Source organism: Nannobrachium achirus, assembly GCF_963921795.1.
Source record: "Nannobrachium achirus genome assembly, chromosome: 5".
Taxonomy (NCBI): Eukaryota; Metazoa; Chordata; class Actinopteri; order Myctophiformes; family Myctophidae; genus Nannobrachium; species Nannobrachium achirus.
Window position 1 is genome coordinate 49,381,752 of NC_137814.1, and position 144,179 is coordinate 49,525,930.

Genomic DNA, 144,179 nt, shown 5'->3' on the forward strand with positions numbered 1-144,179 from the left:
GGAAAGGAACAGGTTCGAATAACGTGTTCCTTCCATGTGCTACGTCCAGCCAGGGAAACTCCCCCCTGTCAGGTGAAAAGAAGCGTCTTGGACTCCACATACATGGAAGGAAGCATGAGGCCAGTCTATTGCAATCCCCAGGTTGGCAGAGGGAGTGTAGTGCCCAAGATTACATTAAATCATTTAATTGACACCGGGTGAAAAAAATGGCTTACAAAATGTGTGGGATAAAAACAATTTAAAAAACCACACGTCCCTGGATCTGGGATATTGTCCTTCTAATGAGTGAGATCTACAAGCTCACCACACGTCACACCCACGACACATTGTGAGCTTGTAGATGGGCTATTCACACCTCCGTTCCATAATCGTCAATACCTCAGTTGCAAACAGACTCTGGGAACAGCCGCTGGCTCTGAAGACGAGGCTGTGATTGGCCGTTCCCATGGAGACGGAGGCGAGGACTCGGGGGACGGCCGTGTCCTCCTCCTGTCTCTGGACGTCCAGGGTCAACATCCGTCCCCTCTCCACACACACACTCACTCTGAGGTCCTCGCCTGGCTCTGGGTCTAAACACACACATGCACACATGCGCATTCATATTAGGGCATTCACGAACAGTGATTTTTAGTATTCGAATTATTCGACCTCAAAGTATTCGAATAGCCGAATATTCGACAGGACTCGCCAAACTGGCCAAACCGTTCAAATATTTAGTAAGCAAGAGGCGATCTACATGTGAAAATAGCAGATCTACATGCTCACAACGCCTCGCAACTGTTTTGTTTTTGTACTGTAAGTCAAGGAAAGACCAAAAAATCATTGGATGAAATATATCGTCTCTATCATGTGAAAAACTCAATTGTCCAAAACAGTTACTTTTCAGAAACAGCAAAAGATTTGTTTCAAGTTCGTGGATGAATGTAGTATGAACAAGTAGTAGGGCGTTCATTTACGAAAAAAATCAAACCTCGGTTCGAAGTGAAGCGGTGAATTTTTATTCTAGAGATCTATACATTCTGTGTTCTAGATCTATACTTTCTATGTGCTTTAGTTCTACATTAATAAATGAATGATTTTGTCTGGAGAGCCAAATTGTCATGTGCAGCTTGACCAAATCCTCAATTCTTCATTCTGGACTGGACATGCACGGGACACGGGACAGACAAAGCTATATAGCGAGGCAGATAAAGTGCATATTACAGGTGAATCGTTCACTTGCGGATACAAGCACCAAAATTGGCACACATACTCCTTAGGCATTGCTCTTTTCAGAAAACCATCTGGCCAAAAAAAAAATCAAGATGGCGGCCAATTTTCATGATGGCTGCCATTGAATATACAGTAATCTTGCATTCCGCAATAAAATCCCATAGACTTGTCCTATTTGAATAATTTTGGTGTCAAATCATACATTTATCACTATGTAGAATCCAAATTTGGACCCATGGACTTACTCAATGGCTTCCTTGTACCATATATCAGTCCCGGAATCTTAATATTCTGCTAATAGTGTGGTGCGATGCGTCCAAAAAACAGCTCCCGTAGGATTTTTGTGCTAAAATTGATCTTTTTGCAGATCCTGGTTCTATAGAGTCCAAACTATGAGAAAATGATGGGTGTCAACTTTTCCGGACCCCCACCCCCTTTCTGGGGGTCATCTAGTTTGGGACCTGCATGCCAGAACAGTACGCCAGCCAGTTAATGTCCAATTTTCTTAATATTAGGGTTGTTTTGTAGGTTTTAAAACATTCTGAGTTCATTTATTACACTTTTGAAGCAGCCAGAATAAGCTTTCTGACTTTTGGTTGGGGTCTTTCCTCACCTGGGACCCCCCCAGATGGACCCCTGAGCCTATCTCAGTACTCGCTCTGCTCCTGCTCCAGAACAATGTCATATTAGATCATAATTGAAGCATAAACTTTTTTTCTGAAAACAAAAAAAAAGTAGTAACAAATACCAGGGGTCTTCCACAGGGGCTTCGGGACCCCTGGGGGTCCTCGGAGTTACTACCTAGTGTGATAAGAAGTGTACTTCTAAGGATTTCTTTGCTAAAATGTATTTTTTTACTGCTTTGGCATTTATAGGGACCAAACTGTCAGAAAATGATGGGTGTCAGATTTTCCTGACCCCAGCCCCCTTTCTGGGGGGTCATCTATGTTAGGACCTCGCAGAACAGTATGTCAGCCAGTTAATGTCCAATTCTCATAATATTAGAGTTGTTTTGAAGGTTTTAAAACAGTCTAAGTTCATATATTGCACTTTTGAAGCAGCCAGAATAACCTTTATGACTTTTGGTGGGGGTCTCTCCTCACCTGGGACCCCCAGAATGACCCCTGAGCCTATCTCAGTACAGTCCTTGCTCTGCTCCTGCTCCAGAACAATTAGATCATACTTGAAGCATAAAAGCTTTTGTACCTGTACCTGGGCTCTGTAGCTAATACCAGGGGTCTTCCACAGGGTCCGGGACCCCCAGGTGTCCTCAGCGTTACTACAGGGGGCCATCCAAACGGCTGTTTACCCATATATGGAGACCCCCTGGTACCCATATATGGAGGTCCATGTACTGTATATGGAGATATGCTGTGAGAGCCCAAACATGCTTACTCAGTTATTTGTTATGTGAAAGTACTATGATGTCCATGACAACTGACAACATACCCTTTTATGCCCATACATGGAGATCCCTGTCTGTAGAACCAGTCACACAGATATGGGCTGTCTTGGCCATCTGTCTTGGCCATATATGGATTCTGTTAGTGTGGTATGTGGCCAATGTGTCCTCCATATATGGGCATTCCCATATGAAGTCCTGTTAGATATGGGCTTAATATTGAAGACATCAGGGAACTCCATATATGGACCTTGTCATACATCTTGAATCTATGACCTCAGCATCAAAGGCTGGATTGGGGTATGTCCCTGTGACAAACTATTATCATGTCCACTAGGGGTACTTAATGTACATCAAGCAGCCTCACAGAAACAGGACATAGACTCCTGCCCTATGAGCCTCAGGGCTGGGCAGTGGGTTGCCTTTGGCCAAAGACAGAACTTAAAGTGGATTCTGTTCATGACCTGTGTTGCACTCTTGCAGAAAAGAGCAAAGGGATGCTCTTCTTCCATGCCTTCACTGGCTGCGATGTTGTTTCAGCATTCCGCGTAAAGGGGAAGAAGTCTGCGTGGCAAACCTGGAATGTTTGTGATGAGGCTTCTGGTGTCTTCAGCAAACTCAGCCATTACCCACCTGTAGTGGATGATGAAGACCTGAAAACCTTGGAGAAGTTTGTGGTCATGATGTACGACCGATCCAGCACAGCTGAAGGTGTCAATGATGCGAGGTTGGACTTGTTTGCTCGGAAGCAGAGGCCATACGAAGCCATTCCTCCAACGCAAGCAGCACTGAAGCAACATGTGAAGCGCGCTTCCTATCAAGCGGCCTGCATCTGGAGTCAGTCAACAGTATGTCAACCAGAAATGCAGACTCCTGACAACTGGGGCTGGACCAAGAAAGGAGATCTGTGGCAGATTGATTGGACTGAGCTCCCACCCATTGCAGAGAGTTGCCAGCAGCTGACCAAGTGTGGATGCAAGTTGGAATGCTGCAGTCGATGCAAATGCTACCACTTTGGTCTGACCTGCACGGCACTGTGCAGCTGCAGGTGCGAGGTTTAGAAGCGTTGTAGTATAGGCCTACTATACTATTGTACTATACTGCCTAGGCCCTAGAAAAAAAAAGAAAAAAAAAAGAAAAGACAAAAAAAAAACTACCTCCTGCCTCGACGGGATCATCACCTTATCGTGGTGAGGCAGTTTGCGTGTCTCCATGACCCCCAGAGCTATGTCGGCAGGAGTCTTGTACTCCTGTACTCCTGGCAGGGTTACCCAAGTCGAAAAGGTCGAAGAATAGAGACTAGACAAAGAGTGATCCCACGGCGCTATTATATCTACCATGCATTTTAGCCGCGTCAGCCGCTGTGCATTGAAATCCGCTCTGTTGAGTTACTACATTACTACATTACCCCCCCCCCCCCCCCCCCCACACACACACACACACACACACACACACACACATACTAACACACTATAAACCTCTAACAATACTAAGATATACACTACCACCCATTTTATCCGAGTCAGACATAACACAAACCTCTAATTTAGCAGAATATTAGGATTCCGGGACTGATATATGGTACAAGGAAGCCAGTGAGTAAGTCCATGGGTCCAAATTTGGATTCTACATAGTGAAAAATGTATGATTTGACACCAAGATCATTCAAATAGGACAGGTCTATGGTATTTTATGGCGGCCATCTTGAAAAATGGCCGCCATCTTGAAATTTGATTTGGCCAGATGGTTTTATGAAAAGAGCAATCCCTAAGGAGTATGTGTGCCAATTTTGGTGCTTGTATCCGCAAGTGAACGATTATTTCTGTTATCTGCCCGGCTAATACCTTGGAAGCGGTTTTCACCGCTTCAAAAACACAAAAGGTTAGAATATGGAGTTAAAGCTGATATAAGCAATTCTGGGGCCAGCTTGTCAGAATTTTACTGTCATTTTTATTTTATTTTTTATTTTAGATTCAGATGGTTAGCAATGAAGTTATACAGTGACAAAAAAAAACGAGTCTCTAGGTTGCCTGTAGGGGCAGCAGTCTGCCTCCAAAGCAGAGAGCTGCTGGGCTAAACCACCAGGTTATTGGTTCAAAATCACCGCGCCGCGGTACAAACTAACCAATAAACAAATCTCTCTTTCGATTGGCTACGTCGGTTGTCAATCATTTTAGCCCCAAGGGCGACGCTTCATTCTCCAATGAGGTTTGAAAACCACCGGTTTGAAAAACAGAAGAAGAAGAACATACTACGCATGCGCTCCCAACGGCTGTTTACGTCACTGCTCATAGTTTATTCTGTGCTGTGGTCGTTTTGCGCTCTGAGAGACAAACAAACAAAGACAAACTTGAAAGAAAAACTAACTTGCTTTTTGTGAAAAATGGCAGATTGGGATAAGAAACGTCCCATTCTACCACTCCCCACAACGGCATACACCGCAAAGGCGGCAAAGAAAAAGAGGGCGGTGGAGAAGGAATCAAACAGAGCTCGTGATAAAACTTTAAGTGTTTCTGCCAGACACCAACGATTATGGCAGGCTATATTGAATAGAAAGAATCTGTGTTTACCATTTCTGTACCCTGCTGTGGTGTGTAGACATCTGCCCTGTAGCGCCCCCTTCCACCAGAAGTGCTCACTGCGGTCCAGCCTGGCCTGTACCTGAAACCCTGGAGGAGAGGAGAGGACCCTGGCCCCCACCTCCACACTCCAATTACCTATCCTAGACTACACACACACACGCACGCACCCATGCACGCACACACACACACGCACACACACACACACACACACAAACCGTTAGAAAATGGAGATAAGAGGTTTCTGCCTGACAGCGACGAGAAACAGGTCAGTGAGGGTCCATGTTACCTGGGATTCGCAGAGAATGTTAGAGAGGCAGGGGCTGAAACTTTTTTGGTGAAATTATCGAAAATAGTAGACCTCCAAGCTCACAACACAACGTTGTGAGCTTGGAGGTCGGCTATTTATGGTGCTTGATACCACCCTGAACTAAGCATTATCAAGTGAATACTGGAGATGTGGTGTACGGCATGGATCTCTACACAGAGAGGGCAATTCTTTCAACATAAGACGCTGCATTCAAGTTCAGGAGAGTTTGGACAAGGCAATTCTCTTGAATGCTGCCTTCAGATATGGCATGGAAAGGGGGCATTTGCGTTTCTTTCACCATAGTGAAAACTGCATTCGTGGTCTGGAGAGGGCACTTTTTACAGACGGATAAAAGGGCAGGGGCTCAAGCCCCCTTAGATGCCTCTGTGTGTACGTGCCTGGACAGTAGAGCTGTTAGATCAGGGGTCTTCAACAATGGGTCCGGGACCCCTAGGGGGTCCTCAGAGTTACTACAGGGGGTCCTCCAAATCTTTGTGTGATAGAAACCTTTTTTTCACCTTTTTTATATTAACCACTTGAACCCTAGTGTCCATATTCTGAGAACTTTAGCCAAAAATAGCAGATCTACAAACTCACAACGCCTTGCGCTGCAAGGCGTTGTGAGCTTGTAGTACGGCTATTTTCGGCAAAGAGGCGTTGTGAGCTTGTAGATCGTCTATTTTCGGCAAAGAGGTTTGGTGTAGAGGGGATAAAGAGCAGACCAAGTAGGGAGCGAAAGGTCAAGTGTATTAAGTATTGGCGGTTCAAGTGGTTAAATGTCAGAAAACACAAATTGACATGAATCCAAAATACACTGATGAACGTGCTGTCAAACGATGAAACTATATGGAATCTATGAAAAGGTTGTGGGGGGTCCCTGCTTCATCTCTCTCTCTCAACTAAGGGGTCCTCGGCCTGAAAACGTTGGAGACGCCTGTGTTAGATGTTACCTGGGTGATCAGGGACATGTTGGAGCCATGGACAGTAGAGCTGTTAGTGAGGGCCAGCGTCAGACTGCAGACCGGCACGGGACGTCCCGCCACAGAGAGACGGGTCTGCGTGTAGAGCAGCTTCTCTCCAGAGTTCACCCTGTGGGTCCCTGACCACGACACGCTCTGAGGGACAAAACACACACAGTCATGGAGTGTCATCTTTGGCTGTAGGTACAGCAGGAACAATGGGCCCGATTCATCGAGCACTTTGTGGCCAGATTTCCCCCATATTTTGATCTTACAGGCATTTAGGACAATTCCAAAGTTAGGGGTCAGATTCAGCAATGTTTTTTGTCAGGGATTTTGAAGGTAAGACAGAAATATAAGCCAGATGTAGTCACTTTATTTAAACTATATTTACAATTACATCCAGATTGATGAATCGGGCCCAATATTGCTAAAACATCATCATTTTACATATTGTGCTGTTTCGTAAACAACAGCGCTAGTGTTGGGGGATGCTTTCACACTCTATCACAAATCGCATAATAGGACCTGGCCATTACACATTTTTCGGAAATTATGAAACAGGACACTCTCATGCTACTTTTCTATAATATTTCACAATAATACATGTTATCAACAAATACAAGTATTTACAAGAAATTTGGGAAAATTACATTTATCTCCACTTATGGTCTCCTGATAGATGTTTTTTCGGCCAATTTTGAAAGAAACCAGTGTTTTAATGCATGTCAGAGCCAGGACATTCCACACTACATTCATTGTTCTCTTAACACTCTGCTTACAGTATGTGGCCATTTACCCAGTGGTTTGTTGACCATATTATGGTTCACGCCATTTACTCTGACGTACTCTGACACATTTCACACTTGAATAGCTATTGCACATCGTCCACAGGATCACAATTCACAACCAAAAGAAGCCAGAAGAAGCGAACCTGTAATGCCAGCAGAGCTATATTGAAATGGATGGATGGATAGCTTGGTGGACTCACAGGCAGGGGTGTCGCACCAAATTCTGGGCCCTGGGTACAAGGATTCACTGCGGGCCCCCCGTGAATGTTCTTCATAGGGGAAGGGGGTTGAACCCATTTAGACTGGGAACGCATTATTACGCATTATTTTGTGCTTTAACTATTGAAAAATAGCAGATATACAAGCTCAAGCTGCGAGCTTGTAGATCTGCTATTTTTGAAAAATCCTGAACATTTGTGTTTGAATATTTCAAATCCTTCTAAGGTTTTTTTTGAAAAAAAACTATGTTTCTATGTCAGTGATGCTCAAACCTTTTCATGTGAAGGACCCCCAAAATGATATGTATTTGGCCACAGACCCCCATCTCAAAATATCTAGTTCCAGGGACCCCCCAGAAGCAAAATTTGAGTTACAAATGTTCGCTTGAAAAACATATTCAAAGATTTGCACACATTTTCACGACTTTTGGACTCGGCGCTTTTGCACCCGGTGCCGCGCTGTGAGCTTGTATATCTGCTATTTTTTCAATAGCTAAATAGCTAAAATAATTAACCCATTTAGAACGGGTACACATTTTGTGTATCATTATTTTATGCTTTAACTATAGAAAAATAGCAGATATACAAGCTCACAGCGCGGCACCGAGTGCCGCGCTGCGAGCTCGTACAGTAGATCTGCTATTTTTGAAAAGTCGTGAACATTAGAATTTTGACCCGATTCTATAAGTGTCTTTTGAATCCTTCTAATTCTAGGCCTAAATGGGTTAATGCCACCTCCTCCACCTTGGGCCCTAGTAACTCAGTCCCGCTCCCCCTCCCCCCTTGTGACGCCCCTGCTCACAGGCTGCGTGGGGGGGCAGAGCCCCAGCAGCACAGAGTGCTCCAGGGTGGTCCTCAGGTTGCTGTGGACCTCTGCTTGGAGGCTGTGAGAGGGACAGGGAGCGGCGGGCCACATGTTCTCAGCCCCGAGCTCCATCTGGAGGGTGTGCATCCCCCTGAGCGTCCTCTGGACAGCACACACACACACACACACACACACACACACACACGCACACACACGCACGTATGCACGCACGCACGCACGCACGCACGCACGCACGCACACAAGCACAAGCACACATATCACAGGTTAGACATAAGGTAGGTCCACGTGAGTAACAGGTGTGTACATGCGATTAGACATGAATACAAAAGAGAGTATATCAATGCATTGTCAGGTTCACATAGAGTGGTAGTTCACATACAGTAAGGTAAAACACAGCCATAGCCGACAACTTGTGGAAATTAAGACATCTTTCCATTTCGTCTATATTCATAGAGCAGTGGTTCTCAAACTTTGACATTTTAATGTCTCCCTTAACTTTGACAGGGTACAAATGGAATCAAATGGACCCTGACGGCACTGATGGGTCCATTTGACAGTGTATAAATGCCACCACACAAATGAACCAAATGGCAAATGAACCAAACGGCAAATGAACCTGTTAGGGTCCATTTGGTTCCGTTCCGTTTTGTCAAAGTTAGACTTGTAAGGGTGAATTTAGACCCCCATAAAGGAACCCACAGAATCCCTGGAATCCACTTTGAGAACCACTGTCATAGAGGATATCTTCTCTATAAATGAATTAAATATATGGAGATTCCTCATACCTGGTACTTCAGGCCTTGTTTGACACTCCTGCTATCCCACTTCAGCTCGGCATTCTGGGAGTATGAGTTCATCTCCTGGGACACTGAGATGCAGCCTTCGACAGAAGAAAGGGCTGCCTTCACAGGCACGAAAACAAAATAGATATTTTGTATTCTTTTAACATGCGATCAAAAGAATACCTTAATAAACATTGCCATAAATACTTTATGGTTCATTGATTCCTGTCGCTAGTTTAAAGCCTCTTTCAATCACCATGATATGCGTTTTGTGAAAATATGGTCCAATTTATGCTATAATTGATGTTAAAGCAGGGTATGCTGTAGGAGCTTGTGATCATTCTTCTTTGTGTGCTTTATTTTCGGCAGGCTAAACACATTTACCCAAGTATCCCTGTGGTTGCACGTGACCGTTGGCAGCCAATAGCATTTAATGGTACCCATTAAAACAATGACGGCGGCACCCATACAAGGGCAAAATAAGCTTCATTTTCGCAGCATAGAAACCAAAGGGTTCCCACCGTCCATATTTTTTACAGTCTATCGTTGAGATACACTGGCCTACAGCAGCTAGCTACCTGTCTGGTTGAGAAGAGAGCGCAGGCCTGCCCCCTGCTGGAGGTGTCCTGCCACCGCCTACTCAGACTGAGGGAGATGTTCACAGGGTCCCCGCTGTCCCAGGACAGATGGCTCTGGACAGCATGCAAACACAAAGAAAAACCCTTCAAATGTCAGAACAAAACATGGTCACCCATAATGGGTCCATTTGGTTACAGTCACACCCGTGGAAATGACAACACTATAGAGAGGGAGAGTGACCATGATCTGGTGCAACCCAAATTTAGAACAAACTCACTCAAAGTTCTCATTCTGCTGCTCTGACTGCCACCAAAATGTGGAATGCCCCTGACACCATCCATTAAAGCAGTGGTTCTCAACATGTGGAACGGGACCCCCAGGGGGGTCCCCAGATGATTAACTGAATGTGCAACATTGTTTTCTCACTCAACAGTAAACAAACCAACATAAAATTTAAGTGTATAGACTGTATCTACACATCACTAAAGTGACTTTTTAATACCTCTAAAATTACAAGATAAACACTGGCCAAATTGTCAAATATTAGAGGCAGAAATTGTGAAAATTGTAGATCTACACTCTCTCAACGCCTCGCAATGCATAGAACCTTGTTATACAAAATGTAATGTCTCAACTCTTAGTGCTCGTCAGGGTAGGGGGGGGCGGTCCCCAGTTAAAATATGATTATTTTGGGGGTCACAGCCTGAAAAGGGGTTTCAAGCCCTTTTTCATATGAAGGCCCATTATTTATTCAGCATTTGAGCAACGGATCACCTTTTGATGGGATTTAGCCTCTCAGACCCCAAACTTAAACATGTCTTATTGTTTTGGATAAGATAAGATGCTGTGTTGATGTGGTACCGTAGGAGAAATAACAGGCAAATGGTTGATCAAATTAGCAATTCTTCCAGATTCTCTAATTGTGGGCTCGCCTATAAGGCGAGCACACTCTAGATGTTGTCATTGTGGGCTCGCCTATAAGGCGAGCACACTTTAGATATTGTCATTATTTCTATACTAGGCAGGCAGTCAGTGCAAGTATCAAAAAACTTCGGTTCCTTTCTACTCCTACATACTTAGTGAGAAAATGAAAATAAAAACATCAATGTGTTCAGCTTACTGTGGCGACGTGTGCTATTACTTTTTACAGCAATCGGCCAAATGGTGGCGCTGTAGGAAGCCTTCGAAAGTGCGAACTTTGAACAGGTATAGCTCATGCTGTGTTTGAGGTAAAGCCATGAAACCTGTATACACGTAGGCGTCTCCTCATGCCGAACAACTTTTACGCTCTGACTTTTGACCTTTGACCTTTAGATCTCCCACAATTTGGAATTATATGAAAAACAGTAGAAATCTATCTCCTCCTGGGTTTTATTTGTTACGCGCACGAAACTTTTTTCACATGAACTTTGGACCAATACGGTGAGATTGATCAACCAGATTTCTTTTAAAGTGAAATATAATTTTTTAATAATTCAATCAATATTGCGGTTTTATGCAAATTATTCTTCGGCCTCTAAATCATACATGCAAAGTTACACGTTCATGGCATTTGGCAAAGATGTAGAGGGTTAGTCAAAGTATCACTGAAACCAATTTTATTCCAATCGGCCAAAGGGGGGCGCTATACGAAGCGTTTGAAAATTCAAACTTCAAACGGGCATAAGTCATGACTCGTTTCGTTTTAAGACATGCAACTTGCTTACACGCGTGCTTTGACTCGAGCGGAAGACATCTGTGTCTTTGTTAAGTAAGCTCCGCCCTTCGATTTTCCGCCATTTTGAGCAGTTTGTAAAACGCGTAAACCCGCTTTTATTCTGGAATTTTCGCGTCACGTGCACAAAACTTTTTTTGCGTGAACTTTCGACCAATATCTAAAGATCTGTCAGATCGGATTTCTTTAAAATTGAAACATGCTTTTTTAAATAATTCAATGAATATTGCAGTTTTATGCAAATTATTCTTCTGCCTCTAAATCATACATGCAAAGTAACATGTTCATGGCATTTGGCAAAGATGTAGAGTGTTAGTCCAAATATCACTAAAACCAATCTTGCTCCAATTGGCCAAAGGGGGGCGCTATATCATTTTGAGCAGTTTGTGAAACGCTTAAACCCGTTAGGATTTTTTTGGCAATTTGCATGAAACATTCTACACACAATCTAAGACCTTTATCTAATATGCCTATGAAGTGCACACACACAAAAAAAAATAATAATAATAAATATAGCTGCAAGCAGCGATAAAGTGGCCAAAGCCAAAAACACCTCAAATCATGAACACAGCCTGCAATGTGTGTGAAATCTTGCAAGCACATTCCCAATAGGTCAAGGAACAGATACCACCCTTCTTACATTGGCCTGTTATAGCGCCACCAGCGGGTCAACTTTTGCACAACACATTTTTGGAACAAAATGGACCAATCTTTGACGTCAGTAACGTCAAAGAGAGCACTGCCTGCGATCTTGACATTTTGTACTTTTATAGCCATTGTTTTCTGGCTTGAAGCGAGCCCACAATTGTTTCGAAGGAACAATATTTTTCTAGTGACAATATCTAACCGTCATATCAAGTTCTCCTCAAAACTTCGGTTCCTTTCTACTCCTACATACTTAGTGAGAAAATGAAAATAAAAACATCAATGTGTTCAGCTTACTGTGGCGACGTGTGCTATTACTTTTTACAGCAATCGGCCAAATGGTGGCGCTGTAGGAAGCCTTCGAAAGTGCGAACTTTGAACAGGTATAGCTCATGCTCTGTTATACGTACAGCCATGAAACCTGTATACACGTATGCGTCTCCTCATGCCGAACAATTTTTACGCTCTGACTTTTGACCTCTGATCTTTAGATCCCTCAGAATTTGGAATTATATGAAAAACAGTAAAAATCTATCTCCTCCTGGGATCTTTGCGATACGCGCATGAAACTTTTTTCACATGAACTTTGGACCAATACGGTCAAACTAGTCTCGGCGGATTTCTTTTAAAGTGAAATATATTTCATTAATAATTCAATCAATGTTGCGGTTTTATGCAAATTATTCTTCGGCCTCTAAATCATACATGCAAAGTTACACGTTCATGGCATTTGGCAAAGATGTGGAGGGTTAGTCAAAGTATCACTGAAACCAATTTTATTCCAATCGGCCAAAGGGGGGCGCTATACGAAGCGTTTGAAAATTCAAACTTCAAACGGGCATAAGTCATGACTCGTTTCGTTTGAAGACATGCAACTTGTTACACGCGTGCTTTGACTCGAGCGGAAGACATCTGTGTCGTTGTTAAGTAAGCTCCGCCCCCCGATTTTCCGCCATATTGAGCAGTTTGTAAAACGCGTAAACCCGCTTTTATTCTGGAATTTTCACTCCACGTGCACAAAACTTTTTTTACGTGAACTTTGGACCGATATCTAAAGATCTGTCAGATCGGATTTCTTTAAAATTGAAACATGCTTTTTTAAAATAAATTCAATGAATATTGCAGTTTTATGCAAATTATTCTTCTGCCTCTAAATCATACATGCAAAGTAACATGTTCATGGCATTTGGCAAAGATGTAGAGTGTTAGTCCAAATATCACTAAAACCAATCTTACCCCAATTGGCCAAAGGGGGGCGCTATATCATTTTGAGCAGTTTGTGAAACGCTTAAACCCGTTAGGATTTATTTTTGCAATTTGCATGAAACATTCTACACACAATCTAAGGACCTTTATCTAAAGTGCACACACAAAAAATAATAATAATAATGAATATAGCTGCAAGCAGCGATAAAGTGGCCAAAGCCAAAAACACCTCAAATCATGAACACAGCCTGCAATGTGCGTGAAATCTTGCAAGCACATTCCCAATAGGTCAAGGAGCAGATACCACCCTTCTTACATTGGCCTGTTATAGCGCCACCAGCGGGTCAACTTTTGCACAACACATTTTTGGAACAAAATGGACCAATCTTTGACGTCAGTAACGTCAAAGAGAGCACTGCCTGCGATCTTGACATTTTGTACTTTTATAGCCATTGTTTTCTGGCTTGAAGCGAGCCCACAATTGTTTCGAAGGAACAATATTTTTCTAGTGACAATATCTAACCGTCATATCAAGTTCTCCTCAAAACTTCGGTTCCTTTCTACTCCTACATACTTAGACAGAAAATGAAAATAAAAACATCAATGTGTTCAGCTTACAGTGGCGAAGTGTGCTATTATTTTTTACAGCAATCGGCCAAATGGTGGCGCTGTAGGAAGCCTTCGAAAGTGCGAACTTTGAACAGATAGAGCTCATGCTCTGTTATACGTACAGTCATGAAACCTGTATACACGTATGCGTCTCCTCATGCCGAACAACTTTTACGCTCTGACTTTTGACCTCTGACCTTTAGATCCCCCAGAATTTTGAATTGTATAAAAAACAGTAAAAATCTATCTCCTCCTGGGATTTTTGCGTTACGCGCACAAAACCTTTTTCACATGAACTTTGGACCAATACGGTCAAGCTAGTCTCGGCGGATTTCTTTTAAAGTGAAATATAATTTTTTAATAATTCAATCAATATTGCGGTTTTATGCAAATTATTCTTCAGCCTCTAAATCATACATGCAAAGTTACACGTTCATGGCATTTGGCAAAGATGTGGAGGGTTAGTCAAAGTATCACTGAAACCAATTTTATTCCAATCGGCCAAAGGGGGGCGCTATACGAAGCGTTTGAAAATTCAAACTTCAAACGGGCATAAGTCATGACTCGTTTCGTTTGAAGACATGCAACTTGTTACACGCGTGCTTTGACTCAAGCGGAAGACATCTGTGTCGTTGTTAAGTAAGCTCCGCCCTTCGATTTTCCGCCATTTTGAGCAGTTTGTAAAACGCGTAAACCCGCTTTTATTCTGGAATTTTCGCGTCACGTGCACAAAACTTTTTTTTACGTGAACTTTGGACCGATATCTAAAGATCTGTCAGATCGGATTTCTTTAACATTGAAACATGCTTTTTTAAATAATTCAAACAATATTGCATTTTTATGCAAATTATTCTTCTGCCTCTAAAACATACATGCAAAGTCACATTTTCATGACAAAATAGTGTAGAGGGTTAGTTCAAATATCACTGAAACCAATCTTACCCCAAATGGCCAAAGGGGGGCGCTATATAATTTTGAGCAGTTTGTAAAACGCTTAAACCCGTTTTTATTCTAGGATTTTTTTTGCAATTTGCATGAAACATTCTACACGCAATCTAAAGACCTTTATCTAACATGCCTATGAAGTGCACACAAATTTTTTTAAAAATAATAATAATAAATATAGCTGCAAGCAGCGATAAAGTGGCCAAAGCCAAAAACACCTCAAATCATGAACACAGCCTGGGATGTGCGTGAAATCTTGCAAGCACATTCCCAATAGGTCAAGGAACAGATACCAACCTTCTCACATTGGCCTGTTATAGCGCCACCAGCGGGTCAACTTTTGCACAACACATTTTTGGAACAAAATGGACCAATCTTTGACGTCAGTAACGTCAAAGAGAGCACTGCCTGCGATCTTGACATTTTGTGCTTTTATAGCCATTGTTTTCTGGCTTGAAGCGAGCCCACAATTGTTTCGAAGGAACAATATTTTTCTAGTTGTGGGCTCGCCAGTACCTGGCGAGCACACTTTAGATATTGTCATTATTTATTTATCTAGTAAGTAGACGGGATTTTCGGTTCCTTTCTACTCCTACATACTTAGTGAGAAAATGAAAATAAAAACATCAATGTGTTCAGTTTACAGTGGCGAAGTGTGCTATTATTTTCTATAGCAATCGGCCAAATGGTGGCGCTGCAGGAAGCCTTCGAAAGTGCGATCTTTGAACAGGTATAGCTCATGCTGTGTTATACATACAGCCATGAAACCTGTATACACTTATGCGTCTCCTCATGCCGAACAACTTTTACCCTCTAACTTTTGACCTCTGACCTTTACGTCTCCCACAATTCGGAATTATATGAAAAACAGTAAAAATCTATCTCCTCCTGGGATTTTCGCGTCAAGTGCACAACACTTTTTTCACATGAACTTTGAACCTATATCTACACAGGCTATGTGGTGAGAAGTTTGTACGTTAAATAATGATTTTTTAATAATTCAATATATATTGCGGTTTTATGCAAATTATTCTTCGGCCTCTAAATCATACATGCAAAGTTACATGTTCATGGCATTTGGCAAAGATGTGGAGGGTTAGTCAAAGTATCACTGAAACCAATTTTATTCCAATCGGCCAAAGGGGGGCGCTATACGAAGCGTCTGAAAATTCAAACTTCAAACGGGCATAAGTCATGACTCGTTTCGTTTGAAGACATGCAACTTGTTACACGCGTGCTTTGACTCAAGCGGAAGACATCTGTGTCGTTGTTAAGTAAGCTCCGCCCTTCGATTTTCCGCCATTTTGAGCAGTTTGTAAAACGCGTAAACCCGCTTTTATTCTGGAATTTTCGCGTCACGTGCACAAAACTTTTTTTACGTGAACTTTGGACCGATATCTAAAGATCTGTCAGATCGGATTTCTTTAACATTGAAACATGCTTTTTTAAATAATTCAAACAATATTGCATTTTTATGCAAATTATTCTTCTGCCTCTAAAACATACATGCAAAGTCACATTTTCATGACAAAATAGTGTAGAGGGTTAGTTCAAATATCACTGAAACCAATCTTACCCCAAATGGCCAAAGGGGGCGCTATATAATTTTGAGCAGTTTGTAAAACGCTTAAACCCGTTTTTATTCTAAGATTTTTTTAGCAATTTGCATGAAACATTCTACACACAATCTAAGGACCTTTATCTAATATGCCTATGAAGTGCACACACACACACACAAAAAAATATATATATATATATAGCTGCAAGCAGCGATAAAGTGGCCAAAGCCAAAAACACCTAAATCATGAACACAGCCTGCAATGTGCGTGAAATCTTGCAAGCAATTCCCAATAGGTCAAGGAACAGATACCACGCTTCTCACATTGGCCTGTTATAGCGCCACCAGCGGGTCAACTTTTGCATAACACATTTTTGGAACAAAATGGACCAATCTTTGACGTCAGTAACGTCAAAGTGAGCACTTCCTGCGATCGTGACATTTTGTACTTTTATAGCCATTGTTTTCTGGCTTGAAGCGAGCCCACAATTGTTTCGAAGGAACAATATTTTTCTAGTGACAATATCTAACCGTCATATCAAGTTCTCCTCAAAACTTCGGTTCCTTTCTACTCCTACATACTTAGACAGAAAATGAAAATAAAAACATCAATGTGTTCAGCTTACAGTGGCGAAGTGTGCTATTATTTTTTACAGCAATCGGCCAAATGGTGGCGCTGTAGGAAGCCTTCGAAAGTGCGAACTTTGAACAGATAGAGCTCATGCTCTGTTATACGTACAGTCATGAAACCTGTATACACGTATGCGTCTCCTCATGCCGAACAACTTTTACGCTCTGACTTTTGACCTCTGACCTTTAGATCCCCCAGAATTTTGAATTGTATAAAAAACAGTAAAAATCTATCTCCTCCTGGGATTTTTGCGTTACGCGCACAAAACCTTTTTCACATGAACTTTGGACCAATACGGTCAAGCTAGTCTCGGCGGATTTCTTTTAAAGTGAAATATAATTTTTTAATAATTCAATCAATATTGCGGTTTTATGCAAATTATTCTTCAGCCTCTAAATCATACATGCAAAGTTACACGTTCATGGCATTTGGCAAAGATGTGGAGGGTTAGTCAAAGTATCACTGAAACCAATTTTATTCCAATCGGCCAAAGGGGGGCGCTATACGAAGCGTTTGAAAATTCAAACTTCAAACGGGCATAAGTCATGACTCGTTTTGTTTGAAGACATGCAACTTGTTACACGCGTGCTTTGACTCGAGCGGAAGACATCTGTGTCGTTGTTAAGTAAGCTCCGCCCTTCGATTTTCCGCCATATTGAGCAGTTCGTAAAACGCGTAAACCCGCTTTTATTCTGGAATTTTCGCTCCACGTGCACAAAACTTTTTTTACGTTAACTTTGGACCGATGAAGTGCACACACACAAAAAAATTATAATAATGAATATAGCTGCAAGCAGCGATAAAGTGGCCAAAGCCAAAAACACCTCAAATCATGAACACAGCCTGCAATGTGCGTGAAATCTTGCAAGCACATTCCCAATAGGTCAAGGAACAGATACCACCCTTCTTACATTGGCCTGTTATAGTGCCACCAGCGGGTCAACTTTTGCACAACACATTTTTGGAACAAAATGGACCAATCGTTGACGTCAGTAACGTCAAAGAGAGCACTGCCTGCGATCTTGACATTTTGTACTTTTATAGCCATTGTTTTCTGGCTTGAAGCGAGCCCACAATTGTTTCGAAGGAACAATATTTTTCTAGTTGTGGGCTCGCCTATAGGCGAGCACACTTTAGATATCGTCAAATTATTTATTTATTTCTATACTAAGCAGTGCAAGTATCCCAAAAACTTCGGTTTCCTATAACTCCTACATACGTAGTGAGAAAATGAAAATAAAAACATCAATGTGTTCAGTTTACAGTGGTGAAGTGTGCTATTACTTTTTACAGCAATCGGCCAAATGGTGGCGCTGTAGGAAGCCTTCGAAAGTGCGATCTTTGAACAGGTATAGCTCATGCTGTGTTTGAGGTACAGGCATGAAACCTGTATACACGTATGCGTCTCCTCATGCCGAACAACTTTTACCCTCTAACTTTTGACCTCTGACCTTTAGGTCTCCCACAATTCGGAATAATATGAAAAACAGTAAAAATCTATCTCCTCCTGGGTTTTTTTTGTTACGCGCACGAAACTTTTTTCACATGAACTTTGGACCAATACGGTGAGATTGATCAACCAGATTTTTTTTAAAGTGAAATATAATTTTTTAATAATTCAATCAATATTGCGGTTTTATGCAAATTATTCTTCTGCCTCTAAATCATACATGCAAAGTTACACGTTCATGGCATTTGGCAAAGATGTGGAGGGTTAGTCAAAGTATCACTGAAACCAATTTTATTCCAATCGGCCAAAGGGGGGCGCTATACGAAGCGTTTGAAAATTCAAACTTCAAACGGGCATAAGTCATGACTCGTTTCATTTGAAGACATGCAACTTGTTACACGCGTGCTTTGACTCGAGCGGAAGACATCTGTGTCGTTGTTAAGTAAGCTCCGCCCTTCGATTTTCCGCCATTTTGAGCAGTTTGTAAAACGCGTAAACCCGCTTTTATTCTGGAATTTTCGCTCCACGTGCACAAAACTTTTTTTACGTGAACTTTGGACCGATATCTAAAGATCTGTCAGATCGGATTTCTTTAAAATTGAAACATGCTTTTTTAAATAAATTCCATGAATATTGCAGATTTATGCAAATTATTCTTCTGCCTCTAAATCATACATGCAAAGTAACATGTTCATGGCATTTGGCAAAGATGTAGAGTGTTAGTCCAAATATCACTAAAACCAATCTTACTCCGATTGGCCAAAGGGGGGCGCTATATCATTTTGAGCAGTGTGTGAAACGCTTAAACCCGTTAGGATTTTTTTTTGCAATTTGCATGAAACATTCTACACACAATCTAAGGACCTTTATCTAATATGCCTATGAAGTGCACACACACAAAAAAATAATAATAATAATGAATATAGCTGCAAGCAGCGATAAAGTGGCCAAAGCCAAAAACACCTCAAATCATGAACACAGCCTGCAATGTGCGTGAAATCTTGCAAGCACATTCCCAATAGGTCAAGGAACAGATACCACCCTTCTTACATTGGCCTGTTATAGCGCCACCAGCGGGTCAACTTTTGCACAACACATTTTTGGAACAAAATGGACCAATCTTTGACGTCAGTAACGTCAAAGAGAGCACTGCCTGCGATCTTGACATTTTGTACTTTTATAGCCATTGTTTTCTGGCTTGAAGCGAGCCCACAATTGTTTCGAAGGAACAATATTTTTCTAGTTGTGGGCTCGCCTATAAGGCGAGCACACTTTAGATATTGTCATTATTTATCTATCAGGCAGGCAATCAGTAGACGGGAACTTCGGTTCCTTTCTACTCCTACATACTTAGTGAGAAAATGAAAATAAAAACATCAATGTGTTCAGTTTACAGTGGCGAAGTGTGCTATTATTTTCTATAGCAATCGGCCAAATGGTGGCGCTGTAGGAAGCCTTCGAAAGTGCAAACTTTGAACAGGTATAGCTCATGCTGTGTTTGAGTTACAGTCATGAAACCTGTATACACGTATGCGTCTCCTCATGCCGAACAACTTTTACCCTCTAACTTTTGACCTCTGACCTTTAGGTCTCCCACAATTAGGAATTATATGAAAAACAGTAAAAATCTATCTCCTCCTGGGATTTTCGCGTCAAGTGCACAAAACCTTTTTCACATGAACTTTGGACCAATACGGTCAAACTGTCTGGTCGGATTTCTTTTAAAGTGAAATATAATTTTTTAATAATTCAATAAATATTGCGGTTTTATGCAAATTATTCTTCGGCCTCTAAATCATACATGCAAAGTTACACGTTCATGGCATTTGGCAAAGATGTGGAGGGTTAGTCAAAGTATCACTGAAACCAATTTTATTCCAATCGGCCAAAGGGGGGCGCTATACGAAGCGTTTGAAAATTCAAACTTCAAACGGGCATAAGTCATGACTCGTTTCGTTTGAAGACATGCAACTTGTTACACGCGTGCTTTGACTCGAGCGGAAGACATCTGTGTCGTTGTTAAGTAAGCTCCGCCCTTCGATTTTCCGCCACTTTGAGCAGTTTGTAAAACGCGTAAACCCGCTTTTATTCTGGAATTTTCGCGTCACGTGCACAAAACTTTTTTTACGTGAACTTTGGACCGATATCTAAAGATCTGTCAGATCGGATTTCTTTAACATTGAAACATGCTTTTTTAAATAATTCAAACAATATTGCATTTTTATGCAAATTATTCTTCTGCCTCTAAAACATACAAGCAAAGTCACATTTTCATGACAAAATAGTGTAGAGGGTTAGTTCAAATATCACTGAAACCAATCTTACCCCAAATGGCCAAAGGGGGGCGCTATATAATTTTGAGCAGTTTGTAAAACGCTTAAACCCGTTTTTATTCTAGGATTTTTTTTGCAATTTGCATGAAACATTCTACACACAATCTAAGGACCTTTATCTAATATGCCTATGAAGTGCACACACAAAAAATAAATAAATAAATGAATAAATATAGCTGCAAGCAGCGATAAAGTGGCCAAAGCCAAAAACACCTCAAATCATGAACACAGCCTGCAATGTGCGTGAAATCTTGCAAGCACATTCCCAATAGGTCAAGGAACAGATACCACCCTTCTTACATTGGCCTGTTATAGCGCCACCAGCGGGTCAACTTTTGCACAACGCATTTTTGGAACAAAATGGACCAATATTTGACGTCAGTAACGTCAAAGAGAGCACTGCCTGCGATCTTGACATTTTGTACTTTTATAGCCATTGTTTTCTGGCTTGAAGCGAGCCCACAATTGTTTCGAAGGAACAATATTTTTCTAGTGACAATATCTAACCGTCATATCAAGTTCTCCTCAAAACTTCGGTTCCTTTCTACTCCTACATACTTAGACAGAAAATGAAAATAAAAACATCAATGTGTTCAGCTTACAGTGGCGAAGTGTGCTATTATTTTTTACAGCAATCGGCCAAATGGTGGCGCTGTAGGAAGCCTTCGAAAGTGCGAACTTTGAACAGGTATAGCTCATGCTCTGATATACGTGCAGCCATGAAACCTGTATACACGTATGCGTCTCCTCATGCCGAACAACTTTTACGCTCTGACTTTTGACCTTTGACCTTTAGATCTCCCACAATTTGGAATTATATGAAAAACAGTAAAAATCTATCTCCTCCTGGGATTTTCGCGTTACGCTCACAAAACTTTTTTCACATGAACTTTGGACCAATACGATCAAACTAGTCTCGGCGGATTTCTTTTAAAGTGAAATATATTTTTTTAATAATTCAATATATATTGCGGTTTTATGCAAATTATTCTTCGGCCTCTAAATCATACATGCAAAGTTACACGTTCATGGCATTTGGCAAAGATGTGGAGGGTTAGTCAAAGTATCACTGAAACCAATTTTATTCCAATTGGCCAAAGGGGGGCGCTATACGAAGCGTCTGAAAATTCAAACTTCAAACGGGCATAAGTCATGACTCGTTTCGTTTGAAGACATGCAACTTGTTACACGCGTGCTTTGACTCAGGCGGAAGACATCTGTGTCGTTGTTAAGTAAGCTCCGCCCTTCGATTTTCCGCCACTTTGAGCAGTTTGTAAAACGCGTAAACCCGCTTTTATTCTGGAATTTTCGCGTCACGTGCACAAAACTTTTTTTACGTGAACTTTGGACCGATATCTAAAGATCTGTCAGATCGGATTTCTTTAACATTGAAACATGCTTTTTTAAATAATTCAAACAATATTGCATTTTTATGCAAATTATTCTTCTGCCTCTAAAACATACAAGCAAAGTCACATTTTCATGACAAAATAGTGTAGAGGGTTAGTTCAAATATCACTGAAACCAATCTTACCCCAAATGGCCAAAGGGGGGCGCTATATAATTTTGAGCAGTTTGTAAAACGCTTAAACCCGTTTTTATTCTAGGATTTTTTTTGCAATTTGCATGAAACATTCTACACGCAATCTAAGGACCTTTATCTAACATGCCTATGAAGTGCACACACAAAAATTATAAAATAATAATAATAAATATAGCTGCAAGCAGCGATAAAGTGTCCAAAGCCAAAAACACCTCAAATCATGAACACAGCCTGGGATGTGCGTGAAATCTTGCAAGCACATTCCCAATAGGTCAAGGAACAGATACCAACCTTCTCACATTGGCCTGTTATAGCGCCACCAGCGGGTCAACTTTTGCACAACACATTTTTGGAACAAAATGGACCAATCTTTGACGTCAGTAACGTCAAAGAGAGCACTGCCTGCGATCTTGACATTTTGTGCTTTTATAGCCATTGTTTTCTGGCTTGAAGCGAGCCCACAATTGTTTCGAAGGAACAATATTTTTCTAGTTATTTATCTATCAGTCATATCATACTGTAGACGGGAACTTCGGTTCCTTTCTACTCCTACATACTTAGTGAGAAAATGAAAATAAAAACATCAATGTGTTCAGTTTACAGTGGCGAAGTGTGCTATTATTTTCTATAGCAATCGGCCAAATGGTGGCGCTGTAGGAAGCCTTCGAAAGTGCGAACTTTGAACAGGTATAGCTCATGCTGTGTTTGAGGTCCAGCCATGAAACCTGTATACACTTATGCATCTCCTCATGCCGAACAACTTTTACCCTCTAACTTTTGACCTCTGACCTTTAGGTCTCCCACAATTCGGAATTATATGAAAAACAGTAAAAATCTATCTCCTCCTGGGTTTTTTTCGATACGCGCACAAAACCTTTTTCACATGAACTTTGGACCAATACGGTCAAACTAATCTTGGCGGATTTCTTTTAAAGTGAAATATATTTTTTTAATAATTCTATCAATATTGCGGTTTTATGCAAATTATTCTTCTGCCTCTAAATCATACATGCAAAGTTACACGTTCATGGCATTTGGCAAAGATGTGGAGGGTTAGTCAAAGTATCACTGAAACCAATTTTATTCCAATCGGCCAAAGGGGGGCGCTATACGAAGCGTTTGAAAATTCAAACTTCAAACGGGCATAAGTCATGACTCGTTTCGTTTGAAGACATGCAACTTGTTACACGCGTGCTTTGACTCAAGCGGAAGACATCTGTGTCGTTGTTAAGTAAGCTCCGCCCTTCAATTTTCCGCCATTTTGAGCAGTTTGTAAAACGCGTAAACCCGCTTTTATTCTGGAATTTTCGCTCCACGTGCACAAAACTTTTTTTACGTGAACTTTGGACCGATATCTAAAGATCTGTCAGATCGGATTTCTTTAAAATTGAAACATGCTTTTTAAAATAAATTCAATGAATATTGCAGTTTTATGCAAATTATTCTTCTGCCTCTAAATCATACATGCAAAGTAACATGTTCATGGCATTTGGCAAAGATGTAGAGTGTTAGTCCAAATATCACTAAAACCAATCTTACCCCAATTGGCCAAAGGGGGGCGCTATATCATTTTGAGCAGTTTGTGAAACACTTAAACCCGTTAGGATTTTTTTTTGCAATTTGCATGAAACATTCTACACACAATCTAAGGACCTTTATCTAATATGCCTATGAAGTGCACACACACAAAAAAAATAATAATAATGAATATAGCTGCAAGCAGCGATAAAGTGGCCAAAGCCAAAAACACCTCAAATCATGAACACAGCCTGCAATGTGCGTGAAATCTTGCAAGCACATTCCCAATAGGTCAAGGAACAGATACCACCCTTCTTACATTGGCCTGTTATAGCGCCACCAGCGGGTCAACTTTTGCACAACACATTTTTGGAACAAAATGGACCAATCTTTGACGTCAGTAACGTCAAAGAGAGCACTGCCTGCGATCTTGACATTTTGTACTTTTATAGCCATTGTTTTCTGGCTTGAAGCGAGCCCACAATTGTTTCGAAGGAACAATATTTTTCTAGTTGTGTAGACCTCTTGTAAATTAAGTAACGCAGGTGTTTAACAATAATTAACTCTTTACTGAGAGCGTAATTCTTTTTTGATGACATGTATTATTGTGTAAATTGTTATGCTATGTTGATGAGTTGAATACATAAGACCTTTTTTGTGTTATCCTTTTAGCCTTAATTGTCTTACTGTACCACGTGCTAGCCTGATTACATTTCTGTCTAATAAAGTATTCAATCAATCTTTTGCACAAATTGCACAGTTCAATTAACACAATTGAGAAGCACCATTACACTAGAATAACTCAGAGAGAGAGAGAGAGAGAGAGAGAGAGAGAGAGAAGGGGGGAGGGGGGCTATCAACATTTTGAATGTGTTACAGTCTAATAACAATGCATGACGTTCACATTCCTACACGGACACCATTCAAATGCCAAACATTAAAACTATGTGTCTTAGTGCTGACAGCCCAGCACCTTCCTCACGTGGCTTCAAGCCACATCTGACATGTTTTGTTGGCAGCCCTGGTGCAGCAAAGTGTGTTGTACTGTACTGTAGGTCCATTTCGTCACTGTCGGGCAGAAACCTCGTATCTCCAAGTTTCAAATGTGTACGTTTTTCCACGAAGTAAAGCCCTGCTTCATCAGACAAGGCCGTCACACAAAAGTAGGGAAAACAGCCGATCTACAAGCACACAACGCCTCGCGGTGCGAGGCGTTGTGTGCTTGTAGATCGGCTGTTTTCACTAGTTTAGTTCATTTTTTAAATGATACAAAACGAACGCTTTTGGACATACAAGGTTTCCACCCGACAACGACGATATGCATGCACTTTGCAGGTTGTTATTAAGTTGCTAACAAGTTGCTAACAGCAATCTGCACGAAACTAAATGGATCCATACGGGTCCATTTAGTTACATTTGTACACTCTTAAGCAGTGGTGCATTGGAGATTCAATGTTTGGGGGTTCACTTATCTAGAGATGTCCTGTGCACGTCGCTCAATACCTACTATACAGGTCTATTGATATAAATATAGGCTTGTTTCTTTGTTAAAACACCCTGTTGTGACACTAAAGCATTGGTGAGGTGTGAACTTGTTTTTTTTTTATTTGGAAACTGTTATCGATGCTTTACCCGCATGGCACATGATCTGCGCACAGATCGTGTGCTATGTGCGCGAACGTGCCCACGCAGGACCATAGCGCACAGCTCGGCTTTTCCATTAGTTTTTCTGTAAACAGTGGCAATTATAGCCTGACAACGGAAATGTCTATTTTCAATGGAATTGTTTTAATGGAAAGCTGTGCTCGAGTCTACGTGCCTGCTACATGAGTTGCACACAGATCTTGCACGATGCGAGCACGCGCCAACGTTAAAAGGTAAGGACAATCTGACAGTTGCTGAGTTCAGCTATGTTTAAAATCGCAGCAGATGAGTTAAGAGTATGTCTGTGGTGTGTCAGACTTGTATCAGTCACATTCATTATTGTGAAACTCCTGGATAAGGGCCCACTTGAAAATCTCAAAAGCATTCGCTCCATCTTACGTGGTTAAGTGGTCAGATTCGTGGGCCACATGCATTTTCAGTTTATTTGAATGATCAATCAGTGGATTGTGACCTGGCTTGGATCAATGAAGCTGACATAGTATACTTTAAGTTCCTATTCATCAAATTGAAAAGTACTTTTTCAAGGCTTTAAAGAAAAAAAAACACCATGCTTAAGTTTTACATTAAGTCAGTTAAAAATGCATTCAATGTAATGTTACAATAATAGTCCTTGTTCAATGTTGAGAGTTAACCCATTAAGACCGGGAATGCATATGTGTCACGCAACCAACCATTTTTTTTATACTTTGGATATCCAAAAATAGCAGGTGTACAAGCTCATAGCTCGGCACTGAGTGCTGCGCTATGAGCTTGTAGATCTGCTATTTTACAAAAGCCGGGAAGATTTGTGCAAATCTTTAAATATATATTCTTTTAAAGCATCCAATATTAGTCCTTCGTTCATTGTTGAGAGTTAAAGAAAAAACACCATGCTTAATACGTTTTACATTAAGTCAGTTAAATATGCATTCAATGTAATGTTCCAACATCAGTCCTTGTTCATTGTTGGTAGTTAGAGGAGAGTGAGGCATGGCCAGTTCCATACCTGATGGCTGCTCCATGGTCCTCCCTGAGAGGCCTGGGACAGCGTGTGGAGGGAGAGCTGAGACAGCGTGGCACTGAAGGGCTGTCTGAGCTCTATCCTGGCCTCGCTCTGCTCCTCTGAGAGATGCCACTGACTGACCGCCTTCACCTGGAGGCGAAGACCACATTAAATGATGAGCGTTTGTAAATATAATTCACTCATTTGGAGCAGAGTGTGCGGGTTTCTTTTCAATAAAACATACATTTTAATGACATGTCATCAAAGATTCTGATATATATATATACATTTTTTTTAACTCTCCCCACGCTTTGAACGATAACGCTCGCCCCATTTTTTACAGAACGTCGATGCCAATACGGCGCTCGTTCGGTTCGTTCGTCTGATGACTGTAAGCTGATGAGGGGTCGCGCGGCCGTTTACTGTAAACACATTTTCCGCTGTGATGGTGTAAAAAATCCATTATGCGTTAGATCAACGGAGAACAATTCACTTCCTTGTTGATTTCCTCTGGCCCGGAGGCTCTGTAGCCAGTGACTGCTCTGAATGTACGAGAGAGTGTTTTTTACTGGTGATTCAGTCAGAGTGTATGAAAGGGTGCGCTCGTTTTATTGTCCACGACATTGCAAGCGGCGCGAAGGCCAGCGGACCTTGGTCCTGCTCTTCGCCCCCGAGCGCCGCAGGCGCGAGTGGCCGCGAAGAGCGGGCCAGGGCCGCGCGGCCGGCGGAGCGCCGCGCGAGTTACGAAGCCGTGGTGAATGCAATCGTTATATTTATGCCCAGGCCGTAAGGCCTGGGCAAGCCCACGATAAACGCCCGCGCAGTCCGGTGCGCATTTCCGAACGCACCCTTTCCCCACACTCGGACTGAAACACCAGTAAAAAACACCATCCCCTGAATGTACGGCAACACATAGCAGGACAATTCACATTCATTCTCGCATGACGCCGCCCTCTGCTGCCTGGCAGACCAAAGTGCACTATTGCACAACCAAAAAAAATAAAAATAAATAAATAAATGTCTGTCTGTCTATCTACTATAACGTCGCAAAGGTAAGCCGCTTTTTGATGGCGCCAGACCCAATAAATAAATAAATGATCTTTAAAGATTTGTTTTTGGGCTTTTTATGCCTTTATTCAATAGGACAGTAGACTGACAGGATACAAGGAGAGAGAGATGGGGAATGACATGTGGCAAAGGTCGTCCGGATCGGGAATCGAACGGGCAACGCCAGCAGGCATCATAGCCTAGTATGTGGTATGCGCCTTGACCACCAGGCCAGCAGGCTCCCCAGATTCTGACATATTTTGATTGTTTGATTTTTTTCCATTAATGGTGGATTCATGTGGATTCCCCTAACCCCCATATATTATTGATTTCAGCTGTTTCAAACATGACCTGGTTTAATTCCGTCAGTCTATATTAGTAGCTTAATGACTATAGTAGTATTAACACATCGGGTGCCCCTGGATTGCCCCATTTATCCCCTCTTGCTGCCCAGGCCCACCACCATTGTATTGAATCTGGCCCTGCTGCGTCAATGCATCCGTCATGACGTCACTTGGTCACATGAGCGCAGACAGGATGTTATTGTGTAACTTACTGTATGGGCCAGTGTTGATCATAGCTGTTCATTGCCGATCAAAATTTGGACATTTTGCCGCACCACGCCACAGTTTTAGCCATAAAACAAACATCAGAGATAAAGGACGTTAAAGATGGGGAAATGCATTGGAGTATACGGAGAATAGCGGCCGCGCGATGCTCTCAGCGTCGTCTCGAAGCGACTAGCGGCTAATGGGCTACATCCAGGCGCAGCCCCAACCAAACGGTGAGATTTAAAGTTAATACTGTAAATACAGTAAACACGTCAACGCGTCGTGAGCCTCCAGAGACATCAAAGAGATTGGCGTGTAGACACCTCGTGGGCACCCGCTGAGTTAAAATGTATTTTTTATGTCCAATGTATTTGTATTTAGGTCATAAAGTTAACATGACTATATAACTAAATGCGTTTGAAATTAGATAAAAATGTTACATTTCAGGATTCCAATTCAAAAACAACAAATAATTCAGGATTCCAATTCAAAAGAAGCAAAAATAGCCGATCTACGAGCTCAAAACGCATCTCAGCGCGATGCGTTTTGAGCTTGTAGATCGGCTATTTTTGCTTCTTTTGTATGAGATACTAGAATGACAAAGTAGGATGTAGCAATATGCAATGTGGCCCTCTGGAGTGAAGGTGGAAATATAGTGGCCCTCGCCATCATCAAAGTTGCCCACCCCTGTACTATAGGGTTAAACTGGTTAAACTGGTTAACTAATTTATCTGGGGACCCCCTGGAACCCCCTAAATCTTGTCTACTTTGAGAAGCAGTGCTCTGACCTGCTCCAGTCGTCCATGCCTGGTCCAGCCCAGTAGAAGTGTGTCATGTCGGCCTTGCGGGGAGCGTTCCAGTGTCAGCTCCAGACTGCTCCCTCGGGGAACACAGGCCATGTGAACTACAGGAAAAAGAAAGCGTCAAGCAATCGTCTACTCGCTGAGCAGAGAGCACAATCACTTCCTGATGACACAGACAAAATGCATCACTTGCAAAACTATTTTGGGCGTTCCCAAGATGATTAGCTTAATGTGCAACATTGTTTTCTCACTCAAAGGTAAACAAACCAACATAGAGAACACGTGTATACAGGGTATCTGCACATTTCTAAAGTGACAATTTAATGACTTTTAAGACCTTTTTAATACCAAATTGGCCAAAGTGTCAAATATTACATTAGAGGCAAACATTGTGAAAATAGGCCAGTATAGCCAACTAGCCAACAACTATCGGCTTGTAGCTGATATTGGGTTAAAGTGGATCAACTGATTTTGATGCTAAATGAATTCAATTTAGCTGGAGACCCCCTGGAACCCCTCAAGGACTCCACTTTGAGTACCACTGAATTAAAGAAATGTTTTTGTTTATTTAGGTTATTTGTCATATCGGCCCTGCACAACTTCAAAGCCAAACAGAAATGTAATGTTTATTCACACGCTCCAGTGTTCAGTGCCAAAACACAATTAAATCGATAATTGCAATTATTTGTGTGACAATTAATCACATAAAATGTCATAATGGTGACAGCCCTAAGTGTGGTTTTATTTGTTTGTTTGTTTCACTTGCAATTATTTTTTAAATCGTTTAAAAAGATTTGGAAAATGTGAAGGAGATGCCTAAAAACCCTCCGGGTTTCAAAAAATCACATCAAAGAAGAATATATGTATCCTTTACAAATAAAACAATAAACCAAAAAAATAATAAAAATGAGTAAAAAGAACAACAGAAATGAAACAAAATCATTTCACAGCAATAAACAGTCGAAGACACACAGAAGATTAACCTCTAAGGAAAATAATGAATAGACCCAGGTTCATTTAGCAGAACATATGGAAAGTATATTGTCACTGTCGGGCAGAAACCTCGTATCTCCAAGTTTAAAATGTGTACGTTCTTTCCCAAAGTAAAGCCCTGCGTCATCATACGAGGCCGTCGCACAAAAGTAGTGAAAACAGCAGATCTACAAGCACACAACACCTCGCGGTGCGAGTTGTTGTGTGCTTGTAGATCGGCTGTTTTCACTAGTCTAAATCATTTTTAAAATGATAAATACAAAACGAACGGTATTTGGACATACAAGGTTTCCACCCGACAACGACGATATACTGGTTAAGAGAAGTGATTTCAGAACCTTCTTAAATTGATGAGAAGACAACTCCCATAGATATAATGGCAGATAACTGTATATTTTTGACCCTTTGAAGCCTATATCAAATTGAGTTTGAGACGTACAGTACAGGCTTTTGGTGGTCTGAGGTGGTCATTTGCGCTACCTTTCAGGGTGTGGTTCCCGGTCTGCAGACCCAGAGGAACAGCGTAGAGTCCAGTCAGGCTGACCTCCTGGCTGCCCCACACTGCTCCATGCTGGAGCTGGTAGCTGCTGCTCCTGGCCTCGTACAGGGTCCTCACTGCCACCGTCCTGGGGAGAGGCTTCAGCTGGACAACCACACACACCAAGCAGAGGGTTGGGATCCTTTTAGAGTTTAACCATTCCAGTTCATTAACGATTCCTAAACGGTTCCCTTTAACGTTTCCTATAGGGGGTTCTAAATAGAGCAGAGAGGGAAGCACGCACATCTCCAAAAATGTTTCAGGTGCTGGACCAAAAAATACACACCATAGGAAGAAGGGAAGTCCGCACACTGTTCTTGTAGCTCCAGCGACAATTTTATTAAGGAGAAACAACGTTTCGACCCTAGCGGGTCTTCATCAGACCTGATGAAGACCCGCTAGGGTTAATAAAATTGTCGCTGGTTCTAAATAGACCCTTACAGGTCTGTAACTCTCAGAGTGTACAAATGGAACCAAATCCATTTGGTGGTTATGGTGGTCCTTAAAAATCACACTCGTGTGAACTGAGCGGTGGTGTGTGTGTGTGTGTGTGTGTGTGTGTGTGTGCGCGTGTGTGTGTGTGTGTGTGTGTGTGTGTGTGTGTGTGTGTGTGTGTGTGTGTGTGTGCGCGCGCAACAGCGCCCCTCCCTTAACATGTGTGGTCAGAAAAGGTTACTGCAGGCTACAGACAGACAGACACGGAGACAGACAGACAGACCCACACACACGGCCACGTATAGGAGCGTTGTGACCACCGCTCAAAAATAAAAGGTTTGAGAATCACCGGTATTGTAATTTATATAGCAGACGTGAAGTCCACATAACCAGCTTTGGCAGCATGCAGTGATAAAACCAGTTCTGGTAATGGTTCCAAATGTGAAGGAACCAATTCCGATTCATCAATGTTGGATCCGGTTCCCCCGGGTTCGTACGGTTCAGAATCCCAACCCTAACCATCCCAACCCTAACCAAGCACACTGACCGTTACTCAACCTCAGAGGAGATCAAACCGTTTCCCAAACAGTGGGTCAGGAGACTCAGGACCCATGTTTGGGTCACAGACAAGATTTTATGGGTACAGTACAGTATATTCCCGTTTTGAGCGTTGCCAACCGCTCAAATACGTGACTTTGCGTGTATGTCCATGTGTTTTCCCATGGTATCAAATACTGATAGGGAGCGTGTCGATAGTGCGACATAGCATCTGTTCGACGGTTCATTCTTTCAACACGGGTGAATGTTAACCTGGTGAAAAGCTAACCTGCCGACGTGGGTGAATGTTAACCTCTATGCCTAACCCTAACCTCAGTAACTGTGATGTGGGTGAGTAGCTAACCTGTGTCGGTAGGTTAGCTACTCACCCACGAAAGACCCATCGAAAGAGCGAGATTTCCCCATACTGATATCCTGTGACATCTTGTCAGTCTATCATCATCATCATTATCAGCATCAGCACTGCTCACTTCACACAGGTGAGATTGTTTTAACAAGTTTAGCGTGAAGATGAGATGAAGAGCTTCTATTTCTCTACTGTGCAAGTTTCAGGATATGATACTGATCACACAGTTGTTATCGTTGTCTGACAGTCTGCCAGTCCAAACACTCAAGCACAAGCAGTTAAAATCACTTTAACCCTCTAATCTTAGTGAAATGGAGTTGAAGTAGCAAAGCTTGTAGATTATGCTATTTTGGTCGAATGTTCCCCCCAGAATACGCATGCTGGGGGGGGTTCAACCAGCTCTTACAGTACGCTGCATTCACACTGGCAGAAACAAAAAGATACACAACACACAGCGACGCAGTGCATCTGTCGCCAAGAGCTGGTTCTGCAGCTTAACTTGAATTACGTGGTTGTTTCTGAAATGATAAAGTGCATTTTGAATGGATTTCCTGTGCCATAAATCCACTGAACTGTAGATTAGCCACTTAAACCCTATTCCGGACTCCCTAAGGGCTCTAAGCGCCCTCCTGTTTTCGCTCTAAATATCTTTGTCGAAACACTCAAACGATTGGCTTTAAAAGGCAAACATAGTGAAAATAGCCAAACAACTCTTTGGCTAATAGCCAACTAGCCAACAACTATCGGCTTGTAGCGATATTGCGTTAAAGTGGATCAACTGATTTTGATGCTAAATTAACTCAGTTTAGCTGGAGACCCCCTGGAACCCCTCAAGGACCCAACTTTAAGTACCACTGATTTAAATAAATGTATTTATTTATTTAGGTTATTTTGTCATATCTGCCCAGAAATAGCTACAGAAACAGCAGAAAGCTCTGAATCCCCAAGCCTATGGGCAAACTGAAACATATCATTGCTCCCTATCACAAGTGACTCATTTATATAATATTATTTATAGAAAAAGTGATTTTGGGTTTCATGTACCACTTCAGTCTGACTCTGAACTGAGAAAATCAGCTTTCTACTATGCGCCAGTTTCATGGAACAATTTACATCCCAACGTAAAAAATGAACGCCCCAATATCCAATGGATAATTTAACTCATCCACTGCTTATGACGAGCTTGACGAGCTATATTTATGGGTCCACTCTGCTTATGACGAATATGACGAGTTATCAATTAGCTTTAATAACTATAAAACAAAAAAGTATGATCGCCGATTCGCCGTCCATAGCGCTCTATGGACGGGCCCTATTCACAAAAAACGGATCTGGATGTTCCAGACTGCCGAAATCCCATCCGGTTTAATGTTACACAACACCCACGCTGGGCTCAATCGGTTTCGCTTTGGGAAATGGCAGGCTGTTTACCGTCGTAGCTTACCGTGACTGGATCGTATTGTGAATGGAATCGGTGAACCATCGCGCAATGGATTCGCGCGCGCGCCCACGTTAAAGGTAGGCAAAATCCTGGCGGTGTGGACCATTAGAAGGGTCTTAAAAATAGCGGTGGGTGAGTTAATAACCTACTCTAGGTAATTTCACTACCTCACCATGTCACGTTTTTAACATTTCTAGTTTTCTGTTTTGGTCTTATACAGATACAAAACACAGAAACAATTAATTGATGTTTGTGTGTGTGTAATCTAGACAGCATTACAAATGAGAATAAACCTCAATGCTCTTTTCGAGAATAAATAAAGGTTTCAATCAATTCAATTCAATATTTAGACTTTGTGAGAAATGTTTTCAAAGTTAAGGTCTGATTATTTGTAATTGTGAAGATATGAAGTTGTCATTGGTCTGCACCATTGGAGTTATGTATAAAACAGATTAAGCAGCAGACCCTTAAGCAGATTAAGCAGCAGAGGATGCATTGACACAGTAGTACACTGAAGCAGCACCTGTGGGAAGGAGTGGTTCAGCTCCAGGGTCTGCTTATAGCCCCCATCGATGACGGCAATCTCTCCCAGACCCCAGAGCCTCCTGCGGCCTGACGACAGCTCCACTAAGCCCCCTACACTGGAGTCAGACTGGTTGAACTGGAGAGAGACAGAAAGACACAGACAGACAGACAGACAGACGAAAACAGGGAGAAAGAGAGAGAAAGACAGACAGACGGGCAGACAGGCAGAGACATGGGGAGGGATCCCAAATTTGAATTTGTCACAGTCAAATAATAACAATGAATCACATTCCTACACGGACACCGTACAAAATGCCAAATGTTAAAACTATGTGTCTTGCTTAATGCTGACAGACCAGCACCTTCCTCATGTGGCTTCCAGCCACACGGTGCAACACTGAGGAAGGCCTATGTGCCAAAACGAGACTGTTCGTTTTGGTTGACCGCTGCTGCGGATCATCAACATTATTAAAAAAGACTGCAGAGAGTGCGGATTGTTTCTTCCTTTTATGCATTATCAACAATCTGCGCACCGGTTTATCTCAAGACTGTCCGCGAGTTGAGCGCGCCTTTTCCCTTGGTATGAGTTGCATTCAAAGTTCAAACCACATCTGACATCTGACATGGTTTCTTGGCAGACTGGTGCAGCACAGGTGTTGTCCATTTTGTTGATGTGTTGCAAATGCACCTTGAAGCAGGGGGTCCTCCAAATCTTTGTGTGATAGAAACTTTTTTCTCCTTTTTTATATTAACCACTTGAATCCCAGCATTGATGTCCTGAGAACTTTAGCCAAAAATAGCAGATCTACAAGCTCACAACGCCTCGCAGTGTGAGGCGTTGTGAGCTTGTAGATCGGCTATTTTTGGCAAAGACGTTTGGCGTAGAGGGGAAAAAGAGCAGGCTAAGTACAGAGTGAAATGTCAAGTTAAGTATTGCTGGTTCAAGTGGTTAAATACGTATCTGAAAACAAATAATTGACATGAATCCAAAATACATGTCAGTTTGTGTTTTCAGGATTTGCTGTCAAAGAATGAAACTATATGGAATCTATGAAAAAGTTGTGGGGGTCCCTGCTTCATCTCTTTCTCAACTAAGGTGTCCTTGGCCTGAAAACATTGAAGACCCCTGTCCTGATGCATGCATTGACCCATGAATGTCTACTGAAGCAGGAGGTTTCTCCACTGTTCATTTGAAATCATCAAAGTAAACTCACTCAATTCTCAACTGATTTCCTCGCAGTTTGGTTATAGTTATAATAAATGTCAGTCAATGATTTATGTTATGATGTTGTAAGATACTTTGTTAAAGTACAAATGTGGGGTTTCATATGAAAACAACGTATAGTAACAGTCATGGTTATAAAACAAAGTTTTACTTTTACTCTCAAGTACTTTATACACTACTCAGTCAGACATTTCTTTCATTGCAGTTTTGACTAGCTTGCCTGCATAATATGGGTAGCGGCTGGGTTGACTGCCATACTTACTGTGTATTTACTGTATGTATACGATTTCATAAACATATGTTCTCTCATGCCAATAAAGCTCCTTTGAATTGATCGATCTCACCACCATGTTTAATTATTATCAGATAACTGAGGTATTCAAGTTGTGAGGCTATGGTCACTGTCTGCCATAAAGAAACACCCCAGATGGGACTCGAACCCATAATCCCTGGCTTAGGAGGCCAGTGCCTTATCCATTAGGCCACTGGGGCTTTAACAACAGCACATCCGAACCGGAATTTGTCGCCAATAGAAGTTGCAAATACACCTACCCACTAACATATATTGCATACATACATTACAGTGCATAAATAAAACCTATGTTATCTCTGTCGGGTGGATACCTCATTACTGTATGTCCAAAACCTTTCAGGATTCAAATTAAAAAATCACACCCGTGTGAAGTGGAGCTGTGTGTGTGTGTGTGTGTGTGTGTGTGTGTGTGTGTGTGTGTGTAGATCATGTGTACCGATTTTTGTGACATTTGAAGAAAATATGTAGGAAAAGGAGCAAAAAGTGTGTTTTGGAGAAAGTTCAAGATGGCGGAAAATCTATCCTGGCGCAAATGGGCGTGGCCTATATGGGGAGATGCGTCTTGACCCAAGGAATCCAGGGAAAAAAGAATTTTAATTTTCCGATCTACGGTTCAAGAGTTACGGGGCAAAACGTAAAGTGGGCCGTTATAGCGCCACCATGAGGCCGAGTGATGTAATTATTTTTCGATTCATTCTTAAAATCATTATGAATCTCCTCTCCGAGGTTTGAAACTGTAGCTCCTATGGTTTACGAGAGAAAAATACTTGAAAGTGATTTCTTGCATTGTCCCATTATAAGTCAATGGGGACAATTAAGCGTCGTTTTTTGCCGATTACGTCGGCATGGTAAGGCGGATCGGAACGAAAGGTAATAGAACACCATTCCCGGCCGAGCCGCACATTTTGATGTATATATTGCGCGAGTGGCGTAAATGGTGCGGCACTAGTTACGCGCCGAAGTCAGGCTACATACACACAGACACACAGACAGACAGACAGACACACACACACACAGACCCACACAGCCACGTATAGGGAGCTGCACACAGCTCCAAAAACAGCAATCTCTTCACTGTAGAAAGCTCAAATGTTGCTTCGCGTCACATTTCAAGCTGCTACTTCATGCTTTTGTGTGACGGATGTAGTATGATCAAATAGGGAGTTAATTTACAAAAAATCACACCCGTGTGAAGTGGAGCTGTGTGTGTGTGTGTGTGTGTGTGTGTGTGTGTGTGTGTGTGTGTGTGTGTGTGTGTGTGTGTGTGTGTGGATCATGTGTACCGATTTTTGTGACATTTGAAGAAAATATGTAGGAAAAGGAGCAAAAAGTGTGTTTTGGAGAAAATTCAAGATGGCGGAAAATCTATCATGGCGCAAATGGGTGTGGCCTATATGGGGAGATGCGTCATGACCCAAGGAATCCAGGGAAAAAATATTTTTAATTTTCCGACCTACGGTTCAAGAGTTACAGGCCAAAACGTAAAGTGGGGTGTTATGGCGCCACCATGCGGCCAAATGACACAATTATTTTTTATTTAATCCTTGAAATCATTATGAACCTCCTCTCCAAGTCTTGAAACTCTAGCCCCTATGGTTTGCGAGAGACAAATAATTGAATGTGAGTTTTTGCGATTCCCATTATAAGTCAATGGGGAAAATTAATTCACTAATAAATTAATATCAATTAAACTATAGAACCTTTCTCTTAGAAAAGTAATAGCCCACGATTCCCGAGTAAGGCGGTCGATTTGACATATGGCGCGAGTGTGTGGTGGCAAAACTGTGGGACTAGTGGCGTGCCGAAGTTTAGGAAGTTCAGGCTACATACACACAGACACACACACAGACAGACAGACAGACACACACACAGACCCACACAGCCACGTATAGGGAGCCTGTGCTTCACACAGCTCCAAAAAGAAACACAAATAGTTAAAATATGAAGATGAGAGGTTTTTGCCCGACAGCAACGATATGCCATAGATACACATAACGTACTGTATGTGCTGTATGTAACAGTGTAAACCAACCTGAGCCCTGCAGTTGAGTTGAGCAGGTAGGTAGATCAACAGCTGGGGAAGGTTCTGCACCACCTTCAGCATCATCTCCTTACTGGACAAAAGTACATCCATCAGTCAATATGTAAGGGATAACATCTCGCTCAGCTGTCATTATCGAGTGATAGGAGCCCAACAAGTTGATATGCCACCAACGCAAAGCGGAGGTGGCATATCAGACAGCATCCATATCACTTCAGTTAAACAACTTAGACCCTCTATGCTTAGTAAAACAGACCTGAGTTGCACTGTACTTGATGAGTTCTTTTTCCATCTAATAGCAGATCTACAAGCTCACATTGAGTCACATTGTGACGCATTGTGAGCTTGTAGATTGGCTATTGTTGGTGAACGTCCCCCCATAATAGGGATGCCGGGGTTCAAGCGGTTAAATGTGTTTTTTTTCCCAGTCTGTTCTAAGATTAGCATATCTTTTTTAATAGCCAAATAAAATGACAGATGCTTTCACGTTTTTATTTTATTTATTATTATCGGTATCACAATGAAAACACATTTTCAATGTTTTAAAGAAAGTATACCATGTCTCTCATTTTTGGAGCGGTGTGTGAAACACAGCAGCTCCGCTATAGGCAGAAATATGTGTCCAGTCTCACAAGTGAGAACTGTCCCGTTGAGTTTGAACAGGATCTGCGCATGTGCGCACAGCAGTTACACAACATTTCGGTACCTATAGATAGGCAGAAATGTGTGTCCAGTCTCACAAGTGAGAAGTGTCCCGTTGAGTTTGAACAGGATCTGCGCATGTGCGCACAGCAGTTACACAACATTTCGGTACCTATCGAATTGAGTTCCCCTCCGCCCGGATGCATGGAGAATGATGGGATTTTTTTGTTTCGTTCAGTTCGAACAGGATCTACGCATGCGCGCGCGCGCCACGCACGCACGCACGCACGCACGCACACACACACACACACACACACACACCACGTCGCGATAAAAACAAAGGTTAACGGCAGCGAGAGGGAGACGGGGGGAGAGGAGGGAGAGAGAGAGAGAGAGAGAATCGTATTTCAGAGAGAGAGAGAGAGAGAGAGAGAGAGAGAGAGAGAGAGAGAGCTGCAAGCTCACAACGCCTCGCGCAAGACGCACATCGAGGTGTTGTCTGCGTGAAGATCAGCTGTTGTGTGTGTGTGTGTAGTCCGTTAATAACAACTAACAAGCATGGTATGTTGGCGTATCTCGAGTCGACCCCCTCTACTGTCTGCGTCTGCCCGTGATAGCCGTTAGAGTGGAGGCTCACGAAGCATGCAGCCACCGTAGCGAGCCACGGGCAATCAAGAATTGACACGATGTCAATATATAAAATAGGTGAAAAAAGTCAGGGACTTTGAACAGTCTATCCAAAATATCTCTGTTCCATCTATTCAGCATGCAGCCACCGTAGCGAGCCACGGGCAATCAAGAATTGACACATGTCAATATATAAATAGGTGAATATATTTATATATTTTATATATTTACCTGGAACTGCTCAAATTCACCGCTCCACTTCGAACCGAGGTTTGATTTTTTAAATTATTATTAAAATATTAATTGTGACAAAAATCTTGGTGTTTTGCCATTTATTTGGGGGCCCACTTGCATGCAGTATCCTCACGGGCCACACGAGGTTGTGAATGGCTGTTCCAGTGTCACAGACCTTCACACAGATGGAATGTGTCCAGTGTTGAAGTGCATCATGCGGGTCACTGGATTTCCTTTTGACTTCCTAAACTCTTTGTCTCTCTGTCCACACTATGAACACATCGTCATACACCGGTGTGGTGTGCTGAAAATAGCAGATCTACGTACAGGCCCACGGCGGGTCACAGCGCAAAACATTGTGACGCATTGCAAGCTGTTAGATTCTATTTTGTGTGTACATTAATGTCCCCACAAGTATAGCAGAATGTGAGAAATGGACATTTTCCTGGTTCATTATGCCTGATTTACACTATTTTCTGGCTTTAGGCTTACAGTTAGAAATGGCATTCGCATGTAACAATTATTGAAATCTCTGTGAAAAAAAGAAAAATCGAATAAATATATTGTTAAAAATAAATGGCATTCGTAAAATCGGCGCCCTAAAACGTTTGTATAGTAACTAGGAGTTTGGGCATCGTCGGCGCCCTCATTCCAGATAGATACAAACCTGTGTGTGTGTGTGTGTGTGTGTGTGTGTGTGTGTGTGTGTGTGTGTGTGTGTGTGTGTGTGTGTGTGTGTGTGTGTGTGTGTGTGTGTGTGTGTGTGTGTGTGTGTGCGTACGTGCGCGTGCGTGCGTGTACCTGTCAGGAAGACGGTGGCCCTGGATGATCAGTGCCAGTGAGGAGGTGAGCTCAGGGTTCACAGCCATGGAACACCTCAGCTGTGAGTCAGTGACTCTGCCCCACGCTTCCACCTACAAACACAAAGACATCTCCACTGAAAGGTCTTTCTCTACCTACAAACACAAAGACAACTCCACTGAAAGGTCTTCTTCCACCTACAAACACAAAGACAACTCCACTGAAAGTTCTTCTTCCACCTACAAACACAAAGACAACTCCACTGAAAGGTCTTTCTCTACCTACAAACACAAAGACAACTCCACCTAAAGGTCACCACAGCAGAATCACTTCGCTGCAGTCGGGCAGAAACCTCAATATGTTTAAATTATAACTTTTTCTTTTCTCGTAAATGTAACGCCCTGCCTACTTGATCATACTGCGGCGTCACACAAAACTATCAAAAGTAGCAGATCCACAAGTTTGAAACGCAGCGTGAGGCAACACGCTTTGAGCTTGCGCATCTTTTGACACGTTTGAATTTCAACACTGAAAAGTATGTTTTAGAAATACAGTATGAGGTTTTCAACCGACAGAGACAATTTGTTAATGCTTCATCTTATCATCTATTCATATCGCCCCAGTGGCCTAATGGATAAGGCACTGGCCTCCTAAGCCAGGGATTGTGGGTTCGAGTCCCATCTGGGGTGGTTTAAAGCAGAGTGGCGCAGCGGAAGCGTGCTGGGCCCATAACCCAGAGGTCGATGGATCGAAACCATCCTCTGCTACAGGCATTTTCTGTCAAATCTAAAGTTCTTCCTAAACTCATCATTCTGTCAGCCAAACAAGATTACCAGTCAGGCTGAGTTGCACATTAGCCACAGCTGTCTAAGTCATGGCATGTGACAGAGGAAGCGTGAGGAAGCTGGGGAGGATGGCATTTCTATAGTATGACATACTGTACATACTGTACATATGGTACAACTTTATACATTTCTGGTGCCCCCTATGGGTAGAAGTTAAAGTGCTTTTGGAGGTTGACACTATACTATAGTATAAAGGCCCCTGAACAAGCGATTTCTATTTGGGGTTGAATGGATATTGCATTCATGACACACAGTGGCACACTGGTGCAGTGGTTACCACTGTTGCTTCACATCAAGAAGGTCCTGGCTGAGTTCAAACAATGGCAGCCTTTCTGTATGCAGTTTTGCATGTTCTCTCTGTGAATGAGTTGGGTTTACTCCCAAACCAAAATACACATTTGTTAAGCCAAGTTATACCAATGGTATCAAAACCATGTTTGATGGTCATTGTCACATGACTCACAAGAACTGCGAGGCGTTGTGAGCTTGTAAATCTGCTATTTTCAATACTTATACTTAAGTAGTGAACTTATCTGTAGAACCGAGTGAAACAGAATCTAATACCTCCTACAATTGCAAGTGATTGTCAGGATGGGGATAATCAACAATTCCTACCAGAATTTCTTGAAGCGGTTGTGTCATGCTGGACTATCGTCTACCCAGGCGTTTGGGGAAAGTTGCTCGATTCAGTATTTAGACATTTGATATTAATTTGATCAGACACGCCCCCTTCCTATACAAACCCATTGTAACTTCAAACTCCATTTTAACCATGATAGATAAAAACAGTCTTTCTTCCCAAAAGACGATAGAAATATCCTTTTAATATCGATGTAATATAAGGTGTTTTAGTTTTCATATGAAACCCCAATTTCTTTATCATAGTATCATACAGTAAGTGATAACTTAAATAGATGGGGCTGCCATAGCTGAGTGGTTACTGAGCCTGCCTGGGGAGCCAGAGCTCAATGGTTGTCGCAGGTATGATTCCAGGCAGCTATGTGTTGATGTGAGACTCTTGCAAGACTCTTGACCCCTAATTGCTCCCCGAGTGCCACATATGGCTGCTCACTGCTCCTAGTTGTTATAGGATGGGTAAAATGCAGAGAATAAATCTCACATTGTGTGCAAATGTACTGTGACAAATAACTCCCCAAGGCCTGGGGCCGCTATAAGCAGATGTGACTTATAAGGATTGGAATGTGACCTGAGGGCAGCATTCAATTTCATTGGTCCTCACGCCTGGCCAATCAGTAACAGTTGGAGGCGGGGCGGGAGGCGGGTTCAATGCAATTTTGAATTGTTCAGCGGCAGCCATCTTTGTATCACAGTCAGTCAGTCAGTCAGTTAGTCTGCTCCTGCTGCCTTCAGTGAAAGCCTGCTACTGCTTCAGTGCAAGCCTACTACTACATTAAACTATTGAAATCTTCACTACTCGCTACACTGCCTAAGCATATTGCTTCACCTGCAAGGTAAGACTTTTAAATATGAATTTGTTGAAGTTTGCTAGAACTACATTTAGAAACTTTCATTAAGCTAAGGTTTGCTAGCTGACTAACTTAGCAAGGTGTTGATTTCATTTAGCTAATGTTAGCCACTGTAGCTTAGCCTTGTTACCATAGATAGTCTGCTATGTTGAAACTAGCTGTTCAAACTCTGCCTTGAAATGCAATGTTATTAAATATTTTTCAAATGTAGCAACCTAGCAGGTTGCTAATGTTAACATTTTCAAACATAGCTAGCAAGTTACTGTTGTTAGCTAATGCAGCTTGGCCTTGTTACATAGCTACTCTGTTGAAATTAGCTGTTCAAACTGCCTTGAATTGCAATGTTATTTAAATCATTTTGTTGTGTTGAGGCGCCTCAGTGCGGCTGCAGAGTTCATGTGCAACCTCTTCCAGAGAGAGATAGAGACACTAGAAACTAGTGTCTCTATCTCATTGCCCTCAGAGCAGCATTTTAACATTGGTCTATGCATGTCATTTAGGCTGCCCTCAGAGCAGCATTGCTCTTTGCATATCATTTAAGCTGCCCTCAGAGCAGCATCTTAACATTGGTCTATGCATATCGTTTAAGCTGCCCTCAGAGCAGCATTGACAAAGTGCCCTCAGAGCAGCATTTTAACATTGCTCTTTGCATATTATGTATGCTGCCCTCAGAGCAGCAATGACCAACTGCCTTCAGAGCAGCATTTTAACATTGGTCTATGCATGTCATTTAGGCTGCCCTCAGAGCAGCATTGACAAAGTGCCCTCAGAGCAGCATTTTAACATTGCTCTTTGCATATTATGTATGCTGCCCTCAGAGCAGCAATGACCAACTGCCTTCAGAGCAGCATTTTAACATTGGTCTATGCATATCATTTAGGCTGCCCTCAGAGCAGCATTGACAAAGTGCCCCCAGAGCAGCATTGCTCTTTGAATATCATTTAAGCTGCCCTCAGAGCAGCATTTTAACATTGGTCTATGCATATCGTTTAGGCTGCCCTCAGAGCAGCATTTTAACATTGGTCTATGCATATCGTTTAGGCTGCCCTCAGAGCAGCATTGACAAAGTGCCCCCAGAGCAGCATTGCTCTTTGAATATCATTTAACCCTTAAGTTCTGTTCAGATTCACTACACCTTCGTTCTGTTCGGGTCATTTCGACCCGGGGGATATTTGGTTTAAAAAAACAACATTAATATACATTTTAACTTAACAAATCATCATGATACATTGACTTTGACTCAATACCCAACACTTCATATGATATATATGGTAAATGTTTGCATTTATGCTTTGCTATATCACATTAAACACTGAAAGAGCTAGGCGTTTTTACTGATTTAGCTGAAATTCATGTAAAAAAAAAAAACTACTTTATTTAATACTGGGCAATATTGCTCATGCTTATAGGAAACAATGAAAATCAGACAATGTTTTTATGAACTTTTTTTTCCCAACATGCCCATTAAACACTTTGCCGTCCGAAATAGAATGGTGGTTGGTAGATTAGCCGTGAAATTTCTATTATTGTACAGACAGCAAACGGATGGCTGGGAGTAGCCTTGGAGAAGGAAAGGAGCTGACGTCACCTCTGCTTCATGTCAGACCGTGCATGAGCTATCAATGCACGAGTGGTGACTAGGGAAGGTTAGACGATCGCCGATTTTCGGATCAAAATCATTTATTCCGGTTTTAATGACAAAGTCCGGGAAAGTACGGCGTGGCTGAGACTCCTTGCTGGGATGTGCGATATACTACGGTTTTAACATTAAGGGGCTCCCCGTGGCTTACAAAGGGTTAATTGAATACTTGTGGTTCAAGAACAAGACATCATTCTCACATAGCTGAACACACATGTGAACACACATGAACGTCACATATGAATATACTACACTTGAACGTATACACTAGGACAGAAGTTTTCAAACACTTTGGTCTCAGGGCACCCCTGTAAACATCCTTTCCATCCACAGCACCCCTGAATTACAGTGTTACTTTACAGCACCTTATGTTTATGTAAAATAATGTACCATTTCGGATTTTCCCCTAAGATACATTACAATCACCAGGAAAACTTCAGATAAGTGAGGGGTGAGGTTGAGGGGTGAGGGGTGAGGAGGGGAGGGGTGAGGGCGATAGGAGGGGGAAGGAGGTGAATTTGTGTCTGTGTGTCTAGTATACATGCTTTCTTTTATTTCTGTGCATCTGGGGTGGGGGTGGGGGGGTGGGAGGGAGGTGGGGTTGGGTTGGGTTGGGGGGTTTGGAGGGGAGGGGGTAAGGGTGAGGTGAGGGGGGTTGGAGGGGGAGGGGTGGAAGGGGTTAGGGGGTGATTGTGTATCTGTGTTTGTACATGATTCCTTGTATTTCTGTGCATCAGGGGAGGGGGGGTTAGGTGTAGGGGGGAGGTGAGGAGGTGGGGGGGGGGGGGGGGGGTCAGAATGGGGCTTCGGTGACTGTGTGTCTGTGTTTTGGCATAATACTGTGTAAGTCTGTGTATTTTTGTGCATCTGTGCTTTCCGGGTCAAAATGACCCGAACAGCACTTAAGGTTCAAAAAATATGAGGGGGGTGTAGCATGGGTGTAGTGCAAAAATATTTTTTTTACATGTTCATCTCAGAAGAATCTTTAAGGCCAGTGAGTTTCAGGTGGAAAAAATGTAAACTTCTACCTTTTCTTTCCAAATGAAAATGTAAAACGGGTCAAAATGACCCGAACAGAACTTAAGGGTTAAGCTGCCCTCAGAGCAGCATTTTAACATTGGTCTATGCATATAGTTTAGGCTGCCCTCAGAGCAGCATTTTAACATTGGTCTATGCATATCGTTTAGGCTGCCCTCAGAGCAGCATTGATAAAGTGCCCCCAGAGCAGCATTTTAACATTGCTCTTTGCAAATTATGTATGCTGCACTCGGAGCAGCATTGACCAACTGCCCTCATAGCAGCATTTCAGCAATGCTATTTGCATATCGTTTAAGCTGCCCTCAGACCAGCATTTACTAACTGCCCTCAGAGGAAAAAAATTTAGATTGGTCTATGCATATCATTTAAGCTGCCCTCAGAGCAGCATTGACAAAGTGCCCCAGAGCAGCATTGCTCTTTGAATATCATTTAAGCTGCCCTCAGAGCAGCATCTTAACATTGGTCTATGCATATCGTTTAAGCTGCCCTCAGAGCAGCATTTTAACATTGGTCTATGCATATCGTTTAAGCTGCCCTCAGAGCAGCATTGACAAAGTGCCCTCAGAGCAGCATTTTAACATTGGTCTATGCATATCATTTAGGCTGCCCTCAGAGCAGCATTGACAAAGTGCCCCCAGAGCAGCATTGCTCTTTGAATATCATTTAAGCTGCCCTCAGAGCAGCATCTTAACATTGGTCTATGCATATCATTTAGGCTGCCCTCAGAGCAGCATTGACAAAGTGCCCCCAGAGCAGCATTGCTCTTTGAATATCATTTAAGCTGCCCTCAGAGCAGCATCTTAACATTGCTATTTGCATATCATTTAGGCTGCCCTCAGAGCAGCATTGACAAAGTGCCCCCAGAGCAGCATTGCTCTTTGAATATCATTTAAGCTGCCCTCAGAGCAGCATCTTAACATTGGTCTATGCATATTGTTTAAGCTGCCCTCAGAGCAGCATTGACAAAGTGCCCTCAGAGCAGCATTTTAACATTGCTCTTTGCATATTATGTAAGCTGCCCTCAGACCAGCATTGACTAACTGCCCTCAGAGCAACATTTTAACATTGGTCTATGCATGTCATTTAGGCTGCCCTCAGAGCAGCATTGACAAAGTGCCCCCAGAGCAGCATTGCTCTTTGCATATCATTTAAGCTGCCCTCAGAGCAGCATTGACATAGTGACCCCAGAGCAGCATTGCTCTTTGCATATCGTTTAAGCTGCCCCCAGAGCAGCATTGCTCTTGCTCTTTGTAAGCTGCCCTCAGAGCAGCATCTTAACATTGGTCTATGCATATCGTTTAAGCTGCCCTCAGAGCAACATTGACAAAGTGCCCTCAGAGCAGCATTTTAACATTGCTCTTTAAATATTATGTAAGCTGTCCTCAGAGCAGCATTGACAAAATGCCCTCAGAACAGCATTTTAACATTGGTCTATGCATATCATTTAGGCTGCCCTCAGAGCAGCATTTTAACATTGGTCTATGCATATCATTTAAGCTGCCCTCAGAGCAGCATTGACAAAGCGCCCTCAGAGCAGCATTTTAACATTGGTCTTTGCATATTATGTAAGCTGCCCTCAGAGCAGCATTGACCAACTGCCCTCAGAGCAGCATTTCAGCAATGCTATTTGCATATCATTTAAGCTGCCCTCAGAGCAGCATTGACAAAGTTCCCTCAGAGCAGCAATTTAACATAGTTCTGTAACTTTAACAGTGTACAAATGGAACCAAATGGACCTGTTAGGGTCCATTTGGTTCCATTATTACATTGGAACCAAATGGTTCCTGAGGTCAGGTTGCAGCGGTTAACAGCAGCAGGCTGTTGCCGTTCTGGTGTGAACAGTTCTTTGCACTTTTGTTTTTGTAAAAATGTTTCGTGTGAACTTAATTCCACTCTCATACATTCATATAGGTTGACGGAGGAGGGGGTTCAAGCATCAGTCTTCTGAGGACCTTAAATACCAACAGCTGACTGCAGGGAGAGCATATTGGACCAAGTCCCAATGTACTGTTTACGGTGCCTGACGAGGGTTAGCGTCCAGCTCCCATCCTGAGGTCCTCCTACAACTGCATCCTTCCTGACAGGTGGAATCATCGTGTGGTACTGGTACGGGAGCTGTACTGCTCTTCAGTGCGGTCAGCTCAGCGGGCAGTTGGAGATTAGCTTCCTTTCCTCCATGGAATATATGAGAGGCGATGCATGGCCAAGGCTGAACGGATTGTGGGGGACTTCTGTTCAGACAAGCGGTACCTTAGCCTTTCCATCCGCTCCAAAAGTACATTCTTCTTGGCTGCCATCAGCCAAATGGACACACATTGAACACTACATGCCCTGGACTAGGTGGCCTTTTGTCGGTGGCTTATGTTTGGCCAGATTAATTAAACCTTGTTAGTAATAAAGTATGAAAGAATGAATGTCTCTCCAGCCTTACAGGAAACCTGTTGATTAAAGGTTGAAAATACTTCATAATTCCATTGTAATGTAAATAAATAGTGTTTGCCCTGTGCATGTATGAATAGTAAAAGAGAATGTTACCATGAAGCAGCAATGAAAGTTTAACATGGGAGAGAAAGACAGAATGTTACCAGATGCAATAAGACGAGTCTCTCTCTCTGTCTGTCTTTCTGTCTATTTGTACACAGTCAAAGTTACAGACTTGTAGGTCAATTTAGACCCCCATCAAGGAACCTAGAGAGTCCCTGAAATACACTTTGAGAACCACTGATATAGACTATTTAAGCAGCTTTTTAATCTTTAACCTTGGAAGAGGAAAGAAGACAGCTTGACAATGATGTTGTGATATGAGACATTATCTGTACTGTAACAAAATGGAATGTTTAAGAACCACTGCTCCAGTGAAGTAAGTGAGGTTTTCAGTGTTAATAATTGTTTTAAAACTATAATTGATTTAAAATTGGAATTCTGGTATGACACTGTAAATGATGTTTACATTAAAAAATGATTTCTATCATTTGTATTAAAGTCAGTGTTGAAAACATTAAATAATGATTCTGCATGCTTTATTGGGTAATCTCTACAATCTGCTTATAACACTTCGTGACTACTAATTGAAGCCGAGGCCGAATTGGGCCAAATCGCATGGATGAGCCCTGACAGCACATGGTTGGTGCTACAGACTCCAAATTTCGCACACAGACAGCTCAGACCTTTGCCTACGATCTTAGCTAGGCCTCGACCCGACCAGATATGCGGTTTTCCGGAACCAACGCGAAAGGTTCGGAATCTCCATATGCGGAGTCCTGACTACTAATTGGAGCCAATGGACGCCGAATCCGAATTGGCCCGAATCGCATGGATGAGCCCTGACAGCACATGGTTGGTGCTACAGACTCCAAATTTCGCACACAGACAGCTCAGACCTTTGCCTACGATCTTAGCTAGGCCTCGACCCGACCAGATACACAGTTTTTCGGATCCGGCACGAAAGGTTTGGAATCTCCGTATGCGGAGATGACTGACATCGGGCTGTTCCGGAGCAAGCGCTGACTCATTGTGACATCACTTCATAAAAGGCTCTGACATCACATACACTAGATGAGTCAACAAAAAATCTCTCTGAGTGTGGCATAAACTTAAGTCTTTCTTCCTCTCACTTCGAGGTGAGTAAAGTTCAGGGTGCTCTTCAGAGTGGTTGGGTTCCGGGGAATTATCGGGCTGTGCCTTTAAGAGAACCAGGTGAATAATGTGGATAAGCCTGGGCAGTTCCCTCTCACGCTAAACTTAAATAATAAAGGGGAATGGGGCTAGGGAACTCTGGGGCGCTCTGTAAGTAAAGTAAGGGGTGAGTTACGAAGGCTCTCACTTGCTCTCACTTGCCTCGACCCGACAGATATCTCCGTATATGGGCATAAAAGGGACACAGACCGATACAGAGATCTCTATATATGGGCAGATACAGAGATCTGGGCATTTGGGCTAGAGTATAATAGGCATAAAAGGGACACAGACAGATACAGAGATCTCCATATATGGGCATATGGGCATAAAATGGACACAAAAAATGGACGCATATAAACAGGTATAATGGGGTTTGCATTAAAGGGTGGGGCATTCATTCCCTATTTCAAATTCGGCACGCGCGTTCCCCGCCGCATCAGGTAGTGCAGTACCCGGCCTCGACCCGATCCGCGATTTTCTGGAACCAGCACGAAAGGTTCGGATTCTGATGTCTGACATCACGGTTTTCCGGAACCGGCACTGTGTCTGCATAGATCTCCATATATGGGCATAAAATGGATGCAGACAGACAGATACGGATATCTCCATATATGGGCATAAATGGACACAGGCAAACAGATGGTCAAAACGGGTCCTATGACAACAGGTATAATGGGGTTTGCATTAAAGGGGGAACCAGCACTGTGTCTGCAACACAGTCGGAGGCACAGACAGATACAGAGATCTCCATAATGGGCATAAAGGGACACAGACAAACAGATACAGAGATCTCCATATATGAGCATAAATAGACACAGGCAAACAGATGGTCAATACAGGTCCTACAGGAATCTCCATATATGGGCATAAGATGGACGCAGACAGACAGATAACTCCATATATGGGCATAAATGGACACAAGCAAACAGATGGTCAAAACGGCTTCTACAGAGATCTCCATATGGACATAAAATGGACATAGACAGACAGATATCCCCATATATGGGCATAAATGGACACACGCAAACAGATGGTCAAAACAGATCCTATGACAACAGGTATAATGGGGTTTGCATTAAAAGGCGTGGCATTCATCCCCTATTTACATTGTTCCCGAGTTGGCCAGGGCGCCGACTTCGGGCGGCCGAGCTTCTAGTAATTATAATATAACTGACTCCTCACAAACACGGGAAACATTGCTACACAAAGCACACAAAGTAATGTACTGTAAACCTTCATTATACCGAGAATTTTTGATAATGGCTTTATATTCATACTATTTTGTTAGAATACTGATGTTTTAACTATAGCATACTGGTCATGATACTCATTTATCTCTTTGTTATTATCTTCCACTATAATAGGTATTACAACAATGAGTCCACTAGGACCCCCATAACTCTGAGGAAGATATTATGTTCCGTCTGTCTGTCTGTCTGTCTGTCTGTCTGTCTGTCTGTCTGTCTGTCTGTCTGTCTGTCTGTATGTCACACTTCATGCTTCATATATGGCCACACTGCAAGACACTTGCAAATAGACCACATGAGCCCATATCTGGGAATGCCCATATTGTGTCAATCTCTATCTCTCTATGATGTCAGACGGTCAAAGTTGATCCTATGCCAAAGCTCCAGTGCCCAGCAGTCTGCAGTCACCCAGGCGGGTGCGTGCACACGACCATTTGCACGCGCCCTCACCCTTAGGGCATCTTACTAGTAAGGTATTATGATACTTTACCTTATAAAGTATCATGAGTATGTTTTGGATTTTAGTTACTCAAACTATACAGCATTATAAATAGATTAAATTCATTGTAAGTATATTTGTGAAGCTTTATAGATGGGATGCAAAGCAAGTGTAGCCAACAATGATTGTAGTCTCCTAAGGTCATAATACGTTCTACCAAAGACTGATATACAGTATGTTATCTGAGACCAGATGAGTGAGTCATGTTCTTATGGGTACCAAGCTCCATTATGCGCTGGCCTGGGAGTGAAACAACCCAAAAGAGTTCATCCAGAGGTCATCAATATGTCCGTACCTGGATAAATGTGTCCATGGCAAAGACCTGTCCTTCTCCGTGCCAAATATTTAGATTTTCTATGGATGACCCGCTTCATCCCTATGCTTCTGTACAGGCCCATATTATATAGAGATAATGTGGTTATTTTTTGTTTCTAAACACTTTAGAAAGTCAGACTGTTAGCTGTCTGACTGACTGACAGTATGAGTATATAGAGTATATAGAATGATGGAGGCTAAACCAGTTTGAAGACGACCATCATGTTAGCAATGACGATAAAAGAAGGCTAAAGACTGGAACACAACCACCCTAAGGACTACAAACCATGGATCATCTAGACCTGCTGCACAATATGAAATAGAGCTGCTACCTTTAAAGGACACATGCGACATAGCTCTGTTTACACACTGCTGTACCCCCTCCAACTGTATATACAGTATGTTCCCCATTGTCAACAGTTTCCTTTAAAGGACACAATGCGACATAGCTCTGTTTACACACTGCTGTACCCCCTCCAACTGTATATACAGTATGTTCCCCATTGTCAACAGTTTTGGCAATGTAAATGTATGTTTTCTCATGTCAATAAAGCAAACATCAATACTGTATATTGAACAAAACTTATGAAGTTTTAAACTAGGACAGCATTGAGGACCGTGACAGTGTCCAATATTGTGGGGCTGTCATTGACGTTATTATTGCCCATACAGTATATGGAACATGAAGTGTTACAGACAGAATGACAGACAGACCATAATATAATATCTTCCTCAGAGTTATGGGGGTCCTATTGGACTGATTATTAGAGGTTTGCATAGGAAAAGGTACAGTTTCATGAAGGTACAGTTCACTGGTACAAGGTCAACTAAAAGGAGATCATAGAAAAGCACTTGGCTTATTTACACAGGAAACCATTGAAGTATCTCATATACTCATTGTTGTAATAACTATTATCGTGCAAGATAATAACAAAGAGATAAATCAGTAGCATGACCAGTATGTTATAGTTAAAACATCAGTATTCTAGCAAAATAGAATAAATATGAAGCCATTATCAATAAGTATCGGTATAATGAAGGTTTACAGTACATTACTCTTTTTGTGCTTTGTGTAGCAATGTTTCTCATGCGTGTGAGGAGGAGTCAGTTATATTAAAGTTATAGTGTTTACCCAATTACCCAATAAAGCATGCAAATGATAGAAATCAATTTTTTTTATTGTAAACATTGTGGTCATTTACAGTGTTCACAGAAATACATCAGAATCAACTGTCATACCAGAATTACAATTTTAAATCAATTATAGTTTTAAAACATCTATTAACACTCAAACCTCACTTACTTCACTGGAGCAGTTGTTCTCAAACATTCCATTTTGTTACAGTACGGACAATAGTCTCATATCACAACATTGTCATTGTCAAGCTGTCTTCTTTCCTCTTCCAAGGTTCAAGGTTAAAAAAACTAAGCTGCTTAAATTTGTCTATAGCAGTGGTTCTCAAAGTGTATTTCTGGGACTCTCTATGTTCCTTTATGGGGGTCTAAATCGACCCTTACACGTCTGTAACTTTGACAGTGTACAAATAGACAGAAAGACAGAGAGAGAGAGAGAGAGAGAGAGATACTGGTCTTATTGCATCTGGTAACATTGTCTTTCTCTCCCATGTTAAACATTCTTTGCTGTTTCATGGTAACATTCTCTTTTACTATTCATACATGTACAGGGCAAACACTATTTATTTACATTACAATGGAATTATGAAGTATTTTCAACCTTCAATCAACAGGTGTCCTGTAAGGCTGGAGAGACAACAAGGTTTAATTAATCTGGCCAAACATAAGCCACAGACAAATGGCCACATAGTGACTGGAGGGAAGGAAGCTAACCTCCAACTGCTCGCTGAGCTGACCGCACTGAAGAGCAGAACTAGCTCCTGTACCAGTACCACATGATGATTCCACCCGTCAGGATGCAGTTGTAGGGGGACCTCAGGATATGGGAGCTGGACCCTAAACCTCTTCAGGCACCGTAAACAGTACAATGGGACTTGGCCCAAGAATGGTCTTGTATGCTCTCCCTGCAGTCTGCTGTTGGTGATTAAGGTCCTCAGCAGACTGATGCTTGAACCCCCTCCTCCGTCAACCTATGAATGTATGAGAGTGGAATTAAGTTCACACGAAACATTTTTACAAAAACAAAAGTGCAAAGAACTGTTCACACCAGAACGGCAACAGCCTGCTGCTGTTAACCGCTGCAACCTGACCTCAGGAACCATTTGGTTCCAATGTACAAATGGAACCAAATGGACCCTAACAGGTCCATTTGGTTCCATTTGTACACTGTCAAAGTTACAGACCTATGTTAAATTGCTGCTCTGAGGGAACTTTGTCAATGCTGCTCCGAGGGCAGCTTGAATGATATCCAAGGAGAAAGGTTAAAATGCTGCACTGAGGGCAGTTAGTCAATGATGCTCTGAGGGCAGCTTAAATGATATGCAAGGATCAATGTTAAAATGCTGCTCTGAGGGCAGCTTAAATGATATGCATAGACCTATGTTAAATTGCTGCTCTGAGGGAACTTTGTCAATGCTGCTCTGAGGGCAGCTTAAATGAAATGCAAAGACAAATGTTAAAATGCTGCTCTGAGGGCTCTTTGTCAATGCTGCTCTGAGGGCAGCTTAAACGATATGCATAGACCAATGTTAAGATATTGCCCTGAGGGCAGCTTAAATGATATGCAAAGAGCAATGCTGCTCTGGGGACACTTTGTCAATGCTGCTCTGAGGGCAGCTTAAATGATATGCAAAGAGCAATGTTAAAATGCTGCTCTGGGGGCACTTTGTCAATGATGCTCTGAAGGCAACCTAAATGACATGCATAGACCAATGTTAAAATGCTGCTCTGAAGGCAGTTGGTCAATGCTGCTCTGAGGGCAGCTTACATAATATGCAAAGTGCAATGTTAAAATGCTGCTCTGGGGGCAGTTTGTCAATGCTGCTCTGAGGGCAGCCTAAATGACATGCATAGACCAATGTTAAAATGTTGCTCTGAGGGCAGTAAGTCAATGCTGGTCTGAGGGCAGCTTAAATGATATGCAAATAGCAATGCTGAAATGCTGCTCTGAGGGCAGTTGATCCATGCTGCTCTGAGGGCAGCTTACATAATATGCAAAGAGCAATGTTAAAATGCTGCTCTGAGGGCACTTTGTCAGTGGTGTTCTGAGGGCAGCTTAAACAATATGCATAGACCAATGTTAAGATGCTGCTCTGAGGGCAGCTTAAATGATATTCAAAGAGCAATGCTGCTCTGGGGGCACTTTGGCAATGCTGCTCCGAGGGCAGCCTAAATGATATGCAAATAGCAATGTTAAAATGCTGCTCTGAGGGCACTTTGTCAATGCTGCTCTGAGGGCAGCTTACATAATATGCAAAGAACAATGTTAAAATGCTGCTCTGGGGGCAGTTTGTCAATGCTGCTCTGAGGGCAGCCTAAATGACATGCATAGACCAATGTTAAAATGTTGCTCTGAGGGCAGTTAATCAATGCTGGTCTGAGGGCAGCTTAAATGATATGCAAATAGCAATGCTGAAATGCTGCTCTGAGGGCAGTTGATCAATGCTGCTCTGAGGGCAGCTTACATAATATGCAAAGACAAATGTTAAAATGCTGCTCTGAGGGCACTTTGTCAGTGCTGCTCTGAGGGCAGCCTAAATGATATGCATAGACCAATGTTAAGATGCTGCTCTGAGGGCAGCTTAAATGATATTCAAAGAGCAATGCTGCTCTGGGGGCACTTTGTCAATGCTGCTCTGAGGGCAGCCTAAATGATATGCAAATAGCAATGTTAAAATGCTGCTCTGAGGGCACTTTGTCAATGCTGCTCTGAGGGCAGCTTAAATGATATGCAAATAGCATTGCTGAAATGCTGCTCTGAGGGCAGTTGGTCAATGCTGCTCCGAGGGCAGCATACATAATATGCAAAGAGCACTGTTAAAATGCTGCTCTGGGGGCACTTTGTCAATGCTGCTCTGAGGGCAGCCAAAACGATATGCATAGACCAATGTTAAAATGCTGCTCTGAGGGCAGCTTAAATGATATTTAAAGAGCAATGCTGCTCTGGGGGCACTTTGTCAATGCTGCTCTGAGGGCAGCCTAAATGATATGCATAGACCAATGTTAAAATGCTGCTCTGAGGGCACTTTGTCAATGCTGCTCTGAGGGAAGCTTACATAATATGCAAAGAGCAATGTTACTGCTCTGAGGGCACTTTGTCAATGCTGCTCTGAGGGCAGCTTAAACGATATGCATAGACCAATGTTAAGATGCTGCTCTGAGGGCAGCTTAAATGATATGCAAAGAGCAATGCTGTTCTGAGGGCAGCCTAAATGACATGCATAGACCGATGTTAAAATGTTGCTCTGAGGGCAGTTATTCAATGCTGGTCTGAGGGCAGCTTAAATGATATGCATAGACCAATGTTAAAATGCTGCCCTGAGGGCAATGAGATAGATCTCTCTCTGGAAGAGGTTGCACATGAACTCTGCAGCCGCACTGAGGCGCCTCAACACAACAAAACGATTTAAATAACATTGCAATTCAAGGCAGTTTGAACAGCTAATTTCAACAGAGTAGCTATGTAACAAGGCCAAGCTGCATTAGCTAACAACAGTAGCTTGCTAGCTATGTTTGAAAATGTTAACATTAGCAACCTGCTAGGTTGCTACATTTTAAAATCATTTAATTTAATTACATTACAATTCAAGGCAGAGTTGGAACAGCTAGTTTCAACCTAGCAGACTATCTATGGTAACAAGGCAAAGCTACAGTGGCTAACATTAGCTAAATGAAATCAACACCTTGCTAAGTTAGTCAGCTAGCAAACCTTAGCTTAATGAAAGTTTCTAAATGTAGTTCTAGCAAACATCAACAAATTCATATTTAAAATTCTTACCTTGCAGATGAAGCAATATGCTTAGGCAGTGTAGCGAGTAGTGAAGTTTAGTGTATTAGTAGGCTTGCACTGAAGCAGTTGCAGGCTTTCACTGAAGGCAGCAGGAGCAGACTAACTGACTGACTGACTGACTGTGATACAAAGATGGCTGCCGCTGAACAATTCAAAATTGCATTGAACCCGCCTCCCGCCCCGCCTCCAACTGTTACTGATTGGCCAGGCACGAGGACCAATGAAATTGAATGCTGCCCTCAGGTCACATTCCAATCCTTATAAGTCACATCTGCCCTATGCAGGATGTTTGACATTCATAAATAACCAAACCGTGTGAGAAGAATTGGTTGAGAATTCAGCAATGATTGATGATTTTTAGGACGGCGGGTGGGCGGCCATCTGCCTCGACCATATCTGGGGTCAAGTGTTCAAGTTTAGTAAGCCATGGGGATACAGTATATCAGCTACCCCAGACATCATCACAACTATTCATGTGCTCTCCTTGGATTCCAGAAGTTCCATGTGGCCGTACAGTAACTAATTCCTGAGCTCTATGCCTACAGTACAGCATGGCAAACAGCTGCATGTATGTTCTCTGTAAAGCTCTGGAAAAAAAAGAAGAAAAAAAATACTGCCGTTATCTGTACCAATGGCTTTGCAGACAGGCAGGATTTTTTGCACAGAAAAACGGTCGATTTCATTTTTATTTAAGAAACCAATGATTCTCTATGACCTTATGCTCACCTGCTCCGAATTTACCGTGCGACAAGCGGCTGAGGCAGTGCATTTTTCCCCCCCGATCGAACCCAGTTCGATTCGTGCGTCTTTTCGCATGCAGTAAAAACTCATTGACTCCTTTTATGACTCCTTTACGGATCGTTTTCATCATGCAGCAAACGGAAAAAACGCAACAGCCTGTATGCAAAGCCCTAACTCTGTTATAAGCACATTTTCTATTCAAGCCGCTTTACACAAAGGTTTTCAAAGACAACCAAAAACAAAACATTTTATCTGTGTGGCTGGTTCTACATACAGGGATCTCCATGTATGGGCATAAAAGGGTATGATGTCAGATGTCATAGACATCATAGGACTTTCACATAATGAATAATTGAATAAGCATGTTTGGGCTCTCACAGCATATCTCCATATACAGTACATGTACTTGGGGTCTCCATATACTGTATGGGTAACTGGTCCGATATACATCACTGGCCAGATGGCCAAGACATGGTCGCCCTGAGGCGTCTTACTAGTTATATACAGTACATTATTTACGTCTGTTGTATTGAGTGATGTAATGGCCACCAATCACCAATATTTTAAAATCAATTCTAATAGAGAAAAAGCGGTAGTCCCACACACTGTCTTCACTTAACAAGAATTGACACAGTCAATATATAAGCTGGTGAAATGGTGGGTTAAAAAGGCCGGGACTTGGAACAGTCTATGTACAATGAGTGAGGGCCGAACAAAGCAATAATAAGAAATATAAGACAGGTAATGTTGAGTAGTGTAAGGTAGGCTACATTCCTTGATCTGTCCTTCTGCAAATGGGGGAGCCGAATAATATTTGAGCCGACGCGTCCACTGTCTGAACGTACCCTATTTCCGCTCTCACTAGTGGTGGGAAGAATCGTTAATTTCCGTGACTCACACCTAAGTCACAATTTTATATATGTGTGTGTGTGTGTGTGTGTGTGTGTGTGTGTGTGTGTGTGTGCGTGCGTGCATGCGTGCGTGCGTGCGTGCGTGCGTGTGTGTTTGTGTGTTTTCGGATGTTTTTTGCTAACGTAATGCTGTAATGCTTTTAAACACATTTGTATTTGTTGCCATTTCGGCATCAATGCCTGTCGGCGTCGCGGGTTTGATTCCCGATCCGGGTGACCTTTGCCGTGTGTCACTCCCTATCTCTCCCCCATTTCCTGTCAGTCTACTGTCCTATCCAATAAAGGCAAAAAACCCTCCTAATATGTGAGCAGGCCGTGTTTTTTCAATAACCTTTTTCATTTATTTGTAATAATTATTTGGGAAAATGGAAAAAATTAAATACAAACAAATAATTATTAAAAATAAATGAAAAAAGTTATTGAAAAAACCCGGCCTGCTCACATATTAGGAGGGTATTATGAGTCACCAGAAAAATGGGTGTTTTTAATGAATCCATCATGGTTAAAATGAAGTTTGAAGTTACAATGGGTGTGTGTGGGGAGAGGCCCTGGGCCTGGAGGGCCTGGTAACATTTACATCAAATATCTAAATATTCAATCAAGCTAATTAAAAACTGTTCAGGGTGTTCATAAAAGCCTGATTAGATGATAAGATTACCAAAAGTTTTTTTGAAAGTGAAATACCCCTTTAAACACATACATTACATGACTATGTTAAGGGCCTTTTGACTGTTTATTTATATTCGACGATAACTCATGGAGCCCCCTGGGTGTTTCTGTTTGAGAGATTGAGAGGCCCCAAATGGATATATTTGGGCCCCTCAAAATGTTAAATATAAATAAACAGTATACAAACTATGTGTGCCATCTTTAACACCTTCTAAGCCAAGGGGAGCCCCTTAATGTTAAAACCGTACTATATCGCACATCCCCCCAGGGACTCTCAGCCACGTCGTACATTCCCGGACTTTGTCTTTAAAACCGGAATAAAAGCTTTTGATCCGAAAATCGGCGATCGTCTAACCTTCCCTAGTCACCACTCGTGCACTGATAGCTCATGCAGACCGTGCATGAAGCAGAGGTGACGTCAGCGCCTCTCCTTCTCCAAGGCACCTTCCACCCATCCGTTTACTGTCTACACACTCGAGCTCCTCCTGCAGCCATGCTTGGGGCTATGCTAGCGAAACTTTTCAGTTCTGTTCTTCAGTCACACATGGACTATTTGCGGGGACATTTACGTGAAAGGATCGCGCACGCGAAACGCACGGGGACATCGACGATCGGCCAAAACCCCCATTCTATCCCAACGGAGATCGAGAAAATCATGGTGAGTTACTGGCCTGGGGGAAAAAAAAAAAGAAAAAACAGCGGCGCTGTTCAAGATGGAGGGGCTGCGGGGTCATGTTTATAAACATAATATTATGTCTCAGATCACAATACAATAATAGAAATTTCACGGCTAATCTACCAACCACCATTCTATTTCGGACTGCAACGTGTTAAGAAGCCCCAGTAAACCCTGTGAAAGTATTTCAAGTTAAACATCACATGTCATGTTAAGGCCCTTTTTACCCTTCTTTTATATTGATCTCATCCCGGGCCCCACTTCAAACTGTCTGGGGCCCCCAAAATGAAATGGAATTGATACACATATATTATATGTATGTAATATGGGGGGCCTCAAAACTTTTTAAAATATAAATATATACACACACTTTAGAAATAATGTATCCATTCCCTGCATCGATCCTTCTTAAAGTTAAAGTAATGTACGTGGCATCACAGAACAGACACAAAACTTGGACAAAAGTTGGACATTTACTTGTAACGTAGTACATCTACAGTGCAGTATTGATAGTTTTACTTAAGTATAAAATGTGAGTACTTTTTCCACCACTGGTTAATAGGCCTCGCTCTTTTCTTCTGTTTTATTTATCATACAAGGCTAGCCAGCTGCCTATTTGCTAATGTTTACTTTTCTAGCAGTTCTTTCCCCCATAGTCTGGAAGAGCTCCTGGGGTAAACTGTTAATGTTTACTTTTCTAGCCGTTCTTTCCCCCATAGTCTGGAGGAGTGCTCCCTGTCCTGCCATTGGCCATAATGCAGTTCTTTCCCCCATTGTCTGGAGGGGCGCTTCTGGGGTAAACTGCCCTGCAATTGGCCCTTATATTATCCAATCCTGACACTAGCTTGGTTACCATGTGACATGGACAGCCTATCAACAATAGGTAGTCAAGAGGTAGCTCATCTAAATGACCGAAACATAGAGCTGGTTTCCTCCAGCTAAAAAGCAAATTTATAACATACAACGTTTCGGTCAACTGACTTTCATCTGTTAACAGGTAGCAGATGAAGGTGAGTTGACTGAAACATTGTAGTTTAATAAATTTGTTTTGTACGTGAAGCAAGTGGGACTACTTTCTTTTCCCGATGTTGGCCGTTCCTCTCCTTCGCACCTGTCTATTGTAAGCAGCTGTGCAAGTTATGTCCGCTCGTCTCTGGTCGGGCGGAAGGAAACCTCTCATGTACAAAACTGTTACTTTCCAGGATTGAAATTCTAAATAGCAGATCTACAAGTTCAGAACGCGGCGCTTCACGCTGCGTTTCGAGCATGCGGATCTGCTACTTTTGATGCTTTCGTGTCACGCTGTAGTATGACGGCGTTAACCCACTTTGGATGGATTTTGAAACTATATCTTTCGAGACGGGAACCCCTTTTGGGGTTCTTGCTGCTATTTACAGTATATCATCGTTGCCGGGTGGAAACCTTGTATGTCCAAACCTTCCTTTTTTGTTATTATTTTAAAAACGATTTAAATTTGTGAAAATATTTTTGACTACTTTTGTGCGACACTTTTGTAAGATGAAGTAGGGCTTTAATTTATGGAAAAAACATTCAAATTTTAAACTTGGAGATACAAGGTTTTTGCTTGACAGTGAATGAATATTTTAAGTTTTTCAGAAAACTTAGGTCAGGATTTAGAAACCTTTTTTTAGAATCGGCTTCAGTCTTAAATAGGTTGATTTACGAAAAAATACAAAAAGTTGAAATATGGAGGTAAGAGGTTTCCGCCAGACGGCAACGAAATGTCTATGACTCACTGAATGTCAGTGGAGAGAACTGAGAGTTGGTATGAAGTGTTCCGTTTTCTTACAGCTTGTTAGAGCTTCTGCATTCTGAAATGAGCTGTACTTGTAGCTGTCTGTGTCAACTGCTAAAGCCCCAGAGATGACAAAAAGAGGATTCCACTTTGAGAGTCTCAGTTCTAGAGGCCCCATGATAAGTGTGATGATGGATTTATATTACCAAACCTCCTCCAAAACACATTTCATGCATGTGAAGAGCTGCTTCGCAGAGTTTAATGTGGGCGCAAAATATGAATCTGTTAATCTGTTACACATCTGGAATGTATCTTGTCAGCTCTCTGTTCCATTCCGCCCTCTATTGGCTGTGAATGCCGCCTTTGATGTGCCCTTACTACAGCCCCAGTGGCCTAATGGATAAGGCACTGGCCTCCTAAGCCAGGGATTGTGGGTTCGAGTCCCATCTGGGGTGTTTATTTATGGCAGACAGTGACTACAGCCTCACAACCTGAATACCTTAGTTATCTGCTAACAATTAAACGTGGTAGAGTGACGATATTACATGTGTTTGGTCCACAGATGTATAAACGTAGATACCGGTACCTCGTTGTAGCGTTGTGTCCTATCATGGCTGTCACGTTTTGTAGGGACAGCACACTGCACCTATTGTATGCCCCATGTACTGTACTCTACTGTATGTCTAATGAAGCAAGAGATCTGTGTCCACTATCAAAATCATCATAACTCACTGAATTCTCCACCAATTTACACACGGTTTGGTTTCTTATAAATGTCAGAGATGTATATTTAACTTATCACGTAGAATACTTTGTTAAATAAAGAAATTGGGTTTTCACACGAAATACTGTCCGGGGTGCTCCCAAAGGTCTGAGTAGACGATAAAATGAGCCTAAAATGTTTTTGAAAGTGAAATAGCCATTTAACAGTAATGGTTATAAAACCAAAAAAGCTTCCCTACATCAGTGGTTCTCAACCTGTGGGTCTGGTCTGGGGGTCCCCAAATTATTTGGGGGGGTCCCCAGATAATTAATTTAATGTGCAACATTGTTTCCTCACTCAACAGTAAACAAACCAACATAACGTTTAAGTGTATAGACACTAGAGGGTATCTACAAATTTCTAATGTGACAATTTAAGGACTTTTTAATACCTCTATATTTTAGAGGTCTAAATGTGTCATTTTAGAGACTAAAATGACAAATTAAACATTGGTCAAATTATCAAATATTAGAGGCAGAAATAGCAATCTACATGCCGATCTACATGCTCACAGAGCATGTAGATCTGCTATTTTCACAATAGAACCATGTTATACAAAATGTAATGCCTCAACTCTTAGTGCTCGTCAGGATGGGGGGGGGGGTCCCCAGTTAAAATGTGATTATTTTGGGGGTCGCGGCCTGAAAAGGAACCACTGCCCTCACCTGTAAGACGGGGCTGGTGTGTCCGTGCGCTCTGTGCTTCAGGGTGACTCTGGCCTCTCGGGAGCCTCCATGTGTGGCCCAGCCCCTCACGTCCCCCAGGAGGTAGAACCTGCGGCCCGCACAGCGCATGTCCATGGACACGCTTCTGAGGGGACCTAGAGATGACGACACGTCCACTGATTAAACCCCATATCGGTTGAACGGAGGCCCTCAGGTCTCTATGCTGGTGTATGTTCTGTTATTGTGGGGGAAACCTTTGTAGAAAGTAGCAGATCGACCTTATCGATCTGCTATTTTCTGCGAAAGCTTTCCCCCACAATATGGATGCTGACGTTTAAGTGGACATCAATTGGACATAAACTGCTACTTTGGTTATCAAATGTGAAGTATGGGGTTATATACAGTATAGTCTTATGTTAGCAGATAAAATAGCCAGTTTTGAAGGACCACAATACTGGAAAAAAATGTTTTTCTTTTTAGATTTCACACAATTGTATACATAATAATAACAAAGTATTTGTAAATCAATCTTATGTAATTCTCCCATTGTGTTATTTGTTGATGACATTTAGTTTTTTATGCTATGTTGATGCATTGAATACATAGGAGTTTTTGTGTGTTATCCTTTTAGCTTAAATGTCTTACTTTACCACACACTGTTTTACATTCCTGATTCAATCAATGAAATTTACACAGCTGTGACCTGTGAACTGGGCGGCCATCGCGGCGTCCAGGTAGTGTGGTCTTCCCGTCTGACTGACAGAGAGCAGGAAGGACAGTCTCCCAGTCGTCGCGCTGACGTTAAGACCAGAGAGCAGCAGTCTGTGTCCGTCCACAGTGAGCTGTGCCTTGGACTGGAGCTGAGACCAGGACCCGTCCATGGAGCACAGGGCCTGACACACACACACACACACACACAGACGGGGATGTCATTACTAATTGCTCAGAGATAAATTAAAAGCAGATCTAGGAGCACGATGCAAGGCGTTGTGTGCTTGTAGATTGGCTATTTTCACTACTTTTGTGCGACACTTTTGTAAGATGAAGTAGGGCTTTAATTTATGGGGGGAAAAAAATCTAATTTGAAACTTGGAGATAGAAGGTTTCTGCCTGACAGTGACGATATGGCAACATAATGCTTTTGTATTTTTGAATGAATATATATATATTTTTTTTTTGAATGAATATTTGAAGTTTTTCAGAAAACTTAGGTCAGGATTTAGAAAGCGTTTTTTTTTTTTTTTACTAATTGCTCAGAGATAAGTTCAGTACAGTATTGACACTATCTGACAACGCTTATTGTGCGTTCTCTTGTATTTCGTCACTGTCGGGCAGAAACCTCCTGACTCCATCATTTTAACTCTTTGTGTTTTTTTGTAAATGAATGACCTATAGTTGATCATACTAAAGCGTCACACAGGAGCATCAAAAGTAGCAGATCTGCAAGCTCGAAATGCGGCGCAAAGCGACCTTGAAGATCTGCTACTTTTGCTATTTTTGAATTAGAATCCTGAAAAGTAACAGGATTTATGAGGTTTCCATCCGACCCAGTGTTTGGGAAACAGTGTTACAGCGTATGGAGGTCTCGTCCTCTGCAGTGATGTGGATAAACAACAGATCACAATACAGAGAGTATTTCTTCAATGGGAGTCTCTCTAATATCAAACATACATTCCACACAAGGGAAGCTGCCTGGGGCTATTATCGTTCAACCATATTGACCTGCCATTGATCTTAGACAGGACCAAAGCAGGCTGACGACATCGCAGCGTACGGTACAACGCCAGCAACTAATCCGAAAGACATGACTGTGGTTCTAGACAGGGAATTACAAAGCATATCACATTATCTTGACGGTATTAAAACATTGCAAAGGCTAAATGTATTGTTTTGGCTCACGTTACGTGCAAAAGTCAAATTTCAAACTCAATTTATCTTTTACATGGTCCACTCATATTGAAAACATAAGCGTGAAAATGTGAAGGGGGCTGTCCGTGATCAGGAGATTTGTGGAGCACTTAACACCAGTTGGTGGAAAGTAACTAAGTACAGTACATTTACTCAAGTTCTGTAAAATGTTGAAATACTTTTACTTTATTATGGTACTACTTCTTAGGCAAATAGAGGGTAAGCGCATGCATAAAGGGAATGGCAAATTGAGTGGCAAAGTGAGTTTAACATTGTTTAATGCAATCAGATGGATGTTTAGGCTGTCAAGGCCAGAAAGTAGTTTTTTTCCACTCGTTCCCACATAACTTCCAGGTATGATGATGCTGTCACTCGCATACCCTGCTATATTGTACTTCGTACTCCACTACAATTATTAGAAAACTTTAGCTACAAGTTACTTTGTAGATTTTGATTATTATTACAAAAAATACATTGACCAACTATGTCCTATGTTATACAATACATGTATCTACAAGCTCACAACGCGTCACATAGCCACATGTTCGGAGTACTTCTTACTCCACTACTTAATGGCAACATCTGCCGCCCAGGTTATCCAGGCCCTGGCCTGGTCCTTTCTATTCCACCCAGGGTGTCACAAGGGGTAGGAAAGTGGGACTGAGTTACCAGGGCCCAAGGTGGAGGGGCCCTAGTAACTTTAGCTATTGAAAAATAGCAGATATACAAGCTCACAGCGCGGCACCGAGTGCCGCGCTGCAAGCTTGTAGATCTGCTATTTTTGAAAAGTCGTGAAAATGTGCGCAAATCTTTGAATATATGTATTTTTTAAGTGAACATTAACTCAAATTTTGCTTCTGGGGGGTCCCTGGAACTAAATATTTTGAGATGGGGGGTCCTTCACATGAAACAGTTTGAGCATCACTGACATGGAAACATACTGTAGGTTTCTTGGCACACATTTTCACGATTTTTCAAAAATAGCAGATCTACAAGCTCGCAGCGCGGCACTCGGTGCCGCGCTGTGAGCTTGTATATCTGCTATTTTTCAATAGTTAACATTCATGGGGGGCCCGCAGTGAATCCTTGTACCCAGGGCCCAGAATTTGGTGTGACGCCCCTGATCCCACCTTGACTACGGTCTGGCTGTGTGGTCCAGGGCATCTAATAAATATAAAGAGGATAGTGCAGAAACTACAGGCCAGCACAAGGCAGCAAGCTGCAACACACTATCAATGCATCAGAACTAGGGATGGGACGATAATCGTTATTAGCGTTTATCGTGATAAAAAAAAATCACACCCGTGTGAACTGAGCGGTGGTTTACCCACCAACCCCCCCCCCCCTTCCCCCCTGTGTGTGTGTGTGTGTGTGTGTGTGGGTGTGTGTGTGTGTGTGTGTGTGTGTGTGTGTGTGTGTGTGTGTGTGCGTGTGTGTGTGTGTGTGCCTGGTCTGGCCTGGCCTGAAAACAGTGCCCCTCCCTTAACATGTGTGGTCAGAAAAGGTACCACAGGCTTGAGGCTACATACGGACGCACCCACCCACATACACGTCTACACACACGGCCACGTATAGGAGCGGCGTGACCACCGCTCAAAAACACTTGCGATAATCATATTGTGGAGATTAAAATTTATCATGAAATTATCCTCCGTCATGCACTGGGATCAATTGACCTTTTATTTGCCGAGCTGCATATCTGGTACGGACCTGGAAATAACGTACTTGATACTCACTCTCTACCAAATATCTTTGCCAAAAATAGCTGATCTACTATTAGCCGGGGAGCCACAGGCCCAAAAGCTCAAAGAATAGGATGTTACCTGTGATGTCATGACATACTTTTAATTTTTGTTTTTTCTATTAATTTGGTCATCAAGGTCCACAGAATGAGAGGCCTGCTCTGCCGGAAATCCTGCGAAAAAAAGTTATGGCCATTTGTATATTCACTCCATCGACTTCAATATAAAGGAAAGAAACACACCAAAAAGAATATGCTTTAAGTAGCATGTGAGGGGTCAAACTAGGGATTCTTGATGATTCTGAATCCATTGCAAGCATTTGTTTTGCATGAAAAACATTCCTTGGGCTAGAAAACGGACCAAAATAACGGTGAAAAGTGATGACTCATCACTTTTCACAGGTTTGAGAGGCTGAAATCTAGCCCAAGGAATGTTTTTCATGCAAAACAAATGTTTGCAATGGATTCAGAATCATGAAGAACCCTTAGTTTGACCCCTCACATGCTACTTTTTCTGGCGTGTTTTTTTCCAGTATAGTTAAGTCAATGGGAAACTTTTTTTCGCAGGATTTCCGGCAGAGCAGGCCTCTCATTCTGTGTACCTTATTGACCAAATTAATAGGACAAACAAAAATTTGGAGTATGTCATGACATCACAGGTCCTCTCTCATTTTGGCCCAGTGGCTCCCCGGCTATATTCTTTGGCCCCAGGATAATGGATGATGGGGATATTTTGATTATCGCGATAATATCTTAAATCACAATTTCTTTGGTCACAATAATCTTGACATGAAATGTTCATATCCTCCCATCCCTAATCAGAACCTGTACAGAGCGGAGACTAGCAGCTAGTCTTGTGTTAGGGATATCTGTAATGGGGCAAAGAAAACTGCTTATGCAAAACTAGATATTACACTAGTAACAGACATAGCCTAAACTGCTATAAAGTGGTTAGGAATGCAAACGAAGGAACAAGAAGTTCTTGCGAGCAAGCATCACCTTCTCAGTAGGCTATAAATTAGGCATGACTCTGAAACACATGGATTCGTCCTGGACTTAATTCATGGGTTTAACGGGTTTAACCACTTAAATCCTGGATATATTGTAGAGCGGAAAGGGAAAGGTCACTAGTATAGAGCCCAGTGGGGCTCCGGTCAACTAAGTATGGGGGTTTAAGTGGTTAATGAATACTATGTATATATATATTTAGAATATTTGAAAATAGCCAATTTACAAGCGCACAACGCATGGCATCACAACATGTTGTGGGCTTGTAGAGCGGCTATTTTTGGCTATTTCCATTGTAATCTATTTTTGGTAAAATGTTTGTAGATCAGCAATTTTTGGCTATTTTCTAGTAGTTTTGAGTACTTTTATTTTGGTACTGTATACAGTATATTTATTTATACTTAATCTTTCTGACATTTGTTCTTATTTAACCCCTTAAAGGTGATACACCATGCATTTAAAAAGTATTTGTCATATCGTTTATGTCCCAAAAACGTTTTTCAAAAGGTTTGAGGCTAAATTACCACTCCTGAATAGAGAGCCTCTCATTTTTGAATGGCTCTCAGAGCATTTTCAGCTGCAGTACCACCTTTGGCCTGAACCACTAGAGGGCGCCCATAGAAAAGTGCTGGTATATGCACAAGCCCTGTGCAGCCATGACTCGCCTGAACACTTTCCTTTGTTCATGTACAGGAACAGGATGAAGTTAGCTTGAAGTTAGCTATTGACTACCAAGCATTTTAGAAGCCCTATTTTCCTATTTTAGCCATGATTAAACCTTGCACACCTCATGGATATGCAAGGAACAGAGAAAATTAGCTCTAAAGATCCTGGATTGCATTGGAGTGGATGGTAAATATCGGCGGCGCGACGCTCTCGCGGGCCGTGTAAACAGATGACGGCCGGCGGCGCGGCTTTTTTTTTTTTACAAAAAATCTTTTTTTTTTTAAAAGCCGAACTAGTTCGGGATCGGCACCCTGATAAGGACAAATAAAGCCGAACTAGTTCGGGATTGGCACAGTAAGAGTTAAAATAGGAAAAGTGAATTTTCATGGTGTATCACCTTTAAGAGTAAGACCTGAGGCCGATTCCAAATCCTGACAGTTTTCTGAAAAACACGTTTCTATATCAGCGGTGCTCAAATGTTTCCATGTCAAGGACCCCCAACGTTGTATGTATTTGGCCGCCGACCCCATCTCAAAACATGGTGTCCCAGGGATCCCCAGGATCAAAGATTTGAGTAAAAAATGTTCGCTTTAAAATGTATGTGTTGGTTAAAAAAAAGAGTATTTCTTCCACCAACCACTGGTTGATACAATAAAAGAGTCCCCATGGCCTCCATGCCAGCCAGTGCGCATCGTATTACCTCGGTGCGGAGTGGCAGTCCTTTGTCTTGGAGCCAGTGCCAGCTGTGCCAGACGGTTCCCCTTAACTCCGTGGTAAATATGGCCGTTTGCGCTAACAAACGGCCATATTTATGACAGACTTCAGGTAATACCCAAGCATATTTTTTAACGTTTATTTTACTGACACTGTGGTTCTATGGGTTTGTCGCTCTGACATCACAGCTCTGAAATCATGCTCTGACGTCACTGTGATGTCAAGGAAACCACTCTAACAGAATGGGTTTGCCGCTCTGACATCACGCTCTGGCTTCACCGTGATGTCACAATAACAGAATTCCTTTTATGCCCATATATGGACCCTAACCTTAACCCGTTCCCTGATGTCATCAATATTAAGCCCATATCTAACAGGACTTCATATGGGAATGCCCATATATGGAGTCCACATCGGCCACATACCACACTAACAGAATCCATATATGGCCAAGACAGATGGCCAAGACAGCCCATATCTGTGTGGCTGGTTCTACAGACAGGGATCCCCAAGGAATGGGCATAAAACGGTAATATGTCAGATGTCATAGACATCATGGGACTTACACATAACAAATAACTTTAAAGAGTCATCAATCGGACAATCACATAATAATGTTGGTCATATAAAAAGGCGGTTTTGAAGCCACAGGAAGGGAAAGAGTGAGAGATACAGAGAAAGGGAGGAAGCGATGAGTGTTTTTGTGGGCTTGTTTTTTTTTTTGGTTGGTTGTTTTTTTTATTTAATTGACATACTTGGTTGTGGGGAAAATAGCCGCGACGAGTCACGTAGCAACATGTTTTAAGGTTGTAGATCGCTGTTGGAAATTGAATTGAATTTTTGAAAATGTTCCAAAAATGAGGGATGCCAGGGTTAATGTGGTTGGAGATTTTGCATAACCAATCACACATAAATGTTTTGATATATGTTATGAACATTGTTTCTGTCAGAGTGGAAACCTCATTATGTTAAAAACTGTTACTTTTCACGATTCAAATTCAAATCAAAATCATCAAATGTAGCAGATCTACAAGCTCAAATGTGTATCTGCTACTTTTGATGCTTGTGTGTGATGCTGTAGGATGATCAAGTAGGGCAGTAACCTATGAAAGAAATCAAAAAGTTAGAATATGGAGATGTCTGCCCGACAGCAACGATATATTCCTGCGCTATAATATTATACAACTGGGGTGTCTAAACCTTTTTCAAAGGGGGCCACATTCGAAAATAAGGGCTGACTACATCTCCTGACGAAATGTGCTTTCGGTCGGACTACAACAACATAACATAAAGTCACATACTGTACATATGCATCACACTTGAACGATTTTATTTAACTATCATCATCAATATTTAATATCAATCTTTCTTTTAGTCAGGTGTGTGCTCTGAATTACCAAATGTAACCAGACATGCAAGGTAAAGAAATACAATAAAATTGCCTTTCTTTGACCCCTTCAGAATGAGACAACAGGGAACAAGGAATCCTTTCAGGCCCTTTCCCACTGGGCGCGATAACGATAACAAATGAAATATCGTTTCCAATTGAAGTGGATGGTAGCGACCGTGGCGTCCACACCGCATCAATAAAGCCGTCATAATTGATGTGAACGCCGACATGTCGTTATCGTTAACGGGCGCAGTGGGAAAGGGCCATTACTATTGTTATAATATTGTTGTTTGACGGTACTGGCAGTCCGTTTATAATACAATTTAGGACGCTGGGGGGCGCTGGGGGCGTGTTCTCTCCTCCGCGTCATCAGCGCCCACACCCTAGGTGGGGTTGGTGAAAGGGCCTTTCTGTGTGGAGTTTGCATATTCTCCCCGTGTCTCCAAGGGTACATACCCTCACAAAAACATGCAGTAATCCTGGTCTCAATAATGCCTCCCCCTGGCCAGCCGGGGCGCCTGATGGAGGGGAAAGGAACTGGTTGGAATAACGTGTTCCTTCCACGCGCTACGTCCAAACCGGGGAAATCCCCACTGTCAGGTGAAAAGAAACAACTTGGACTACTCATGCATTGAAGGAAGCATGAGGTCAGTCCGTTGTCTCCCCAGGCACGGCAGAGGGAGAGCAGAGCCCAGGATTACATAGCTTAGGTAACTGGCACTGGGTAAAAAAATGGGTTACAAAATCGTGGGATAAAAATTTAAAAAATAAATAATAATACAATTTAGGAATGAAGCCACAGGCAGTATAAAATGTGTCCTCAGGCCACGTTTGGCCACCGGGCCACACTTTGGACACATCTGTTATACAATGTCAAACAGTGCAAGATGAGCAAATGAAGCGAAGCAGCACACATAGACATCTTATGCGGCTATGACAAAACCACAACATGGACCACAACAAGAGGCGGTGGATCGGGTCCAGTAAACTGTGTCTGACCTGAACCGTGTTGTTTTCAGGTAGTCCAGATCTCTTCAGGTAGCTCACAGTGTGCCGCAAGACACTCTGGACTCTCACATTCCCGGAGCTCTTTTCCACCATCACTTCTTGTGTCAGCTGTCAAATATAAACATGAAAAACAAATAAATCACCTCAGGGAGTTCTGTATTTAGCGAAGAAAGACATTATGTAAGGCAGCGGTTCTCAAACTTTTTTGTTCCCAATACCCCTTTTTTATATTATTATTATGTTTCGTTTTTTATAAAAGACATACAGTAACAATACAAACAATACATCAACAAGACATAAGAAGTCAAACAAACACCAGAGAAAAATGCATATAAAAAAGATTAATTAACCTATCATACAAGATGGACACATTATATGAATCTAGTAAAAAGTGGAGCAGTCACACAGAGTTGAGATGACCCGTGATAGGAACCCAGATCCCAATGTTGTTAGACTGTCCTGTTTATTGCAAGGCAGCCTCTCCAAGTGTATTACTGATATAAATTCATTGAGCCATCTATTGAAATATGGAATGACAGAAGTCTTTGTTAAAATCATTGTTAAAATAATTCCCAAATTAATATGTATTTGGCCGCGGACCCCCATCTGAAAAGATTTCCTGTCAGGGACCCCATACAAGATTTGTGTTATTCAGCATTTAAAAAAAAACAAAAAACATTAGGATTTCTTTGAAAATAGCAGATCTACAAGATCTACAAACTACTACCCGACGGGACGCGTTGTGAGCTTATTGTCAAAACACATTTTGCTGGGGACCCTCTGGAACACCCTCAAGGATCCCTAGTGGTCTCCGGACCTCACTTTGCAAACCACTGATATAGATAAATACCCGTTCAGACTGAGGGCAGCAGTGTTACGTTTGAATAACACACATTTACTGTAGTTTTAGTCTTAGCCTTTAGAAATTGTTTAGTCTTAGTCTAGTTTTAGTCAACTAAATATCAAAATCTTAGTCTTTTAGTCTTAAGCTAACCTTAACTACAAGACTTTGACAAGATGTTGGAAAGATTTTTTTAAAAGACTACCCTCTTTTCTTTTTTTTAATTCTGTTTTTATTTTGATCATCATAAACATTCCTTCATATGGTGTATTTCACAAATTACAAAATCTTTGATGACCAATCTTGTAACAAAATGAAAAATAAAAAGCAGCAGCAGGGCACAACGAGCGGGGAGAGCCCTCACTTATTCACACTTATTTCAAGAACAAATACAGGTGTACCTTAAACAATTCTAGACATATATACAAGAGGACAAACATTACATACATAAATTCACCTTCCACATTATCAGAACAGTCAGACAAAGTCAGATCGAGTCGGTTTCACATATTCAGACGGTTTTGTATCTATCATTTTACAAATGATTTAAAATTGTGAGCACATTTATTTCTTCTTGGTCAATTTTTCCATTTTCGTGGACCACCTCAATCCAGGCATCCACAGTAGGTTGTTGTGGTTGCATCCACTTTCTTGCTATAGCCTTTTTACTCGCTACTAGAAGGATCAAAAGTAGTTCTTATCATTGCTGTCTAGTTCTTCTTCATAATGGATGTTGCCCAAATAAATCGTGTCAAATTGAAATGGAATCTCTAAACCAAAGACAGCCTCCAGGTGTTTGTGGATTTCCTTCCAGTAGGAACTCAAGGCTGGGCAGTCCCAGAACACATGGAAATGATTCGCTATCCCTTGCCCGCATGCTCTCCAACAGTTTGCTCCTGTATCTCTATTAAATCTTAATTAAATCTTAATTAAATTCTCTACATGTCTTTGAACATGATGTTTAATACTGTACACGTTTTCTCCCATTCCTCCTCAGACATGGTAAAGTTACCTTCATTTTGCCATTTATCATAATATTATGTTGTGTCGACTACCCTCTTTTCAAAGACTTTATAATGTTTTTTCAAAGATTTCAGATGTATTTAGATGTGAGATGCCTCTAAAGATCTGACTTGCGACTTGCGGGAATTCTCGGAACAGAATCCGAGTCTCATTTCGGGGCAAAAAAACGGTCACACTACCACCTCATACCTAATGATTGAGTAACGACTGAATGATGGGAATGCATTGACTTGTCTTGATTTTATTACGAATTGACTGTGGCCGTGAAATCATTTGAAAGTCAGCATGTGTAAGGCCAGCTTTAATCATAGTCTTTTAAATAACACACTATTTAGTCTTAAGTCTTCTGAAATTGTTTAGTCTTAGTCTATTACTTTTCTATTCTTCTCCCCTCAGGGCTAGTGTGCGGGCAGGTGGGTATATGTTAGGGCTTGTTTTGTTTTGTTGTATTTTGTTCTTGTTTTTTTTGTACTGCGTTCCTGTGTGCCTTGTATTTTAAAATGGGAAAAAGATTTCTAATGTTGTGGACATGTTTCACTGCATATGGCCCTGACTGTTCTTTCGGGCGGAAACAATGTGCGTGTGATTTCAGAGATGAGCCGTTATTAAAGCGCTGTGGAAACTCAACCGTGTGAATCCTTCGACAACATAAAAGTGTTTCCCAACCAGTTTTTGAAGGGTGTGTGTGTGTTTGTGTGTGTGTGTGTGTGTGTGTGTGTGTGTGTGTGTGTGTGTGTGTGTGTGTGTGTGTGTGTGAAGGGGGAGGGGGTTTACATCATGTCAAGGTTCCAGATATATCAATGAACCAGCTGTACACAATTTACCGTTATTGTTGTTTTTCAGCTATTCAATTGCAAATTATAATTAAGTCACTTGGCTGAGGTTAAAAGACCCCAAACTACATAAAAACGTTCTCTCCGTATTTCTCTCACTTTCACTCACTCACTCAAACACACACACGTGCGCGCGCACACTCAGTGCTTGCAATGACATAACATTGCGTTTTCTCGGCTCACAATGTTACGCTCCTTCGTTTGGATCTCATTTGTGGCTTTGTGTCGTCAGTAACTTTAGCCTATGTTATGTTGTGTCTTCAGTAACTTTAGCCTATGTTATGTTGTGTCTTCAGTAACTTTAGCCTATGTTATGTTGTGTCTTCAGTAACTTTAGCCTATGTTATGTTGTGTCTTCAGTAACTTCAGCCTATGTTACGGGTACTCTGAGCTTGTAGATTTGCCATTTCTAAAAACTGTCATGACTCTGTTTGTGACAAAGAATAAAAAACGACATTGATTTGTTGATATAAAATGAAATAAATAAATAATAATAATAATAATAATAAAAATAAAAAATAATTACACATATATATATATATATTAGGGCTGGGATGCGATTACAAATTTTAATCTAATTAATTACAGGCTCTGTGATTAATTAATCGCAATTAATCGCATGTTAATCGCACACCGATATTTGACCTGAGAAGCATTTTTTTCAAGTAAAACACATTTTGTTGTACGAGTGAATCAACAAGTGAGTTTTTAAATCTAAATTTCACATCCACTGGGCCAAGCAAAGCGCTCTGATTGGCTACTTCTCCCTTTGCGTTTGTTGTCTCTTCTTGGTTGGTGCATTGCTATGATCGGTATGCCCGAAACTGAAGGTTCTGTGGTGCAAAAACTAAGTGCGATTAAAATGCGTTAATTTTTTTAATCGCGTTAATTTTCTGTAATTAATTAATCGCAATTAATCAGTTAAAGTCCCAGCCCTAATATATATATATATATATATATATAATTTATATTTTAAAGAAAATGTATTAATACAGCATCACAACCACTATAACCATTATACATTGGCTATCAAAAAATAGCAGATCTACAAGTTCATAGCGCCTCACTTTGTGCCACACTAGGAGCTTTAAGATCTGCTATTTTTGAAAAATCGCAAAGAATGTGTGCAAATATTTGAATATATATTATTGAAGCGAACATTTTGTACTCGAATCTGTGCTTCTGGAGGCCCCTGGCACAAACTGCTTTTGAGATGGTGGTCAGCCACATGCACATCATTTTGAGGGACTGTTTGAGAAGCGGTGCCTTATCGCCTCCTACCTGTTGCTTGGTGACAGTGCAGTGCAGGAGATAACGGTGGGATCCGTTGGCATGGTTCAGTGAGTTCAATGTGACCACAGCATCCGTGGGGATGCCCACCCGCCTCATCAGGGGCACAGAGTGGTTGAGAGAGGCTGTAGCATCATTTCCAAGCTGAAACAGCAGAGCACAGAAACACACTTTTATTGCTTATTTACTCCAACACGTGCATACAGTAATCGAAAGGTTTTTCATTCATTCATTCATTTTGGCACAGGTCTGAAAGACAAAAATATTTTGTAAAATGCTCAGTGCTGGAAAGAAACTATAAGTACGTTTAAATACTGTACTTAAGTACATTTTTAGGTGCTTTTCTACATTCTGGTATTGCTAGTACAGCCAGTATAGTACAATACATTCAATATAGCAATCAGTATACACTGTATGGTCCGAAAACGCGAAAAGGTATAGGCAGAAGCTTATGCTTATAATGCCTACCCCATATAAATAAGATACAACCAAATATACATTTGATTTGACAAAACTGAAAAACAATATAGTTAATAGACTTGCTAATCCAAAAAGAAGAGAAAAAACCCCAGAAAAGAATACAAATGAGTGTCAGTCTGGTTAGCGCTTTGTCAAGTGGCAATATGGAAGTATTGCCACAAAGCTACACCAAACCAAACCACTAATATTCTAATGATGTCATTGTAGGAATGCGTAATAAGCCAATCAAATGAATTTACTGTGCTTACTGTACATTCTCTCATTTACTATGCTTAATGTACTTGACTTTCCCCAGCTACCAGCTCTCTTGGAACGGGCAGAGATGGGAGACAGGCTGGCTCTTTCTGACCAGGGAGAAATGGTGATTTGCGTCATTCCCCAGTAGGCCAGTACCCGACGGGCACCGCTCTAGTACTTGTGTATTTTCCATACCTTTGAGTTCCTCATCTTTATCAAAGCCTCCAGTTGTTTGTTATCGATCGCCATGGAGACACGCGAGTCAAAGAGCGTCTGCGAGGTGAGAACTGACCCGGAGGCCTGGAGTCGGTTTGGACTCCCCAACTCCTGCAAACACAAACAGGCTGCCATATCACACACTGCTGCCGAACACCAGAACAGGAACTTGAGGAATTGAATACATACTGTAGGACCACAAAGGAAACAAGCCCTCATCAGGGCCTTTTGTGTTATCCCCTATTAATAAAGTATTCAATCAATCAATCAATCAATCAAAACAGGGAGTGATCAAAGTCAGTGGTTCTCAAAGTGGGGTCCCCAGCAAGTGAATAGTTAATCTATGACAGTGGTTCTTAAACTGTGGTACATGTACCACTGGTGGTACTTGAGCCCCCCTCTGGTGGTACACAGAGGGGTCTCCCAAAAAAGAAGAAAAAAGATGAAAGTGTAGTGAAATATTTATATTATACTACAGGAAGTTCTGACCAAGCACTTAGTTGAAAAGGGCTCTCAATGTCTGTCTCAATGTGACAACTGCAGGAGTGAAAGGGGGAAAATGACTTATTTCTATTGATTACACAACCCATGATGCCTTGTTTCGTGGTGATGTTTTTAGTTTTGTTGCATTCCTAGTAATTTGATGACCAGCGGAATCGGTCCTATTGACCCCATCATCAAATGATTGGCTTGTGCATAGCAGAATAGAATGGGATATTATGGTGGTACATGGAGAGACACACATTTTCTAAGGTGCATGGTACTTGGTGTAAAAAGGTTGAGAACCACTGATCTATAGCATCACAATCACTTTAACCACTTTAACACTATTTTATACTTAGGTTATTAAAAATGTGCCAATCTACAAGATCACAACTCACCACGATGCAACATGTTGTGAGCTTGTAGATTGTTTATTCTCTATATATATAATATGAATAGGAATAATCCGTCAACACAAAGCTTCTCTGCTCTGGTGGTCCCTGGCACAAGATCTTTTCAGATGGGGGCCGTGGCCAAATATATATTAATTTGGGGGTCCGTGAAAAGTCTGAGAACCACTGATCTAAATATCTGGGTAACGGTGATTTTCTTTGTTCAAACGAAAATTATAGTTTTTTGTTAAAAAGTTTAAGCTCTATATTGTGATAGTAAACAATTGCTGTAGAGTGTTTCCAGCTCAAATTGAAAATACATTTTCAGAAGGGTTGCCAATGCCAACATCAGCTAATCAGGAGAGAGACTACCCATTTAGCAGCTTTTATAGTGTTACAGTTCCAATTCTGAGACTACTCCAAGCTCTTGCCTGTAACACAGTGCAGTTGTTGTGATACGACAGTGACCCCTGGTGGCCGTTCCCCGCCATGACCACCCCGGCAGCTCTGACAGTGCACTCCTCAATCTGCACCAGAGCTTGGCCGTTGTAGTTGAAGGAGCCCCCCTCCTGTGCCCCCTCCTCCTCCGTCCTCCCGCCGGTTAACAGCAGCCTCCCGCTCCCCGGTAACCCCCTGAACAGATCCAGGAGGTTGTGACTGAGCTGGCCCTCCAGGTGCCAGCGCTCGGGGCCCGTCCTTGCACTCAGCCTCAGTGAAGCCCTCCGGTCGTCCGGGCCGGTGTGAGCCACGCTGGCCGTCCACGCGCCACCCTGGGGGTCCTGCTCCACTGAACCGTTCAGATGGGACGACTGCATGGGAGAGAGGAGAGAGAGCCAGAGGAGATTTAATGATTTCACTTTGGATTTCAGTTTTATTGTGTTCCAGGAAACCCAGGATTGAACCCCCTGGCTGGGGTGTCACACCAAATTCTTGGGCCCTGGGTACTTTAACTATTGAAAAATAGCAGATATACAAGCTCACAGCGCGGCACCGAGTGCCACACTGCAAGCTTGTAGATCTTCTATTTTTGAAAAATCGTGAACATTTTTCAAATCCTTCTAAGGTTTTTTGAAAAACCTATGTTTCTATGTCAGTGGTGCTCAAACCTTTTCATGTGAAGGACCCCCAAAATGATATGTATTTGGCCACGGACCCCCATCTCAAAATATTTTGTTCCAGGGACCCCCCAGTAGCAAAATGTAATATACATTCAAAGTAGGGATGTCCCAATACCACTTTTTTGCTGACCAAGTACAAGTACGAGTACTTAATTTGAGTACTTGCCGATACCGAATACCGATACTTTAAGTTAAGTTTCTGTACAAGTGCTTAAATAGTGTGTGGCGCTCCAAAATAAAATGCTTTAAATAATTATGTTGTCATGGCTAGAGTGAGAGAAGGTGAAAACACTGTTCATTAGTTGAACTAACACACACAAAACTGTGTCTTAGGACTTTTGATATGTTGTTACCAACATATTTATGAAACAAAATGGTATCTGGTGTTGCTGTGAGCAATATTGGACGAGTATGAGTACAGCAAAATAGGCTGGTATCGGGGCGAGTACCGATACTGCGAGTACCGATGCCGCATCCCTAATTCAAAGATTTGCACACAATTCTCACAACTTTTCAAAAATAGCAAAAATAGCAGATCTACAAGCTCGAAGCCTTGTGCTATTTAGCTATTTTTCAATAGCTAAAGTATAAAATAATTAAGGCCCCTCCACCTTGGGCCCTAGTAACTCAGTCCCACTTTCCCCCCCTTGTGACGCCCCTGCCCCCTGGAACCCCCTCAAGGAACCCAAGCTGTGGATTAGATCTGCCATCTGCCCCCTCCGTTGAATCTTTTAAATCCACAAGCTTTTGAATCCCCCTAATATGTTGTCTTGGCTTTTATTCTTATTTTTTTCTGTTTGATATGTTGTTAATGAACTGTTATGTTATTACTGTTTGTTGTTAATTAAATGCTGATGAAATGTTCTGTACAGCAGTTTGGCACGACAAAAGATGTTTTTTTTTAATGTGAATAAACTTGATTTGACGTTGAGAACCAGTGATATCCACAGCAATGTTGTTTTTTACAGCAAATCTTGATTTAGTTTTAGTCATAGTCTTTTGAATAAAATGTAATTAAATTTTAGTCATAATTTAGTCACCTGAAGGTTTTAATTTTAGTCTAATTTTAGTCGACTAAATATCATATGTTTTTAGGCGACTAAATCTACAGTTGATTTAGTCAAACTAAAGTGTATTTTGTCAGGCCTTGATGGTATCGTAATGACTGATTTTACACTTGGTTGTGTGCTGAAAATAGCAGATCTACAAGCTCACAACGCGTCGCGCTGCGACGCGTTATGACCTTGTAGATCGGCTATTTTCAGCACGCATCACCTGAGAGCAACCAAGCATAAAATGACTCTCTTCTCCAAAAACTAGACTCCAAAAACTAGACTAAAATGTTAGGGAGGGACTAGCCCTCCCAAACATTTTAGTTTAGTTTTTATTTTGTTGACGAAATTGTCAATATATTTAGTCTTAATTTTAGTCGTCACAGCTTAGTTTTTATCTAGTTTTTATTTAGTTTTCGTCAGTGAAAAAAACGCAGTCGACAAACATTTTTCGTCATAGTTTAGTCAACTAAATCAACACTGATCCACAGCTCTACCTGCAAGGAGGGACATTCAGACTCGGCGGCCCAGTGCCACCGTCTCCTTCCCTCGGTGTCCACGGTTCCTGTAGCTCTGACGGAACAGTCTCCCACTTTGATCAGGAAGGCTCCGGCCTGGCCGGAAGCCCCCCCGTCGGAGGCAGAGGCCTCGGCGGTGGTCCTCGGGGCCAGGCCGAGGCTAGTCAGGCCGGGGAAGGAGTGCGTGAGGGTCCCTGAGAGACGCAGGGGTCCGCAGCTCTGGCCCAGCTCCAGGGCCGCGTCCCGCCCGTCCACCCTCAGACTGGAGGACAGCGCCAGCTGGCAGGGGACGAGCGACAGTAGGCCCTGGAGAGCCAGCGACACCGGGAGGGCAGATCCCTGCATGGGGACACAAGCAGATTGTAAAACTTGACAAGTGTAACTTAAAAAAAAAGAATCTTTTAAAAAAATCTTAAAGAATTGTAAAAAGTTGTTCTAAAAAGAAATCCTAAAAATGTAATGTGGTGGTTTCCATGGTATTTTTTCTATATTTCCTTATTTTTTATTCACTATATCATCGTTGTCGGGTGGAAACCTTGTATGTCCAAAACCGTTTGTTTTGTATTTATCATTTTAAAAATGATTTAAACTAGTGAAAACAGCCGATCTACAAGCACACAACGCCTCGCGGTGCGAGGCGTTGTGTGCTTGTAGATCTGCTGTTTTCACTACTTTTGTGTGATGGCCATATGATGAAGTAGTGCTTTACTTTGAGAACAAATGTACAAATTTGAAACTTGGAGATACAAGGTTTCTGCCCGACAGTGACGATATATGCATATGGTCTATCTATCTTATATGATAACTATTATGGTCGACTTTTATTCTTTTTAATCCTTTGACACAAGCAGAGCTGTCACGACTACCAATTTAAATTGACGATTAATTGTCACACAAATAATTGCGATAAACGATTTAATTGTGTTTTTGGTATTGAAGACTGGAACTATGAATGCATACTTAATTTCTGTTTGCCATTTAAGCATAAATGGCAAACCATCATAATCACAAACTGCACAGGGCAGATTACTGACATATTTAATAATTTTATACTTAAAATGTATTTTTCATGACGCGTTGTAAGCTTGTAGATTATGCAAAATAATTGCGATTATCTCAAATAATTGTGATTAGATGATTATGTAATAATTGTGACAGGCCTAGACACAAGCAGACAAACATGTACGGAGGTGGCTCATGCACACATACAGTACATGCATTTATAAAGAGTCACCGGCACAGAGACACGACCCCTACCACACACACACACACACACACACACACACACACACACACACACACACACACACACACACACACACACACACACACACACACACACACACACACACAAAACAAGGCCTTTAAGGATCTCTAAACATTGTCTCTCAATCTTCTACACAAATATTTGTACTGTTAATTTAACGGAATGAGACACATTGCGAGCTTGCAGATTGGCTATTTTCACTATTATTGACAGAGCTTCAATGGTTCATTCATAACGTCGTTGTCGGGTGGAAACCTTGTATCTCCAAGTTTCAAATGTGTATGTTCTTTCGCAAAGTAAAGTCCTGCTTCATCGTACAAGGCCGTCGCACAAAAGTAGTGAAAACAGCCGATCTACAAGCACACAACGCCTTGCGGTGCGAGGCGTTGTGTGCTTGTAGATCAGCTGTTTTCACTCGTTTAAATCATTTTTTAAAACGATAAATACAAAGCAAACGGTTTTGGACATACAAGGTTTTCACCCGACAACAACGATAATCTATTTTTGTACGTTTTTGAGCGGATCCTGGGGAGAGACTCCAAAATGATCTTTGGGGTCCTGAGCTCTATAAGGTTTGGGAACCCCTGCTACAGAGACATCCCACCAGAAAACCAAACACACTGTGCTATCTGGCTCGGTGCGAAGCAGAGGAGACATAACAACATGGAAGGAGTCATTCTGCTCTGTTGCTCTAGTCAAACATTAGCATCAGCGTGACCTTGGCTTCAACTCTTGTTTCAAAGGAAGGAGTGTTGATGTGAATCAGTGAGAGGGAGAGAGGAAAGAATAATGACACATATATCTAAAGGCCTTTTCACAAAATAGTGATTTTGTGAAATATAAGTGATCACTAATATATACTGACCCTGTATGAAAAGATTGTATGAAGATTGTAGGTATTTGTATGATTACAGTGAGCTTGACTCTTAAACACCCAAATCTTTATTCAAACATCGTATCGTATTAGACTTAATTTAAATGTTGTCATAATTGGCATAAGAATTCTTGAGCCAAAAATGTGCTTTGTGAGGTCACAGTGTCCTTGAACTTTGACTTTAATCACCAAATTGTAAAAAGTTCATCTAGGGTTCTCTGGCTGAGGCTGTTCATTATCAATATTATAAAACAGCACAGTAAGGGTGCAACGATTCCTTTTTCATTAATAGAGTCGGGTGTGAGACAAGTGATACAAGGCAAGAGACCTTAAAATTGCACTCCAAGTAGAGATGGGACGATAATCGTTATTATCGTGATACAAAAATAAAAAATTAAATCACAATAATCGTATTGTGGACATTAGCGTGAAATTATCCTCTGTCATGCACTGGGATCAATTCACCTTTTATTGGCCAGCTGCATATCCGGAACCATTTATTTTAAACGCTATATAATTGGTAAACACAGACCTGGATATAACCTACTTGATACAGTCTTTTTTTCACTCTCTACCAAATCTCTTTGCCAAAAGAAATAGCCGATCAACAAGCTCACAACGTGACGTGACATTTTCATATGGTCCCATCCCTAAATCCAAGTGAACATTCTTACCTGGAGAGCAGGGCAGTAGTGAGACACGTTGACAGCATAACCCGTCTCTGGGGACTGTCTCTGGCCTGCGTTGGCCTTGATGTGGCACTGCCCCAGCTCCACGCCTAGCTCCATGCCAAGGACATCTGCGGCTGCAGGGCCCAGCACCAGGGCACCGTGGGTGGGGACGCCCAGAGCCTGCAGCCCCTCTATGGAGTGCTGGATGGAACCCCTGATGCTGAGCTGGGGGTGACAGGCCACAGAGAGGCTGATGACCCCCTTGTCTTCTCCGTCTGCTTGGAGGTGACTGTACAGTTGTGTGGAGCAGTCAGAAAGGAGCAGGGAGCCGTTCACTGACAACTGGGACACGGGGAGAGTCTGTGGAAGAAAATGAATAATAAATCCACTTATAATACAGTTTGTAGTAGTGCTCAAACCTGGAATTGAGTTTTTTTTTCTCAGGGTCTGTTGTTAACGTAATCCTTTGGCTTACTACCACACTGTCAAAACAGTGTGGTTAAACAAAAAGCGTGTTGATTTTTGGAGATTGTTTAAGCACAGTCAGGGAGTGATCTTGTCTTTTACAGAACATCTTAATCCAAAGCAAAAAAGCCAACGATTCCACTGGAAGTTAGTGAAGGAAACCCATGGCAGGAATAACAATGACTAACAGAAAGCCTTCTCTGAATTCTAAACCAATGTATATAATATACTGTACATGTACTGTATATAACAGGTATATACAAGTACATAACATGTATATAAGTCAGCAGCTGGACCTAATTAGAACCATCAATTATGTTGTGTAGTAGCAGGTTCCCTACAGCAGTGGTTCTCAACCTTTTCAGGCTGTGACCCCAAAATAAATATATTTTAACTGGGGACCCCCAAAATAATCACATTTTAACTGGGGACCCCCCCTCCCTACGAGCACTAAGAGTTGAGGCATTTCATTTTGTATAACACGGTTCTATTGTGAACATTTTCACAATTTCTGCCTCTAATATTTGACAATTTTGCCGGTGTATCATTTGTCATTTTAGAGGTATTCAAAAATCCTTAAATTGTAACTTAAGAAATGTGCAGATACCCTCTATACACTTAAACTGTATGTTGGTTTGTTTACTGTTGAGTGAGAAAACAATGTTAACATTAAGCTAAACATCAGGGACCCCCCAAAATAATTTGGGGACCCACCTGGGGGTCCCGACCCACAGGTTGAGAACCACTGCCCTACAGTACAGTACCCATGTCAGTTTTTGCCATTCCAGTAGTCATGTACTGTACACGGGACACTGACTGAATGCATTCATTGACTTTATGTTTCTGTATGTCTCAGAAACCACCCACCCACCCAACACCTGGCTGGCACGTTTACACAAACGTACACTTCATTAAAAAAAAGAAAAAGAAAACTATTTTATAATTATTTTTTATCATATTTGTCAATGAAATCGCAAGAGGTAATACATTCAGAAAGGAGAGTGTTGTGCGTTATATTACACAAGCATTACGGAAAGATGAAAGTCATCTCCTGGTGAGAAGATGTCTTTGTTCCTTTCCTTCTGCTGGGAAACAGCAGGTTCTCTGGGACGTCCCAGTGTTTCCCTGTCTAACCTTCAGTAGGACACACCGCTGGCGGACAGACAGACTCCAGGTGGTCTTCTCGCCCACCGCTCCCCTGTGGAGATGTCCCAGGAACAGTGCGGAGCACGCGTCGCTCTCTACCTCCAACCAGGCCCGACCGGGCCAGACGTACGCGCTGACAGTGAGTCCCGCCGGTACGCCCACATCGGTCAGCTTGGCCAGGTCGTGCTGGAGGATGGCCTTGAGAGAGACACGAGGCTCCCAGATTGCGGTGACATCTAGCTGGGCAGAACGTGTGTCAAGAGAGACCTGTGCGCTTCCAGAAAGGGAGGTGCTGCGCAGCTGGCCCGAGCCGTGCAGGTCCACTCTTTCTGGAACGCTGGACGCCAGAGAGGCCCACTGGTGCTGGAGGGTCCAGCCCAGCTCGGCCTTATGGTCCTTCAGCAAGACTGACACGAAGCAGCGGAGGGAATCTTTCCGGTTCTGCACAGCCAGAGAACCTTTGAGTCCATCGCTCCCGGCGCTGCCCGTCATGGTCAGGGAGGTCTTATGTGACGCCCCACCTACCCCGTCCCTGACCTGCACCCAGGCAAGCCTTCCCAGGCCTCCACACCGGGCCGACAACACCAGGCTGGAGCTGACCGAGTCCCATGCTCCGCTGACGTCCGCCCACACGTGACACCAGCTTTCCAGCCGCATCCGACCGGTCACCTCAGCTTTGTGAACGACACCTGGGGCCCCGTACTCAAACAGCCCGTGCCAGCCGTAAAGCCCTGCCTCCTCCAGCCTCAGTGCCCCGATCAGGTCTACTCGCCAGGGGCCCACCGCCAGCCCTGCCCCCAGGGCCCACCGCTGAGGCCCGGGCCGGAGCAGCAGCCTGAGGCTGGAGTCGGCGGGCAGGCCCAGGGACAGCAGCATTAGCCTGGAAGAATGGGTTAGGTTAGCCCTCAGCTCTATCTGACCGGCGGGACTGTAGCAGCCTTTGGCTTGAGCTCTGAGGCTAGGGTAAGCTAGTAGCGCCAGGCCGTAGCAGTGCCTGTTGTTGTGTGGTCTATAGGAGCAAAAGGCTCGTACCTCCACGGGACTGCTGGCCACGCTTCCTGAGCACCGGGCCGAGAGGCGGTCCGCCGCGGCGTCCCCTGTGCAGTTCATCTGTGAAAACAAAGGACCCCTGTTGGCTGGAGTTTGTTTGTTAAAGGGAAAACTGGGAGAGGAGAAGGAGGAATTTCACAAAGGAAATACAGAACACTGGAGTAGTGACCCTAAACATTGTAGTACACCGGCGTGCTAACCGAGGGCATCGTTCTGAAATAATATACTTTTCTGTTGAAAATCTGGCATCATGTTTTACAGTATTGTTTTCACGTTTTGATGACCTTTATATTATAAAGGTCATCAAAAGCTGCCTGTGGTGGAAAAATTACTGAATTTTTTTACTTGAGTAAAAGTATCAATACTGCAACGTAGAGATACTCTGTTTCTACAGTCCAGAATTGAGTAAAAGTACAAAGGTGTTGGCATCAAAATGTACTCAAAGTAAAAGTACATAAAGTACAAAAAGTAAAAGTACAAAATGTTTGAAAATAGCAGATCTACAAGCTCACAACACGTCGCAATGTGACACGTTGTGAGCTTGTAGATCGGCTATTTTCAAATAGCCAAGGTATAAAATAGGGCAATAAGTCGTTAATGTATGTTTTATAATATTATAATATATATCTGCAAAGTAACTAGTAGCTTATGTTTCCAAATAATCGTATTGGAGTAAAAGTACAATACTTGGATCCGAGATGTAATGGAGTAGAAGTACAAGTATTGGAAATACTCAAGTAAAGTACAAATAACTCAAAATTGTACTTAAGTACAGTACTTAAGTTAATGTACTTAGTTACTCTGTGTTCTCACCTGTAGAGAGGTGGGAATGACTCCCTTGAGCTGCCTCACTCGTTGCCATAGCGACAGCACCACATTAGCTTGGCTGTTGTTTGCTGCAACATCAAAAAGGATGTCAAGCATTTTCTCCTCCTCCATGTCAAGGACCAAAGCTGCATTCACCCCCTCTTTGTCTGTCTAGAGAATGAGAAGAAATAGAATTAATTACATTTAATGAAATGAATTAATGAGGCAAGGCAACGCAGGTTTCAGGTCCTTGACATGAAAATGTTTGAGAACCACTGATGATATTAGAAACATGAGTTTTTTCAAAAACCTTATAAGGATTTGGAAGAATCGGGTCAAAATATTCAAAGACTTGCATCAAATTGTCATGATCCTTTAAAAAAAATAGCAGATCTACAAGCTTGCAGCGCGGCACTCGGTGCCGTTGTTGTGAGCTTGCATATCTGCTATTTTTTAAGTGCTTTTATTTTGTAGTGATCCCTACCGTAGAGTGCCAGGAATTTCCCCCATCCACCTGCACCTTTATTTTGAAGAGCCAGAGTCAAAACGTGCACGTATTGTCTCTTCACACATTTCAACTATAACCCGGATGTTGTAATGTTTCACCATGGAGAGGCCATTGCCAACCGCAGTTGATCATTGTCTTGCTATATTGCCGCAATTTGCCGGTGCGGTAAGGTTTTATAATATAACATGTTATATGGTATAAACCCCAAACTAGTTCGGGATTGGTACACTACCGCCCGGTTCTGAAATCCAGAAGAAGTGCACTAAAAGTAGTTAAAGCATAAAATAATGGTTAAAGTGGTTAAAATCTAGAGCAGGGTTCCCCAATAGGCGGCCCGTGGGCCATTTGCGGTCCGCAGGGGGCTGCTGTCTGGCCCCCACCAACCCCAGTAATAATGGTGGTATAAGAGCAGCAACAACACTAGTATATCGTTGTTGTTGGGTGGAAACCTCGTATCTCCAAATGTGTACGTTCTTTCACAAAGTAAAGTCCTGCTTCATCATACGAGGCCGTCGCACAAAAGTAGTGAAAACAGCAGATCTACAAGCACACAACGCCTCGCGGTGCGAGGCGTTGTGTGCTTGTAGGTCGGCTGTTTTCACTCGTTTAAATTGTTTTTAAAATGATAAATTCAAAACGAACGGTTTTGGACATACAATAATTTCACCCGACAACGACGATATCTGAACTGTCACTGGAGTAGCGGGAACACCACCGTCGCCCCCTGCAATGTTGTGGCCCTCGGCTTGGTACCCTAGACATAATTCGGCCCTTGGGGAAAACTTGGAAAACCCTGATCCAGAGTGACACGGATATGCGTTCCTTCCAGGTCTAAAGACACACTGAACCGTCGCCATGCACCTGGTGGTAATGCGCTCTGGCCTGCATGGAGCCGGGCAGGCCTCTCCTGAGCAGGGCCTGGCTTCCATGCTGCAGCCTGGACAGGAGCTCCCAGCCCGGGGAGGAGAGCGGCTGCTGACGTCTCCTGCTGCTGACCTCCAGCTCGGCCGTCAGGTTGTCGTCAGCCCCCGCCTGCAGCTCCGCCAGCACGGAGAGACGGCCCTCCTCCTGCAGCCAGCTCACCTGAGCACCGCTGCTCCCTGGGACCCCTTGCAGGGCAGATGGCAGAAGATTTATCCAGGGTGACAAATGTGTCCAAACAAACAAGCCCAAAAGCTTTCTTGTGGTCTTCTTTATCCTTTTAACCCATTTAGGCCTAGAATTATTGTTTAACCAGTGAAAAATAGCAGATATACAAGCTCACAGCGCGGCACCGAGTGCCGCGCTGCGAGCTTGTAGATCTGCTATTTTTGAAAAAGTCGTGAAAAATGTGTGCAAATCTTTGATTATATGTATTTTTTAGAGTGAACGTTTGTAACTCAAATTTTGCTTCATGGGGGGGGGGTCCCTGGAACTAGATATTTTGAGATGGGGGTCCGTGGCCAAATACATATCAAAGACACTTATAGAATCGGGTCAAAATTCTAATTTTCAACATTTTTCAAAAATAGCAGATCTACAAGCTCGCAGCGCGGCACTCGGTGCCGCGCTGTGAGCTTGTATATCTGCTATTTTTTAATAGTTAAAGCATAAAATAATGATACACTATAATGTGTACCGATTCTATTGACCTTGTATCAACGAACTGTACTGTCCTGTACTCTTTTCCTATGCAAACTTCTAATACAGTATTCAATCCGTGGCGAAGACTTGGCCTTGTCCGATTTTCTGTTCTACACACCATTAAAATACTTCTACTTATACTCCACTATGTCTCGGATCCAAATATTGTACTTTTACGGCCTCCACTACATTTACTTGAATTAACTTTAGTTGCTAGTTACTTTGCAGATATACATTTTAATATTATGAAACAAGTTTATACCTAGGCTATTTGAAAATAGACGATCTACAAGCTCACAGCATGTCGTGAGCTTGTAAATCGGCTATTTTCAAACATTTTATAGTTTTACTTTTGGTTAGCCTACTTTATGTACATTTTGATTCCAACACTTTCATACCTTTACTCATGTACATTTTGAATTCCGGTCTTTCTACAGTACTTCTACATTACAGTATAGATACTTTTACTCAAGTAAAAAATGTTAGGACTTTTTAGGACATATGACAGGGGACGATATGAAGCATAATCAAAAGTAATCGAATTGAATCGAATTGAATCGAACTGAATCGAATCAAATCGAAATCGAATCGAACCGAATCGAATCAAATCAAATCAAATCAAATCAAATCAAATCAAATCAAATTGTGGTTTACCTGCAGCTCGGAGGAGGTGGGAGGAGTGAGACACCTGGGCATGGACCCCGCCCCTCCCCTGACGTCCCATTGGGTGGCGGCTCACGTTCACGCACAGAGACTCCTCCCCCAGACTGGCGCACAGCCAATCGCGGGCCGTGCCGTACCCGTCCGAGGACTCCGCCTCCTCCTGATGTCTCAGCTCAACGCTGTACACCTCATCCATCACTCTGACTCTGAACTGCCCTGCACAGTAGGGAGTTGACCATGGTCGTTATTATCGTTTATCGTGATTAAAGACACTCACAAATACTCGTATCGTGGAGATTTGAATTTATCGTGAAATTATCCTCTGTCATGCACTGGGATCAATTATACTGTTTACTTGCCTAGCTGCATATCTGGTACCACTTAAACCCTCTATAATTCGTAAAACGGACATGTGGAAATAACATACTCTTTTTACCACTCTCTACCAAATGTCTTTGTCAAAAATAGCTGATCTACAAGCTTACAACGCGTTGCAATGCGACACGTTGTGAGCTTGTAGATCGGCTATTTTTTTATAATGGATATCAGGGATATTTTGATTATCGCGACAATATCGTAAATCGCATTTCTTTGGGTCACAATAATCTGGACATGAAGTTTTCATATCGTCCCATCCTTACTACACAGTGCGAACACACACACACACACACACACACACACACACACACACACACACACACACACACACACACACACACACACACACACACACACACACATTAATTATAACTGACTCAAAGGATGAATTCAAAGAAATGCATTTCCTCTGTCGGGTGGAAACCTCATACATACAACCTACAAAACGTACTTCTATTTCATACCTCCTAACCGCCAGAGGGCGGTGTATGAACACCGTGGATAAACATCACGCGCTTGCGCAGAGGTCGAATTCTAATAACAACATAGTCACCCGTGACCCTGTGTGCCTGTGCGTGAGCACGTACACTGCCTACATAGGCAGGACGCACACAAGGACCTCCCTCTTTCATCTTTTCGCCTAGAGCGCAGGTCGACACAGCAGATGCGTTGGAGTCTCGATAACCTAAACCTATATGGTACGGTGGGAGCTGCGGTTTTCGCCCTCCTAGAGACTACGTGGACTGCAAGGTTTACCCTGTTCAAGATGGGACTGAAAGCAGTACGGTAAGTAACGGCTGATGATAGCCAATTGCTAATATACTAGCGTCGAGAGTGGTTTTCGCTCCATAAAGCTAGTTGTATTGTATTGTGAGTTTGTGACCCACGTGTGTAGCACGTCTGCCGTTCACTATAGCGTCGATAGTGGTCTTCGCTACATAGCTATTGGTGAACCCTGCAAGGCAGCAGTGTGTTGGTGTATGGTTGTTTAGCGATAGCGCTATTAGCCTAACCAGCGTGGGTCTGCGGCTAACGTTGGCATAGAGAGCGGTGTTCGCTCCACAAGCTAACGTTAACGGTCGCTTGTTTACAGCGTTGCACAGCACACGGTGCTGGCATTTAAAAGCGTGTAGCATAGAGAGCGGTCTTCGCTCCACAAGCTAACGTTAGCTGTCGCTTGTTTACAGCGTTGCACAGCACACGGTGCTGGCATTTAAAAGCGTGTAGCATCAGAGAGCGGTGTTCGTTCCTTCGCTACAGTTAAAGCTGCTATAATCACCAGTCATGCAGAACGCATGTGCCCGGTGCGCCGCCGCTTTGGATATGGAGGATGGTCATGACTGGTGCCCGCGCTGTCTCGGCATTGACCATCTGAGGCAAGCCTTGACGACGGAGGCTGCACGAATTGCAGCTGCATGGCCTTGGATGCGAGGAAGGCACGGCTGGCGACGGCTGAGGGCAGGGACATGCCTCCATCAGGCATGCCAGTCTTGAGCCCAGTGAGGGGGCTTTCTAAGAGCAAGCGCTCCCATAGTAAGGACGCATTGGCCAAGAAGGCAGGCGCCAAGAAGGGCCGTCGTGAAACGGCTGGTGGGGAAGGTGCAGGTGCGAAAAAGGTGCGTCAGGAGGACCAGCAACCCCCGTCGCACACGGTGGACTCACTGGCTGCTGAGTTTGCTCAGATTAAGGCCCTGCTCTATAACCTGCAGCCCCGTACCCCTACCACCGGTGCTGCTACCGTAGGGCCCCAACGCCATGCTAGGCAGCTGGGCCTGGACCATGCTGCAGCATGGGCTGCTGGTTTGGAGGACGTCCTGTCTATATCGGCCTCAGACTCTCTCTTCACAAATGAGGTTTCATATCATGAGGAGCCAGTTGGAGAGGCCCCTCGCTCTGAGTCGGGCTCACAGGGGTCAGGAGCAAGTACTGCTACTACTGCAACCAAGGAGGACCTTCAGCTGGCCCTGTCGCGGCTGGGCATTGAGGTCTCTACTGAAGGGCCCCAGCTTTCCAATGAATTCTTCAGGCATAGGCCGGATCCAGTTTTCTCTGTGCCGCCTTCGAGGGCTTTCATTGCGGAGCTGCAATCATGCTGGGCAGATCCCAGGTCTAATCGTCATCCATCGCAAGACCGCAGGGCCATGGGTGCCATGGCTGACGCGGCACAGTTTGGCTTGGACCATATGCCAGCGGTGGAGAATTCAATCGCTTCCCTGGTGGTGTCACCAGAGGAGGCCCTTAGTCAGGATCCTAAATGTCCACTGGCCCAATGCAGACTGACGGATGACTACATCACCAAGGCTTATGAGTCAGCAGCTCAGGTGGCGCGTGTGGGGAATTCGATGTCCCACCTTGTCCTGGCCCTGGACAAGTCTCTTGTGGCGGCGGGGGCGGATGCGGCAACACAGAGCCTGAGTGAGGCTTCACTCAGGGCCTTTGCCTACATGGCTAAGGACCTGGGAAGGGTTATGTCCACCTTGACCTTGGCTCGTCGCCAGGTCTGGCTTGCTCAGGCCCCTGTGTCAGCGCAGTGCAGGAAGAAGCTCTGCAAGCTGCCTGTTGCCCCAGGCCAGATTTTTGGGCCCTCAGCTCAAGAGGCCCTGGACCGCTGCCTTGAGGTGAGGAAGTACAGGCGTCAGTTCGCAGACTTGTGCCGGGAACCCGCACGGCAGTCAAGGCGCACGGGCACTCAACGCTCAGCATCTGGTGGTCAGAGCGCTTCATCATCGGCGGCTAGAGACTCTTCGTTTCGGCACGACCAGCCCCAACGAGCGCCCCCACAGCCCTCTTTTAGGGAGCCCAGAGGTAGGGCTCCCAGGCGTGGGGGCGGCCGATCATCCAAATCATTCAAGGGCCGGGGGAGTCGAGCGTGACTCCCCCGACCCGGGCCCCAGCCGGTTCACCCCAGAACATCTAAGCCGCTGGGAAGCCCTAACTTCGGACCCCTGGGTACTTTCCACCATATCCGGAGGATACAGGATTCAGTTCAGACGTCGGCCCCCAGCATTCACCGGGGTGAGGATGACCGTGGTCGACGATCCGCTGAGGTCTCAGGCCCTCAGACAGGAAATTACAGAGCTCCTAGTGAAGGATGCCATAGAGAGTGTACCTGGTTCAGCAAGGCTAAGAGGGTTCTACTCAAATTATTTTCTTATCCCAAAGAAGGATGGCACACTTCGGCCAATCCTCGATCTCAGGAATCTGAACCAATTCCTGAAGACTTTTCATTTCAAGATGTTGCGCCCAGTGGACGTTATCCAAGCTGTGGCAGCAAAGGACTGGTTCACCAGTATAGATTTAAAAGATGCTTATTTTCACGTGCCAATAGCACCAGACCACAGACAGTTCCTCCGGTTCGCCTTCGAGGGTCAGGCATACCAGTTCCGGGTCCTTCCGTTTGGCCTCTCTCTCAGCCCCCGGGTCTTCACCAGGTTCGTAGCGGCGGCGCTGGCCCCGCTCCAGGACAGAGGGATGCGGATTCTCCCGTACCTCGACGATTGGCTGGTGTGCGCGTCGACTCGAGGACAGGTACTCAGCGACACATCGGCCCTCTTGAACCATGTGGCGCAACTGGGGCTCACAGTGAACCTCACCAAGAGCTCCTTGACTCCCAGTCAGGAAACTGTATTCATTGGAATCGCCCTCAACTCCGTTTCAATGATGGCCTGCCCCTCTCCACGGCGAGTGGACAGCATCCTGGAGCTTGTGTCTCATGTGCGGAGAAGCACCACGCTCGAGTATGGACTGCTCCTCAGGCTGCTGGGTTTACTGATATCGGTATCCAGGCTTGTACCTCTTGGGCTCCTGTCAGTGCGGCCTCTGCAGGTGTGGGTCAACGGCTTGGGCCTCGACCCCGTGTGGGATCAGGAGAGTCTGGTGACGATCTCCAGTCATCACCGTCGGTTGCTGGAGCCGTGGAGGAGAAGGGAGAGACTGTGCCGGGGCGTGCCCGTGGGGGCACTACCCTCCCGCCGGGAGTTGGTGGTGACGGACGCTTCCCTGTCAGGCTGGGGAGCCTTATGGGAGCACAGGGCAGTCAGAGGGTGCTGGGGCCCTCAGGAGAGGCGACTACACATAAATGTGCTGGAACTCCGGGCAGTGTACTTGGCCCTCAAATACTTCCTTCCTGCCTTGGAGGGGAGGCATGTCCTTGTCAAGTCGGACAACGTAGCAACGGTGTACCACGTGAACCATCAGGGTGGCATCAGATCCAAGGAGTGTCTGCTGGAGGCCCAGAGGCTCCTCAAGTGGGCTTTTCCTCGCCTTCGCAGTCTCCGGGCAGTGCACCTACCGGGAGTCTGCAACCAGGCAGCGGATTTGCTGTCCCGTCAGGATCCTCCACCGGGGGAGTGGAGATTGAACCCGGCCGTGGTCCAACGGATCTGGGAAAAGTACGGCAAGGCAGAGGTGGATCTCTTTGCCTCAAGCGAGTCAACGCACTGCCAGCAGTGGTTCTCCCTGTCGGATCCAGCCTGTCCATTGGGACAGGACGCGTTCGCTCACCCATGGCCGCCAGGCCTCTTATATGCGTTCCCTCCTTTGCCCATGCTCACGCTGACACTTCACAGGATAGCCACAGGCAGTCACACAGTGCTGCTGGTGGCTCCTTACTGGCCAGGGAGGATCTGGTTCCCCATGATCAGGCGGCTTCTCATTGGAACGCCTTGGCCCCTCCCGTCGAAGCAGGATCTCCTGTCACAGGTGCAGGGCCGCATTTGGCATCCCCAGCCAGATCGCCTTCAGCTCCATGTCTGGCCCCTGAGGGGCCAGGGTCTCTGCTAGAGTCCTGCGATGAGGCAGTTGTCCAGACCCTGCTCAACGCTCATGCGCCCTCCACAAGAGCGCTTTATGCAAACAGGTGGAAGCTGTTCTGCAAGTGGTGCGAGTCTCAACACGAGGATCCGGTCAGGTGCTCTGTGCAGAGACTGCTACGGTATCTTCAGACGTTGCTGGTCAAGGGGCTCTCGTCCTCTACTATGAAGGTGTATGTTGCTGCCATCTCAGCTCGGCATGTGCTGGTGGACGGTCGGACGCTGGGGTCTCATCCGCTGGTCAGTCGATTTCTGAAGGCAGTGCTCAGATTGCACCCCCCGCACGTGGCTAGAGTGCCCTCGTGGGACTTGCCTATGGTCCTGGAAGCCTTATGTTCTCCGCCGTTTGAGCCGCTGGAGCAGGCTGGTCTCAAGTGGCTGTCTGCTAAAACCGCCTTTCTCCTTGCCATCACGTCTGCCAAGCGAGTAGGGGAACTCCATGCCCTATCTGTCGCTATGGAGTGTTTGAGGTGGTCCTCGGATGGCTCTGGGGTTACCATGTGGCCCAACCCCTCTTTCCTGCCGAAAAGGATTTCAGCCTTTCACGTCAACCAGCCTGTCACTCTGACAGCTTATGCTGCGCACCCAGGGGCGGAGGGGTCGAGTCATGATGTGCGATTGTGTCCCATTCGGGCCCTGAGGCAGTACATTGACAGCACGATGGCGTTTCGGAAGTCGGATGCTCTCTTCCTCTGCTATGGAGGGCACAGGAAGGGACATGCTCTGTCCAAGCAACGTCTTGCTCACTGGATCATTGATGCCGTTTTGCAGGCTTATGAGCGGAAGGGGCTGCCGGCTCCTCCAGTGAAGTGCCATTCCACCAGGAAGGTGTCCACCTCCTGGGCGGCACTGAAGGGCGTGCCACTGATGGATATCTGTGCGGCGGCAACATGGGCTTCCCCCTCTACGTTCGCCCGCTTCTACCGGGTGAATGTTGCTGCCCCTCGACTGGTCCAGATGGCTGTGTTGTCGGCCTCCTCGACCTGTAACTGATGGTTGGTGAGTGCAGGTTCCTCGTGACCATGTTGATATACGTTATCCACGGTGTTCATACACCGCCCTCTGGCGGTTAGGAGGTATGAAATAGAACGAGAGTTATGCATATAACTATGGTTCTATGAATACCGGATAACCGCCAGAGATGTCTGTCACTCGGAATCCCAGACGAAAAGATTTTCACGAGGGAGGTCCTTGTGTGCGTCCTGCCTATGTAGGCAGTGTACGTGCTCACGCACAGGCACACAGGGTCACGGGTGACTATGTTGTTATTAGAATTCGACCTCTGCGCAAGCGCGTGATGTTTATCCACGGTGTTCATACACCGCCCTCTGGCGGTTATCCGGTATTCATAGAACCATAGTTATATGCATAACTCTCGTTTTCAGGATTCAAATTCAAAAACAGCAAAGGTTGCAAATCTACAAACTTGTCTTGGGGTTTCTTGACATTAAAAAGTTTGAGCAACACTAATCATAGAAACAGGTTTTTCAGAAAACATTTTTAGGTATTGTTTAGGCCTAAATGGGGTTAATGAACCACAGAGAGTACCTTCAGTGAGCGTGTCAGACTGTCCCAGAGCCCCGTCCAGGCCCAGGGCTTGGGGCAGGGCAGTGAGTCTGCTCAGGGAGTGCCTCAGGTCCCCGGACACGGCCAGCTGGAGCCCCGCGTCACCGCGCACAGCGGAGCCTCTCACCTGGGCCAGCAGGGACTCGACTCCCTGGCTGCAGGAGCCACGTGCAGACACACTGGCAGGACAGGAACACAAGACAGGCACAACACAGAAAGTAGACTTACAAATGCATATACAGTACAGAGTAGGGCATTCACGAATAGTGATTTTTAGTATTCGAATTATTCGACCTCAAAGTATTCGAATAGTCGAATATTCGTCAGGACTGGCCAAACGTCAAATATTAAGTAAGCAAGAGGCGAACATTGTGAAAATAGCCGATCTACATGCTCACAACGCCTCGCAACGCGAGGCGTTGTGAGCATGTAGATCTGCTATTTTCACAATATTTATCTGTGGAACCGAGTCACATTAAATGTAATACCTACAATTCCAAGTGCTTGTCAGTTCAAGTGCTTGCCAGTTCAAATATGTTTATTTTGGGGGTCACGCTCACGGCCTAAAAAGATTTGAGAACCCCTGGTATAAAGGGCAAATTCATCCACCAGGGGCATTGACAAGTCATTCTTATGACTTCCTATCTCGCCAAGCTATATAAACTATGTATTTTTAAAGCTAAAACAAAACTAAAAAACTAAAAAAGCAAATATTCGACTTCGGTGAACGTCGAATAGTGACTTTGATATTCGAATATTAGAAAATTTGGTGAATGCCCTAGTACAGAGTCTGATGACATTTACACATCCTACTTGGTCCCTTTTTTCCGCATTCTGAATTCCCATAGACTTTTTCGTGTTGTCTCAAAAGAGACAACATGACTCAAGAAGAATCAACTGACGTTGAGAAAACGCTAATGTCACTGCCGCCAAATTAGTTACATTTTTGCGGGTTGCGGGTTAAAATAGTGGAAATAGCAGATCTACAAGCTCACTGAGCTTGTAGATCGGCTATTTCCACTATCAATGTTCTTTTTTAAGTATAAAGTTGTCAAATGGCAATTTCTTTGTATATTCAGGTTTTGTGTCATATCTACCATATGCAACTTCAAAGCCTAAAAGCCAAACAGAAATGTAATTATCAACAACAAAAACACAATTAAATCGCTGATCGCCAATTATCTGAATGACAATTAATCGTCATGTAAAATGTCATATCGTGACAGCCCTAGACATCGCTGCACCTGTGCGAGGAGACGTTGGCGGCCATGTCCAGGCGCAGGTCAGTGGGCGTTGGGAGCAGGCCCTGGGACAGGTCCAGCCTCAGTCCCAGTGCTCGCTGGTCCCCCTGGAGGGAGTGGGACAGCTGGGCCTTCAGCAGCGCCCTGTCCTTCCCGTCTGCCCTCAGGCGCACGGAGCTGACCCCTCTGCCATCCGCCTCAGACATGTCTGCCACGGCCTGGGCCTTTGGGACGTAGAATGGTACAATACGTTGGTGTCGGGCAGAGACTCTCTCTCACTCTCCATCCATCCTCGAACCTTTTGTGCTTTTTAACACCCTACTTGATCATACGCACTACGGCGTCACACAAAAGCATCAAAAGTAGCTGAAGTTCTTGAATCCTGAAATGTAACAGTTTTGGACAAAGATAGGTTTCTACCCGACAGAGACGATTAGCTTCACTTACAGGTCAAAAGTTATCTGCAAAAAAAAAAAAATAGCAGAAAGAAGTGTGCTATTGTAGGAGAAAATCTTGCCTATACAAGCCGAAAATAGTGACGTCAAGGTTAAAATTTTCCATCACTGTGTGGTTTTGTATTAAAACAAATTATATTTAAGCTAAGCCATCACTAGCCAAGAGAAACCCACCTCCAACGTTTTGGGAATCTTGGATTTGAAGGGGTGACTGAGGGAGGAGTACAGACCAACTCTGCCTGACGTTCCGTTCAGGCGTCCGGAAAACTAAAACAAAATAAAAAGACGAATACTTGAACTATTGTCACTGCAGAGTTATGGGACACACAATGTTTGTTTAGTTAAACAACGACTGATATGTGTACAGTAGGTCATTACTCACTTGGCACTCCTGGCGTTCCAGCCGCACTTTTCCCCTGGCCAGATAATCAAACACAGAGTTGTTTTGAGGGGGGGTCCAAGACACGTCTGCCTCCGCGGTGGCCGAGGAGGGGAGCTGCAGCTGTAACAGCAACCATACAACACTGTCCATCCATCATCACACTCCTGAACACTCCATATAGTCCTGGATGTGATCATATGCAACATGTCTAGAGGTGTAACGTATACTAGAGCATTCACCAAATATTCGAATATTCGAATATCAAAGTCACTATTCGACGTTGTTCACCAAAGTCGAATATTCGCTTATTATTATTATATATATATTTTTTGTTTTCTCTTTAAAAAATGTATAGTTTATAAAGCTTGGCTAGATAGGAAGTCATAAGAATGAGTTGTCAATGGATGAATTTGTTAATGCTCTATACCAGGGCTTCTCAAACCTTTTTAGGCCGTGACCCCCAAAATAAACATATTTGAACTGGGGACCCCCACCCTGACAAGGACTTGGAATTATAGGTATTATTACATTTAATTTGACTCGGTTCCGCAGATAAATATGTTGCGAGGCGTTGTGAGCATGTAGATCGGCTATTTTCACAATGTTCGCCTCTTGCTTACTTAATATACTATTCGAATACTTTGAGGTCAAATAATTCGAATACTAAAAATCACTATTCGTGAATGCCCTAAAGTATACTGTAGTAACTGGCACTGCAAGACTGCATCGAAGAATTGATTTTAATTTCCAACAATCTACTATAGCGATATGCAAACAGCAAAATATCGTATCGTTTGACTTTGTTTAGACCGTAGGTCGCAAGTTTACTATGAAAACCGGCACATGTCCGTGTATCTCTGTCTGTATTTCACGCCTGACACTGTGGTTCCCCTGACACATCACTGTGACATCACTGTGACATCACCTATGTAAAAGTCCATATATGGGTATTCCCTAGAATCCCTTTTATGCCCATGAGGATCCCTGATATCGATATGCATCACTGGCCAGATGGCCAAGACATGGCCCATATCTGTGTGGCTGGTTCATATAGGGATCTCCATGTATGGGCATAAAAGGGGATTGTATGTTGTGATGTCATGGGAACCACTCTAACAGAATTCCTTTTATGCCCATATATGGAGGACTTCATATGGGAATGCCCATATATATATATATGGAGGAAGACAGACCATATCTGTGTCAAACAAGGACCTCTAGTGGTACTACATTTTGATACCAATACTTTCATACTTTTACCCAAATACATTTTGAATTCCGGACTTTTACTTGTAACAGAGTATTTCTACATCACAGTATTGACACTTTTACTCAAGTAAGACATTTGATTACTTTTTTCCACCACTGGTATTCGAGGTCAGGGCAGGAACACGGCATAAAAAGCCAGTTGTATTCTTCTCAGTAGTCTAGATACCCTGGTTTACCTGCAGCAGGTGGGTGAGGTTGGCCTTCACTTTAACCCACTGATGACCAGAGTGTGGAGAGTTCAACAGGACACCTCCATAGAACGTCAGTCTGTCCTTCCTTCCAATCCGTAGCCTCCCCCGAACCTCTCTCTGTGTCTGGAGAGGAGAGGAGAGGAGAGGAGAGGAGAGGAGAGGAGAGGAGAGGAGAGGAGAGGAGAGGAGAGGAGAGGTGTTACCATTGTGGTCCTTCATACTCAATTAACCCATTTAGAACGGGTACACATTATTGGGTATCATTATTTTATGCTTTAACTATTGAAAAATAGCAGATATACAAGCTCACAGCGCGGCACCGAGTGCCGCGCTGCGAGCTTGTAGATCTGCTATTTTTAGAAAAATCGTGAAAATTTGAATTTTGACCCGATTCTATAAGTGTCTTTTGAATCCTTCTAAGGTTTTTTGAAAAACCCATGTTTTCTATGTCAGCAATCTGGCCAGCCATCGTCAAAGAAAAGGTCCTTTTCACTTAAATGGAGTTCTCAAACCTTTTCATGTGAAGGACCCCCAAAATGATATGTATTTGGCCACGGACCGCCATCTCAAAATATTTAGTTCCAGGGACCACCCAGAAGCAAAATTTTAGTTACAAATGTTCGCTACATATATTCAAAGATTTGCACACATTTTCACGACTTTTTTAAAAATAGCAGATCTACAAGTTCGCAGCGCGGCACCCTTCTATATCGGCTATTTTTCACTGGTTAAAGCAGTCAATAATTCTAGGCCTAAATTTAACCAAGACTTACATATACAATACAATTAATGAACTATTCCAGAGACAACTCAAATAAAGGCAATAAATAATAAATTCCAAAAAGTATGCTTCAGAGATTAATGTACATAACTGACATACTTCATGAATGATTCTGCTCAAACTGGTGCCTCTCAAAGGGGAGCGTGTCGATATTTCGACATAACATTTGTTCTACGTCCCAGTATTTCGCCGCGGGTGAATGTTAACCTGGTGAAATGCTAACTAACCCGCTGACGCTGGTGAATGTTAACCTCTATGCCTATACCTAACCCAAACCCTAACCTCAGTAACCCTGACGCTGGTGAGTAGCTAACCTGCCGACGCCCGTAGTCGAAATAATGGGTTGTAGAAATAGCTTTGTACTGGTTCTAACAAGCTATTGGCTGCAGTTGCAGCCAACAGCTTTCATTTGATTCAAGTCCGTGTTAATTTCTGGAGCGGATATAGAAAGATGGCGGATTTCCAATCGCTGAAAAATAGGCTTCCTTTACGGTCTGCAGAAACCAATGGCGTGACAACGTCCATTAATTTTACAGTCTGTTACAATGGATAGCAGCCTACCTGGTTACTGGATACCGTCAAGCACACTTCAGAGTCTGACGGGACAGTGTGAGAACTGAACGGGTGAATCAAGGCAGAGCAAACCTGCGGACAAAAAAAAAAATCCAAAACAAAAGAGATTACCCAACAGAGCACTCAGGCTTTTCAAGACGGACCCCGATGGATGAAACTGAATATGCTCTCAACTCAACCACAAGCCATTATTAAGTCTAGTCGGGTGGAAACCTCACACCTCTACGTCCAAAAGTGTTACTTTTCATGATTCAAATTCTAAAATAGTAAAAATAGCAGATCTACAAGCTCAAGCTTACAGCTCTGCTACTTTTAATGCTTTTGTGTTATTTATATGTTTATTCAAATAACATGTAAAAATGAATTTCACCACCCGATGATGATTCTTTTGTTTCTTTTTTTAATGTACAACATCATCTCCGATGACGGTCATTGGATAGGGGAGTTTGGTGGGCGTGTCAGTGATCAACAACTCAAAGGTAGAATATGGCGATATGAGGTTTCTGCTGCCCGATACTAGAGACGATATGCTCAACCACAAGCACGTCCATTATAACATAATAACAATAATCTGCATGTCAAGGTGCGTGCGACTCACAAAAGGTCGTGGCAGCTGGTAGCCGAGGGTGAGGGTGTGAAGGAGCTCTCGGTGGCCCTGCAGCAGGACTCTGGACTCCAGGACGTACAGGCCTTTGAGGAGGTCCACGGTGAAGGTCTCCTGCACCAGGAGGCTCTGGGGGAAGCTCTGGAACGGCTGTCTGTACAAAGAACACACTGCAATTTAGGCCTTTTTGAGCTGCGCTCCTGGAAGGAGCTACGTATAAGCTCCAACATCTGGCTTTGTCCGTTTGTACGCCCAGGGGCACATGTGGACTACATCTGGTCTACATCTTTGCCATGGGGCATATACTGAGGATCCATATATGGGCAAAAAAGGGGCCCAGACAGACGGGTGCAAAGGGAACTCTGACAATGGGTACAATGGGTACTTGCGTCGTTCCCGAGTAGGGAATTTTTAAAGATTTGTTTTTGGGCTTCCCAGCTCATCCATATTTGGGAACATTTTTGCCACATTGTTCCTACTTAAACAACCAGCCGCAACCCAAGTCACACTTGCATGTGATGAGGTGTCACGCTGAGCTGGGATGATATTGATGACATCAGGGATCTCCATATATGGGCATAAAAGGGACAAGGTTGGAATTAACTTGCAACATCATTATGATGTCATAACAGATCAGCTATATCCTTCTGCTGAGCTGGGAAGAGGTGATGTCAGAACAGGTTAGCTATATTGTGATATAGCTAACTGTTATGTAGCTCATTGTGATGTCAGAAGAGTGACAGACTCAAAAGAGTGACAGATTCAGAAGAGTGACATGATGTCAGAAGAGTGACAGACTCAGAAGAGTGACAGACAGAATCTGGAGGCTTTCATACAAAGTCGTGACCTACGGTCGCAATTACCAGCTTGCAAAGCTGGTCAATAGATAGATATTATAAATAATTTCCTAGGAAACACCACTCCCAGATTTTCCACACCTCAATTGCACCTCATTGGCTAAGGGCCCTGCCTTTGTACTGTCTGCGATGGAACTCCCGCGGCGGAACTCTATAAATAATGAAGATAATATAGTGTTCTCGCCTTTCAGGCGAGCCCACAATTATAGGAGATATTATTAGTGTGGTTGACCTATCAGGGAACCCACAGTACAAACTCTGGCTTGTAGCTCTGCTATTTCTGAAAAGCCAAAGTATAAAATACGGGTTAAAGTGGTTAAGTGACACAAATGCTTTCCCAGTTTTAACGGTTTAATACCTTATATATTTCATTAACAGCCCCCCCCCCCCCCCCCCCCCCGCCTCTATACCAAATCTCTTTGCTGAACATAGCCTGTAGATCTGCTAATTGTTTTATAATAATAATGTTCAACTATTTTATTTTCACCTGACGTTTGCCTATTGTGGTATCCTAGAGTTCGCACGCTTCGCGTGCTCACATGCACACACACGCACAACTGCTCCAAGCCATGTTGCCCACAAAAAGCACTGTTTCTTCATGTATTTTGAGTGTGTGTGTGTGTGTGTGTGTGTGTGTTTGTGTGTGTGTGTGTGTGTGTGTGCCCTCTTGTAACCTGAGACTCACACTCTCTCTCTCTCTCTCTCTCTCTCTCTCTCTCTCTCTCTGTGCAACTGACCCCCCCCCCCTTCCCTCTTGTAACCTGAGACTCTCTCTCTCTCTCTCTCTCTCTCTCTCTCTTGCTCTCTAGCGAATGAGCGGACGGCATAGGGTGGGGGCCAATGATAGAGTTATGGGCGGTATTCCCTACGTTCTACCTACATCGGACGTTCTCCCTACCTACCGCTTGGAAGTGGGATGCGGCTTTAAGCCAATTGTAAATATAAGATGCTCAGAATAGGGACGCTAGGGGTTCAGGTGGTTAAATGATGTATTGGACCTCAACTCAAACAAAGGGTCAAACTCGTTCCTCTGCTATACAACCAAAATGTGGAACGCCCTACCGAAGGCCTTAAAGGAGTGTGGTTCCCTAGCATCCTTTAAAATCGCCCTGAAAAACCCCGGCAGCCATTCGCAACTGGCAATAACGAACTTTGTATTTACCTACTGTATGTATGTTTTGCGCTGTTTATTTTATTTTTATTTACTTTTTTTTACTATATCTACTGCATAGTACTGTGTTCTATCCGTCTGTCATTCAATGTTATATGAGATACTTCAATGGTTTCCTATGGAAATAAGCGTAGTCTTTTCTAGGATCTCCTTTTAGTTGACCTTGTACCAGTGAACTGTACCGTCATGAAACTGTACTTTTTTTTCTATGCAAACTTAAGTTCTAATAAAGTCTTCAATCAATCAATCAAAAGCTAGGGTCATACAATCCATGGACAGACCTTAGTCGCAGCGTTGCAGCCTTTTGGTACAGCGTCTTATCCTTCCTCACTTCCTCCACCGATCCGTCTAACATCAGCTCCAAGGACGGACTCTTTGGCCTCGACAAGATCATCCTCACTATTGCTTGCCTCTTCTTCAAATTCTGCAACCGATTAGACAACACATGGTAAAAAAGATAATACTGTATTATATTAATATTCTGTAGTCATGGGTCTGCTCTGTTTGAGGTCACAGGAAGAGAAAACAGGTTAACAAATAAAGCTCTATACATATATATATATACACAGCGCATGTGAACACATGTATATACTGTACCGTACATGATATTTAGAACCCATGATAGAGGATTGTGTGTCATGGTGTCAGAGACGCTGTAAAAGGGACAGAGTACCTGCAGTGTGATCCTGGTGTGCTCCTACTCTGGAGGTGTGTGAAAATATAACCTCCTTACCTCACAGTAACGTCCAGTCTCTCCACTCAGGGTGAATCTCTCTGGGTGGCACTGATGGGGATATGATTGTTGATTTTTCATCCCTGATACTTTTCTGTCCTTGTTCGGGCACATAATTGGCCTAAATGTGCTTTAGACAGAGACTGGCGTTGATTTTCCCGTGTTTGGAACCAGTGTGACTGCACCTCATGTACGCATCTGCTACTATTATCTGCTGCTATTTCAACTGCCTCATTCTATTGTCCTCTCTTCTAACCATGTGTAACGCCCTGGGATTCCTCCCGCGTGGAAAGTCAACATCTTGTACACTATAGCCTAAAGAATTCCTCCTATAACCTAAAGAATTCCTAAAAGCCAGTATTAGGCTTTTAGGCAGAGGCTCTGGGCCACTCTGCTACACATGCACCATATATAAGTATGTGTTTGTCTTTACTCATATCTGGAATATCTAACTTGCATGTATACGGTATATGTATATATTTCACTCTACTTGTATCAGGAATATTTGAATCTGACTTGTTCTTTCTGTCTCTATTCCTCTTCCCATACCTGGAAATTACAAATGATGGGAGCATATATACAAAAAAACGATCTCACCCAATTTTGTACAGTACGACTTAGACATAATAATCAAAGGCACGTAAAATAAAACAACGTAAACGCTATCAGGACAAAACATCATGCAATACATGTAGAGTGAAGAATAATATAAAAATTGCAAAATATTGTAAGAACTCGGGTCTGTTCTCAGGTTCTGTGACGTTTCCCCCTTCCTCTTTAAGAATACTCTCTAGTTTGCCCCTCATCTTTGCCAGAGCCACAGAAACATCTTCAAAGTAGCTCAAAGGACGAGGGTCGCTGCTGGCCGGCTGTGTAGATTCACTGATGTCCGGGAGGGCGCTGTAGCCGTGAAGAAAATGGACGTGGTCCTCTATGTGTGAGAGCTGCTCCAGCTCAGTGTGTCTGTTCCTCAGGGCAGTAACATCCTGCTCCAGACCCTTCTTCAGTTCCTCGGCACAAGTCACGTAATGTCTCTGCTGGTCTCTGATCAGCTCCCGCACCTCGGTTCGTCTCCTCTGGATGAAGGTAATGACCTCGGTGAACATGTTGTCGCTGTCCTCTACTGCTCTGTCGGCGGAGAGGTTGAGGGACCTCATCTCCTCGTGAAGATCCTTCACGTCTTTCTCCTTCTGCTGGATCATCTGCTTGATGCTCTTCTGACTCACGACGAGCTCTTTCTGTTTCTCGGCCCACTCCGCTGAAACCGAGTTAATGTCGTGACCCTTGTGGTGTTCTATGATGCACATATAACAGATACACTGCTGATCGGTGCGGCAGATGACCCTTTTCACCTCGTCATGGCGGGCGCACATGTTCTCCTGGAGCTTAGGGGAGGACTTGACCAGCTTGTGTTTCTTTAAGGCAGGATATTGATAGTGAGGCTGGAGGTGGGTGTCACAGTAAGAGACCAGACACTGAAGACAACTCTTCAGCGCTTTCAGTTTCTTTCCAGTGCAGAAATCACAGGGCACGTCTCCGAATCCAGCATAGCATGGATCAGGAGGAACATCTTGGAGCGCCGGTGTCTTCTTCTGGCGGCTCACCACCACCTCAGCCAACTTCTTCAGAACAGGTCTTGAGTTGAATTCCTGTTTGCACCGCGGACAGTTGAATCTCCCCTTTTGATCGTCCTTATTCCAGTGTTCCTCGATACATCTACTGCAGTAACTGTGTCCACAGGGAACACTCACTGGATCCTTCATTAGATTCAGACAAATAGAACAGCATGTCTGTTCGTGGCCTCCTTGCTGTTCCATTCTTTTCATCGTACTGCCTGAAACGGAAGTCAAAAGGGCTCTTATCGGGCTGAACCTCTGCCTAAATGTGCATTCATACGTCATAGATATGTCATAGCCGGCTGATGTCACAGGTCCAGAAGGGAGCCACGCCATGCCCATGTAGATCTCGAGATCCACACAATCCGATTTCCTTCATGTAGAAATTCAATTGTATAATAGAGTCAAAGGAGGCCAGAAATGGACTGAAGCATTGTCCAAATGTGGAGATGATGTCATAGTACAGACATCAATACGTATTAGTGTGGTTGCCCAACAGGGCAACACACTGTAGTCCTGGGGAAACTTTATTTTCACTAGATACACTTTTTTGAGAATCAGATGCCATTGGAAATTGAAGGAAAAACATTTGAGGAGTGGTGCTAGCTCGAGTATTGGTCACTTGCTGCAGAATATAGTCACGGCAACCACACTTGCAATTTCCAATTCCCAACAGAGCAACACATTATAGTCCTGGGGAAACTTTATTTACTACTAGGGTAACTTTTCCGCTGCCATTGGAAATTGACAGACAGACAGACATCTGTCTGACAGGGATAGGGAATCAATAGGGAATCAATGGGAGTGGGAATCAATAGGGAATCAATTGGTCGAGCTTCACATGACAGTTAGCTTAATGCAGAATATAGCTACGTCAGCAACCGGCAGCAACCACACTTGTAATTTCCAATTGCATCTAGTGAATTATGACCAACTCAGTGGCCTTGTGGTTAGAGTGTCCACCTCTGCAAAAACGTCTCGGACCATGGCCACCCGACTTAAGGTCCAAGCACATCATACAGAACACTCCATTTGCACACTTGTAAAAGTTCCCTTCTTTAATTCTGTCTTGTATTTATATTACATAGTATGATGTCAGTTCCTCTCCTGATGTCACTCCTGTCTTGTAAACTTTTTGAGTGATGTTATCCACGAACAACAAATTATATTTCTTTGATATACTGTAGCTCACGCATGGTCATAGAGACGAAGCCCTGACCGTCATGTTAGTATTGTAAACCGGGTTTACATGGGTTCGGGCAGAGCGACTTATTTAGCCCCCTACAACTACACCAACATTCAGATTTCACAAACAAAGTGCTTGATAAAGTCTCACACCTGTCTAAATACACATTCTATAATTATGCATATCCTCCGTATTCATTAATAAGAAGCCTTTTCATCCGATCGTTTTCTGTTTTCCCATGTGTTTCCGGACCCATTTTTTGCAAGGCCAAGTCCATAGATCAGGGGTTGGTGCGCATGGGGAACACCAGGACATACAAGGAAACACAGAAAACGATCACTGTGCTCTAGGGCATTCCCGAATAGTGTTTTTGGTATTCGAATTATTCGACCTCAAAGTATTCGAATAATCGAGTATTCGACAGGACTGGCCAAACTGTCAAATATTAATTCAGCAAGAGGCGAACATTGTGAAAATAGCTGATCTACATGCTCACAACGCCTCGCAACGCGAGGCGTTGTGAGCATGTAGATCAGCTATTTTCACGATATTTATCTGCAGAACGGAGTCACATTAAATGTAACCTACAATTCCAAGTGCTTGTCAGGGTGGGGGTCACCTGTTCAAAATGTTTATTTTGGGGGTCATGGCCTAAAAATGTTTGAGAACCTGTGGTATAGAGCATTAACACATTCATCCACCAGAAAATAAAAATAAGCGAATATTCGACATCGGTGAACAACGTCGAATAGTGACTTTGATATTCGAATATTGGAATATTTGGTGAATGCCCTACTGTGCTCCACTGTACTCCACCCACCTTGTCGGTTTGGTTGAGGGCTGCGGTGAGACTCAGGTTGTGCTTGCCGTAGCTGGAGGCCATCTGGAGGGCGTGGCCGTGCCTGCCGGCCTCCAGGGACACGTCCCCTCTGACGGCCGCCGTCCATAAGGAGCTCAGGGAGCCTGAGACCTTCACGCCCTGCTTCCCCAGCAGGCCCCAGACACCTGCCTGCACGGGGGCACAATGGTCTACCTTTAGTCATCACGCGTTGAGTCATCATGTACTTTTATTACTCGGTCGTCGTGTACCGTTCACCACAGCGGTGGTTTAGGACGGATCATGTGTTCACGTGTGACATCCTCCTGAGGGACTGACACAAGCACATGCCGTTGAAATTTGTTCTAACAGCTGTTGCAAGTAGTAAAATAAAAGGTAATGGCGGCTCAGCTCCTACAATGCCAGGTGACGAGCCGAAAGGCAAAGCTCTCTGTCTACCGAGTAATCTTCGTTCCTACTCTCACCTATGGTCATGAAGTGTGGGTCATGACCGAAAGTATAAGGTCGCGGGTGCAAGCGGCCGAAATGGGTTTCCTCAGACGGGTGGCTGGTATCTCCCTTAGAGATAGGGTGAGAAGTTCAGTCTCCCGAGAGAGACTTGGAGTAGAACCGCTGCTCCTACACTTGGAAAGGAGTCAGCTTAGGTGGTTCGGGCATCTAGTACGGATGCCCCCCGAGCGCCTTCCTAGGAAGGTCCTCGATGCACGTCCTACCCTGTGGCAGACCAAAGACCAGATGGAAGGATTATATCTCCAAACTGGCTTGGGAACGCCTCGGTATACTCCCTGAGGGAGTGGAGGAAGTTGCTCAGGATAAGGAAGTCTGGAGGTCTCAGTTGGAGCTGTTACCCCCGCGACCCGATTCCGGATAAGTGGTTGAAGATGGATGGATGGATGTCAGGGTCCCGCGGTTAAAATGTGATTATTTTGGGGGGTGTCGCGGTGGCCTGAAAAGTTTGAGAACCACTACTCTATATGGGGATTCGTGTTTTTTTTATCTCTATTTGCACTGTCTGTCCCACTCGAGACAGGAGTCCAAATCCCAGGTAAGGGCAGTAGGGCTGACAATGCAAAAATAGCTACAAGCTTGCAGCAAGGCACTGAGTGCCACGCTGAAAGCTTGTAGATCTGCTATTTTTTAATAGTTAAAGCATAAAATAATGGTTAAAGTAATACTGAGTAATAATGCGTAATACTGCGTTCCAGGTCTTAATGAGGTTAAAGGAGTAGTTCACCCCCAAAATGACTTTTTTTCTATTGATTAGTCACGCCATGGAGAGTAGAGTTCAATAATATTTTTTGTTTTTTGTTGCATTCCTAAGACAAAAATTTGATTTTAGTAAATTTACCCCCATTGATTCCGGATGGTGACCCGTTTCGAAACGGGTCACCATCCGGAATCAATGGGGGTACATTTATTGTTATCACATTTTTGTCTTAGGAATGTGACAAAAACCAAAAAATATTATTGAACTCTACTCTCCATGGCGTGACTAATCAATAGAAAAAAAGTCATTTTGGGGGTGAACTACTCCTTTAAGGACACTCGACACCAATGCAACTCCTTGCAACTGCCATTAGGGATAATGGTTGGGAGTAGTTGCAAGTAGTGGTGAATCATTAGTGTGGTTTGGCCTTAAGACATCAATCTTACAGATTGCAGCTTTAATGTTCATTATTGATTGTGGTGCTGACCTTGAGGTAGGTGACAGCTGGCGTGTAGAGGTCCAGGCGGGCCTCCTTCTCTCGGCCCCGGTCCCGGTAGAGAGCGTCCAGAACCAGGTTGCGGATGGTCAGCCACTTCCGGGCAGTGAGCTCTGAGGTCAGCTGCAGGGTGCGAGGCGTGGGCTGGCTCAGCTTGTGTGAGCTGTAGACGTACAGCCAGGGGGTGTCCATGTTCAACGAGCCTGGTCCAGAAAAAAATCACACCCAGTGTGAAGTGAGCGGTGGTCGTGCTTACATAACGTCTTCAATTGGTAATTGGTGATGTAATACAGGCTACACACACACACACACACACACACACATTGCTATGGCAAAACGCTGAGGAAAAAGACTAGGGTATAAGTCTAGGATGTAATTGGTGATGTAATATGACTACACACACGCACATAATGCTATGGCAAAACGCTGAGGAAAACACATTTCTATGGCAAACACATTTCTGAGGAAAAGTGGCTACAGATAGGTCTAGGATGTAATTGGTGATGTAATATGATGTAATATGGCTACACACACACACACATATTGCTATGGCAAAACACTGAGGAAAACACATTGCTATGGCAAAACGCTGAGGAAAAGTGGCTACAGACACACGCACAGCCACTCTATGGAGCGGTTTACCACCGCTCAAAAATAATACTAACTATCGAGGTGCCAACTTGTGCCTCACGTACAAGCAGGCCACACATGGCCTAGTTGTGCGCAAGCAGAGCGCGCCACGAGGTGTGCACTGCTGGCCTCAATGGATGTTAATGAAGACATTACCAAGAACGCTCTTATATACCAAACTCTGCTGACATCACCAGTATCATCACCAGGAATGCTGGTCCCTCATTGGCTGTTAATGATGAGACACCGATAGTACATACCGGTACATACATTCCCAGAATTCCAGACGTTTCAGGGGTAAGGTCTTCAAAAAAGGAAGACACCTACATACATACCCAGCCGATTACAGTACTTGCACACTCTGCTTGCGCAAGTAACTAGTGCCCCGTTTTCATTGAGCAAAACTTCTGGAAGTTTTTGGAGCGGTGAAAGCGCTCCCAATAGACAGGTATGTCCGTGGGTATGTGGGTGGCTGGCTGGGTGGCCGTGTCCGTCCGTAGCCTGGCAATACCTTGAGTGGCCACACACAACACACTAGTTAAAGGAGGGGCGCTGTTTTGTGCAGGCCAGGCACACTCACCACTCACTCACAGGCACAGTTTACAGTTTACAGTTTAGGCATTTAGCAGACGCTTTTAATCCAAAGCGACTTACAATAAGCAGATACAAAACATCACAAGATAATATGTCAGTACATCAACAGCAATATAACAAGTGCAAATGGATAATAGATATAGAACATATAGAATCAAAAACATAGATCTAGAACACATAGAATCAAAAACAGATACACACACACACAGGGTATAGCTGCTCAGATTCACCGCTCCACTTCGAACCGAGGTTTGATTTTTTCAAAAATGACAGCAATTTTGAAATTCACGGCATGTGAAAACGGCCACTTATTTTGTGTTCCGGAAGTTTTGGAGTTTGACAGCAAATGACCTAGTAATTTTTGCTTAAAGTACCGTGAGAATACAAATTTCCCTTCTGTGAAAACGCATATTGTGATTTTTGATGTTTTTTTGACAAGCAGGTGCGTAAGGAGCCAATAATAACAGTTAAATAATTGTATTTGGGATTGAAAACGATCTGAATGTGAATGGGATATACAGTAGAAATAAAAATACAGCTTCGCCTTGCATTAGGGATATAATTATTTAGGCTATAGAGTAAGAGTATAGTCGCATTGTGACCATGGCTGGCTGCCTGCGATTGCAATGATTTCTCAACGGCAGCTCCTTTTGGAGAAAGGAGAAACAAGCTGTTCACAGCTAATTTAAAGCCCACAGGTGCAACACGTTGCATTAGATCCTTTCTGAACCTTATATGTTGTTGTTGCTGAGCATGAAGAATATTTTGTTTAGTTAAATCCATTTGTAGTGTTCAGAGTGAGAGAGAGACAGGCACCGATGCCACCGCACCGAACCATGCACCGAACCGTCCTGGGGAGGGAGAGTGTTTTTTTGTTTGTTTTTTCAGGTCTTTCAATCCGAGTGTTGCCATGTCTGCTAATTATAAGCGACTCTGGGCTTGATTTCCGTAAAGTTGCTTGTATATATTGATAATTGCTGGTTGCGTTTTATTTGTTGTGAGCTTGTAGATCGGCAATTTTCAAGTAGCTGATGCGGCGATGAGGGCATGTGAAAACACCCAAAAAACGAAACTGCAATTATACTAATTATAATTAATAATAATATATTTATTTTGCAGGAAAAGTTCCGGAACTGCAATGAAAACATGCCTTTGAACTGGACTCTGTTGAGGTGCCAACTTGCGCCATGTGCACAACTAGGCCATGTATGGACTACTTCTGTGCAAGCAGAGCGCGCCATGAGGTGCACTCACCACCGGCATCACCACTGGCGATGCCAGTGACTTCACCACTGGCATCACCAGGAATGCTGGTCCGTCATTGGCTGTTAATGATGTCATTGCCAGAAATGCTGGTCCCTGATTGGGCTACGGGCTTAAATATGGGCAGGCACCGGGGCCCGGGCAGTCACCAGCTGGCGCAAGTAAATACCAAATATGGGGCCCTTGAAATAAAAACAAAAAGTTTGAGAACCACTGTTGTAGTATATTTACAATTGCCCATGTATGGAGATCCATGATGTCATGATGAATATGACATCATAGTCCGTCCTCTTAACCACTAACGTTAACGAGCACTGCGTCTTGGTAAACGGGGAAGAAGAGGTGCAACAAAGATGGTGAGATTCTTCTGCCTGCAGTTCAAAGCCACTCTGGAGAACCTGACTGATGTGCGGCCGGAGGGTGACAACTTCCGCTGGTTCCTAAGGTTGAAGTGCGGGAACTGTGGCAAGGTCCCGGACAAATGGAGCCACGTGACGCTGGCGGAACGCAACACGTTGAGAGGAGGCCGAGGAGGGCGAGCCGGCCCCGGTACCATCACCAGCGCTAGCTCGGTGCTGAGGTGTCGGCGGTGCGGCCATGAGAGCTCCCTGGACGTCCGGGAGGGCAGTGTCCGGCCGTACGACGCCCAGGACAGCAACACCTTCAAGACCCTGGTGACGTTCGAGTGCCGGGGAGGCCTGGAGCCTGTCGACTTCCAGCCCCGGGCCGGCTTCACGGCCCGGGGAGCCCGGTCCGGAACCACGTTCGCCGACATCGACCTGCTGGAGGGGGACTGGAGTGGCCACGACGAGGAGGTCGGGGAGTCTGTGGGGATCCACGAGGTCTCTCACCAATTCATAAGAGCTGAATGGGGGAGGGGACACGGTCGCGTACAGCCTCACAGCTAGAAGGTCCTGGGTTCGATTCCCGCTGGGGACGCAGTGGGTGCTGGGGTGTTCTCTCCTCCACATCATCAGTGCCCATACCCTGGTGGGGTTGGCAAAAGGGCCTTTCTGTGTAGAGTTTGCATGTTCTCCCCGTGTCTCTTAGGGTATACCCTCACAAAATAACATGCAGTAAGTAATCCTGGTCTCTATACTGCCTCCCCCTGGCCAGCCGGGGCGTCTGATGGAGGGGAAAGGAACTGGTTGGAATAACATGTTCCTTCCACACGCTACGTCCAACCGGGGAAACTCCCCCCTGTCAGGTGAAAAGAAGCGACTCCTCATGTATAGGAGGAAGCATGAGGTCAGTCCGTTGCTCTCCCCAGGTTGGCAGAGGGAGTGTAGCGCCCAGGATTACATTTGATAATTGACACAGGGTGAAAAATGGGTTACAAAATCGTGGGATAAAAGTTTAAGAAAAGATAAGAGCTGAATGAAAGTATCTATGAGATCTACGAGGTCACTCACCACTTCATTAACTCTAGAACACTGAGGTTAATTTTGCCACACCATCACTAATATAATATATTAAAGTACATCCATACTGTACAAGGCAATTTGAGGTACTCTTGAGGTACTAATATTTCAACATAAAAAAAAATAAAAAAATAAAAAGTATCATGGGGGGTCCCTATTATGGCCCCTGACATTACAAAAACATTATATATACTGTACATAGAGCAACAAGAACCCCAAAATACCTTTCCTCCAGGTCAGCAGCTTTGAATCAATGTTTTTTGTAAGAAAACACGATAGAAAATTAAATGTTGTCAGTTAAAGAAACTGTTTCCATTGTCCGGGACAAGTAATACATGCTTCTGGACAAGCTCGTTAAAAACGTACTTATCCGTTGGACAAGTGGCTCTTGGTTTCACTTTTTCTGTGACGCTCCTAGCATCTTTGTGCTGTATGCAGACTATGGACTGGTGATACTATGGAGTGGAAGGTGGAAGGAGCAAGGCGGGTCGTTAGCAGTTGTTATTCATTCTATTTCAATCACTCCTATGCATGCATTTAAGAAAGAAATTACTGTGAAATGTCTCATTTTCATCTGGACAAGTGACTTTTGTGCCTGGACAAGTGACTGGGAAATGTACTTGTCCAAAGGACAAGTGCCTCAAAGAGTTAATGTCAAGACCTGCAGTGTTTGTTTTGTCTTTCACCTTCCCATTGCTTGTGTGCGGCGTCTCTGTGGGGGGCCTTCCAGTGCAGTCCGGCCACTAGGGGCAGCAGGTCATTGTAGTTGACCTTGAGGTGAGTGCTGCTGTCGGAGCCGTGCTCTCTCAGGTGGGTGTGGAGCAGCTGGGTCCTGTAGTTCAGTTGTTTCTCTGGCACCTGGAGGTTGAACTACAAAAACAACAACAATGTTATTTTCTTTCACTTATCTATCTATCTATTAGGGATGGGACGATATGAAAATTTCATATCATGATTATTTTGACAAAAGAAATCGCAATTTTCAATATCACGATAATCTAAATCCATTATCCTGAGGAGGAACATTTGCCAAAAAATAGCAGATCTACAAGCTCACAACGCGTCGCAAAGACATTTGATAGAGAGTGAAAAAAAGACTGCATCAGTACGTATATTATAAATACCTTGTACCAATTATAGAGGGTTTAAGACAAGTGGTACCGGCTCTGCAAATAAAAGGTGACGTGATCCCAGTGCATGACGGAGGACGATATCGCGATAAATGAAATCTCCACGATACGATTATCGTGAGTGTTTTTTATCACGATAAATGATAATATCACGTATTGTCCCATCCCTACTATCTATCTATCTATCTATCTATCTATATCTATCTAATCTCTTTATATATTAATCAAATTGGCATGTGTTCTAATGGGACACACACAACAGTATAATTCAGCACCAAATTGCACACACTCCTTGGCTGCCAAACCACAACCTCCAACCCTCATTTCTCACATGGCCCTCTTCTAGTGCCACCATGAGGCTGATTCTTGCAAAACACATTGTTGGACACTGCTCCTACAGATTTGGCCCTAAAATCACGCAAAGCGGTACACAGTATGTCTAGAGTCATGTCATCAACATGGATCTGTCCCATTTAGCGCCATCATCAGGCCAATTTTTTTAAACTGATTTTTGGACACTGCTCCTACAGATTTTGCCCTAAAATCACGCAAAGTGGTACACAGTATGTCTACACTCATGTCATCAACATGGATCTGTCCCATTTAGCGCCACCATCAGGCCGATTTTTTTAAACACATCTTTGGACACTGCTGACCTGACGGTCGCTTATCTCCCGATTAGAGAGTCTTACTGGTGCTAGATGATGGTGTGTACCTCCAGGGTGTAGCTGGTGAGGTTTGCTGTGGACTGGTTCTTGAAGGACTGGCTGAGGAGCAGCCTGCGTTTGTTGTTGATCTCGTCCCAGTGCTGACCATAGCTCACATCCAGGCTGGATCTGATGTGACTGGGGCTCTCCTCGTGTCTAAATTTGACCTGCAACGTGCCACAAAGTAAAGGGGAAAAACAGAGCATGGGTGCATCACTGAAAATCAAATTAGATAAGCCTTTTTATGATCACACAAGGGCAATTTAGTCACCCAGGCAGTTACAGCCATCATAAAAAAGACAAAAAGAACAGATAATGAGACCACCACAAGAATGAAGGTTACAGAAACACAAGCTACAAGAGTCATTGTCCTTTATAGTCATTAGTCCATACATTGGGATAAGAGTTGCAAGGACCAGAGACATACTGGTTATTCGACCACGACCACGGAGCGTCCGTGGCGCCTGCTGAGCAAATTCCATGCTTTACCGATATCAGGGTCACTCAACAAGATAAAAATCAAACCTCGGTTCGAAGTGGAGCTGTGTGTGTGTGTGTGTGTGTGTGTGTGTGTGTGTGTGTGTGTGTGTGTGTGTGTGTGTGTGTGTGTGTGTGTGTGTGCAGAGCCGTTTCTGGGCCCATGGGGGCCCGCTCGCGCCCGCGAAAAAATAATAGGCCTAATATTTTTTACCATTTTTTAATCCATTTTATAATGGAAATATATATATATATATAAAATATATATATATATAAATGAATAAATAAAAAACGACAACAACAGGCAACGTATTTTTGCTATGTTTGAAAAATAATAGGCCTAATATTTTTTATAATTTTTTAATCCATTTTATAATGGAAATATATATATATATAAATACAAATATATATATAAATGAATAAATTAAAAACGACAACAACAGGCAACGTATTTTTGCTATGTTTGATTTGTTCTTTTCTTATTTCAATAAAAAAATGAAAACTTCCCCATGGGGTGCTGGAACACCTGCAGCACCCCTAGTTCCCACGCACTTGCAGAGTCCTGCACAGTGGCCACTGTGCCAAATTCACTTTCACTTTCAGCGGTGTGGATGCTCGGAAGCAAAGAAAGTCACCACAGTTTGATTTGATCATTCCTTAGTCAATTATGAAGGGATTTCAAAAATTAAAACGTCTCCATATTGCTTGGGAAGTCTACTTCGCAGAGAAACCGTGGCCTTTGCGATTCGCTAATCGCGGGATTTCGCATCGCGATGTCGGTTTGAAAACGATTAACCATGCAGCAGTAGTTCTTTTCTGCTGAGGAGGGGGCGGTGGGGGGCCTTTTTGGTCGGCGGTGTGTGTGTGTGTGTGTGTGTGTGTGTGTGTGTGTGTGTGTGTGGCGTGCGGTCGCGCATGCTGTGCGCACGTCATTCTCCATGCATCCGGGCGGAGGGGACTCAATTCGATAGGTACCGAAATGTTGTGTAACTGCTGCGCATGCGCAGATCCTGTTCAAACTCAACGGGACAGTCAAACTCAACCGGACAGTTCTCACTTGTGAGGACACACATTGCTACCTATGGGGAGCTCTGTTCCACACAGCTCCAAAAAGCCTAAAAGCGCCTAAACGCACCATTATGGGGCTTTTAAGCAAACTTGGGGAGAAAGTTGATATTTTGGCCTAAGGGTGGCTCCACAAGAAAGGCCATGAGGCTAATCAAGTTGTTAGTGTTCAAGTTTAATGTCAATTTGTCCATTAGCAACTACATACTAAGGTAACCATGTAAATGCACTTTAAAAGCTGGAAAATAGCATAATGTGATGTGACAGAACCACATAACCCATTTTTCTTACAGTATAATTTTCTGGAGTCTCTGAAAGCTCTTCCCAGATACCTTGTGGTTGATGGAAGCGGTGTTGGAGCAGTACAGCTCATGTTCTGCTCTCATGGTGTAAGCCAGGTTCTGGTCTCTCTCCGCCCTCAGACTCTGAGACGTGTAGCACTCCTGACGCAAGTGTCGAGCATCATCTGTACAGGGGTTCGTTAAAAGATCTATTACCCCCAAAAAATACATTCACTTTGGTATCTAGTTTGTCGCTGTCCGACCTTCCCTGCTCGTGTTATTAAAGAATGTCTCTGCTTAAATGCGCCCAGGTGTTTGCCGCCACTCATGACTCTGATGAAGATGCTCTAGCATCGAAACGTTAGTCTTTTCTCTTTATGCTGGCACCTGAATAAAAGGTCAAAACTGTCTGAGCTGCTCCAGTGTCTCTCTCCTCTAATTAAATTAACATACATTAAACAGTGCAGATTGGGGTCCCAGATATAACGATTGTATCAAATGGGGTTCTGCGGTGGTCTAATCCATATCAAACCGCCCGTCCTTGACATGGTGACGGTTCAGCATCAAGTAAAGCAGCAAAGCATCTTTACGTAGCGCCCACATTTGCAGTGTGTCTTGTCATAATTATGCCATTCTGTACTCACTCACCTCCCAGGCCGTACTTGAGCCTCAGCGCGGAGCTCCACAGTGAGCCCTTCTGCTCCATGAGGCCCAGCAGCCTGCTTCCCACAACGCCAGGTAACAGCACCTCCCCCTCCACAGAGTACTGTCTGCGGCTGTCGTCCATCCTGCGCTCCAGGGACACTATAGGATCAAACAGCACAAAACAATGGATTATTATCTGAATTAGCTTCCGACAGAAACTGCACTCTGAAAGCTATTTTAAGGGGAAAGAAGTCAACCAAGTCCTTGTTTTGTATAAATGTATATAATATGTTGGATGTAATAAATAAACGTAATAGAAGCCTTGCACTGAATGTTTATAGTTCTCTTTCTTCTAGCATGACTGCCAGGCTGTAACCATGGTACTTGTGTCGTTTTGACAGACACTAGGTTTGATGTTTACCTGGTGGCCTAAAAGCATGAAATTACTGTTCCACTGTGACTCATTTACAAGATTCAGTAATCTTGTATTTATGCCTCTTTTTTTCTGTAAATTAGCACCCTACTTGATGCACTGGAATGTTTGTAGTTCTCTCTCTTCTAGCGTGACTGCCTGTAACCATGGCAATCGTGTGTGTGTGTGTGTGTGTGTGTGTGTGTGTGTGTGTGTGAGTGTGAGTGTGTGTGAGTGTGTGTGTGTGTGTGTGTGTGTGTGTGTGTGTGTGTGTGTGTGTGTGTGTGTGTGTGTGTGTGTTGTTTTGACAGATAGTAAGGTTGATGTTTACCTGGTATCCTAGTTTCTCTGAGGCACTACATTGTTCTCTCTTCAACTCTACCTGTGAATATTTACGCTGTTTGTTGACTAGGGCTCATGCTTACTCTGCTTACTCTGTTTTATTTGTATTTACATATCCGATAAGATAAGATGCTCCGGATAAGAGCTTCTGTTAAATGCCTAAATTGTAAGGTGTAGATTGAAAATGCCTAATTTCTGTGCAGTGTTAAGAGTAGGTAAAACATTGCCTAAAAGCATGAAATTACTGTTCCACTGTGATGTTTTATAGGTTTATAATTGTTGGTGTCGGGCAGAAACCTCTCATCTCCATTTTAACTTTTTGTTTTTCGTAAATGAATGCCCTATACTTGATCATACAGTTTTGGACATATGAAGATTCCACCCGACAGAAACAATATATATATATTGTATATACGACACGTAACACATAGCAATTGTTGCTTTGCACATAATGTTTCTTCCAACACGGAGGATAAACGAAAATGCTATAATCATTCTGTGAAAGGCCTCTGGTATTGTCGGGTGTGTGTGGGTTGAACACCTGAGAGCGAGGCAGTTTCCCGGAACACGTTTTTCACCGTGGCAGAGAAGCTGGTCTTCCTGCCTATTAGACCACGAGTCACGTTGGCAGAGAGGATCATGGGACGTCCCTCTGCCGCCATTTTGGCCTCCAGGTGATACCGAGTCCGCTGCTCTGACAGGAGCGTCTGGGTATCGGCCAACGCCTGAAGGCGGGAACAAAGACAGCAAATATGACAAAGCAAAAAACTGAAATGTATGACTTGGGGTTACATCTCACAGAGATGATATGAGAGATGTTCAAAGAGAAATTCACCACGCATACCATGATGTAATAATGATGAATGTTATCGATCAACAGCTCCAACTTTCCAGTCTTTACGTTCCTCGCTTGTTCCAGCTGACCTGGAAGGACAAACGGAAGTATATTATATTTTAACCCCTTTCAACCTGCCGTTGTATATTTTGTCCATGTCATTAAAGGGAAAGGGCCCTATTTTCGTCCATGCTAAACCATAAACCCGTAAACTTCTTTGCCTTTTTTAACTATTTTGAAAAACATTTTAAAATACTGTTCAAATAGCCAATCTACATCGACACGTTGTGAGCTTGTAGATCAGCTATTTGAACTTTTTTCTTCTTCAAAATAGTAAAAAGAAGTTTAGGGGTTTAGGGTTTAGGGTTTAGCTTGGCAACAAAAGGGCCCAAAGTCTTCAACAAACTATATAGGGCTTAAGCGGTTAAAGGTTAGTTCCGTGTAGTTTTAACGTCTTTAACCACTTAAACCCCAGCATCTGTATCGGGTCGAACGTTTTTGCTGCTAAATACATGAAGTTGTGAGCTTATCGTTCGGCTATTTTTCAGCGAAAGCTTTCCCGACAATAACAGAAAACCGAAAATACACTAGCATAGAGCCCTGAGGGACTCCGCTCAACCATATGGGGTTTAAAAGGGATTGTTCACCCCCAAAATGACTTTTTTCCTATCGATATCTCACCCCATGGAGACTTGAATTCATTGATATGTCTTTAGTTGAATTAATAATAATCTGAAGACATTCCATAGTCTCCATAATTATGGAACAAATCAGGCTCTTTGTGTCTCCATAGGAAACCACTGCTGGTCATCAAATTATTGGCTTAGGAACGCAACAAAAACAAAAAAATATCCATGAACTCAAGTCTCCATGGGGTGAGTAATCGATAGACAAAAAGTCATTTTGGTGGTGAACTATCCCTTTAAGTTGTTAAAGAAGTCATCAATAGGCCTGTCACAATTAATACATAATCATCTAATCGCAATTATTTGAGATAATCGCAATTATTTTGCATAATCGTCATGATCGTTTCTCTGTTTAGAAATGTGGAAAATAGCGGAAATAGCTGATCTACAAGCTTACAACGTGTTGTAAGCTAGATCTGCTTTTTTTTTTTTTTGTATAAAATGACTAAATATGGCAAATAGAAATTAAGTTTGTATTCATATGTTCCAGTCTTCAATGCCAAAAACACAATTAAAATCGTTAATCACAATTATTTATGTGACAATTAATCGTCAATTTAAATCTGTAATGGAGACATCTCTAGTCATCAAGGCTGCTCCCCTCAGACTGACCCTGGATGTGGAAGGTCTTCAGGGGGTGGGTGAGCTTGACCAGCAGCCTGTGGGGGTTCAGGTCCACGTCCAGAGACATGTCCCTGGGCACGGACGACTTGGGCGTGGCCAGGAGGAGGTGGAGGGAGGCGTCTCTCGGGAGCCAGGAGTCTGTCTAAAAAAAAACACACCACATGACGTGACTGCATGGGAGCTGGATTAGTGCAGGAGTATCCATGAACAAGACATTGAACCCCTATTACTGCTCCCCAATGACCACCAGGTTGGTGCCTTGCTTGGTTTCCTCCACCCCCAGTGTGTGAATGGTTGATCCTAATGAACCTTGTTAACACATTGGATGCCGTTGATTAAACAATGATTTAATCGCACAGTACCAGAGTTTTTTTTTTAATGTTTTTTCAAGAACGTGATCTGCAGTTACAGTAGATTACGAGATAAATCCACTTTTGTGAATTTCATAACCCTGGGCTGTATTGGAAAACGGGATTTCCTGATTGCATTGTGGGAATTTGAGTTTTTCTCTTCAGCCGCGGCTGCCACAAACAGCAAGCTACGGTTTCATATAAAACCCTATCACATTCGTCTTACTCGCCGACGGTGTCCAGTGAGTTCCTTGCATGATGACAGTAGTAGCTACCTGCATGACCATAGAGTAGGCAGCCTCCAGCAGGTAATAATGAAGACCTCTGTCTAACTTCAGCAACCTGAGGGACAGGTGGACCGGGCCGGGGGGAGGGAGGAGAGCCCCCTGCTGGCCCGACGAGGGGTACGACATGTTGGAACACAGCTGCCAGCCCACCATCTTAGACCCTAGAATGAATAACACCAAAATGTGTGTTTTAATGCAGCGGGTTTTCAACCTTTTTCATATCAAGTTGATTATTTATTTATAATTATATAATTATTTATTCAGCATTCAGCCTCTCTGACCCAAAACATTGAATATTTAGTTTCCAATTCCATGCCATAGGAGAGATAACAAATAACAAATTCATAGATTAAGCAAGGCAGATATTTAACAATAATTTAACTAAAAATCTATATGGGTCAATTTGGTTACCAACTCTCCATCATTTAGCTGGGGACAACCTGGAATCCCCTAAAGGACCACTGGTGGTCCCCGGACCCCTGGTTGAGAACCACTATTACTCTCAAATAATGCTTATTTAGACATTTCTTTATTAAACAGGGACAATGGGTAACAAATATATTGCACCACCATCGTCGTCAATTGTGTTGCAACATAGCCTGAACCAATCAAATAAATGATTAATAAAAAAAAGTGTTTGGGGGGTGGGGCATGGCCATTTACCTCTATGGACATCGCCGCGAAACCTCGCTCAAATAGAGGCTCCACGAGCGAAAACAGGAGGGGTGGACGACGTCGCGTCGTGCCGCGACGTCGCTCGCGGTAGGTCAGGACATCCTCATTGAAACACATGTATTTTAATGAGATTTCATCGCCCGCGTCGCATCGCTCGCGTCACATCGCGTGCAGTACGGATGAGCTGTTAGGCGTGCAGAAAACACCAGAGGAGGACTTACAGGTCTTAGGCGTGCAGGTGGTCTTCTCAACCCGACTCTTTGGGCCTCTGATCTCCTCTTTATGGTCACCGTTCACATGAAACACCCTGGAGCTGTGAGAGAGGAGTTATTATTATTATGTGTGCTATTATGGATGCAATTATCCAAAATGGTCCTCAACTAGTCGTTAAACTAAGCCCACTGACTTCTACAGTTTCCATTCGTCTTTTGGCAGGAGAACATTCTCTGATGATAACTTGACTCCATTGCTTTAGTACTTTGGATCAGAAAAGGTACAGTGACTAAACAGTAATTAACATGCAAACTTCAAAGAGAATATTTGTAAGGAGAAACTACTATTTAAGAATTATTGATTTACAAATCTCAACCCCTCTCTGTAAATTTGGATCCACTGAAAAGTGTGTAGTTTAATGTCAGTAATTCATCTGTTATGACCATAAAATCCTAGCATTAAACAGACATTATTACCAAGGTAATAAAACAGTGGAGAAAAACATCTAAGACGCTGACTGCCTGCGACTGTACATGACTACACGTGATGGTGAATTGTCATAACGTCTCCGTCGGGAGGAAAACTCATAACATACATTAGTAGCAGATCCACCAGCTCGAAACGCAGCGCCAAGCAAGCTTGTAGATCTGCTACTTTTGATGCTTTAAGTGCCGCTGTAGTGTGATCAAGTAGGCGTTAACGGACAACTTCGTTTCTTTACAATGGTTCATATTTTAGAATTGTAATTAGAGAAAAGAAAATATGAGTGTTAAAATGTTTTCATTTACTGCTTTCTATTGTTTTAACAATTTTAATGATTTTGATTTCAGTGTGTGGGGGCATGCGTACAAGTGGCTAAATATGTCTTTTTAGGCACGATAAGCCAACAATCTCTTTATTACTATTATTACTTATCACTACTAGCCCCCATAAGTCACATCTGCCCATGAAAGATTGCGGTGCATCTTGGGAATGGGCTTATTGTGTCTAAAAATACATATTTAGCCACTTGTATGCATGCCCCCACCCACTGAAATCAAAATAATATATAACTAGAAGCAGTGCTCTTCCGAGCACAGGTCTCCACCAGGCCGTGTGTCCTGGTGGTGCTACTGTATAATAGGCCAATGTAAAAAGGGTGGCATATGTTCTTCACCATAGATCTTTCATGGAAATCGGACGCTGCATGCATGATTTGAAGCATTGTGTTCCAAAAATGTGTTTTGCTAAACTCTACCTGCTGGTGGCGCTATAACAGGCCAATGTGAAAAAAGGTAGCATTTGTTCCTTGACCTAGTGGGAATATGTGTGGCAAATTTCACGGTAATCGCAAGCTGCGTTGATGATTTGAAGCCTTTTGTTCAAAAACGGAGCAATCCTACAAACTTTGGAAGCTAATATTAGCCAACCAGGATGGAATATGAAATATCAGACCGATCGGACTTGATCACATGACTATAGAGATACAGTGTACCGATTTGCATGATTTTTGGATAAAATCTCAAGGAGTAATCTATCTATAAATGCGAGAAGTCTCTGCGTGCGGGTGTGTGTGTTTGTAATCCGCGTATCTCGAGAACCGTTCGTCCCACCGGCTTCAGATTCGGCACGCGCGTTCCCCGCCGCGGCACGGAGTGCAGTGCCGGGTCTCGACCCGACCCGACGCGCGGTTTTCCCGAACCGGCGCGAAACGTTCGGAATCTCCTTATGCGGGGTTGATTGTTGACATCAGGCTGTTTCTGAGGAAATCGGCGAAAGCTCTGACTCATTGTGACATCACTTCATAAAAGGCTCTGACATCACGTACGCCACATGAGTCAACAAAAAATATCTGTGAGTGTGTATGTATGTAGGTAATCCGCGTATCTCGAGAACCGTTCGTCCCACGGGCACGCGCGTTCTCCATAGACAGATATCTCCATATATGGGCATAGCCAGATATCTCCATATATGGACATAAATGGACAGAGGCAAACAGATGGTCAAAGATCTCCATATATGGGCATAAAATGGACGCAGACAGACAGATACAGATATCTCCATATATGGGCATAAATGGACACAGGCAAACAGATGTTCAAAACGGGTCCTATGACAACAGGTATAATGAGGTTTGCATTAAAGGGGGAACCGGCACTGTGTCTGCAACACAGTTGGAGGCACAGACAGATACTCCATATATGGGCATAAAATGGACGCAGATAGACAGATATCTCCAATATCTCCATATATGGGCATAGCCAGATATCTCCATATATGGACATAAATGGACAGAGGCAAACAGATGGTCAAAGATCTCCATATATGGGCATAAAATGGACGCAGACAGACAGATACAGATATCTCCATATATGGGCATAAATGGACACAGGCAAACAGATGTTCAAAACGGGTCCTATGACAACAGGTATAATGAGGTTTGCATTAAAGGGGGAACCGGCACTGTGTCTGCAACACAGTTGGAGGCACAGACAGATACTCCATATATGGGCATAAAATGGACGCAGATAGACAGATATCTCCATATATGGGCATAAAATGGACCCAGAACTATAACTGCAGTGATCTCCATATATGGACATAAAATGGACGCCGACAGACAGACAGACAGACAGATACAGATATCTCCATATATGGGCATAAATGGACACAGGCAAACAGATGTTCAAAACGGGTCCTATGACAACAGGTATAATGAGGTTTGCATTAAAGGGGGAACCGGCACTGTGTCTGCAACACAGTTGGAGGCACAGACAGATACTCCATATATGGGCATAAAATGGACGCAGATAGACAGATATCTCCATATATGGGCATAAAATGGACCCAGAACTATAACTGCAGTGATCTCCATATATGGACATAAAATGGACGCCGACAGACAGACAGACAGACAGACAGACAGATTGGAGGCACAGACAGATACTCCATATATGGGCATAAAATGGACGCAGATAGACAGATATCTCCATATATGGGCATAAAATGGACCCAGAACTATAACTGCAGTGATCTCCATATATGGACATAAAATGGACGCCGACAGACAGACAGACAGACAGATACAGATATCTCCATATATGGGCATAAATGGACACAGGCAAACAGATGTTCAAAACGGGTCCTATGACAACAGGTATAATGAGGTTTGCATTAAAGGGGGAACCGGCACTGTGTCTGCAACACAGTTGGAGGCACAGACAGATACTCCATATATGGGCATAAAATGGACGCAGATAGACAGATATCTCCATATATGGGCATAAAATGGACCCAGAACTATAACTGCAGTGATCTCCATATATGGACATAAAATGGACGCCGACAGACAGACAGACAGACAGACAGATACAGATATCTCCATATATGGGCATAAATGGACACAGGCAAACAGATGTTCAAAACGGGTCCTATGACAACAGGTATAATGAGGTTTGCATTAAAGGGGGAACCGGCACTGTGTCTGCAACACAGTTGGAGGCACAGACAGATACTCCATATATGGGCATAAAATGGACGCAGATAGACAGATATCTCCATATATGCATGGGCATAAAATGGACCCAGAACTATAACTGCAGTGATCTCCATATATGGACATAAAATGGACGCCGACAGACAGACAGACAGATACAAATATCTCCATATATGGGCATAAATGGACACAGGCAGACAGATGGTCAAAACGGGTCCTATGACCAGGCATTCATTCCCTATTTACATTGTTCCGAGTTGGCCAGGTCGCCGACTAGACGCTGGGCCGCCCGAAGGGCGGCCCAGCTTCTAGTATGCAAAAATGTGTTTTACATAAGTCGGCCCAAAGGTGGCGCTATAAAAGGCTGATGTGAAAAATGCAGGGCAAAGGTTTATCCTTAGCCTCTAGGGAGTGCGCTTACAAAGTTTGAAACTGATCGGTGGAGTTATAGGTAAAACCACAAATCGGCCTGTTATAGCGCCACCATGAGGCTGATTTAAAAAAAAATTAAGTGGCATTTCTTCCTCGGCCTAGTGGGAACGTGTGTGCGCGATTTCATGATAATTGCACTTTGCGTTTGGGATTTGAGGCATTTTGTTCCAAACGGCTCAATCCTACAAAGTTTGGAAGCCAATCTTAGCCAATCAGGATGGAATATGAAAAATCGGACAGATCTGTGTTGATCACATGACTGTTGAGATACTGCCTACCGATTTGTAGGATTTTTGGACAAAATCTGTAAGAGTAGTGCACAGAAATGTGTCCTGAGAACATCGGCCACTAGGTGGCGCTAGAAAAAGCCCATTTGAAAAATTTAGGGCAGAGGTTCTAGATTGGCATCCAGGGAATGTGTGTGCTCACTTTGGCAGCGACCGGGCCAACGGCGACTGAGATTAGCTGCACACAAACTGCGAGGACACACGGACGGACGCACGGACGCACGCACGCACGCACGGACGGACGGAGGGGAAAACATACTCTCCCCCATGCCTCCGGCTGGTGGAGACAATAATTCAAATCGCTAAAATGATAGAAAGCAGTAAATGAAAACATTTTAACACTCATCTTTTCTTTTCTCTAACTACAAACTAAACTATGGACCCTTGTAGTTGGTTTTCTTTTTTTGTCTTTTGTATGTCACGTGTATCATTTGTTGAAAAATAAATAAGCACAGCGACAAAGATGGAAAGTGTAACCTGAGAGAGACGAGGTCCATGACGTCCTGGGGTGTGTTCAGGGTGACCCTGAGGTCCTGGCCCTCCTGCAGCAGCACGCTGCCGTCCAGGCTGGACGCGCTGCTCAGCTCCGAGCTCCACTCCACAGCGGCCTGGCCCACAGCACTGTCCACTCCCATCCTGGCTGACAGGCCCACGTACGCACTGGGACGACAGGACACGATATATGGTGAGCCGGTGACACAGTCTAGTGCAGTTTTTCTCTACCTTTTCAGGCCGCGACACCCAAAATAATCATATTTTGCGAGGCGTTGTGAGCATGTAGATCTGCTATTTTCACAATTTCTGCCTCTAATATTTGACAATTTGGCCAATGTTTAATTTGTCATTTCAGAGGTATTAAAAAGTCATTATATTTTCACTTTAGAAATGTGCAGATACCCTCAATACACTTAAACTTTATGTTGGTTTGTTTACTGTGGAGTGAGAAAACAATGTTTCACATTACGTTAATCATCTGGGGACCCCCAAAATAATTTGGGGACCCCTCTGGGGGTCCTGGCCCACAGGTTGAGAACCACGGGTCTAGTGCAGTGTTTCTCAAACTTTCGAATTTCAACGTCTCCCTTTAACTCTGACAGTGTTCAAATGGAACCATTTGGTTCCATTTGAACACTGTCAGAGTTACAGACTTGTATGGGTCAATTTAGACCCCCATAAAGGAACCCACAGAGTCCCTGGAATCAACTTTGAGAGTCGCTGGTCTAGTGCAGTACGGTAGTTCTCAAATGTTTTCATGTCAAGGACCGCCTAATTGATATCCCCCCATCTGAGAACGTTTTGTGCCAAGGACCTCCGGAAGCAAAGATTTTAGTTAAAATGTTGAAGAAATATATTTATTCAAAGATATGCACAAATGTTCACGATTTTTCAAAAATAGTTAACCTAAAAGAGATGTACTGTAGGGCTACAGTATATCTGGTATTTCTGAACAGTGGTTAAAATTATCATGATGACTGCTTTTGCTGGGGACCCCCTGGTAACCCCTTAAGGACCCCCAACATTATGTATTTGGCTGCAGACCCCCATCTCAAAATATTATAAAGCAAAGATTTGAGTTAAAAATGTTTGCTTTAAAAATTATATTCAAAGATTTTTTTTCCAAGATTTCTTTTAAATAGCAGATCTACAAAGTATAGCACGGCAAGAAGTGACGCGTTATGAGCTTGTAGATCTACTATTTTTGATTCCCAAAGTATAAAATAATGTTTAAAGTGGTTTAAGCTGTGAGATATAATACAATAATCTCATCTCATACCTACAGCAAGTGTACATAACTGGATCCTGAATACAAGATTTTGTTTCGTATTTCAGATGACACAACATCATACTGTACCTAGGTTTGACATAGCCTGCCAGTAAGAAGTGAGTCATGTCCCTGTAGTTTGCGTTGCCCTTCAGCCGCAGTGACAGCAGGGAGGTCATGTTGACGGCTATCCTGACGGGCAGACCAGACAGAGATGGCAGCACCAGCTCCTCTGTCATCACCACCGCCCTGTGGTTTAACTCCACCTCCTGGCCCTGGAAGAAAGTAGACAGAAAGAAAGAAGAGACACACAAGTGGCTTTTATTTTTCTAAGACAAGTCGCAGTTAAACCATTGCTTCTTTTTCCTTCTCTCTGCCACTCACTTCTAACCGGCGGGGAGGTAAGGTGGGGTCTGGGGGAAACAAATGCACATTGACAGACACGGTCACGCAGCTCACTCCACTGCCAGACCGGATGGGGGAGAGGGGGGTGGGGACGCTTTTTAATTTTCTTATTTGAGACTCACTTTTGGTGCCCTTCGGCACCGTGGTGCCCAGTGTGTGCTGTGTGTATGCTAGGGCATTCACCAAATATTCGAATATCAAAGTCACTATTCGACGTTGTTCACCGAAGTCGAATATTCGCTTATTTTGTTTTCTCTTTAAAAAAAAATATAGTTTATAAAGCTTGGCTAGATAGGAAGTCATAAGAATAAGTTGTCAATACCCCTGGTGGATGAATTTGTTAATGCTCTATACCAGTGGTTCTCAAACCTTTTTAGGCTGTGACCCCCAAAATAAACATATTTGAACTGGGGACCCCCACCCTGACACAAGCACTTGGAATTGTAGGTATTACATGCCCTAGTAGTGTATGCCTAGCGGTGGTACCTTGAGCAGGCGGACAGCCAGTCCAGCCACGGTCAGAGACAGTTGGTTCAGCTGAGCGTACAGGTCATCACAGGTGAACACGCTGAGCTCGTTGCCAAAGACCTTCACGCTGACCCAGCACCTGGGCCTGCCTTCCTCCGTCCTCCTCCTCCCTGACAACTGGGAAGAAATACCACAATGTAGAAATAATATATCGTTGCTGTCGGGCAGAAACCTCTTATCTCCATATTTTCACTTTTTTGTGTTTTTTCGTAAATTAATGTCCTACTCGGTCATACTACAGCGTCACACAAAAGCATCAAAATAGCAGATCCGCAAGCTCGAGACGCGGCACAAAGCGACGTGTTTTGAGCTTGTAGATCTGCTACTGTTGCTGTTTGCTGTAGAATCAGAGATGATATAACAAGTGTGTTTCTTAAACAAAAATGTGGATACAGACTTTTCGTCTGTATCCACATTTTTGCTTGAGTAACAGTACAAAAGGTATTGGTGTCAAAATATACTTACAGTACCAAACGTAAAAGTGCTCAGAACACAAGGGACGTGAAGTATAAAAGAAATGGAAACAATAATAAGTAACATAAAAGTACTTCAAACTACATGCCATAGTATATATCTATATCGTCTCTATCTGGAAATCTAGTATGCCCAAAACTGTGACTAATTCAAAAACAGCAAAGGTAGCAGATCTACTTTTGCTACTTTTGTGTGACGCTGTCATTTATGAAAAAAAAACAAAAAAAAACACGATTATTGTGACCAAAGAAATCACGATTTACGATATTATCGCGATAATCAAAATATCCCAAACATCCACTATCATCCTGGTGGCGGAACATTTGCCAAAAAATAGACAATCCACACTTTAAATAGGCTATTTTTTGGCAAAGACATTTGATAAAGAGCGGAAAAAAGGACTGTATCAAGTACGTATATTATAAGTACAGTACGTTTTACCAATAGAGGGTTTAAATGTTACCGGATATGCAGCTTGGCACGGAGGACGATTTCACAATAAATTAAATCTCCACGATAAGATTATCGTGAGTGTTTTTTTTTTTTTTAACTTTGTTTTTATTTCAGTTTAGGCAACTTGTACAAATATAACAAACATATTTTCACAACTGTTTTTTTGTTGTTGTTTTTTTTCTTACACATTTTTCAGCTGTATACCACGTGAGTGTTTTTTATCACGATAAACGATAATATCAATTATGGTCCCATCCCTAATCACCATGGCTCTGGCTTGGTTCAGATAACTGTAGATGCTGGACGAACACTCTTCCTTCTCTCCACCGTTCTCTGTTTTCCTCCTCCTCCTCTCTTTGTGCTTTCCATTTCCAGTGGTAGTGGTGGTGGTGGGCTCCTGTCCGTCAGCAGACTGTGACTCCTGACCAAATATGTTCTTCAAAAGTGGCTCGACATTTTCAACACGAAGGTCCACCTGTAATTTGGAAAAGCAGTGTTCACATGGTTGTGATGTGTTGTAGAAATGCTTTGGCGTTCAACATGAAGACGTGGAACGCATTATTACGCATTATTACTTTAACTATTATGTTATGCTTTAACTATAAAACAAATTGCAGATATATATACTTTGAATAATTTTTAAAGCGAACATTTCTAACTCAAATATTTGCCCTGATTACACGGCCCGCGAGAGCGTCGCGCCGCCAATATTTACCATCCACTCCAATGCAATCCAGGATCTTTAGAGCTCATTTTCTCTGTTCCATGCATATCCATGAGGTGTGCAAGGTTTAATCATGGCTAAATCGCCGAAAATAGGGCTTCTAAAATGCTTGGTAGCCAATAGCTAACTTCATCCTGTTCCTGTACATGCACAAAGGAAAAGTGTTCAGGCGCATCATGGCTGCGCACGGCTTGTGCATATACCAGCCTATCTCTATGGTGTTTTCTATGGCCATTGGGCGCCCTCTAGTGGTGAAAGCTGGCACTGAAAGCGTTAAAAACTTTGACAACCACAAATTAAGGAACATACGTTTTTCAGAAAACCATTAGGATTTAGAAGACATTTTTTGGTATTTTTCAGGTCTAAATGGGTTAATGTTCTTTTAGTGGTCTAAGTGTGATCGGATATTCTGCTCACTTCTAGAAGGTTGAAGGTTCTACCGTGGAAGTACACAGTCAGGTTGGCCGTGGCAGATCTCGGTACGAAAGACTTGGGGGAGAAAACCAAAGATCCTTCCAGGTTTGCGATTCCCATACCTGCAACATAGGCACACATACACATGCACGCGCGCGCACGCGCGCATGCACGCACGCACGCACGCACGCACACAGACACACACACACACACACACACACACACACACACACACACACACACACACACACACACACACACACACACACACACACACACACATTTGTTTTACCATCATGGGAACAACAAAACCAATTTTTCATTAAAATGCAATTTTTACACAATCCTAACCTCACAATCCCTATGACTGTCTTACCCTAAACCCCACAATAACCTGAACCACTTAAGCCCTATATTGTACGACAAATTGCAAAAAATAGCCCAAAATAGAGATGCCAGGGTTAATGTGGTTGATCCCTCACCCTAAACCTACTAAAAGCCTAATCCTAATCGTGACCTGGATCTTTTTTTAGCCATAAAAATTATGATTTCCCTTATGGGGACCAGAACAATGTCCTCATAAGGGTCTGATTTTACTATTCTCATGGGGTCATCACAAAGCTATTAATAAAACACTGTACACGCACACACGGGCGCACACACACGCACACACAGTAGGGCATTCACGAATAGTGATTTAGTATTCGAATTATTCGACCTCAAAGTATTCGAATAGTCGAATATTCGACAGGACTGGCGAAACAGTCAAATATTAAGTAAGCAAGAGGCGAACATTGTGAAAATAGCCTCGCAAAGCGAGGCGATGTGAGCATGTAGATCTGCTATTTTCACAATATTTATCTGTGGAACTGTCTGAGTCACATTAAATGTAATACCTACAATTTCAAGTGCTTGTCAGGGTGGGGGTCCCCAGTTCAAATATGTTTATTTTGGGGGTCACGGGCTAAAAAGGTTTGAGAACCCCTGGTATAGAGCATTAACAAATTCATCCACCAGGGGTATTGACAACTCATTCTTATGACTTCCTATCTAGCCAAGCTTTATAAACTATATTTATATCTATAAAAATAAAAAAAATTAGCGAATATTCGACTTCGGTGAACAACGTCGAATAGTGACTTTGATATTCAAATATTCAAATATTTGGTGAATGCCCTAACACACAGTATAAGGATAGGGTTGACCGTGTGTGTGTGTGTGTGTGTGTGTGTGTGTGTGTGTGTGTGTGTGTGTGTGTGTGTGTGTGTGTGTGTGTGTGTGTGTGTGTGTGTGTGTGTGTGTGTGTGTGTGTGAGCCTGCCGTTACCTGATCCAACAGTGTAGTCTGCGTACGAGGAGTGTTTCCAAACTTCGGACTCAAAGTCTCTGCTGATGATGTCATCAGGCAGCGCCTCCAGCAGGGACTGTTTGGAGGGGTCCTCACTCCTCAGGATGCTGCTCAGGTGACTCCACACGTACGAGCCCACTGGGAATTAGGGATGGGACAGTAATCCATTATCCTTTATTGCAGGGGTCTTCAACGTTTTTCAGTTGAGAGAGAGATGAAGCAGGGACCCCCCACAACCTTTTCATAGATCCCACATAGTTTCATTGTTTGACAGCACAATCATCAGTGTATTTTGGATTCATGTCAATTTGGGTTTTCAGATATTTAACCACTTGAACCGTCAATACTTAATAAACGTAACATTTCACTCTGTACTTACTACTTAGTCTGCTCTTTTTCCCCTCTACACCAAAGCTCCTTGCCGAAAATAGCCGATCTACGAGCTTGTAGATCTGCTATAGTTCTCAGAATATGGATGCTAGGGTTCAAGTGGTTAGTATAAAAATAGATCTACAAGCTCACAACGCATCGTGAAGACGTTGGGGCTACTTTGATTTATCGTGATGATATTGTAAATCGCAAATTCTTTGGTCACAATATCCGTGACATGACATTTTCATTTTGTCCCATCCCCACTGTGAATGCCGGCAGTATAAAGTAGATGTCAATAAGCTACCGGTACCAACATTTTTTAAACCTCTTGTCTCCATATCTTCACCTTTTGTTTTTTGTTTTTCTCCGTAAATCAACGCCCTAACTCAGTTTCCACAAATAAATATTGTGGAAAATAGCCGAATCACAAGCTCTGCTATTTTCACAGTTTTTTCCACTTTCTATAAGCCCACTCCACACCAATGATTCGCCTTGCAACCAAACGGTTGCATGCAACTACTGAACTACTTGCAACTACTCACAAACATTATCCCCAATGGCAGCTTGCAAGGAGTTGCATTGGTTTGGATTGTTTTGTTCCAAGGAGTTGCAAAGAGCTGAGACTAGTTGCATTGGTTTGGTTTGAGCTTTAGATAATATTTGACCATTTGGCCAATGTTTGACCATTTTATTGTACAGTTTGTTGGTTAATTTTGGCATATACCCTGTATACACGTATCTGTTGGTTTGGTTTTTTACTGTTGAGTGAGAAAAGAATGTTGCACATTGAGCAAAATCATCCGGCCACCTTCCAAAAATCCCGACCCCTAGTTTAGGAAACCATTGCCATACATCTAACCCTCGACGCCAATGCAGACAGACCGACTGAGTCACACCTTGGCTGGAGGTCTCGTTCCTCAGGGTCATCTTCACCGTCTGGAGCGTGTGCGGGTCGGGACAGCGGATGATCTGCTGGTACGCTCCGATCCTGACCTCCGGGTCCTCCTGGGACGAGCCGTACAGCTGCAACAGCACGGACCTCTGGGAGGGGGAGAGGAAACCGCCCGTCAGTCACCGCCGTGTCTGTCTGTCTGTCAGACGCCGTCTCACCTCCTAACCTCAGCCACGGTTCATCATGAACCAATTAGAGCAGTGGTTCCCAAACTTTTTAAGTCGACCCCAAACTAGTGAAAACAGCAGATCTACAAGCTCACTGTGAGCTTGTAGATCGGCTATTTTCACGGCTTGTTAAACACTTGTTTTCTAATTTATGGAATTTCTTAGATCAGGGGTCTTCAACAGGGGGTCCGGGACCCCTAGGGGGTCCCCAGAGTTACTACAGGGGGTCCTCCAAATCTTTGAGTGATAAAAACCTTTTTTCTCATTTTTTATATTAACCACGTCCATATTCGGAGAACTTTATCCAAAAATAGCAGATCTACTGCGAGGCGTTGTGAGCTTGTAGATCGGCTATTTTTGGCAAAGAGCTTTGGTGTAGAGGGGAAAAAGAGCAGACTAAGTACAGAGAGAAAGGTCAAGTTTATTAAGTATGGTCAAACAATGAAACTATATGGAATCTATGAACAGGTTGTGGGGGTCCCTGCTTCATCTGTCTCTCAACTAAGGGGTCCTTGGCCTGAAAACGTTGAAGAGCCCTGTCTTAGATTTTTCATATGTATTAATGAAATTACTTGAAAATCTTAGCTTTTGGGGGAATGTTTTTTGAAAATGTTTTGAAATAATAACAATTAAAAACAAAATGTAGGAAACCAAACATTGAGGGACCCATCCAAATGTGTTGGCGACCCACAAATGGGTCCCGACCTAGTGTTTGGGAACCAGTGAATTAGAGCTTCCACAAGACACATGTATTGTCGCTGTCGAGCAGAAACCTCTTATCTCCAATTCTCCATATTTTAACTTTTATTTTATTTTTTGTAAATTAACTTCCCTACTGGATCATACTTCAAAAGCACCAATACTAGGAGATCCACAAGCTCATTTTAAGCTTGTAGATCTGCTAGTATGTTTTTGTTTGAATCCTGAAGAGACGATGTGAAGTCTTGTCTATGTCGTTATGTCCACTGATTCAATGGCAAAACAGTTAAGAACAGTAGCAGGAGTTTCTAATAGAGGCTTTATAGATAGTCCATGATTTATATAAACTAATTCTGACAAAAGCTATCTAAAAACTAGTTAAGTCACCTATATTTCGAAGTATTAATATATAATTTTTTAACCCCATAAACCTCAGTCTTCTTCTTAAGGAATGCATGTATTGTGCTTTGTGTGAAAGCGGTCTCTAGCCATATCAGCCTAGCCCTAGGTTAGGGGTGGGCAACTTTGATGATGGAGAGGGCCACTATATTTCCTGTTGTGCTCTGATTAGCTAGGCAAACAAAAGCAAGCAGCTTGGAAAATAAAGCTGCTTGAAAACTGAGGTCTAGTGAGAAATAAAGCAAGCTTTTTATTTTCAAGCTTTTTTTCCAGCTTGAAAATTTAAAAAGCTGGTTTGCAACTTTGCATAGTGATTACATTGAATTACAAAGCTGATTAATCGGCTTGGCCTTTTTCGGTGTGAATGGGGCTCAACATTTGAATACTACTATACAAGTCATTAAGCTACAAAGTAATTAAAGCAGGTCATCTTTGCATGTTTGGAATGGGCGTCGCTCTCCATTCCGACATGTCGCCACTCCGAAATTGACTTCTTATCGTCGGAATGGAGACATGTCGGAAAGGAGACATGTCGGAGTGGCGGGGTGTAACCGTTTGGAATTGTAACAGCTGAAATCAATAATATATCAGTATTCCTACAGGCCGCATGTGGCCCCCGGGCCACCAGTTGCCCATGTACCTTTTAGGCCTGAACACATTATGACGCAATATTTTATGCTTTAACTATTGAAAAATAGCAGATATACAAGCTCACAGCGCGGCACCGAGTGCCGCGCTGCGAGCTTGTAGATCTGCTATTTTTGAAAAGTCGTGAACATTAGAATTTTGACCCGATTCTATAAGTGTCTTTTGAATCCTTCTAATTCTAGGCCTAAATGGGTTAGTACTCACATCAGCAGAACAGGGGATGCGTCTGAAGGCTTGAATGGCAGCGAGTCTCAGCTCCATGGTGGACGAGTGTCCCAGAGCACAGCGATGTAGCAGAGGGACGAGGGACACTGCAGCCGGACCAGCGTTCCCCACTGACTTCAATGCATGGAACAGCTGTGTGGGAGAGAGCGTAACCAATGGGTGACAGCCAGGTTGTTGTTTAAAACAATGGTTCCCAAACTGGGGGTCGGACTCCGTAGTCGGGGGCCCCCAGGGGAGCCACTAGGTGATGAGCTTAATGTGCAACATTGATTTCTCACTCAATAATAAACAAACCAACATACAGTATACGTTTACACAGGGTATCTGCACATGTCTAAAGTGGCAATTTAAGGACTTTTAAGAACGAATTTCATGAGATGAAAAAATAATAATAATAATAATAATAAGACTATTACTACATCAAAAGTAAGCAACAAACTATACTATAACAAATGGTCAAACATTGGCCAAATGATCAAATATTACCTAAGAAAGAGACTTTTTTTTTAAAACTAAATAGATGAACTACAAGCTCACTACGCATCGCTTGTAGTTTAGCTATTCACAATATTTATCTGTGGAACCAAGTCAAACTAAATGTCAGGGTGGGGGGGTCCCCAGTTGAAAAATTATTATGTTGGGGAGGGGGGGTTACGTCCTTAAAAAGTTTGGGAACCCTTGGTTTAAATCAAAAGATGATCATGCTAATGTACGTACCAATGTCATCATCGTCAACAGCTGAGCTCAGAAAACGATTATTTACCGTCATCACTAACCCAAACAACATAATGATTTTGGGTCTGTAACCTACTGTACTATATACCTCTGACACCCTTGCTGGATCCTGTGCCTCACATCCGTCACCCAGGATGTCCTCCAGTGCTCGTGTGAAGGTCTGCACCTGAGGGAGGTGACCGCACGGGGACTCTGACCTGTGACACAGCTGGTAGACCAGCGAGGAGCCCGCCAGCAGGGCGTTGGAGCGCACCTCTGGGATCTCCAACAATGCCTAAAATATAGACAGACATGCATCAATATTTAGCCAGACTACACATACATTGTTACAGCTGGAGAATGTTTTGTGTACTAAAGTAAGTTGTTGCGGTTCGGGCAGAAACCGCTTATCTCCCTATTCTACATTTTTGTGTGTTGTTTGGTTAATTAATGCCCTACTTCAGAGGTTGGCAAGTAAGTTTGCCTTCAGGCCGCCTGTTGCCTACTAGGGCATTCACGAATAGTGATTTTTAGTATTCAAATTATTGGACCTCAAAGTATTTGAATAGTCGAATATTCGACAGGACTGGCCAAACTGTCAAATATTTAGTAAGCAAGAGGCGGACATTGTGAAAATAGCCGATCTACATGCTCACAACGCCTCGCAACGCGAGGCGTTGTGAGTATGTAGATCGGGCTATTTTCACAATATTTATCTACGGAACTGAGTCACATTAAATGTAATACCTATAACAGTTCAAATATGTTTATTTTGGGGGTCTAAAAGGGTTTGAGAACCCCTGGTATAGAGCATTAACAAATTCATCCACCAGGGGCATTGACAACTCATTCTTATTACTTCCTATGTAGCCAAGCTTTATAAACTATATATTTTTTAAAGAGAAAACAATAAAATAATAAAAATAACCGAATATTCGACTTTGGTGAACAACGTTGAATAGTGACTTTGATATTCGAATATTTGAATATTCGAATATTTGGTGAATGCCCTATTGCCTACCACTGCCCTACTTGATCCTACTAACTACTACAGTGTCACACACAAGTATGACAAGTAGCAAATCCACAAGCTCAAACACGGCGTGAAGCATTTTGAGCTTGTTAGATCTGATACATTTGCTATTCTTTCATTTGAATCCCGAAAAAGAACAGTTTTGGACACGCAAGGTTTCCACCCGATAGAGACGATATTACTGAAATGAATTCTGACTCAGTCTTTTAGGCTGGCAAAACACATACTATGCACACAATGGCAAAATATGCAGAACACATGTATGAATTTCTCTTATACAAGTACGGAGGAATGACTATCATGACATTCTCTCAGAAGCTTGTCTGAGCTCATCAGTTAACTCATTCTACTTATGACAGATTTATACTATAGTTGTACGACAACGTACAAGTCAGGTTTTCATCTCTTAACGTGTCATCTTACATTTTTCAAATACCCGGTAGGTTATTTTTTTAAACAAAGTTTGAGATTTTTCATAGATGGATCCAGCATTTTTTTATACATATATACTTTTTGTTTAGATTAGACACAAATGGAGATTATGAGACAACGAGGTGATCAGTGATCATCCACCCTTACGTTGATGGAGTGGATGATGCGAGGAGACGGACGGGGGATCAGGGCGAAGGTGGTGAGGTAGGAACGGGCCTGCTCTGGTTCTATGTCCCTGTTCTGGATCAGATCACACAGCAGGAGGATGCAGTTCTCTGAACCGCAGGCTGGTAGTGCGTCCAGCAGAGGCTGCCTGTCTCCACAAAACACACAGAGATATAGAGGCCTTTACCACTTCCACATCCTACATGGCAGGGGTCTTCAACAGGGCATCCGGGACCACTAGGGGTCCTCAGAGTTACTACAGGGGGTCCTCCAAATCTTTTTTTCCTCCTTTTCTATATTAACCACTTGAATCCTAGCGTCCATATTCTGAGAACTTTAGCCGGAAATAGCCGATCTACAAGCTCACAACGCCTTGCATCGTTAGGCGTTGTGAGCTTGTAGATATGCTACTTTTTAGCAGATCTACAAAGAGCTTTCGTGTAGAGGGGAAAGAGCAAACTAAGTACAGAGTGATAGGTCAAGTTTATTAAGTATTGACGGTTCCAGTGGTTAAATATCTGAACATGAACCCAAAATACACTCATGATTGTGCTGTCAAACGATGACACTATATGGAATCTATGGGTTCCATATAGAATCTACATTGAAGACCCCTGCTACATGGTATAGGCCAGTGGTTCTTCTCAACCCCCAGGGTGGTCCCCAAATAATTTTGGGGGGCCCCCAGATTACTTTAATGTGCAACATTGTTTTCTAAACTCAACAGTAAACAAACCCTGGCGCTCGGGTAGCATAGTGGTAAAAGTCCCTGCATGCCCATCACCACGGAGGTTGTGGGGACAAATCCAGCGTGGTGCAACTATAAATGTATCTATAAAAATATAGATAAATATAAATAGCTGATCTACATGCAAACAACACTTTGCAATGTGAGGCATTGTGTGCAACTGTGCATCATGTAGATCAGCTATTTAAAAATAAAATTATCTTTGGAACAAAATTGTAATGCTTCAACTCCTACAATTCCAAGTGCTTGTCATGGTGGAGGATCCCCAGTTCAAATATGATAATTTTGGGGGATTATGGCCTGGAATTTGAGAACCTATGCCGGTGTAGGTGAACAAATGTAACAAAACTTTTCAAAATAGCTTAAATAGCCAATCTACAAGCACACAATGTGGTGCGATGCAACGCGTTGTGAGCTTGCAGATCAGTTATTTTGCCAAACATTTCTTAGAGTAATAAAGTAGAGCTAACAGTAAGTGGTTAATGGGGATTACTGGGATGTTGATATTGCAACAGCAATTATGGATTCCTAATGTGGTGACATGGTTTGTTACGTTAATGGCATGGCTTTGTGCGTAAAAGACAAATGGTTTCACATTATACTTAGCTAGATAGAGATAGACCTTTGGTGATCCCACTGGGGGAAATCCAGTTGTCATGGCAGTACAGCAGATACAGATACAGACAGGTGTGCCATTTAGTTACAGTAAGTAGCAGTGTTACTGACATACAGTGAGTACAGTAAGGCAACGGACTGGGTGGAAGAGGACTCTATATCTTCATCTGGCCTCATCATATGGGTCATGTGTGTGTCACAGAAGAATCTGAAATGAAGTTGGCCACTGTCCCACATTACAGGCCGCTCTTTGTGCAAAGACTTGGCCCGAGGCTGTGTGCTTTTCTCGTTACAACCCATGAACAGGCATCCTCTAGCAAGCAGCCTTTAATGTATTTAGCCCCGGCCCGGCACACACAAGGTACGGTAAATCATTTCACGGTGTGATAACAGTGGAGAAACATGTCATCGAACCAGTTCCAGTTAGGATGGATGGATAGAGATACACCGGAGAAAAAAAGGAAAGCATACAACTTTGAACCAATTAAAGACTGATTTATGCTTAGTTGCGCTGAATGCACGCTGTGGCGTTGAGTGCCAAAAAGCTCACAACGCGTCACATTCGTGACGCGTTGTGAGCTTGTAGATCTGCTGTTTACTGAGCACGGCACCAGCACACAACCAAGTATAACAGAGGCTTTAAGGAGAGAGAGAGAGAGAGCGAGAGAGAGAGAGATAGAGAGAGGGAAAACACTGACCAGTCATTGCGACACTTAAAAGAGGCCTCTTGCCACAGAGTGTTGAGCTGGGAAAGGGACAGATCTCTCAACTGGAAGGCTAGATGAAGAAACTGCTGTGACGTCTGTGAATCACAGATCAGACACACATACAGGCATGGATCATAACAACATCCAAATGTTATGTAGACATCAAGACAGCGTCTCTTTATTCAATCAATCAAACATTGGACGTCTGCCAAATCGAAACTAGCATGTGAACTAAAACAAGTCGACATACATCTGCTAACAGAGTCATTCCAGCCCCATCAATCATCTGATCTCCAAAGCGTAACGCTTAATTTATACGTCTTTGTATGACAGGCACCGTTGTACGACAAGGTATAAATCAGGCTTCAGCCAATCAAAGAGAGAGTAAGGGGTTTCTGGGTTTGTTGCCAGGTTGGGCCCTTTCACACTTCTCCTAGATAAACAGACTTTAATGATGTTTGCCAGATTGGGTTTGACTAAACTCCTGTGTGAAGGGAGGAATTAAAAGCGTTGGCTCGGACACAGCGAGGCCACAAGGGAAGTGAAACTGCAACATACAAACACACACAGGCCAACGTCTGTCTGGCGAGGAGATGGACTACTTAAAAGAAAGCCCTTTGGGCTTGTGAAAGGGACTAACATTGTAGATGTGTTTAGCCTATAGCTCCTGTAGCCATGAGAAATTCAAAGGTTTGATGTTTTGAGTATTTCAGAATTCAGACTTGGGGGACCCCCCAAGTCGTAGCGCCGCCCCATGGAGAAATGGCTTATAAAAAGTAAAATAGAGAAGATTGCCGATCTACGAGCTCACACCACATCATAATGTGACATAATGTTATTATGTTTCCTTTATCTTCATTTACATTTTTCGTTTCCTTTCTTTCCTTTTCTTCTTTCTTTTCTTATATCTAATATTAGGCCGATGTATCCTTGAATTTTAAACACTTCTATAACTAATCATATATTTTACTCCATGAATACGTAGGATAGGCATCCATAAGCTTTCAGCTTCAGCCTATTCCTTTTGATCACCTGTAACACGTGGAGACTTATAAATGTATGTGAGTGATCAAATAAACTAAACTAAACTAAACACGTTGTGAGCTGGTAGATCGGTTATTTTAGATTTTTTTTTTTTAATAAACCAGCATAATAATTGTATGGACTGAATTTAAATTTTAATTAAAGGTTTTACATAGTTCTATATACAGTCTATACTTCCAATCTGTGAACCCATCGGCTGCTGCCCTATTCTGACAACCTGTGATGTAACGTTATCATAGACTTATATACTGTATATGAGGATAAGGTAAAAGGATTGAGTCTTACCTGCTGCTGGTCTGAGGTGAGACCACATAACATCCGCACTGTTTGACCAGCCTGTTGAGATGTGGACCCCCTGCCTCTGACCGGCCCTGCGCTTCCGTCCTCCTCAAACTGCAGGCCTGTGGCTTTACCAGGTCCTAGAGAATCTGAATAATAGCAAGGAAAGGAAGAGACAGTACAGCTGCAATATGGAACTTATTTAAATGAATACACTGTTGTTGTTTAACCACACTATATGCTTTCCTGGTAGAGTATGTTAATACAATATCACGTGCATATCTGCAGTGGTTGGAGGTGGTCTCCCTACTCTTCCATTGAGGAATTTAGACCCTGGTGTCAGGTATAGGAGACCTACTTGATTGATTGACAGGGAGTACTGCCTGAAGCTCATACGCACAATACTGTACTGTATCTCCCCTGCATGGTCAAGCAGAAATTGCCTCTGAATAGCGGTGGTCTCCGAGGTGGGAAACCCTTGTCAAACTTATGGATTGCAGCTTTAACGTCCAACACTCCCAAAACACCACTGAATGGTATTCTGAAAGGTCTGTTAAGATAATACTGTATCCACAAGTTTCCAACATCCCATCGTGCATTGCGCAGAAATTGGACGGAGCTTCCGGCGCCTCAGCCGAGTGTGATCTACAAGCTCACAACGGCTGCATCTGCGACGCGACGTGAGCTTGTATGTCTGCTGTTAACCGGAAGTGTGGTGCAGTGTGGTGCAAAACATTCTCCAGTAAATTCCCGCAGAAACAGGTGGATACTTTACAGCTGGGGTCTTCAATAGGGGGTCCGGGACCCCTAGGGGGTCCTCAGAGTTACTACAGGGGGTCCTCCAAATCTTCCAATCCTTTTTATATTAACAACTTGAACCCTAGTGTCCATATTCTGAGAACTGTAGCCAAAAATAGCAGATCTACAAGCTCACGCAGATCGGCTATTTTTGGCAAAGAGGTTTGATGTAGAGGGGGAAAAGAGCAGACTAAGTACGTAGAAAAAGGTCAAGTTTATTAGGTAATGACGGCTCAAGTGGTTAAATATCTGAAAACGCATATTGACATGAATCCAAAATACACTGATGATCTTGCTGTCAAACGATGAAACTATGTATATGGAATCTATGAAAAGGTTGTGGGGGTCCCTGCTTTATCTCTCTCTCGACTAAGGGGTCCTTGGGCTGAAACAGGGTAAAGTGAAACATTAATGATTCACTGGTTGGATGCGGCACTACATACTGTGGGGAGTGAAAGGTTACTTTCTACTGTGCTACCCTGTCACACTTACAGATTTTCAACCCACATTTGGTTGAAAGTCTGATGATGTTTTGTCAGTCATGTTATTAAGTATAGATTAGATATCGTCTCTGTAAGGGGGTAACCTCATAAGTCCAAAACTGTTACTTTTCAGGATTCAAATGCAAAAATGAAATAAATTTCCCTGCTAAGCGCCTTACAGACGGGGAACGATTGCTGCGGGCTTTCTCGTTTGGTTCAGCGGGGATCGTGCCGCGGTGAAACACAAACACAATCACTCCACAAGTAAACGTATTTCAAAAGGATGACCACAATCCGGCTCTTGCCGCCCTGCGAGCACGCGCACGAACGAGCACGCGCGCGAGAATTTCAAGAGACCACGGCCTGCCTGCCTCATCCTCGCGGCCCAAATAATCGCCCGTCTCCCATTGAAAATGATTACTAGGGCGCGTCAGCCGCCTCTTTAGTCTGGCCACCATGCCAGGCTAGCACTGACCTAGTCCTGGAGGCGTCCCCGTCTGAGCTCGGAGCAGGACCAGCGAAGACACTGTTTGTGTCTTCATCGCTCCTGTTGCCCCTGACAGCGATGTCACGATGGAGACGGCTTCTGTACAGTTGACCTCCTCCATGACAGCAGTCCCATGGCGCTGAGCACACTGGATCTTGGACTCCACTGTCTGGGCACAACAGAGACGGCCAAGATCCTGTCATCAACGCGTTCATAGCAAATGAAATACAATTGACAGCAGCAATGTGTTGTGAGTTTATGCACTGGCTTTTCGCTATTCATTTTCGCTATTCATCGTACAATGAAGTATGCAGGGCTATTTAAATCCTATATAGTTAGTTCACAGAGTTTCTCAGGGTTCTAAATCTTAGGTTCCCCATTTCCCACTACACCCAGGGGTCTTCAACCGCTGGTCCTAGACCCCTAGCAGGTCCTCAGAGATACTGCAGGGGGCCGCCAACGTGTATGCGACACGTTGTGAGCTTACAGATTGACTATTTCCGGCGAAGAGGTTTGGTGTAGAGGGAAAAAGAGCAGACCAAGTATAGAGCCAAAGGTCAAGTTTACAAATATTGAGTGGTTAAATGTCTGACACACATTTAACATGAATCCAGTATGCAGTGGGAGTCCCTGTTTCATAATCTCTCCACTAAGGGGTCCTTGGCCTGCTCTACATAACAAATCTCTTATCTGAAAATAGCTGATATACAAGCTCACAGTGTGTTACGTTGTAAATGCATTGTGAGCTTATATATATTCTTCCCCTGCCTGATGATCTCCCCCAAGAATATGAACACACGTGGTTAAATGATACTGATATGATAATTTTCCTGTATAGTTGACGGACTCAGTATTCTAACATCCAATTTTCTTTACAAAAGAAAAAGAGAAGGGTTGTGCTCACAGCGTCTTCTGTAAGAAGCGTAGAATGGGGCCAGAGGTCATCCAGTCTGCGCCGTTGACATTGTTTGAGATCCCGCGTCTTCAACAGCAGGGGTCCTCGCCTCTCGTACCTGCTCATGCAGGTCCCGTACACATCGGTCTGAGAAGGAAGAGAGGCGGCGTGAGCTATTTACCCTGTGCACACGCACACTGCATGATGCGGGGTAATTATCTTATCTTAAACTGACGCAGAGATTGGAGAGCCAGTGGTATGCACTGCAGACCCAATACTCCTCTCCCTTTCCCATGGCTCTCTGCCTCAATCTTTTCTTGATTTTCTTGTTTTTTTTAGATAAAACTTATGGTCTTTAGGAATTTGTTGATGGATTGATTTGTCAATTTAATCATTTGACACATATGGTACAATGACTACAATCCTGCAGTGACCAGCCTGTTCAGGTTTGCAAAGTGGAGAATTTAACATTCGACACAATGTTGATCTCAAAATGGCTACTGGCTAATGAACGCTATAGAATAGTAGAATTAAATTGTTAGTGTTGTTTACAAGAGATGTGCATGGAAATGGCATAAAAAGGACTAATCAAAGTCTTGACTGACTACTAGACCAGTGATTCCCAACCTGTGTTCTGGGGTGCACCAAAGATCACTTTCAACCTGCCCTCCCTATTTTGGGAAGATTAATATTAATATTGTCAAAAACAGTCAACATCTTTTTCAAAACATTTCAAAAAGGTTTAAAGATAGCAAACAGCGATGCATTGTCAGCATGTAGACCGGATATCTTTGCCATTGGTCATACCAGAAGTAGTGCATGCATGCATGCATGCATGCATGCGTGCGTGAGTGCGTGCGTGCACCCATGTGTGGGGTCTCTCAGCTCTTGCCAGATGCAAGAAGTAGAAGTGGAGGCAGGGCTCCAATTCAGAAATGATGGGATCCACTGGCCTGGACCAAAAACGGATCAATTTATTGATTATTCAACTATGAGTTGTTCCCACACATCCACCGCGTGTATCTATTCTGCATCTAGCATGAGGCAAGACCCAAATTCAGAGTGAACATTTTTAACTCAAATCTTTGCTTCTGGGGATCCCAGGAACAAAATATTTTTAGATGGGGATCTGCAGCCAAATACATATCATTTTGGGGGTTCTTGATGACAACGTTTGAGAACCACTGATATAGTAGTCTCTCAAATGAAAAGGAACAAAACAGAGAGGGTGCTGTTTTTCCATTTTATTTGACGATGGCTATTGGCTAGCCAGATTGCTGATATAGCAACATCGTTTTTTTCAGAAAACTGTTAGGATTTAGAAGACATTTGTAGAATTAGCCTATATCAGCTTTGTCATGTCAAGGACCCCCAAAATGATATGTATTTGGCCGCGGACCCCCATCTCAAAATATTTCGTTCGGGCACATACACGCACATCCACCACCCTCACCTCTTCTGTTGCTTCCTGTTGGGCAGACGTGTAGGAGGTCTGGAGCATGCTCAGTACAGCCCTCTTGACGTTGAGGGCCCACACCTGCTCTCCCTCCTGCGGACAAAGGGCTGTGACCTTTCCCCCCTGCAGGGAGAACTTGAGGCGCGT

General features: G+C 43.2%; 1 protein-coding gene across 1 annotated transcript; it reads left to right on the forward strand.

Annotated features, from left to right (window-relative positions):
* Positions 1 to 110,617: 110,617 nt before the first annotated feature.
* Positions 110,618 to 111,172, forward strand: LOC308285142 (CXXC motif containing zinc binding protein-like; the record flags this gene model as incomplete). Its single annotated transcript, XM_080725859.1, has 1 exon — positions 110,618 to 111,172. One exon carries the CDS (start codon positions 110,618 to 110,620, stop codon positions 111,170 to 111,172), a length of 555 nt encoding a protein of 184 aa, XP_080581985.1.
* Between the last annotated feature and the right edge of the window lie 33,007 nt (positions 111,173 to 144,179).